The sequence below is a fragment of the Dreissena polymorpha genome, chromosome 11 (assembly GCF_020536995.1).
Source record: "Dreissena polymorpha isolate Duluth1 chromosome 11, UMN_Dpol_1.0, whole genome shotgun sequence".
Classification (NCBI taxonomy): Eukaryota; Metazoa; Mollusca; class Bivalvia; order Myida; family Dreissenidae; genus Dreissena; species Dreissena polymorpha.
The window spans coordinates 29,754,195-29,898,373 of record NC_068365.1 but is presented as its reverse complement, the minus strand read 5'-3'; the positions used below and the strand labels follow the sequence as shown (position 1 = coordinate 29,898,373).

The window sequence follows — 144,179 nt, the reverse complement described above, 5'->3', positions numbered from 1 at the left end:
CTTTTTTTTCACCGTTTATATACATTGTTAAAGAGTTCAACTAAAGAATTTCGCTGGGATAATGAGTCATTTCGTCAAAAAAATGACGTCATTTCACAGTAATCAATAATTTTCACTGATAATTTTCATTGTTTGAAACAGTGAAATTATCAGTTTTAATTCACTGATATTTCTCTATAAACCACCAGAAAGCATAAAATAAAAATGGATTTGTATACGTTATGAGCTCATTTATGACTATGATGTGTTGTAATTCGCCAATACATGAATTAAACCCTACTGTATCAAGTACTGTATACAAACCACTTTTCTAGTGTGTATATCTATCCCACAATCCCATTATACATACTGTTAGGAGAGAAAATGAATCTTTGTAACATATTAATTAATTCTTCAGGTCGTTTTCGGGAAGACAGACAAGAACGCATTCGGGAACCATCTCCAAGAAGGGAGCCCGGGGGAAGGGGTCAATACCGCTCACCGCCCCGTTACCGAGAGGACCGCTACCATGACGAGAGGGGCCGCGATCGTAACTTTGATGAAAGGGGCCGCGATCGTAACTTTGATGAACGAGATCGTTACCGTGACAACCGTTATGATGAGAGGGATCGCTATAGGGAGGAGGTGAGACGGGACGATATGAGAGAGAGGAACCGTTACCAGGACGACAGGGATCGTTATGCGGATGCTAGGAGACAAAGGTACAGAACCCATGACTGCAATACATACAAAGTTTAATCTTTGACAAAGGACACTATAGCTGTTGCAGCAGATGTGTATTGATAATAAGATTACAATGGTTTTGCACTGTCTGTAGATATGCTAGACATTTTTCATCCCAGTGATCACATTCCTGAGTTATTTTCCATTTAACATTATGAAGCAATGTTTGGTATTGGTCTTGTTTGTGACAAATCTTTAGTTTTCAATCATAAACAAATTGCGCTTAAATTTCCAAAGTAAAACTTTCAATAAGCATTTTCTCTGGTCAATATTTTATGTTGACATGTATATCAGTAGGGTCTTGGCACTTGTTTCTCAACTTTAATTAAAAGATGAATGCATAATTCAAATGAAATGTACTTGGAATCTGTTATTAAATAATTAAGAGTTTTTTTATACTCATTAGGTTATAGAAGATATTGTCTAATCCCCACAAGGTTATAGGCATTAAGCATTGCAAAAATTGTTTTTCTGTATGTGCATACATACAAAAGATTGTGTTGTCCTCTCCTCCATAACTGTTAGGTTGATCTAACTCAAACTTTCTATGTGAAATTCCCTTAATTTGTAGTTAATTGTTAGAAAAGGGTTTAAGTTTTGGCTGCGACAGGTATTCTAAGAATTATGCCTGTTTAATTTTTCCAATATGAAAAATATTGTCCAAACATTTTGTGTTTTTACACCTCCCCCCCCCCAAAATTGTGAGATTTTAACCCTTCAACTACTGTGGAGATCTCGCTCAAACTGTTACATTTAATGACTTTAATGTGAAGATTAACATAAAGAGTTAAAGCAGAATTGTGGCTGTTTTTTAGTTTCTCCTATAAGGAATGTATGCTCCCGAAATTCTTGGATTTCCCTTAAACTGTCACAGCTGATTTGTCTTACTTATGCCCATTTTTCCACTATGTATAGTTGATACATTCTAGTCCAGACATTATTTTGTCACGTAGGCTTCAGTATATGACACATTTCTAATTATATTTTATGTCCAACGGTCAGTTATGCCAAAGTTAGATATTAAAATTATTGCTATGGTTGTGTCAATTCTTATATAGACAAAAAAGCTTAATTGGGAAGTCTATGGGCCCACCACAAATTCGAGGGAAAAAGGTGGACACAATATGCTTAAAGATTTACTCCACAATCAGATTTGGAAAAACACATTAATCTGTGGGAACAAACAATTCTGACACTTTTAAATCCTTTCAAAATCATATGCCATATCAACAATTTTTTATGCTCCCCCAAAAATTTTGGGGAGAGCATATAGTCGCCGCTTCGTCTGTCCGTGTGTGTGTGTCCGTCCGTCCGTCCGTCCGTGCACAATTTTTGTTCGGGCTATATCTCAGCAATTAATGACCGGAATTCAATTAGACTTGATGGGAAGCTTCACTACCAAAAGGAGATGTGCATATTATTAGCCGGTTCTGGTCGGATGATTTTTCACAGAGTTATGGCCCTTTGAAATTTTCCATTAACTGTACATATAGTGCAATTCTTGTCCCCCAACTACTGACTGGAATTCAATGAAGCTTTATGGGAAGCTTAACTACCTTGAGGAGATGCGCATGTTATTTGTGGGTTCTGGTTAAATGATTTATTTAGACGAGAGTTATGGTTCTTTGAAATTTTTAAGTTGCTAAACCATCCATCGTATTATTTTGTCCAAAGTTATGGCCCTCAAGACGTTTCCTTTTTTCTGAATATATAGTGCAATATTTTGACCAAAAAAAAACTTTGGGGAGCATCACCCGTCTCCGACGGTTTCTTGTTAGCGAGGCTGTTTTCGGAGAAAAACCCAAGCTATTGTCATAGCCAGCTCGTCGTCCGACGTCCGCCGTAGGTGTCGTGCTAAAACCTTTACATTGGCCATAAACTTTTTATGCCCCTGTACAGTGAAGTTTTGCAATAACTTTTGAAATATTGAACATAGCAACTTGATATTTGGCATGCATGTGTATCTCATGGAGCTGCACATTTTGAGTGGTAAAATTTCAAGGTGAACATCATCCTTCAAGGTCAAGGGTCGAAAAAACAAAGTCAAGGGAAGTAATAAACTTTAAATGGACATAGTTATCTGACCTGCCCACGTATATATTTTTGTTAAATAAATCAAAGCGGCGCAGTAAGCGGCACTGTGTTTCTGACAAACACATTGTGGTAAAAGGTCAAGGTCATCCTTTATGGTCTATGGTAAAAAATACAGATTTAAGGGAAGTAATAAGCTTTAAAAAGGGAGAAAATTATTCAATATTGAACATAGCCACTTTATATATTTGGCATGCATGTGTATCTCATTGAGCTGCACATTTTGCGTGGTGAATCTACAGTCACAGTATAGTGGCTTTTAATTATTTGCTGCTAAAAATAGAGATTTGTTACAGACATTTATTTTCAAGGGAAGTAATTTATATAATTATAAATCTCATATTATATATTTCCTTACTAAGAATTGAAGTTCTTTTCACAGTTACTGTACAGATTTATAATTTTGATTATTTATAACCCTAATGATTGATTTTTCAAAGGTTTTTTTTTAATGATATAATTATAATTTCTTTGATGTATTACATACTTGTGGTCTTATATCCATAGAAACATGATCAACTCTGGTTATGATCTCTTTTAAACCACAGGCCTTGGTTGTCAGTGATGTCTGACATGGTCATAATTGACTGTGAGACCCTTAAACCCCCCCCCCCCCCCCCCCCCCCGGTTGGATTGGACTATAATCAAGGGAAGTAATAACCTTGAAAGGAAGATGATTTCTAAACCTGCCAAATAATAAATAGAAATTTTATTTCAATGCAGTGCAGTTGGGGGCATTGTGTTTCTGACAAACACATCTCTTGTTGGGTCACTAGGTCAAGGTCACTGTGACCTCTTAAAAAAATATTAAAAAATTCTGACAAGCTTTCGCAGCCGAGCGTGGCACCCGTTATGCGGTGCTCTTGTTTTAAAATAAAACTATAATTATGAGTAATAAAATTGGTCAGCTTTTTATCAACATACACATAAGATCGTTTTTTAGCTCATCTATTTTTTGAAAAAAAATTATGAGCTATTGTCATCACCTTGGCGTCGGAGTTGGCGTCCGGTTAAGTTGTGCGTTTAGGTCCACTTTTCTCAGAAAGTATCAATGCTATTGCATTCAAACTTGGTACACTTACTTACCATCATGAGAGGACTGGGCAGGCAAAGTTAGATAACTCTGGCGTGCAATTTGACAGAATTATGTGCCCTTTTTATACTTAGAAAATTGAAAATTTTGGTTAAGTTTTGCGTTTAGGTCCACTTTTCTCAGAAAGTATCAATGCTATTGCATTCAAAGTTAGAACACTTACTTACTATCATAAGGGGACTGGGCAGGCAAAGTTAGATAACTCTGGCGTGCATTTTGACAGATTTATGTACCCTTTTTATACTTAGAAAATTGAAAATTTTGGTTAAGTATTGAGTTTAGGTCCATTTTATTCCGTAAGTATCAAAGCTATTGCTTTCATACTTGCAACACTTACTAACTATCATAAGGGGACTGTGCAGGCAAAGTAATGTAACTCTGACTAGCATTTTGACAGAATTATGGACCTTTTTTATACTTTGAAATTTGAAAATTTGGTTAAGTTTTGTGTTTAGGTCCACTTTATTCCTACAGTATCAAAGCTATTGCTTTCATACTTGCAACACTTATTAACTATCATAAGGGGACTGTGCAGGCAAAGTTATGTAACTCTGACTGGCATTTGGGCAGAATTATGGGCCCTTTATACTTAGAAAATTGAAAATTTGGTTAAGTTTTGTGTTTTGGTCCACTTTACCCCTAAAGTATCATAGATATTGCTTTCATACTTGGAACACTCGCAAACTATCATAAGGGTACAGTAAAAGGACAAGTTGCATAACTCTGGTTGTCATTTTTACGGAATTATGGCTCTTTTTTGACTTAGTAACTTTGAATATATGGTTAAATTTTGTGTTTCGATCCACTTAACTTCTTAACTATCAAGGCTATTGCTTTCAAACTTCAAATACTTTCATGCTATCATGAGGTTACTGTACCTGGCAAGTTGAATTTTACCCCCCCTATTTTTTTTTTTTTTAAGATCATCTCACAAATGACCACCACACCCTCACACTATACCCCCACACCACCCACCCCCCCCCCCCCCCAACTTACGCAAATATTTATTTTATGTTTGAAATTTCCGCTCCATTTTGGGAAAATGCCACACTGGAATTTTGGGAATTTCGCGTCGTGAAAACCCCCATTTTGGGAAAAAAATTAATCGCAAAATTGGCTCAATTGGGAAAAATTATCGCATGTAAATTATTTAAAACAGTGTTTCTTATATTTCAAAGAAGCCGTTAACTGGTAAATAACGACTATTTTGATAACTTATTATTAAAATTTTACAAAATATTATGAACATGTGTGATTAGTGCAGGTTTTTTAATCTGAATTTGGGGAAAAGGCTTGGCCTTTTTGAGGTGAAAAAAATCGCGGGAAGCGACGGATTTTGAGGATAAAAAGTTAAGTCTTAAATAATCATTAACATATTTTACAGTTCTTAAAACAAATTCAAGGCAACAGATAATTTAATTATGCAATACTTTCTATTTTCTACACCAGATCAGGTCAACTTATATATTTAAAGGGTAAAAAAAAAAAAAAAATTTTTTTTTTTTTTTTGAATTGGGAATTTTTTTTTCAATTGGGAAAAAAAAACAACCAGATTTGCATTGGGAATGGGGCCGAATTTCGGACCCGTGCTATACACCCCTCTTCACTCCACCCCTCCCTCCTTTGTGATTGAAAATGAGAGTCCCTTCACCTTTAAAAAGAAAAAAGATCAGCGGTCTGCACCCGCAAGGCGGTGCTCTTGTTTCCCATAGATGTGGATATCCGGATTCCATTTCAATTTTTAACATCTAAATACATTTTTTGTTGTGTATGTGTCCTCAGCTGTGAACAAGAAAATATATAAATGCTGTCTCTATAATTATGCCCCCCTTCGAAGAAGAGGGGGTATATTGCTTTGCTCATGTCGGTCGGTCCGTCCACCAGGTGGTTGTCAGACGATAACTCAAGAACATTTGGGCCTAGGATCATGATACTTCATAGGTACATTGATCATGACTCGCAGATGACCCCTATTGATATTGAGGTCACTAGGTCAAAGGTCAAGGTCACGGTGACCCGAAATAGCAAAATGGTTTTTGAATGATAACTCAAGAACGCATACACCTAGGATCATGAAACTTCATGGGTAGATTGATCATGACTTGCAGATGACCCCTATTGATTTTGAGGTCACTAGGTAAAAGGTCAAGGTCATGGTGACCCGAAATAGTAAAATGGTTTCCAGATGATAACTCAAGAATGCATAGGCCTAGAATCATGAAACTTCATGGGTAGATTGATCATAACTCGCAGATGACCCCTATTGATTTTGAGGTCACAAGGTCAAAGGTCAAGGTCACGGTGACTTGAAATAGTAAAATGGTTTTTGAATGATAACTCGAGAACGCATATGCCTAGGATCATGAAACTTCATAGGTAGATTGATCATGACTTGCAGATGACCCCTATTGATTTTGAGGTCACAAGGTCAAAGGTCAAGGTCACGGTGACCCGAAATAGTAAAATGATTTTCAGATGATAACTCAAGAACGCTTTTGCCTAGGATCATGACACTTCATAGGTACATTGATCGTGACTCGCAGATGACCCCTATTGATTTTCAGGTCACTAGGTCAAAGGTCAAGGTCACAGTGACAAAAAATCGTATTCACACAATGGCTGCCACTACAACGGACAGCCCATATTGGGGGCATGCATGTTTTACAAACAGCCCTTGTTTATATTTCAATTATTGTTTACCATTCAGAAGTCCACCTAGACGCTCCTTTGAAGAAGAGCCAAGGTATCCCAGGGATGACGGAAGGGACCGTGCCAGCAACTACCGTAGAGAACCTACCCCACCTGGAGTCGACAGACACTCGTTTGATCCCTTGCCTGACCCCACTCCTCCTCCAGCCATACGGGAGAGGCTTGGGGTACGAGGATCAAGGGATTCACAGACTGATCGTGGGAGTGAGCAGGTGGAGGGAAGACGAGGGGATAATAAGCAGGGAAAAGGTAGGGAACCAGTCAAAAAGGACTCAAGTGATGAGGAGTCATCATCTGAGGACTCGAGTCCAGAACGGGAACTAGTGGTGCAGAAATCCAGCCGCGGCAGGCAAAGGAGCCCTTCTCCAAGTGCTAAAAGACCTCGTGAGGTTGAGAAATCAGCCCAGCGCAAGCAAAAAAGTAGCTCTGATGAAGACTCTGATGTTGGTGACTCTAGACAAAATGTTAAAAGTTACTCAACCAAGGTTTCAAAACAGCCAGATTATTCACCATCTCGTCCCAAGGAATCTGCCAGCAGGCAAAGATCTCCAGAGCTCAAACAACATTCCAAGAGGAGGGAGTTAAGTGAGGAACGGTCCCCGCTGCATGAACGTACGGTGAGAAGCAGTCGATCAAAAGAGGAGTCAGAAAGAGAAGTGACAATCAGGCAGTCTAGAGACAGGGACGCGGCTCAAAAGCGTAGGATGCAATATAGTTCTAGTCCAGAAAATGTGATCATCAAGGCCTCCCGGTCATTCTCTGGCAGTTCCGAAGAGGGAACAAGGAGGGTTGTGGTGGTGCGGAAAGGTTCTGAGAGTCAAAAAATGATGAAACCTGCGTCATCAGAGGCTGAGGAGGAGGAGGAACAGAGGTCAAGAAAGCGGAAAGTTCAGTCTGAATCTGACAGTGAGGTAAATACACTGCTATTTTTGTACACTAATATTTGTGTACACTTTGATTTTAAAATGCAAATGCTTTCCTGTTCCATACTTTTTTAGCTCACCTGAGCACAACTTGCTCATGGTGAGCTTTTGTGATCGCCTTTTGTGCGTCGTCCGTCGTCAACATTTTGCCTTGTGAACACTCTAGAAGCCACATTTATTGTCTGATTTTCATGAAACTTGGTCAGAACATTTGTCCCATTGATACCTCAACTGAGTTCTAAACTGGGTCATGCTGGGTCAAAAACTAGGTCACTAGGTCAAAAAAAAGAAAAACCTTGTGAACACTGTAGAAGTCACATTTGATGCCCAATCATCATGTTACTTTGTCAAAATGTTTGTCTTAATGATATGTTTGTTGAGTTCAAAAATGGTTCTGGTCCATTGAAAAACATGGCCACCAGGGGGCGGGGCAGTATTCCTTATATGGCTATGGAGAAACCTTGTGAACACTCTAGAAGTCACAATTTTTGCCCAATCATCATGAAACTTGGTCAAAACACTGGTTTCATTGATAGCTCGGACGAGTTCGAAAATGGTCCAGATCGGTGAAAAAACATGGCCGCCAGGGAGGGGGGCAGTTTTCTCTCTCTCTATATATATAATATAGTGAAAAAATGTGAACCCTCTAGAAGTCACATTTTTGGTCCAATGTTCATGAAATTTGGTCAGAACATGTGTTTTCTGGATATGACGGTTGAGTTCGAATTTGGTTTGGATCGGTAAAAAAGCATTGTTGCTGGGGGGGGGTCATTTTCCTTATATTTATATATAGTAAAGCAGCTTGTGAACACTCTAGTTTAGCATGTCAAGGGATGTAACTGCAAAATGGCTTTTGAAAAATTATGTTGAATTGACAGAGTTGTCTCCCTTTTTATTTTTTTTATTTTTTTAAGCACAAGAAGATTAAGTGGAATTAACTATAAATGATAGTTTTGCATTCTGGAAGATAGCAAACTTTTGAATGTGTTTTTTATTGTTTGATGATTCTGTACAATATGGCATTCTTTTGTCAAACGATTAAAGCAAGACCATACGATTTGTATATGTGTTAAATTATAATATATTGATAAATGCATGTTACAATAACACAAAGTAGGCAAGACATTGAAGACGAATTTCATAAAATACAACAAAGACAAATAAGCGCCCTGAGCCGATGGTGACGAAGATATTTCGTACATATTTTCCTACAATAACCGAAGAATTCGTCTTTTTATTACGATCGGAGTTATTGTTTGTGTGTTCATCTGCAGCGATGGATAGACATTGTTGCAGAAATTTAAAAACAACCATTAAACTAAATGAAAATTGACATTGTACATGCATGATATACATTCTCGCAAATTCGACTTTACAGACATTTTCAATTTCAGAATTAAATATCTGGCTTATTTCGCATTTTTCGACACATGTTCTTCTCAACTTTAATTTTAAATTATATTGAAATGTATGACCTTGTTAACACTCTAGAGATCACATTTATTTTCCGATCATCATGAAACTTGGTCTGAAGATTTGTCCCAATGATATCTTGGATGAGTCCGAAAATGGTTTTTGTTGCTTTAAAAACATGGCCACCAGGGGCAGGGCATTTTTCCTTATATGGCTATATATGGCTTTAGTAAAACCTTGTTAACACTCTAGAGGCCACATTTATTGTCTGATCTTCATGAAACTTGATCAGAAGATTCATCCCAATATCTTGGACGAGTTGAAAAATGATGCCGGTTGGTTGAAAAGCATGGCCGCCAGGGGGCGGGGCATTTTTCCTTTTATGGCTTTAGTAAAATCTTGTTAACACTCTCTAGAGGCCACATTTAATGTCCGATCTTCATGAAACTTGGTAAGAAGATTCATCCTGATAATATCTTGGATGAGTTCAAAAATGATGCCAGTTGGTTGAAAAACATGGCTGCCAGGGGCGGGGCATTTTTCCTTATATGGCTATAGTAAAACCTTGTTAACACTCTAAACGCCACATTTATTTTCCGATCTTCGTGAAACTTGGTCAGGAGATTTGTCCCAATAATATCTTGTTATCTCAGGTGAGCAACTTTGGGCCTTTCAGGCCCTCTTGTTTCAAGGTATTATTGGATTGAATAATGCTTAATGTTTAAGAGTGTTGTGCTTTTTTAGGCTTCAGAGTCTGACCAAGAGAAGACAAAGAAGAAGAAGAAAGAAAAAAAGCAAAAGAAACAAAAGAAGCACAAGAAAAATAAGAAAAAAGACCAAAAGGTGAGAGTTGTCTGTTATATGCCTTATTTCATGCCTTTTTATGCCCCCCTTCGAAGAAGAGGGGGTATATTGCTTTGCTCATGTCGGTCAATTGGTCTGTCGGTCCGTCCACCAGGTGGTTGTCAGACGATAACTCAAGAACGCTTGGGCCTAGGATCATGAAACTTCATAGGTACATTGATCATGACTCGCCGATGACCCCTATTGATTTTGAGGTCACTAGGTCAAAGGTCAAGGTCACGGTGACCCGAAACAGTAAAATGGTTTTTGAATGATAACTCAAGAACGCATACGCCTAGGATCATGAAACTTCATGGGTAGATTGATCATGACTCGCAGATGACCACTATTGATTTTGAGGTCACTAGGTCAAAGGTCAAGGTCACGGTGACCCGAAATAGTAAAAAGATTTTCGGATGATAACTCAAGAACGCTTTTGCCTAGGATCATGACACTTCATAGGTACATTGATCGTGACTCGCAGATGACCCCTATTGATTTTCAGGTCACTAGGTCAAAGGTCAAGGTCACAGTGACAAAAAACGTACTCACACAATGGCTGCCACTACAACGGACAGCCCATATGGGGGGCATGCATGTTTTACAAACAGCCCTTGTTCTGTCTATTTTGGGGAAAAGTACCTAGCAAAATTGGGATTTTTCTACTCGCAAAATCTTCCAAATTGGGAAGAAGAAAAAATCTTCCAAATTGGGAAGAATTTTCATCGACCAAAGCATTATTTGGGAAATTATTTTTCTGATTTTTTCTTATTAAAGCTAATGTTTTCATACATAGGTATTGCCCAAAAATGCTAACAAAGGATTAAACTGTTTTTTTAACATTTAACAGTCGTTGTCTACTGCTAACGTAAGTATGTGTATGATAATAAAAAAAACACAGACTTTGTTATGCTTGCAGTTCAAATAAAATACATAGCTTGATATGTCATTAAGAATTTTTTTATGAATATTCACAGTCGAAGAACCTGCATCCAACATATTTTTATTCAAATTCAAGTTGCCAAATGTCTGAAGGCAACCATAATTTGAAACACAAAAGTAAAGCTGAACATCATAAATGTACATTATTGAAATGTTAAGAAGCTACAAAGGGTAGTGACTCTGAATCTGGCAGAGGCAAATGTTCATCACTTGCTTGATAATAGGCGAGTAAGATTCTGGGTTAACCGTGGACTGACTGGCGGTAGTATTTCCCCACAAAACATTCAGTTTGTGTTTGCCTTTCGAGTCAATATTTCGTATTTTACTTCAATAGTACTTAGAATTATGCGACATTTTTAATACTGCGTCCGATTTCCGTTTTTTGTTACCCAAATCGATTATTTCGGTCGGAAATTGGGAATTTTTATTTGATAAATGGGAAAAAACATCCATATTTGGCATTGGGAATGGGTCCGACTATCAGACCAGTGAGATAGGCAGAAAAAGGCCTGAATTATTTACAGTCAAAAGTCACAAAATTAGCAGTTTGGTAAAATAGAACTGAGTCAGACTGCAAGTACAAGCACAGAAGACATGCTTCTGTGAAGTTGAGAATAGGAGCAAGCCTTTACCCCCAAACCAGTTTATGACTTATGTGCAAATTTTTACCAGTCTCATCTATGTAATACAACTTTCGTAGTTGTCTTACGATCACATAACATTCTCTGCTGTATAGAGTTTTTAACCAGGTTTTCCGAAGGAAAAAACTGGTTATTAGATTGGCGAATGCGGGCGGGCTGGCGGGCTGGCTGGCGGGCGGGCGGAACAAGCTTGTCCGGGCCATAACTATGTCGTTCATTGTCAGATTTTAAAATCATTTGGCACATTTGTTCACCATCATTAGACGGTGTGTCGCGGGAAATAATTACGTCGATATCTCCAAGGTCAAGGTCACACTTTGAGTTCAAAGGTCAAAAATGGCCATAAATGAGATTGTCCTGGCCATAACTATGTCATTCATTGTGAGATTTTAAAATCATTTGGCACATTTGTTCACCATCATGGGACGGTGTGTCGCACGAAAGAATCACGTCAATATCTCCAATGTCAAGGTCGCCACGACTAAAAATAGATTTTTTTTTAAAACAAACTTACAAAGGGGGTTAATTTTGTTTGTTCATTTCAAAAGTTAAGTTTGAGTTTTCTCCCTTTATCAGATTTTTTTTTCACAATGAAAACCTGGTTTTGTGACAATTTTGTCCCTTGTTCTAAATTGTATTTGTATTTATTTTAATGACATGATCTTCAACATTTGTATTTTAAGTGTATTAACAGTCCTTTTATAGTCAGATGCTTTCTAATATCAAAATATTCACAATACCAGTAATTCTTAATCAGGGGGATAAATTGGGGACTGCATTTTACAGAGCATAAATTATATGAGCTGCGATTCTCGACATCAGTGTCATCCCAGATTAGTCTGTGCAGTCCACTAAAACTATCAGGGAAGACACTTTCTGCTTATTATAATATTTTCTTTTTAGCTCACCTGAGCACAACGTGCTCATGGTGAGCTTTTGTGATCGCCTTTTGTCTGTCGTCAGTCGTCAACATTTTGACTTGTGAACACTAGAGGCCACATTTATTGCCTGATCTTCATGAAATTTGGTCAGAACATTTGTCCCATTGATACCTTGACTGAGTTCGAAACTGGGTCATGCTGGATCAAAAACTAGGTCACTAGGTCAAAAAAAGAAAAACCTTGTGAACACTGTAGAAGTCACATTTGATGCCCAATCTTTATGTAACTTTGTCAAAATGTTTGTCTAAATGATATATTGTTTGAGTTCAAAAATGGTTCTGGTCCATTGAAAAACATGGCCGCCAGGGGGCAGGGCAGTATTCCTTATATGGCTATAGAGAAACCTTGTGAACACTCTAGAAGTCACAATTTTTGCCCAATCATCATGAAACGTGGTCAAAACATTGGTTTCATTGATATCTCGGATGAGTTCGAAAATGGTCCAGATCGGTGAAAAAACATAGCCGCCAGGGGGGCAGGTGGTTTTCTTTATATGGCCATAGTAAAACCTTGTGAACACTCTAGAGGCCAAATTTATTGTCCAATCTTCATGAAATTTGGTCAGAAGATTGGTCTTAATGATATCTTGGATGAGTGTGAAAAGGGTTAGGTTTGCTTGAAAAACATGGCTGCCAAGGGGTGGGGCATTTTTCCTTATATGGCTATATATGGTTATAGTAAAATTTTGTTAACACTCTAGAGGCCACATTTATTGTCTGATCTTCATGAAACTTGGTCAGAAGATTTATCCCAATAATATCTTGGACGAGTTGAAAAAATGATGCCGGTTGGTTGAAAAACATGGCCGCCAGGGGGCGGGGCTTTTTGCCTTATATAATTAGATATCATGCTTTAGTAAAACCATGTTAACACTCTAGAGGCCACATTTATTGTCCGATCATCATGAAACTTGGTCAGATGATTTGTCCCAATGATATCTTGGATGAGTTCGAAAATGGTTCCGGTTGGTGGAAAAACATGGTCGCCAAGGGGGCGTGGCATTTTTCCTTATACAGCTATAGTTAAACCTTGTTAACACTCTAGAAGCCATATTTATTGTACGATCCTCATGAAACTTTGTCAGATCCCAATGATATTTTGGACAAGTTTGAAAATGGTTCCAGTTGCTTGAAAGACATGGTCACCAGTGGGCGTGGCATTTTTCCTTATATGGACTTATGAATCTTCATGAAACTTTGTCAGTATATTTGTTTAAATAATATCTTGGATGTGTATGAAAATGGTTCTGGTCTGTTGAAAAACATGGCTGCCAGGGTGTTCACTAGTCATGAAAGTTGGTAAGAACATTCTAATGACATCTTTGGCTGCACAGAACAGGTCAGTTCCTTTTAATCTCAGGTGAGCGACTTTGGGCCGTTTAGGCCCTCTTGTTAAGGAAGTCTCTTCTGAACAAAAATCCAGTTTAGGGAGACAGTACTGTCCCTGCTGAGCCTTTGCAGCCTGCACAGGCCAATTGGGATGACACTTAAATCTCATTAGCCATGGTCTTTCATAACGTGGCTCATTATCTTGACATTCCACAGGAGGATTCTGACAGTGATGAGGCTGAGGGTGAGGAACTGGAAAGAGCTCTGAGGGAGAAAGCCCTGAGGTCCATGCAGCAGAGACAGGAGAGCGGGAGAAGTGAGGAGGACTCGTCTGATTGACCTACTGACCTCTCCATACTGACACTTTGTCCACGAAATCCTCCATCAGTTCAGAAAGAATTGTTGAAGTCGAGTTTGTCATGTTTTTGGTGTATTGGAGAAACATGTTGGCCACATTGGTGGTTTTGTGTACGCTCACTAGTTTTATGTGAAAGTGGTTAAAAGTTCGGGAAATATTGATATTTGAAGGTCAACTGGTTTGTGAATGCTGAGCTATTTCAGCTTTGATGTACCTGTTGGAACATTGACCCCATGTTCATAGCTTGGGTATTCTTAACTTTTTTCAGCACAGAGTTTGAAATACTAAATCCTGTTAACGAATTTATGTGTAAATTGCTACTCACATAAATTGTTTGCAGGTTGATCTTGAAAGTGTTTGTGGTTACCTTCCAGACATTGGTTTAAATATGAAATTCAACATATGTAGTGCACACAAATTGTATTACTTGTTTATTATTGAAAGCAATTGTATAGTTATATGTGAAGTAGTGTTGACAGTGAATAATTGTGAAAAAGATGAGCTTAACATTTTATAAATTAAAATGTTTGTGTAAAGTTTAATATACATGGATTATGTCTAGAACTTGTGCATTTTGTTCTTATCTTGTTACTGAGATAGTTATTATTTTATTATCAAGTTATGTGGTTTCGAATTTATCCAATAAATATTACTTTTTGCTTATTACATGATGTTTTTTAATTGGGACACAGAATTTGTTTCATGTATGAATTTATTTTTTTTATCTGAAAACATGTGCTTTTGTAATCATTATCAATTTGCGTTGTTGGTTAATTTATAAAACTCATACAAGTATATTTATAAACTCTACAAATATAGATACAAGCAGTAAACTTTAGTATTGTATAGAATAGTTCTTGATGACTTTATTATTAGAAAATGAGAAAAAATGGATAGAAAGATTGTAGTTCTTGATTGTATTTGATGTTAAACAAATTGGTTAATAATATCCACCATTTTGAAATACACAAGTTTTTTGAATTGCCAATATGATTTTCCTTTTCATGGTTTTATAGATTCTACAGCTTAAATGTGTTTGAAATATGTGTAAATTTAATAAGAGATTTGTTTCTGGTATCAAATACCATAAAAATTGTGTCATTGTGTGTGTTAGGAAGTGTACACAGTCCAACCTTTCTCTGCGGTCATCTGAGCTAAGTGGCTGAAGAGGCCATTCACACTGAAAGCCATTTTTCACCTGTGTTAAATGGTAATGGGGTTTGCCATTTCCCTATTGTGAAATATTAACTCTCACAGCTGTACTAAGGTGTTTAGAAGGTTTGTTTAACTGGAAGTATTACTGAGAAATCTTTGAAACAGATTCTATTGCTAACTCGTTCTTTACAATAATAAGACCGTAAATACATAGATAAATTATGAAGCAAAAATCACATTGATCTTTCTTAAAGTGAGATTTCTATAGTTGAATTTTGCATGCAATGAAATCAGTTAATTGCGGATGAGCTTGCAATCCAATGACCGTATGTGAGAGGAACTGTATACCGCTAGCTTGTATTTGTAGAATTTCATTTAGACTTGTGATGATATGTAAATGTTTTGATAGTCTGGTATGGAGAATTGCATGAAACAAACTTATACTGGTGTTTGTATTTCTTTTCATTCATTAAAAAATAATGTATTTGGCAGCTAACGTTTATTAAAGAATTCTAAAAATAGTTTCATTTAAAAAAAAAACTTTTCTTTTCACTTTGATGCTTATAAAAAGTGCTTGTATTCAACATTATGAGATTGAAGATATCAAAAGATTTCAAAGTTAAAATAATTGTCCCGGTGGTTGTCTCGCATCATTTATAGACTTAATATTGAATAAAATAGTTTCAAATGATGATAATTTTTGTTTATGTTATTGAATTTGTTCTGGTTTATAATGTACATCATGTTTTTAAGCAATCACAATGATTTTTCATACCGGAAAACTTTCACTACTTCTTACTTAGTGTAACAATCCAATATATTAAGTTAATGGTAGCGAAATAGTATATTTTCTGAATTATGTTTTAACTAGAGTGTTCCTAATATGAATTTAATAAAAATAATGAATTGTCAAACGAATAATGGTTATTGGCTTCAATTTCTATTGTAAACATGTATTTTGAGAAACGTGTATCGTTATTTTAAATGTTAAAACTATTGCCGAGTTGAGCAAATGCCAAAATAATTTTATATCTTCTATAATGGGATAGTTCTTGTTCAGTTCAATACTACTGTTACTTTTAACTTGGGGAATCGTAACATAATGCAATTATTACAGTTTTCTATTGCAGTTCAATGTTAAAACTATAAAATACTAAGTAAATGTACTGTTTAAATGAATAAAACCTTACGCAGAAACAATGCATTACTTGTGTTTTGAAAGTTGCCTTAACAGTAAGATGCGTTATATTATCTTGACGTAGGAGACGTGGTTAAATTGATCAAGACATTAATGAAAATGTTAATATCATAAACTCAGATATGCCTTACAATTCATGAAAAATATTTGTTATTGCTTATTAATATAATTACCCTTTCTTAGTAGAAGCAGTATTAAAATAACAGGTGAACTGTACGCGTCTTGTCCAGCCGTTGACAAGAACGCACTTCGTGTAAAAATATGTATTTAACACCGTTACCTTGGAGATTGAGTCACCAACATGAAGCGCAACATGGCCTCTGAACAGGATGAGGCGAGATTTATTTGAAATTATCTTTTCAATTTTAACCCTTTACCACTTAGCTACGTATTTTCACACATTTGTAGTCCCTTAGAAAGTTATATTCAATATAAGACCTTTCTTGATAGATTCAAGATTTCAAGGCTTCATTTCCAACCCTTAGATACTGATGAGCAGCAAACAGCATAAAATCTGAAAAGACTGCGAGTTACTCGAAGGCTGTTCTGGTTTTATGTTGTTTGCAAAAGCCATTTTAACTTTGCTTCTTATGGGGGAAAGGGTTAAGTAAAAGACGACAAAAGCTGTCCTATCCGTGTTTGGGGCATTAGCCTCTAATTGTGACTTAGACTTTTTATGTAAGGATATGGTTGTACAAGCAACCTGCTTCTGAACACCTATGGTTTGTGTTTTTAAACTGCAATATGGCGTTACTGTCCAGGCAAGCTCTTGACAGGCTCATGCACGCACGCAATACGCCGAGGGGCCATCCGAAATGCTTTTCTTTATGTGCGCACTTGCAGGTTGTCACATATGCACATTATAGCCTCTATTTTCGCACGTGCCGGTCTTCTAATGTAATAAACCAAAATTCAATATGAAAATAAAATACTTGATTAGCACGAACGAAAAAGGGACAACATAGTTAAATTGTCATACAATAATTTAAATCCTGCATTTCTCATAGCTGGAGACAAAACAGTAGTACTTGTTTATGTACTATGTATGAATCATTTATATATAATTAAATCATTGGAAACAAACGGCAACTGCAAAACGTTAGCATTTGCGTTTTTAAAGGGGCCTTTTCACAGATTTTGGCATGTTTTGAAATGTGTCATGAAATGCTTTGTATTGATAAATGTTAACATTGGATCTAAAAAGCTCCAGTAAAAAACATGAATACAATTAAAGAAGTAACTCTCAACTGGTCTCGAACCACTGACCTCTGGAGTAAAAGTCTATCGCTTAGACCAATCGGCCATCCTCATGCAATGATAAATGTATTTTATAATTTATATAAGGAATCCTCGTAGTATCACACAATATAACGACAACAAAACTCTCCAAATTATTCAGTCGTTTCGCGTTGCAGCGCTTAAATAATTTGCAGGTTTTTAAATCGTCAAATGATGCATAAAAAATGGATATTTTAGAGTATTGTTAATGTTCAGTATAACTGTTTCCTCATAAATATCATAAATACAACCATAATTTGCGCATCTGAAACTATTTTTTTAATTTGGTCAATTTAGCAAAACGTGAAAATGCCCCTTTAAAGGGTCGCATATTGATTTCACGGGCACCGGATATAACAAACCATAAAAAAACTGGCACCGGCTAATGTCAGGAAAAGGGCACTGGATATTTCACGAAATCAAATGATACACACGAAGATTCACAAGTGTATTCAACATGTGTTATAAAACAATGCATATTGCGTGTGCAAACGTTTAGCACCGTACTCGACGTTCAGGTGCATATGTGTAGTCATCTCGCATTGAATCCATGTACATTCGCATTTTTTTTATTTCAACTGATTCGTGATAATTGTACTATTAAGATTTGTATCGAGCCGCTTGTTAAAAAGCTCGCTATAGCAGCAGTAACACTCGTCGATTGTATGTGCGTGCGTTCGTTCTATCTAGCTTGTCCGGACTATAACAATCTCATTCATCGTGTAATTTATTTTTTAAAAACATTACTTTGTAAAAAAAAATTGCAGGTATTGCACTATAGGAATTCAAGTTCCCATGAAATGTCTCTTCACAAGTACTTGCCTGGTATTTAAATTCCAATTTACCTCTAGCAGTCTTAGTTGCTCCATTGTTTATTGGTCTGGTGAAAAATGAAAACTTCAAGCACAGAATTGTGAAAAAAGAACGCATCTAAAAAAGTCAATTACTTTTAATATGATCTCATTCTTGTGCCATTTTACATTAAAGCCGGTAACAAAGAAATGTTTTAGGTACTATCCGTTTACACGCCGTGCATTATGAACGTAGAGTTATCTCCTATAATAGTAACCGGCCATGTTGACAGTGCTCAGATTTAGCTCGGAATTGCTCTCATTAGTGGCAAGAAAGCCACAAGAAGGTAAGTTTTCACTGTATTTTATGCACCCCGAACAATAGTGCATGCTAAAACTGCGAAAAAAACATAGAGAATTGCATAATTTTCCGTGGTTTAAATCAACCTTGAAACTGCATGTCATTAGTTATTCACAATCACAGTGTATAAACGTGTAGGACATCACCCGGATAATGTGATTGCGATATTAGTAAATGCCTGACTAACAGCTGTCGCATTTTGAGGGGGATACATATAAAACTGCTTTTCGTTTATTTAATGTATATATAATGTTGTAGTTTTTGATCTGCACTTGAGTTTTAAATCTAGTGACAAAATAAATCGTATATATAACAAGACTGCATACTATCAACTTGCATTGACTGAACATCAGTTCGGAAAAAGTATTAACTAAGTGAAAATATCAACACCATTTAGTAGCAATCACAATGAGTTGTACAATGATTCTATGTATGTCGTAAATTATTTTGATTTACATTTTCTCTAAAAATCAAACATTAAATGCATTTGCACCATACATTTGTTCAAGTTTTTAATACATGTTAAGTAAACATTTCTATGTATCCTACATTTGAGCAAATTGACTGAATGAAAGCTGTGTTGATACGTGCAAAGTGGCTTGCATTTTTTGTATGACTTTCTTACCCAGATGTGTCATTATATTTTACAATCAACAGTTAATAGAAAAGCCACGTACTTTAATACAATATATAGAATATATTCAATATACAAACCATCGTTAAGCATGTAGGCCTATCATTAAAACTTGCAATTTCATGTAAGTCAGCATGTTTGTTTCATGTATATTTACCACGTCGGCTATCACAACATTCGGTTAATTTGCAAATCGTTTCTACGCCGTAAACTGTATTATTTGCATAATCGAAAATGATTTTGTCACATTTTTAGTTTGCGTGCAAACTTTTTGTAAAAGAAATTAGTAAGAAATATACTGAGATTTTAAAGATGATTAAGTCAATGCTTAAATTAAATGCGAAGTGTGAACATTCATTGTAAATTCTGTTTGTCAAATGTAACCGTGTTCGGACTGCTTTCGATTTCGGACAAGGGGTCATCATACAAGACATGTTAAGTTCGTATAAGCTTCGGCCTCGGTCTGACAGTTTCAGAGCTTACACATCGATAATAAGAACATACGAAGCAATCCATATTTCATTTCAGTGTCGGCATGACTGTGGCTTCATAATAATATAGGGAAATAAAGGAAACACACAGTTTCCATTTAATAGTTATATTAACACGGCCGTTAATCACGCGCACCACCTCTTTTATTACTTTTATTCTTGCATTAATAAATGAGCCAATGCAACTTCATTTTTTTTTGTGATTTTAACATCAATTTGCAATTTTCTTGTGAATGCAAACACACACAACACTGCATGCCTAGCTTCATAAACTTCAGAACCACTAAAATAGGTCTGTTCGAAGAACGCGCGTATACATATTTTAAAGACGTACGCATGATTCGTGTGTGGTCGATTGACTTATTATTATGTTTTCATTTCCATTCTTTTGTCTATTTCTGTTCTGTTCTATAGAGATATGATCAATAATATATATTAATGCGAAGTAAGCCACGAAAACTGGCGCAACACCTCGTAATTTATTTGCGTGTGATGCAGCTTAGAACTGCGAAGAAAAGGCATTCGCTATCTTTGATCTCATTGATATAACTTCATCTTTCATCAACACTAACCACACTCAATGCCGTATATCTTTTTAAAGATATTTCGTGTTCCAAATTAGATCAAGATAAATATAAAAATGTGGTAGGAAGATATAAGTAGAGAGGCAAAATGTTATAATTATGTTTTCATAAAAAAAATGAATTAAAGTGCGAATCAAATGATGTAACAAATATGACGTCACGACGTTTTGATTTCAGAGAAATTATCCAGTTAAACGCAATTAAATCTAAATTTACGCTGGAAATTATTAAATAGAAATAAACTGTGTTGGTTGCCGGTAAATTATTATTATTAATAATAATAATAAGATGTAGGACATATATCTTATATTCCCTAACCACTTGTGAATTAAAATCCTTATTGCATCAACTGAGACCAGTAGATGTCATCAGCCTCTTGCTCAAATTAAGAATAGAAAACACATACCGTAAGCCGTAAAGATGGGTTCCCACTGCCGATCAGATCAACTCGATCAAGCCCGACCAAGCGGTCGGGTACTGGTCTGGTTCGGTCGGCATGAGTGGTCGGGGGCGGTCGGGTAGGTCGGCATTGGTCGGGCTTCCTACCCGATATTTTTTGACATGTCAAAAATATCGAGTAGCGGTCGAGAAGGAAATGGATCGAGAAGCGCTCGGGTAGTGATCGTGTATAGGTCGAGTAAAAGATCGAGTTGATCGTGAAGCAATCGTGTGGCGATCTGATTGACATCCTCTACACGATATATACCCGATCCGCTCGACCTCTACCCGAGTTATTTTAGATCGCAAAACGATCCACTCGATCTCTATTCGATTTGATGTACAGATTTACTTTACTGCTACCCGACGGCTACTCGACCGTACACGATCACTTTCCGATTGATATTCGACCATACACGAGCACTGTACCCGATCCGCTCGACCTCTACCCGAGTTATTTAAGATCGCTTTGTACGAATGTAGTACGACCGTCACAATCTGGCCGTGTGAAGACCTGGTGGCAATCGAGCTGAGGTCCACTTGGTCGAGCTGAGATCGTAAAGGGCTCTCGTATAGGTCGAGATGATCGAGCGGAAATCGGAAAGATGGTTGAGTGGACGTCGTGAATGAGTCGTGTGGGGTCGTGTGTTATCGACAAGAGGTCGAGAAGAAGTCGTTTATACCCTTTTAGTCGAGCTTGGTCGGGTTTGGTCGGGAAATTTCGGTGATCGGGATGATCGAGTTGATCGGATCGGCAGTGGGAACCCACCTTAAGGAACGTATAATACGAGATACAATGTAGAGAATTTGAAAAATATAGTATCTGAAATGAGTTGTTATTTTATGCCATATTTATTAACCCTTTCCCCGCTAAGAAGCAAAGTGAATATGGCTTTTGCAACAAGCATAAAACCAGAACAGCCTGCGATTAATGCGCAGTATGTTCAGGTTTTATGCCGTTTGCTTCTCATCAGTATCTAAGGGTTGGAAATAAAGCCTTTAAAACTTTAATTTAGTAAGAAAGGTTTTTAATTCAATTTAATTTTCTAAGGGACTATGAATTCGTCAAAATACGTATCTAAGTAGTATGGAAATTCAGGAAGTTCAGGAAATTATGAAATACCAGTATGTTAGCCTTGGAAGTTTTTGTTTCAGAGACAGCGAAGAATACGGATGTCTTGTACAGCGCTGCTACTCAAGTAAGTCTTTACGTTTCAATAGTAAATTTTAGGCCGAAATTTGGCTCCATTCTTGTGCAAAGAAGTATATGAAGTTAAAAGTATATAGTTGATAAAGTACTTTCTCAGTTATATGGTTTTAAAATCGTATTAGTGTTTAAAAGTATAATTAAATTAAGTGTAATTTAACAGTGTTTGTCTTTTGTGTAATACCACAAATATTGTCACTATAAAGGGGACGATTTGCACATTTTTCATTCTCACAAAACGAAAGTTTAATCTATACCTTTCCAACGATGGTATTGTTTTATCAAACCGAAAAAAACTCTCTTTCAGTACAGTCACTGAAACGTCAGCGATGTCCATTTAACTCATACCACAGTCGGTACGTTGTGCATTCCGTCAGCGACGTTAATTAACCATACATCTCACGTTCACATCAGTCCATACGCTGTCGGTGACCTTTTACGTCACATTTTACTTTCAGTACTTTCCATACGCGATCAGTGACGTCAAAGAGGGCGACGTCAAATATTGGTGTCGCTGTGGTCTGAGCAAGGACCAGCCATGGTGTGACGGTACGTGCAATGGCGTGGTTTGATGGCGCTTTTGATGGTACGTGAAGCGTTAAGGTGACGTTGGGCAGTCTTATTTTATAGGTTTACGACAGTTTATCAAATGTCCTTGATTGACGGTTCCGAAATTTCTACAATATTCTAACTGTTTAAATATAAACCGGATGTATTTCTAATGAGACTAATTTCTAATTTCGTATTTTCCCTTCGCCATAAAACTTCATTGTCTCGGTTTAAGAATGAAATTATTTTTGTTATAATTATACTCCGATCGTTTCTATATCTATATTCAAGTCTATGTTTAAACACACTACGTCAGATATGTTGCAACGTCTTCTAATGCCTTGGATATCTGTTGTCGTCTGCTTGCTGAAATCTTTCAACGTCCATTTACTCATTGCTTTTCTGTCTCCTAATGTAGTGTGTCTACTAATATCATCTGCTTAAGGCCACGACTTTTTTTTTTATTGGTTTACAAAAATTATTTTGAAAATGGTCCATCGGGCGGTCGAAAAAAAAAAAAAAAAAAAAAACATCATTGGAAAAAAAAGTTAATGCTAATAACATCAGAACAAAGACAACATATCTTTTATAACCTTAACACAGAGACAAAAAATCAAATTATGCAATGAAACACATCTATATCTTCAAATGAAATGAGTCCTAACAGCACCTTATGTAACATCAGGCAATTTTAAACACTCCATTACATGACATGCGTTCTTCTCCCATTAAAACGAAAAACTGCGCTTCATTTCCATAATTGGATGCGCACCATTACGCAATGCGATGCCCGTTGCATAAATCTTATATAAGATAAACTACTCATACACAAATTACCCGGTATGTGTTTGCTCTTACTCGTCTTATGAGATCGTACATGAAAAAAAATCGAGGTAGATCGATCCATGCGTCGTCGCGGTAGTGTTTGTCAAAGTTGTTGTTGTCATGAAAACTCGTTGATTTACAACGCAAAACGTCTTATTTGAACTGACGCGAATTAATTTAATCATATTTGTCAACTTCGCTTTTGCTTTATTTTGATAATTTAATCCAAAGTTTAATGTTAGCAAGTGTTTTTTTTACTGGAATTGTAAACAAGGAATCAGTTAAAGTCTTCCCAAAATGTGCAGTCTGTGTGAATTGACAGTTTGACGTCATCAAAGGAAAGCCGCTTTCTGTCGGAAGCAATAAAGCGACAAATTTCGCGCCGAAAAAATTGGCTTCCTTTGTCTAGCAATCAACATGCCGAACCAATCGTGTGTTTGTTTCTCAATTGCAATCCTCCAATTTAATAAAAGCACGTGCATAGCTCCGCCTTCGAATCTTTTGCAGAGAACGGAGGCGGAGTTTAACGGTTAATTGAGCTAGTGTTTTACACAAGTTGAGTTCCGATTTGCCGAAATTACTCGGCCCTAAGCATTGAAACGACAAATACATTTATCAATGATTTTCCGAGATATACCGATTTGTTCCGATTTCCAAACTTTCTGTACAGTTCCTATAAACTATGGCGGACGTGTTTACAAAATTCCTAAACACATATATCGTAAATAACGGCAGTGTTTTATTGGATTATTTATACTTATTATCAAATACTATCGGGTTTGTTTAATATAATTAACATGTTAAACAATATAGTTGCGTCACAGACACGGAAATAAATTTTGATGGGGTCGACATTTGACTGACGCTGATTTTCTTATTGTCTGTAATTTTTACCCGAAATGAATTTTGAGAAGTGCCCATAAAAGGACTGGTACATAATGTGTCACATTGAAAAATATCCCGATCTCTGCAATATATGTGAACCAATCGTTGATTGTACTTACTTGATTTTATTCGCAACCGTACTCAAACCGGATCGTTTTTTTCTCATTTCGCTCATTTTGAAGTGCGGTCGGGAATAAAATATTTAAAAAAAAGACGATTTTCCGATTTTATTTTTTTTCCCATTTTCCAAAAATTAGGGTCGGCGGTTTTGTAAACCAAGAAATATAAAAGTCGTGGCCTAATAAATGTCGTCGCTCTACTAATGCCGTATGCCTACTCATGACTTCAGTTTACTTACGTAGTCTTGTCTTCCAATGTCGCCTGCCTACTAATGTCGTCTTTTTCATGTTTTCTGCCTAAAAATGTCGTCTGTCTACAAATGTCTCTTCTCTACTATTAAAATGTTGTCTGCCGACCAATGTCGTCTGCCTATAAATATCGTCTGCCTACTTATGTCGTCTGTATGACATATAATGCCCCCGCTTATTTAATTTATTGATTCCATCCACATAGTTGATGAACCTATCTCATATGTTATGCAACATAGTATTATTTCATCCCCTAATTGCAGGCTCCCATAAAGGAACCGGAATAACGCCCATGGCCTGGAAAGTCACTGCCGGCAGGGCACCGGCCGAAGTGGCCTACATCTGCGGCTGTAAGCACACAAAAAACCCGCCGTTTTGTGATGGCACGCACAATGGGCTGAAGGAAGTGGTGGAGACGCGGCAGAGCGCATGCGCAAAAAGGGATGGTCACGCGCAAGACTGCAAGCTGTGCACAAGATGTGGTTGGGTACCGGACTTTTAAGAAGCTTCAAATCTACCGATAAATAATGAGGCATTCAGTGTTGTAGAAGATTTGGAATGTGTGTGTGTTGTAGTACACAATACTCATTTGTTTCGTATATATGGTCGTGCTTTTATACTTATATTAATTACAAAGAAACTCAGTATTCTCCACTATTCAATCGGTTCATTGCAAAAGCATTTAATTTCCACGATGCCTATATTTGCACAATACCTTAAAGGACAATTTATGTTAATAAACTTCTCTGCTTGGACAAACGCAAATGCTTTTACAACAGATGTAGCTAAGACTATTAATTTGCCAGTATTATAATAATTATAGGTCTTACAGTTGGAGGTATATGATCAGTAGTCAAATTATTGATTTGTTTTCGTGTTAATAAAAAACCGAGCGTGTATCAAATGTGTATGTAAATTATGAGTATTTGTGTTTCTTTAAAGGTGCGTGTTCATTTATTATGTGTTAAAAATTACCTTAAACAGGAAACGGTTGTTATTAAAATTAAAATACGTTTTATTGTTTCTCTGAAATTTATTTGTCAAGAAATTTCAAACCTACATTATATTGATGTTGATTTAAAATGTAAAGATAATTTCGTTTCGTCCGTTCGTACAACAGTAAACATCATACCATCGACCGTATTATTTCATGCAGGTGAACTAAGTTTCGAGAAAAGATGAAAAATTACTTTTTTTCAACAATCTGTAATGAGCAAAGGAATGTCATATGAAATAATAACATAGATACCATGTTGTACTTATTTGTTGTTGTTGTTTTTGTTTTTGAGGAAAAAAAAACTATTTCAACATTTAATAGTTGTCACTGGTGAAAAAAAGCCAGGCTCTTTAAATAGTTAAATTTATTGGACGTTAAAGCAATAATGAGAAAAATACCTTCAATATAATATAACATGACTATTTGACGGCTCTTGTTTTTTAGCTCATCTATTTTTTTGAAAAAAAAAAATGAGCTATTGTCATCACCTTGGCGTCGGCGTGGGCGTTGGCGTCCGGTTAAGTTTTGCGTTTAGGTCCACTTTTCTCAGAAAGTATCAATGCTATTGCATTCAAACTTGGTACACTTACTTACTATCATGAGGGGACTGGGCAGGCAAAGTTAGATAACTCTGGCGTGCATTTTGACAGAATTATGTGTCCTTTTTATACTTAGAAAATTGGAAATTTTGGTTAAGTTTTGTGTTTAGGTCCATTTTATTCCTTAAGTATCAAAGTAATTGCTTTCATACTTGCAACACTTACTAACTATCAAAAGGGGACTGTGCAGGCAAAGTAATGTAACTCTGACTGGCATTTTGACTGAATTATGTGCCCTTTTTATACTTAGAAAATTGAAAATATTGTTAAGTTTTGTGTTTTGGTCCACTTTACCCCTAAACTATCATAGATATTGCTTTCATACTTGGAACACTCGCAAACTATCATAAGGGTACAGTAAAAGGACAAGTTGCATAACTCTGGTTGTCATTTTTACGGAATTATGGCCCTTTTTTGACTTAGTAACTTTGAATATATGGTTAAATTTTGTGTTTCGATCCACTTTACTTCTAAAGTATCAAGGCTTTTGCTTTCAAACTTCAAATACTTTCATGCTATCATGAGGTTACTGTACCTGGCAAGTTGAATTTTACCTTGACCTTTGAATGACCTTGACTCTCAAGGTCAAATTATTAAATTTTGCTAAAAATGCCATAACTTCTTTATTTATGATTAGATTTGATTGATACTTTGACAAAACTACTTTTACCTGACATACCACAATAGACTCCATCCAAACCATCCCCCGTGCCCTCCCCCCTCCCCCCCCCCGAATCCCCCCCCCCGAATCCCCCCCCCCCCCCCCTAAATTTTTTTTTTTTAAAGATCATCTCGCAAATGAGCACCACGTCCTCACACTATACTATACCCCCCCCCCCACCCCACCCACCCAAATTGTTTTTTTTGAAACGGTTAAAAAACACAAATATTTATTTTTATTATTTTATGTTTGAAATACCCTCACCCCCCTCACCCCCCCCCCCCGAATTCCTCCCCCCCCCCCCCAATTTTTTTTATTTATTTATTTATTTATTTTTTTAAGATCATCTCACAAATGACGCCCCGCACCCCCATTTTTTTTTTGAAACGGTTAAAAAACACCAATATTTATTTTTATTATTTTATGTTTGAAATACCGTCCTTCCTACCATCGCACCCAAGAATCCCCCTCCCACCCCCACCCCCCCCCCCCCGAAATTTATTTTTCGCATTTTTGCATTTTTTTTCGCATTTTTGGATGATAATGTAATAAATGTCCACGCCCCCACACTATACACCCCTCTTCACTCCACCCCTCCCACCTTTGTGATTGAAAATGAGAGTCCCTTCACCTTTAAAAAGAAAATAGATGAGCGGTTTGCACCCGCAAGGCGGTGCTCTTGTTTTAATTATGCATTAGCCTTAAATTTGGTGCAGGTGTAACTCGTTCGAATATTGCGTATTGGTAATACAAGTGATGTGTGTTGAAGAATGGATTCAAATGCGCATCGTTCGAAATTGTGTGCATTTTTGTTGCGGTCTTTAAACCATACGGTCGTTTAACACAGTGCAAGTTGGAGTATATGAAGTGCATTAGATTTTATGTGAAATATATTATTTAAGATGATACATTTCTTAGTTTAGTGGCATGTAGGACAGTTTCATTAACATTTTATGAAAGCTGAATTTTCTTTAATGAATACAGTCGACTGAAGTGACGTGGTCTCAAACAATTGATCTGTTAATTGTTTGTAGTGTTTTGAAAACTTTGGAAAACGTGTTGGAAAAATATTTTCAATCGAGGAAAAATATTTTCAATCGAATGCATTTGATTATATTATATTGTGAAATGCTGATAGGCCATCACACTTTTCGGTAAACAGCCCATAACCCTTGTGTTGCTGCAACAACATGGCAAAATCGAAGCCTTAAACTCCGGCGGCTACATCTCTAAGTCAATAATAGAAACCTTGAAATTTAGAACTTTATTCAGAACGGTACTGAATATTAATCAAACTGACTAGTTTTTAAACCGCGAACATGATATTTAGAACATTATGTAGAACGGTATGTATTTTAGTAATCGGAAAGGGAAAGTTAATCGTACTTCGCGTGGAAAGTTTTTACAAACTCCTCGCTGTGGTTACTTCCCACAGGGATCTATACAAACAAAAGATCCCAGGTTCCCCATACTTGTAAATAACATGGAGTTATTCTGTGCTTGGTGGTTGGTGTTTCTACTTGTTAACAAGTTATATATTCCACTAAACAACGCACGCGTGTCTGTCCAAAAGCCTCATAGTTGTTACTTCCCCTGGCGGTTTAACGGTAGTCACTGCATTCACACATTATCTTTCCATTCTGCAATCTATTCGTTTCAATGTAAATTCGTGGTATTGGTTTATATAATTTACTTTTTATCTATGGTTTAAAGTTAAAAATCTGAAACAAAGTAAAAATAACGACTAAAAATTACTTACACATAATTATTATATTTAAAGCGGTGTTTAATGGCAGCAGGGCCGGGCAAGTGATAGAGCTATGCTCGGAACCAGTCATATCTAGGCGAAAAGTTGATTTTCTCCTGATGATATCTGTGTTTAATCGGTGAATTGATCGATTATTGTGTGGTTTTACCTTGTAATCATTTGTGTCGCGTGCTTTGGAATATATGGTGTTCACTGTGACGGGTTGCTGTAGATTTTATTTATAAATATATTCATGATTATGGATTAAGTTGACTTTCACATATACATGGGGGCGTATTCTGAATATACGTGCTTAGTTTGATACCGATATTCATTTATATGCTAGCGTATATATTTATAGTGAAACGAAAATCTTCGTACTTGAAAATTCGATCATTTGATTTTTTCCGACTGTGTTGTTACTATCACGAACAGTCATTATAGTTTTACTGAAAAATTAAATCAGTCTGAAAAGATTAAGCAAGTTTTCACATTCGAATACGGAATAACGTTAGTCCATCGTGGTTACACATTAAAATCCAGAGGGCGAGAATGCGAGAACGCGACAATACGATGACGACAGTGCGACAATACGATGGCGAGAATGGGTGAACGCGATTGCGAGAACGCGACAATACGATGATGACAGTGCGACAATGCCATGGCGAGAATGCGGGAGTGCGATGACGAGAATGCGACAATACGATGACGACACTGCGACAATTCGATGGCGAGAATGCGATTATACGATGGCGACAGTACGATATGACTATCGTATTGTTGCCATCGTACTATCGCACTGTCGCCTTCGTACCCACACAGGGGGCCATATTTATGGATCAATTTTGAATAAACAATAAGACCGAATGTTTATCTTGAACATTTTGAAAAACTAGCTTACGATGACAAATCTTATACTAAAAAACACATATTACCATTCTTAAAAAATATCATTTGATCTTGATGAACTTTTACACTAATTTTTACCTAAACATTTTCTATGCTGAATTTCAATCTGTGTCACCTGCGTTCAAAAACAAGGCCACATGGTAAAATGCTAAATAGCTTATTTTCTCTCTAAATACCACATGGTTGTATCTTGAAGAAACTTGACTGTTCATTTTTAGCAATACCTAGGCTGTATTGGACTCTTGGTCACGTGGGTAAAAGACTTGGTCACGAGGTCAAATCTTAGAAAAACCTTGTAACTTCTTTAGAGGAAACATTAATGAATCAAGTTTGATGAAACTTGGTCAGATTTGTTCTCTGGTCAATATCTAGGCTAAGTTTGAATCTGGGTCAGCGGCTACAAAAAAAAATCTTGACAATATGTAGGCCATGTTCCAAATCTGGGTCAAATGCGGTAAAACCTACATCAACTGGTCACGTCTTCAGCAATGTGTGTCTCTACATTAACGTGAGAATTTAATGACCACCATTGTCCTCTTGTTTTCAGAGTATGGCAGAATCTAAGACGTTGTATCCAGCAGTTGGCTCTGTAAGTTTTTATTTAGATTTTATTTGCCGTTTTAAATTGTGTTTCAGTCATAACAAGGTTATTAGTTAACCTAAGAATACATTTTCTGAGCTATAGTTCCTATTTAAAGATTTGCTGTTTTTCACAAATTTGAGAAGTTCGCGACGCAAATTTAGTTAATTTACACAATGTTAAGAAGTTCGCGACTCTTTTTCACAATTTGAACAGCGACACATTTTGGCATAATTCTGAAAACTAATCGACTCTTTTTCTTCAAAATGAGGATGCGAATGCCGCTTCTCAAAGATGGGAAGAAAGCTCCGACATTGTACTAGTGCACATGCTATAAATGATAGTCATTTTTTAATTAGAGGTATGTAAAAAGCTGTATAAATAATTGTATTACCCATCCCCACACATGTGATTTAACCGGTTCGAGAAGTGAGTTGAAGTGATAAAACAGTATTATCATTCATAAATGCAAATGTGAACATTATAACTGTATGTACTTTTTGATAAGATTATCAGTCGTGTTCATGAATGTAGTTAAGATGGTCTCAACAGTGCGATGTTAGATGCACATTAACCCAGTATTCTCCGTTCGACGATTGCATTGTCATAGCTTCATCCAATACATTTTTCTTCATAACGGCCGTTATGGGGACTGTTATTGGGTCACCATGTTCCAGCTTCTGTTCCACCACCTCCTTTCCAGCACGACCAATTTGTTCGGGAAGAGGACAACGACAATGAGCGAGACATGGTATAGGGGAGATAACCATGGATTAGGGTTAAGGGTCGGGTTAGGGTTAAGCTAACCCGAACCCCCCCCCCCCCCCCCATTGCGCATAACAATACCATGTCACGCTCGTTGTCGTTGTCTTCTTCCCCATTTTGTTCAGAGCGGTGTTTAACCAGTTATCGCATGCTTGCTATCTCCTCAGTACGGTTTAAATTTCTCCATGTATAGCTTCTCTTACTACATATCTCAGTAGGGTCCGTCTTTTATTTCGTTATTTCCCTTTCAACCTCTTGCGTCCGTAACCTGTAACACATTCTCTTACATGTACTTTTTTCTCTATCTGCACGATCGGTGTACACAACCAGTTATAACTCTTTAATCTCATTTATCTTTCATTCGGTTTTATATTTTCTAAATTCATTTCTCGTCTGCACAATTCATGTGTCACCACGTACTGGTCTTCTTACATCATTTCTACTTTAATGTGACCAATATGACCCAAGCGCCATCAGTGAAAAATGTTTCTAATGCAATCTCCACGCAGAGTTGCAATCTGTAGCACGACGGTTACATTACGTTCACGTATGTGAGAGCATGGTACGACAACTCTGCGCGGAGATTGGCAGAGTTGTGATTCCATGCTTTCATATACAATCACTGCAATCAGTTAATTCAGCAGCTATTGCTCAACTAGTTGTTATTCTATAACTTCATTTTTCTTCAAGTCTGGTCAATGTGTCATCATTATGGTTGAAATCTCTTTTCTTTCCCTGTATGGTCATAGTGTGTTTAGTGTAGTAATTCCTCACTTCCTTTATATTCAGTACAGCACGGTCCGTGCGCAACTTGTTCTTGCTTCGCTGACTTTGTTCCTCGTCACGCCCATATGTCACAAGTTACCTGATCTTTCTTTGAGCACGTACAGCAAGCGCTCCATCCGTTATAGGTTGTCTCGGTTTTCTTTCAGTATGTTTATTTTCACTCAGTTAAAGCATCTTTAACGTCGGAAAAAATATTAGTACATGTACTGTCAACGAGCCACCATTCGTTTATTTCATTTCTCTGTATAGCTTTCTAAAGCTGCATTCTTCGCTTCATATATTTTGATCATTCAACTTTTAGTACGGTCCGTGTGCCGTCAAAGGTCTGAAAGTCGGGGAGACCAAGAAATGGTGTACCTGCGGTCTCAGCAGCAAGAAACAGCCCTGGTGTGACGGTAAGTACGTTGGTGTTGCACCTTTATAACACATACGTGGCTACAGAAGCGCCAATCGGAAGTCATGAAGCACCAATAGTTGAGTGCACAATGCATTTCATTGTTTTACTTATATTAAGCCTCACATTGTTGTTTTTCTGATCAAAACAGCATCTTCTATGCCACCAAATGCTGATGCGTGATTTCTAAGTGAAATATTTAAAGTTGCAACACATATACTCTTTTTAATACGTGGTATTTTAAGTGTAAGGCTTCTCGTTCCAGTCATGACTGCTCATGTATTGGAAAGTAGCTTAGTCATGGGGAATATTGACATAAAACATGGCAAACTTTATACAGATCAAATAAAGAATTTATTTACGCATTTCTATCATATGATCATACTTTGTATAGCCCTCCTTTTGAAACAATTTACATGGTTTGATTGCACATGTTATATACGCAGAACAATTCGCAATTATAACGACGAAAAGACACAATGGTTGACTTGCGATTGGCGATTTATTAATGGCATCTTCAGCAAATATCATCATATGTGGATATATCCATATAAAGCAACGATATGACTACTAATGTCTTAGGCCCACTACCATCAAGTCGCATGAAAATTATTTCGCCTCCAGGCTTCTGCACTTGAGTAAATACTATGTTTGACAATTGAGGCAACAGATGTCGCTTCTATTCTGACATGTATGATCATGCGCTTTGCATGACGGGAAGAACTTTTATATTTTCCGCCATACTATGAAAAAGGAGTTTCCACTAAAACTTTGCGAAAGTAACCATAATGTCGTTTAAGGCGTAACTTTGTTCATACATTCACTGTGTTCAAAATTTAAATCGGTTTTATATCGCTATACCTCCCGACTTGAAAAATAAACAAACGTGTTACGGAAGTGAAAGTAGAGGTAAACAGAATAACACGCATTTAATTACACATTCGTGTTTAATAACACTGTTTCGAGTGTTTGAAGTTAATACAAAATTAACGTTATCATGTCAGACTTTTTATACAAAACGAAAGAAAATGCTTGTTAAGAAATTGTTGTATTCGTCAACGGACTCCAGGGTTTTTTTCCACTTTTTAGGAAGATAGCCCATGGCTTTGGAATTGGGAATTTTATCGGCATTTTCATGAAATTGGGAAAATTAATTCATTAGCCTTTTTTTTCACATGAAAAGTCCACTAATTAGGGAAATACTAAATTTGATATAACACTTTCTAATCATTAGAATTAAAAGAGCAAAATCATAAAATACTTTGTTAGATGTAATTGAATTAAAATTGAGATAAAATACGCATAAGACACTTCTTTCTAAAAAAAAAAAAAAAAAAAAAAAAATTTTTTTTTTTTTTGGAAATTGGGATTTTGTTCCTACATTTTGGGAAAAAAGTATACTTTTTGGGATTGGGAACATAGCCGAATTTCGGCTATAAAATCGGGCCAAAAAAAAAACCTGGACTCTATCTTAGTGTATGCATGTTCTTTCTATATTTTAGGCTCACATAAAGGCACCGGTTTCAAATCCATGAAATTTACGGTGGAAAAAGAACAGGAAGTGTATTACATCTGCAACTGCAAGCAGACGAAAACTCCTCCATACTGTGACGGCTCACATACCAGCGCTCCGGAAGTAGTCGAGAAACGCAAGAACGCATGCGCAAAGAAAGATGGTCATGTGAAGGATTGCAAACTGTGCACGAACTGCGGTTGGGTGCCCGACTTTTAAAGGGACCGTGTCTCTGCACATGTGTGAGCCCGCCGTGTGACAACATGGACGTTTTATAGAAAAGGGATAATGACAGTACAGCATCGGTTCCTAATTGTATGTTTAAGTGATATATGATGATATAACACCCTCTTATCCAGATTGCTATTTTACGGACGTGTGTTTAAACCAGTATAAGCAATAATTATACAGTGTTAATATATACATTCAACCATAAACCACGTCCTTGCTTAATCAGTTATCACATCTCATCATTAATAACATTTGTTATTAATCAAGGAATTACCCCTCTGTGCACATTGATGGTGGCCACAAATACGTAATACTTTTCTTGTAAATATGGGAAGCTGGAACCTTTTATAAATAAAGAAAAATCCAATGTCGCGTTATATTACTGTAAGTAAGAACGTAGAGTAATTTTTACAGCAATTGAACCTTCTTTTTTGCAATTTACGTAGATATACGAATACAATTCATCAGCAGTTCATATTGTGAACATTCAATACATGTGAATGCATATCAGTGACGCCTTATACGTGAAAGAAACAATGTTGCAGTGTAAGATGCAATACAATTTTAATTACCGGTACTGGGTACCGTTTTACTAAGCTACTTACGCAATTCGTAGACTTACTAAAACGGTACCCAGTGATCTTTATTTCTGATAGATGTTGCTGTTAGTTTAAACCTTTTTTTTTAGGGGAGATCTTAAGAATGCTCCCACGGTGGGGATCGAACCCGTGACCTCCCGGTCGCTTGGCGGACACCATATCAATTATACCACGGCGACAACGTGTTGTTGTTGAGTACATACCGTAGGCTTATTTGAAAAAGGAATCTTAACGTACGTTTTCCTACATACGAGATTTATTACAAGGATCCCTTTATGTTCTTTTTTTTATTAAGACCTATAAGTATTTCTCTTTACCACTTATCTCACTAATGTAATAGCTCGTCAGTTAGGTATGACGTTGTAGTAGCTTATTTTCATGTACGACTTTTTTGGCAGCCTGTTGCTATACATGATGTTCTAGCCACTTATCAATTAGTCGAGTACTTATCCAATTACTCTATATGAATGCCATCAAACATATGCGCAAGTAATTCGATATTTTAACCATGTTTGAGGTGACTGCAAATAATAAATTAGTTTAGTGCTTATTTCCCAACAGATTGCACGTGATGCTAACTAATAAGTACATAATGAACATCGTTCTGGGAAAATAGGTTTTAATGCATGTGCGTAAAGTGTCGACTCAGAAACGCCTGTACAGCCCGCATTTGGTTATCATAAACGACACTGTCAGTCTAAATGGATTTTTGTTTAAAAGAGGCTAATCTGGGAAGAAACTTTATGCACATGCATTAAACCCAGTTTTCCTAGAACTCGACTTTCTAGTATATATTACCACAATGCGTATGTTTTTTACGACTAATCTAACCTATATCTCATCGTAGTTGTTCTTGAATGCTTTGAGCTTTTATGAGTGCATACGTACAGCTCAAAGCGACCGGAGGGTAACTATCTGGAGTTGGATTAAAAAAACAATATGTCATCGCTTCTCGCTGACTACGAAACATGTTGTACAGCGTATGTCATACAATGGTAGAATTTATTGCTATACAGGTGTATTACCAGAAAGCATTTGATGCGAAGTATCGAAATAGGCGCAATTTAACAGTTAATATTGGGGAATACGTAAGATAAAAATAGGCGTGACCGAATATAATGAACACGCTTTGATTTGCGAAAGTGAATAATTACTTGAACAATTAACATATTATGGACGGACACTGTAGATTCTGACAAGGTTTTTGCCCTTATACGATAACCATATCAATTACAAGAGCTAATAAAAGTACACAAAACCGGTATCTACAGCAACTAGTTCTATTCGTCAAATTGGCTGTACAACACATTGATTTTATCCAAGGCACATACACCAATGCATGGTCGCTTTAAATGAACTAGTACTACCTGCCGTACCTGGCTGTCTGCTTTATAGATTAAAGCAGTCATGGTCACGGCGCCTAAACAAAACGGATTCTACCGTAAACATTTGTGCGCTACCGGCTAATTATCGAAATGGCTGCGACCCATATAAGAAAATAGATATTTAAAGAACCAATTTACTGTTAAACATTTTTAATAATTTAATCAAGTTTGAATGACCGTTTAAGGGTAGTAGGGACAAGAACATTTCATGTAGGTTTAGACATATGCTCAAGACTGAGAGACGATGAATATTAAAAATGCAACCGGTTTTAGGTAGTTATAGTGGTTGAATGGGCACCTTATATGTTGTTAAGTATTATGCTTGATCTAAAAACATGAAATTTTTGTAATTGTCACCATATAAGCAGCATCGAATATAAATTTTTACCGTAATATACTTATGTCCAGTACTTTCGGCTATTACCCGGTTCCTAATTCATGTATTATCCGGTAGCAGCAATCGACACTTAAACTACTTTTTTTCTACACACTTAACCGGCACACATCATGACAATGACTTCACCAGACTTATGGCGGCTTTTGTTTCAACATCAACCTAGCGCAGTAAAAATATGAATAACATTGTTTTTATGGATCGATATCTGTTGTTGTTTTCTATCGTTTCCACAGGTTTTGTGCATTAACTCTTGCACGATGTAGGCTCCCACTTCGATTGACTTTTTTAATTGAGCACGAACATCAAATATAAAATAATGTCGTTGCTGTTTCGTGGACTATTGCTTTGGTAAAAATGAATTATCTGATGTAGAAGGCCTGTTCCTGTATGACCACATATCTATCAATAATATGTATAACTATACGCCAAGACGACTGGTTTGCAGAAACTTCGATTCGTCTCATTTGTTGTAGAAGCGTATTGACAAGCAGCCCTTTGCGATGGAAATTTACAGAAGTTACACCGGTTTGACTTTGGTTGCAGATTTCCATTCTCGGAAGGTGAATCAAATTTATGTGTCCGTATTCACAAACCGATTCTTAGACCGAAGTCTAAAAATACAGAATGTAACAAAAACTAATTAAAGTAAACAACTTGAAAGTCAAGTATTGCATGGCAGTCAACAAGTATATAATTATTGGTTAAGAAAAATATTTAATGTATAAGCACGACTAAAAGCCTGTAAATATGCAGACTCTGAGGTATTGTTATTGAGTCTAAGACTATTGTTTATTCTAACGTCTAAAAAAGGGTTCATGAATTCACCAAATTTCTGATAAATAATGAAATACAGTCAAACCTGAATTCAGCGGTCAGTCAAGGGAAATGATCAAAGTGACCGTTGTCCACAAGTGACCGTTGAATTCGGATCACAATTTTAAGAAGGTTGGTCAGTTGGCAGTATTACTACGTCGTTACCCCACCCAGTCGTTTGCATACAGTGTAAAACAAATGCTCATTGCATTAACAAAGCATACACACGACTATAATGTAACACTGGAGACATCGCATAAGTATCAAAGAAATATGTAAATAGATCTAGCGGTGAATCTGAATTTTCATACTAAGCAAGCACTTGTGTAATGACATTATTTTATGGGTGCATAACTACCGGTACGCATAACTGCACCATACATGCAGGTGTATACAATAAGCATACATGCAGGTGTATACAATAAGCATTTCTTACACGGTAATATATTGAATGATGAATGATTCCAGTCTAGACAATCACGTTCGGACGCATTCATACAATACACCATTGTTACTGCTATATTAAAGGGATCTTTTCACGGTTTGGTAAATTGACAAAATTGAAAAATGTTGTTTCAGATTCGCAAATGTTCATTTTAGTTATGATATTTGTGAGGAAACAGTATAACTGAACATTTACCATAGACCAATATAGCCATTATATGTATCTTTTGACGATTTGAAAACCTAAAAAATATAAAGCGTTGCAACGCGAAACGATTGAATAATTTGGAGAGTTCTGTTGTTGTCGTTAAAATTTACGAAACTACGAAGATTGCTAATATAAGGTATAAAATACTTAAACTGTGTATATCCGGCGGAATAGCCGAAAGGGCTAATGCGTTTTTACTTCAGACTAACTCCAGGACTCCGGGGTCACTGGTTCGAGCCCTGGTACCGGCTACTTTTTTCCGTTTTTTAATTTTATTCTTGATTTTTTACTGGAGCTTTTAAGATCCAATGTTTACATTTAACAATATAAAGCATTTAATTACAAACTTCAAAATATGCCAAAATCTGTGAAAAGGCCCCTTTAAGCTTTCAGCAAGCGGCTCGCAAAACAATCTTAAAAGTGTCAGTATTTTTCTCTTGGTTTTAGTTCTTTTAGATGGAAAATTCAACAAAACAGAACATGGACGCAATACGAGATGACAACTCATATTCACGTGAGCACCAACTCCAAGTACAGTGTAAAACGTTTGCCCACAGGCTATGCCATTTTGTTGTTAAAACGTTCTGAAAAACACGTTTTTGATGTTCATATGCATCATTCGATTTCGTTTTTTGTATCACATTCCGTTTTTACAGACTTTGCACGGTGTAAGTTTTTTTTATGTTTTCGTCTGTGATCCGTTGCCCTTGAAATCAATATGCGACGTTTTTAAAAACGCAAATGCAGTTACCTTTTATTTTCTTACAATTTTATAATAAATGTGAATGATTCTTACAACATTGTTAAGTAGCGGTAGCTACTTAAGTAGCGTTTTTTTTCTCTAATGTAACAACACAATGTCAAATATCTCTAAAAGCAACAGATGTAATGCGTCTTCTGATTGGCTAACACTCAAGAGTCGGTAAAAACTGTACCTCGAAGTACAATTTTGTACGTCGAAGTACATTTGTCTTTTACCTAGTAGGTCTTGTTGACTTTCGACCCAAATGGTACGCCATCTTTATGTGCTGATATGGCCCGGTGCCGTTTCGCGTATATGTTCAGTATCTAGAAAATTGTAAAAAAAAAATGTTTCAAATGACCGCAAACGAAGACATGTAAGTTTTGTTGGCACATTAACGGCTACCAAATCAGAAAATCTGTCAGGAAACGTCATATAGAAACATACAAAAACAGTGAATTATTTTTCCATCACTTATGTTTGTTACCAAACGTAACACTGAACTGTGAAATTGTCGCCTTAGTCGTCTGCACAGCAAATAGCTAAGGCACGGAACGATGGCAATGTCACATCACACGTCGTCGACACTAACAATTGAGACAAGGGGCGATGCCATCTGCACTTTGCCGTAGTCATCGCATCAACACGCGAGACCTGCTACTGCTCGTAGGCAATCAGTGATACTCCGAAACATGTCGAACACTGACGCACTCTACTTACATAAAAATGGGACACGAATTACAGCGCCTAATTCGTTATGTTCAGCGGAGGTGTATTGGCTCCAGCGCTTTGTTTACGGTCGGCGCCATTCGGGTTCTGGAAAAGTCCAGCATTAACGCTTGGCTGAAGGTCGACGAAGACATATTAAATGCTTTCTTACAGCTGTATGAAGGCACGCTGCGAACAATTATGTTCAATCAGACGACACACTGTAATTTACTTAGATGGCATTAATTAACGATGCGTGTAAACGTAGTATAGCATAGGACCGTGGGGTCTGCAAACATCTTGAGACTACTTCATGAATAATGATTTCATTGAGCTACAAATAACAGAAATCGGTAAGTTTTTAGAATTTACATCTTCGTTACAATATGCTTTTTACATACCAATACAGCACACCATACCTTAAAAGAGGACTCGACCATAATTAAAAATAGTCAGTCGTTGAAAATTCATTGGATAGCGACCGAATTTTTCAATTCGCTTACCAAACAAATCACATTTTCTATCAAAATAAACATGTTAACAAATTGAACTTAAGTAGGTTCTTAGAGAACTTATTAATACGCTTATAGTGGTGTATAATGTTGTATATATAAGCAATTGTTATTCATTGAAGGCTTTTTTCAGACAATGAAAGTTTGTTAAAAACATGTCGTTAGCGAGTACATGCGATTACGCATGTATGTGTCCATTTCAGCGCAAGGTATGGTGAACGCGATGTCGATTTGTGTCCATTTCAGCGCAAGGTATAGTGAACGCGATGTCGATTTGTGTCCATTTCAGCGCAAGGTATGGTGAACGCGATGTCGATTTGTGTTCATTTTAGCGCAAAGTATGAAGAACGCGATGTCGATTTGAGACGTGTTGTAAAAACAATACGGTGCATGTGGCACGGCACTAAACTGGATAGACTCGTATCTTCGTCCAAGAAGCTGTCGCATAAGTGTTAATTCAGCTTTATCGGTGGCACGTTCTTTGGAGTGTAGTAGGGTAGTTGTCTTGGTCCATGGCTCTACCTGACGTACGCTGGAACACTGTTTGATGTCGTACAGCCATGTACAACTACCCTAACTCTTTGCGAATAGATCCTTTAGTTCTTTTACCTGCTCAGTGTATAGCACAGATACAGGCGAAAATTACCTGTGTTTAATTGTAAACACTTAAAGCATTTCTGAAATGTCCAGTGCCCCGGCCGGGAATTGAACCGGGGACCTCTGGAATGGTAGACCAGAGTGTTACCACTCGACCACCGCACCACCCTAAATATGGTAAATATAAAAAAAAAAGTTGTGTGGACATGTCATAAACCATGCGTCAGCAAACCGATATTGGTATCAAGTTCGACTACTGATGATAACATTAACCATGATAGGGTCGCAGTGAAGTCCCTTTATCTGACCATGTTCTTGTGTTTAAGTGTATTCTTTGATGTCTGTATCATAATACATTTAACTGAATGTTCTTACTTCATTTCAATGCGATGATCTACAAATCCGAGGATTGTCTGTTCGACTCCCGACCCGTCAGCATAAACGCATTGTCATAAAATTATGTATGCGTGCATTTGTCACCTACCCCTGATTCAAGTTGTAGATGTGCTCTTTATTTCAGCTTTTTGAGGAACATATTTGAAAAAGGTTATAGGACCACCATTATTTGAGTCAAATACTGATAAACAATGCATGCATGTACAATCCTTTTAAACAACCGTTGTTTACGCGATGTGCCGTTTGCTTACAAGTCTCTATGAACCATGCATGTTTACAAAAGGTTTGTGTACATGCATCACAACGTGAACATTAAACAGTAATAAGCGGGCTTATTGATATGTATAAGCGTTATTAAATATTTTTGACAATTAGTATACGGATATCAACACCAGTATTACAGACTTCTATGATACATGTATGTGGAGGATACATTAGTATACGGATATCAACACCAGTATTACAGACTTCTATGATACATGTACGTTGAGGATACATTAGTATACGGATATCAACACCAGTATTACAGACTTCTATGATACATGTATGTGGAGGATACATTAGTATACGGATATCAACACCAGTATTACAGACTTCTATGATACATGTATGTGGAGGATACATTAGTATACGGATATCAACACCAGTATTACAGACTTCTATGATACATGTAGGTGGAGGATACATTAGTATACGGATATCAACACCAGTATTACAGACTTCTATGATACATGTATGTGGAGGATACATTTAATGCGCTGATGTCAGAGCTGATATTTCGAATGAGTAAACGATGTATTATATTATTGATCGAGGACAGACATTCCGATTAAACGTCCCATCTTAATTTAATATTTTGGTAGAAACTGTGTGTATGTAGTTATCGATTTATCAGCTCAGGTTAAAAAGGATATTAGTTGTTGTTTTTTTTTGCGTGTTTTGTTTTCACTGTTCAGCATTCCTTTATAAAGCATCTAAACATGTATTTTTTTATTCAATTTGATTTGTATGTGTTTATTTTATGGTCTATGTAAATGTCCTTAATGATTGGTATTAATGCAATCAGTTTGGTACATCATTATTTGATCCTTCAAAACAAGTCATAGGAAGGTTTATGTTCGCGACGAACAATTTATTGTACCTTTACGCGCAGTTAGAAGAAAGAAAAAAATTCTTTTTTAACTTGAGAATTAGTGGACCAAAACAGAACCATATTTGTAACGTCAACGTCTTACTTGCATGTAGTAAATAATCATAAACCAAACTTAGTGTAATTATCATGCGTGTGTTATTCATACACATCAGAACATTATTGCTGAAACCAGTTTTTTGAGAACTATGAAAACGTATCTTACTATCGAAATGTCTAGCCAATATGTATTGTTTGATTTTTAATTTCAAATGTCTTCTTCATGTTAAAAACACACCGTGTTGTGATCGCGAGATGAATTTTAAAGTAATTACAAGTATTACTAAATAAAACCCACGGTTTGATTCATTTTTGTAATGAAGAACACCCGTGTTTATATTTTAGGCGGATTCATTAAACCACGACTGCAGTTTACTAAGTATTTTCAAAGTATATAGGTGTACGTTATGGTAGATTACGAACATCAACCCTTAAACCATTTTTGACCAGTGGGCTCTCCCATGCTTCTTAATTGGATCAATTTATTTCCAAAATAAGGGAAGTCTAGTATATTTATTTCTATATTTAGAAAATGTCTTACATAAATTTCTTTAAGCAAACAGCGCAGACCCAGATGAGACGCCGCATCATGTGGCGTCTCATCTGGGTCTACGCTGTTTGCCAATGCCTTTTTTCACGACGCTAGGCATAAATGGGTTAAAAGAATCGATATTATCCTTTTCATACAATTATTGTTCAACACTTCTATTCAGCATAAGTACAATATACAATTGCATATTTATCATTGATGTTGCTACGTGCATGTGACGATATAAGAAGCGATACATTCGTCTAATTATTAAGGCATCATTGATTCGGTTGTTAACAATGTCACATTGTTTCTCTATTATAGTGGTTTCTTTTCATGTAAGCATATGCTATTTTTCTCGGATTGCAGATACATTCTTTAAATACATAAATTATTTATTAAATAACAACATCATACAAATACATATAACGGTCATTGTCATACAAAACCACAGTTGCAAACAGCATATAAGACATGTAATTTTACGGTTGATTTACATTATACAATGAAAATCTACACACAATTATGTATAGAGCAATAATAAATTTTGTATACGTAACAACACACCCATATTTTAAGAAAAAAAGGAAAGAAATATAACAGGTTACTATCATAGTAAGTATATTAGTACACTATAACAGCAACCGGTCAATTAACGAGTATAACGAAATTAATCTAAACGATAACGTATTGTTTAAAAGAAGTCATATATTATGCACATCTTCTTTCCACATTAAGATATGAAAGTACATTTATGGCTAACACTTTCTTTCGTAACATAAGCGGCTATATCGAGTGCGTGTTGGTTTATTTTGTTTTTACTTTTCTGACGTAAAAGTATGTGCGTAATAAAACAGGCGAACATTGAGGAATGGAGAAGCAAATTCAGAAAGAGCATTTCAATGCGGAGCCATTGAACAAGGGCAAATTGTATCGCGAATGACCACTTTTGGTGAAACAAATTGGGCACATTGGTGGAAGTTTTGGGCAAATTCTTAACATTTAAACATATATGATTATGTGCCATTGTTGTGTTATTTGTGTATTTAGTTGTTTTCAATAAATACATTCAATAGTTTACTTTTCAATAATGCTCATCTCACTTGCATGTCATTTCAGTTGTTCAGAATGAAGAACATAATTACTACACGTCCATATGTTGACGATAGATAGATAGATTTAGTTCAGTGTATAAAATACATGTAGCATGGTACACAACATAATTAAAAATTTCTACAAATCATGCGATACAAATGCAAAATATCACAGATCAGCTAAAAGACTAGAGCTTAAAAGCATTTGGGTAAAAATACATAATTATTGCTTCTTTTTATATCATTTGTTAACATACATAATTGGTGAATCAAATATTAATTACAATCTAAGTGTACAAGGGCATGTACTCACATACCCAGAATAGCACAAAAAGGGAATGGGAATTCCCTTATTTCCATTGTGATCCTGGTGAATGATGACATGTCCTAGCAAGGCACAACAACTTTGTTCTTAACGATGGTAAACTTAGCAAATTAACATTCGAGTAATAATACACATCATTTTTATAATAATAAACATCACAAGGAGATTACAGGATTTATTAACAAAACTACAAGCTATTTAAAATATGCTTTTTTACTGCAACCTTAAATGTCTGTAAGTTCGGGGAATCTTTTATGTCAATTGGTAAGCTGTTCCATAAAGAACATCCCTTATATGAGAAGGACATGTTTCCAAACCCTTTTAATTTCGGGATACTGAAACATGACCCTTTGCTAAATCTAGTATTATGGTTATGAACAGTACTGGCTAGCATAAAATTCTTATTCAAGTAAGTAGGGGCAGAACCTGAGTGTATTTTAAAAACAAGGGTAAGAATAATCTGTTCTACTCTTTCTACCAGCCCAACTGAAGAAAATATTCTTTATTGATGTGACTTCTTTGATCTAGTCTAAAAATAAACCTAATGATCTTGTTCTGTGTGACCTGGAGTCTGTTCTTCAGATTCTTAGAAATGCCATAATACCATATAGAACAGACATAATCAAAATTACATTGAATCGATGACATAATTAACATTTTTTAGTATATAATGATAAAACCTTTGCTTTATGTATAGGAAGCTAAGTCTTGCATTTGCCATCTTAATGACCGAAGTAACCATACTTTCAAAATTTAAACATTGATCTAAAGTAGCACCAAATATTTGACTGAGTCAGTGTGCTGTATGACTATACCATTGCACGAAATATTAAGGGTAGACTCTTTAACTTAAGTTTCGAGCCAAATAAAATGGATTTTGTTTTACCCAGGTGTACAGACAATTTATTGTAAACTAACCAGTCACTAACTCTTTCCAGATCACGTGCTCATAAACACTCAATATCAAGTTTAGACTTGCCAGACACCAGTATAGCAGAATCATCGGCATATAATAAAAGCTTATTGTTTACAAAATAAAAGCTTATTGTTTACAACTCCTGCCATGTCATTCACATATATTAAAAATAGCAGAGGCCCAGAGCAGATAAAAACGAATCATGCACGTATTATGGTTGTTATGAGTATTCCCACTATGGAACTTATATTCAAAGCATTGCCTGATATATTACAAAAAGATCAGGCAGTAACCGGTTATTCTCTATTATGATCATTTGCAAATGTTGCATTTAGAAGTGGAATCTAAATTAACGCAAGCTCAGTCCAGACATGAATAATGAAACTACGGAAACACGGTAAAGAGATAAATTTTTAATAACCACGTGTTTAAATGAGATGACTAATGTCATTTACAACTCCATTGTATAGGCGGTATTCAGGTCATCGGAAATTTAAGTTAGAGGCTACACAATATGATTAAAATATAAGGTTAAATCAAAACGTTATCGGTGCACTTATCAATAAATAGAAATACTATGTATTGAGAACATCATTCAAAATGTTACATCTGGTACTAGTGATCGTGAAACCACTGCTTTATTCTTTAATATTGTTCAAAATCTAAGTTACGAAAAATCAGTGTATTGCTTTCATGAATATACATACTATACAAACATGAATAATAAACTGGTGTAGACATCGGTAGATTTCAACAAATATTTGGTAGTAATGTCGTTGCAAAAAAGAATCATTGACATATAAACGCATCGATATACAGACGCATGTCTGTTAACCCATTTATGCATAGTGGACTCACCCACCCTTCTAAATTGAATCAATTTATTTCCAAAATTACAGATGTCTATTATATTTATTTCTATATTTAGAATATTTATTACAGAAATTCCTTTGAACAAACAGCGCAGACTCTGATGAGACGCCGCATCATGCGGCGTCTCATCTGGGTCTACGCTGTCTGCAAAGGCCTTTTTTCTAGACGCTAGGCATAAATGGGTAAATAAATGAATGATTCCTATTTGATGAAAATTGCGAAGCCATCGGCCAAAGCCATTCCTGAAAAAAAAAGAAAGTGATGATGAAATGTATATAATGCATGGGTTGATTGAATAAATTGAAAACACCATTAATTGGTTGATGCATGCTTTACGAATTCAAGTTTGATCGCATATTCTTAGACATATATTGTGTTAATTAATATAAAAGTAACACGTAAACACATTACAATGCTATACCAAAGCGTAATTGAGCATCGTACGTTTTTGTAATCATACAAAGTAAATAGCAGCGTTATGTTTACACAATTAGCCCTTTTCTCTGTATGGTTTGCCTGGATTATATCTGTATAGTCGGTTATCTCTAATTAACCCATTTATGCCTAGCGTCTAGAAAAAAAGGCCTTGGAAAACAGCGTAGACCCAGATGAGACGCCGCACGATGCGGTGTCTAATCAGGGTATGCGCTGTTTGCTTTAATGAATTTCTGTAAGAAATATTCTAAACAGAAATAAATAAACTGGACATCCCTAATTTTGGAAATAAATTTGATCCAATTTAGAAGGATGGGAGAGTCCACTAGGCATAACTTGGTTAAAAGCCGATTTCGATATGCTATGAGAACAAGTTACACCAAGATGTCGTTCTTTCGAGAGGTTAAACATTCAAGCAACACTTTGAAAACGTGGTTAGTCGATGAATACAATACATCATATGCAACAAGAACGGCGATAGTTTCGTTTCACAATATCGTTGTAAAGGTCAGTGTTTAACGGAAATAGGTTGACAATATTTAAATCGCCTTAAATTCGTCATTACGAAGGGATGCGTGTGATGGATTTGATGGATAACGCCAGTCACCTCATTAAAGTTTATCGCGATTTTAACAAAAGTTTACAAAATTTAAATGTGTTTACAATGTATTTTTTCACGCAAGCTGATAATCTCTTTAAATTCCCGACCCAAAGAACGTGAGATTCAATTAACCTTTAATTTTAAACATTTTACCTGTCAATGTTTGTGGTTTTCCTGCGTTATTGCCAGTAGCGAAATAAAATTTCGGATATGTGATATGGTTGTCATAACCACACGCACAGTTCGACGTTATAACAGCAGCAATCAGCAAGTCATCAGCGCAGCCCCCACTCCAATGGGTTGGTTGAACGTAAAAGGCTCTTGAACAATGCCTGTAACATGGTACCGGTAGAAAATATTATCTGGCAATTATGTTGACATGTTTGAATATGAATATAAATTGAATGTTGGCTTGGTGAATGATTTTTACAGGCATTTGTTGCGGAATGCCTTCATTTACTAGTTACCAAATGTTTCCTATAATAGTAAATATGTCGAATGATGACGATTTAGTAAAGTAATTTATTGCATAAACAATTTTGCATGTTTCTCAAAACATGTGAGTATATAGCAAATGTCATAATACTAAAAATGTTGGAGCTATAATTCATTCATTTCAAACACCTACCACGCTGTTTACCTTTAAGAAAAATGTGTAAACAAGTTAATGAGGTAATGCTACCAGAATTCCGTAGTAGAACACTGAAAGACGCTTATTATATTGCGAAAATTTGTCGCAGCCAAAATGTCTTCCTTTTCAATCACATGTAGATGGCGATTCGTCAGCTGCGTATATTTAAGCCAAATCCGTCAAGCGGTTAAAGCGATGAAGCGCCCGCAAATTTGAGGAAGTATGTCTTCTATCTTTAAACAAGTAACACGAATAAAATTCTGCTGCAGGCAGTGAAAGATTTTGCAAGTAAACGCCTTTTTGAATACTGGCTGAATAATTTGTAACTGATAATAACACATTCTGTAGATAGTATCGGAAAGAACATTTGTATAAATAAAAACATTATGTGTATATGTATTTAATGCAAATACATAAGTCATAACCCTTCAATAGAAAAGGCAAAAAAGCTGGCATTTGCCCGGACACTGCCCCATGTGGAGCTCAGGATCCTGTCCGGAGTGAACCAGTTGCTGAGGGTGCGGTTTCTGCCGTCGAAAGTGATGCTCTGTTCCAAGCTGTCTTTGTAGAACGCGATCTTTACCTAGAAATAAACGTAAATAACAGTATGTCCCTTACTTTTTACTGTTCCATGTAAGGTGTATCAGACAAAAAACAAACAATCCTAAATATCCTATATATTGCAATCATGTAACATTTTTCTTTACGCAGTAAAACCTGTTCTATATGCAGGCTGCTCCAAACCGAAGCGATACGATGCCTGAAGTGTTTGGTACAGGAGGTATTTCCCAGCTGCTGACAAGCAGGATCACTGGTGGAACCGCTATCTCCAGTCAGCCAGGCGGTTCTAGGATTCGATCCTATTCCAGGGAAGCCACGGAACACCAACGTCCACTCTGACGACAAAGATAAGAGATCACTTCTAAAGGAAAATACTTAAATATCTGCCGTGCTCTATGAAAAGGGGGTTTAAATCATATGCGTAGAGGGTCGTCCCAGATTAGCCTGTGCAGTCCACAAAGGCTAATCAGGGAAAACACTTTGCGCTTAAATGATATTTTTTGTTTCAAGAAAGTCTCTTCTTAACTAAGTTCCAGTTTAGGCGGAAAGTGTCGCGCAATAGTTCGAGCAGGACTATTGCTGTACATTGATTGCTATCAATACGCCGGTCGTAACATGACTGTTATCATAGAACGATATAATCGACTTATTTTCGGTTTGAGCCAGCAGTCGCAACCTCGCGATTTCGCTTTTTCAATCAATTCTGTAGTGAATTTGTATGGCATGTTCATAATTCATGTACGTCAATTAAAGAAGTGTTTGTTTTAAGCCCATTAAGAACTTGTTAAATGACGAAATATTTAAAAAGAAAATTCCAGAAAGCGCAGGACAATACTTCAGGAGACATCGGTTTTATGAACATTTAATTAACAATCAACAACATCAAACACACACAACGATAAATTATTTCGTTAAGATTTGTGATAGTGAATACCTTTTGGCAGTTCTTTTTTGTTTGTTAAACATGTACACCACAAAAGCCTGCGACCATTCAATATGCGATTGCGGAAATATCAATAGCCAAATTATAACAAGTTAATTCGTTGATTTAATATCCCCCGCAAGAATAAATTTGGTTTATTGATGGATTCAGATCCATTAATATAAGATATTATAAAAAAATCAAGTTTATGGTAATTGTTTTTATGGAATGGAATTCCACTCATTGAAATATATACACCCATGAAGTTTCATGTTGAAATCTCGTAGTTTCATGTAGAAATCTCGTCTGTGATATAAGCTTGAAATGCTACTTCATACAATAACAACAATAGGCAATAACTCTTATTTATGAAAATGATGAGTTTTATATCTTAAGCATGGCATAACCCTCTTTAACATCAATACATCCATGAAGTTTCATGTTGAAGTATTGCATGGTATCTGAGGTAAAGCTCTGAAACATTCCATCAAATTTCATCAAATTAAAAAAAACAAAGTGCAATAATTCGTATTAAAGAAAATGAAGGGTCATGGTTCTTGTTCATTGCATTTCTCCTGATTAATGAATACATAAATAAATACATATATACACCTTTGACGTTTCATGTCGATATCGTATATATTTTCTGATATATAGCCAAAATCGTTTTGTGATAGACGGAAGGACGGACTGACAGACTGACGGACAAAAGTACGGATGAACAAACAACGCCAATTCTATATCATTCAGCCTTTGTTGCGTTGTGGTAATGGCGATAACCTTGCGATCGAGGAAAAGACGCACGTTTGCAGTTAGTTCGACACAGGACACAACACAAATTTCGACGAAATCTACATATAAGGTAATCGCTAACCGGTTGCAACCTAGCCAAATGACGCATGTCACGGAAACTGATTTATTATAATGAATTGTATTATTCGTGTATTTTAAGGACCACCATGTATTGTTAGTTAATGAAATTTTACAACCGAAGCATATGTTATTTTAATTATTTTTATTGAATCTGACGCTATCGGTATGGATTCTTAGGATATTGCTTTTTTAAATAAGTTTGTTTTCCGAACAATTCCTTTAATATTATGCCGCTAAACTCAAGTTTTATGACAATACAAACAATACAATATTACATAACTTTGATCGTGTAGTAAGACGAAATATGAATAAGAAAAATTTACCGGTTTTGCCAAACACTTCAACTAAACTGTCATCGTTCCCATAAAAGTCAATGTCAAATGCAGGGACATCCGACAGCAGACATTCCCGCGTCGTGCGGTTGTAACTTGCGCTCTTACATAAACGATCACTAGCACATTCAACGGAACATCCAATCTTTGACAGGGCGCTAAGAGTCCGGTTGTACGAAGTTAAAGCCTTCGAATTTGAACGGTAAAATTTGCCTTGAAAACCCGTACACTCATGACATCCTCTTAAAATTATGATTATCAACAGCATAAAACAAAAGCGGTTAGCCATGTTGGCCACTTTATCCGATAATGAACAAGCTGCTTTCTGTGAGCTCCTTCCCAGCCCGCGCATGTGCGCCGTAACGCCATGGAATCTATAACCACGCCTCCCCGGCAGAAAGTTAACGAATAGAATGCGTGGCATTTATGTCAACACTAAGATCCTAAGCCTGTATGTTTCAGAATTACCCAACCACTTGTTAAAAGTCAAACAACCGTGTGTGTAAGATAAAAAATACTCAAACTGGTCCAAACTACGCAACATAACGAATACACAGGTGGTTAGCGTGTGGCTATGATATTAATTAGTGAAAACATCATTTTGAATGATAAATAATCATATTATAACGAAAAATTAACTTTTCTGAAAAAAAAAAATATTTCACTATCAAATATATATATAACAAGGTATGCAACTCAAAATCACCCCAAAACGGGGTGCATCGCTTTGAACAGCCATATCTTCATAAATTTTGCAGCGATTTTCACGATCTCGGTCTTATTCAACGCAGAAATGAATTTCCTTTCTGGAAATGTATATGTCTTGCAATATTTTTACAAATGCTGGGTCAACTTTTAAGAAATAACACGATACACAACACGCATGACCCAGTTGACAGTGATCATGCTGTCTTTAAGACTGAAATCTTCACGGAGTAAAGGGCAACTTCCCTACAAAGTTCATGTAGTTCGATACCATAATTCAATAAAACGTATGAAAAAACATTATAACCGTTCTTGTCGTTACATTCTGCATCAAGACTAACTGTCCAGCGCCGTTTGAAACCTTTGTTTACATACATTTCAACTAACTGACATTTTAAACATACGAGTGATTTCATTGGTCCAATGCGGAGGTGTGTCTTTACAACTGGAGATTTCATTCATAAAGAATACATGATCACTGTCAACTGGGTCATGCGTTATATATATATTTGATAGTGAATTTTTTTTTTCAAAAAAGGTAATTTTTCGTTATAATATGATTATTTATCATTCAAAATGATGTTTTCACTAATTAATATCATAGCCACACGCTAACCACCTGTGAACGAATATTGTATAAAAATCAATGTAGCAATCGTATATTTGTTTTGACAATTTATTTTTGGCTATCGGTATCTCGCACTGTATGCATACGGTAGTTTCATAATCCATTGAAACAAATCGTTTTGTTTAAAGGCGCCTTTTAACGTTTTGGTAAATTGACAAAAATTAAAGAAAGTTGTTTCAGATTCGCAACTTTTCGTTTAAGTTATGATATTTGTGAGGAAACAGTAATACTGAACATTTACCATCCTCTAATATAGCCATTATATGCATCTTTTGACGACTTAAAAACCTGAAAATTATAAAGCGTTGAACGCGAAACGATTGAATAATTTGTAGAGTTCTGTTGTTTGCGTTATATTTTGTGAAACTACGAAGATTGCTAATATTAAGTAAAAATTACGTCTGTAATACGATCTTGGCAGGATGGCCGAGCGTTCAAAATGGTTTAGTTTTTACTCCAGGGGTCCGTATTCACCAAACAATTCTTTGACTTAAGTCTAAGAATAAAGAAAATTCATTAAATTAGAATATTCAATAATTTCTTTAATTTTGAGTCAAACTCTGCAGTAAACATCTCTATCTATATTATTTTTCATATAGAACATTTTGTTAATGACATAATCACCAGTGGCGGCCTGTATATATTCAAACACTGAACACATTTTTCTTGGTTCAAAGTCTATTCTTTATTCTTAAGTCTAAGAATCGGTTGGTGAATACGGGTCCCTGGAGTAAAAACTAAACCATTTGACCGCTCGGCCATCCTGCCAAGATCGTATTACAGACGTAGTTTTTACTTAATATTAGCAATCTTCGTAGTTTCACAAGGGGTCAGTGGTTCGAGCCCTGCTGAGGCTTACTTTTTAAAATTTTATTCTTGATTGTTATTGGAGCTTTTTAGATCCAATGTTTACATTTATCAATAGAAAGCATTTAATGACAAACTTTAAAGCATGCCAAAATCTGTGAAAAGGCCCCTTTAAATGTAGAAACATGATAATTCACAGTGGGCAGTATGCACATTTTAATTATGTTATGTTTTATCATTTCTCTTTATAATGAAATATAATTTTGTCACAGAGTGCTAATCATTATTAGAAACGTGTTGCTTTAAATGAATGCTTATTTTGTTAAAGTGATATTATGGGTATTTTTCACTGTTGAATTGAGCAGAAAAGAATTAACAGGTCAAAATTGTTAGCTCAAATTTGGTAACTGACCAATTATCTACAACTCATTTTGCTACCAGTTGTTTATAAAAACAATATATTATATTCGATATTTTACATGACCCACCCAGTCCTCTAAGCCGAAATGATACGAAAAACAAAATTGTGTCTTTGTGTCGTATTAACGAATCTGCATGAAAACTACATTTAGACTCGCATCGTACATCGAATCATTTCTGTCGTCACTTGTCAAAACGAATGTACGGTTAATATTAAAATGCATTATTTTTCTAGTTCCGGGATATTTTTTCAGTATTATGATGCTGCATTAACAAATATAAGTGTATATGAAGTGAAAACACCAAAAATAAACAAGGGTTGAGATAGACACTTATAAATATAGCATATACTGTTAGATGCCCATAATATGACTTTAATGTAAATCAATGTTAACAGTAAATACTTTACACTTCTTAGAGAAGAAGTTTGCCTTTTAATTTTGGCAGGTAATATATGCATTTCTCAGAGTTATGCGACTAGTTAGTAAACTAGCTAATTGTCATTGATAACCACTATTGCAGAAACAGAGAATTCTGAATTTGGAGCAACTGCATGAACTGAAACTTCTACCTAAAACGGATTACAGCGTCACAACATTTGCAGGAATTGAAACTTCTACACCAAACGGATGACAGCGTCACAACGTTTAGAGCTATTGCATAAATTGAACATTCTACCTCATGCTTATGACAGCGTTACAACAGTTGGAGCAATTACATAAACTGAAACTTCGACCTCATACAGATGACAGCGTAACAATATTTGGAGCGATTGCACGAACTGAAACTTCTACCTCATGAGGATGGCAGCGTCACAACGTTTGGAGCAATTGCATAAACTTAACCTTATACCTCATGCTGATGACAGCATAACAACGTTTAGGGCAATCGCATGAACTGAAACTTTTACCTCATGCGGATGACAGTGTCACATCATTTTGAGCAATTGCGTTAACTGAAATTTCTACCTTATGTGGATGTCAGCGTCACAACATTTTGAGCAATTGCATGAACTGAAACTTCGACCTCATGCTGATGACAGCGTCATAACACTTTGAGCAATTGCATGGCTTGAAAGTTCGACCCCATGCTGATGACAGCGTCACAATATTTGGAGCGAGTGCATGTACTGAAACTTCAACATCAGGTGGGTGACAACGTCACAATATTTTGAGCAATTGCATGAACTAAAGCTTCCACCTTATATGGATGACATCGTCATTACATTTGGAGGGATTACATGAAATGAAACTTCTACTTCATTCGGATGACATTGTCACAGCATTTTGAGCAATTGCATGAACCGAATCACAATATTTGGAGCGATTGCATGTACTGAAACTTCAACATCAGGTGGGTGACAACGTCAAAATATTTTGAGCAATTACATAAACTGCATCTTCTACCCTATATGGATGACAGCGTCACAACATGTGGAGCGATTACATGAACTGTAACTTCTTCCTCATTCGAATGACATTGTCAAAACATTTTGAGCAATTGCATGAATTGAAACTTCGACCGACCTCATGCGGATGACAGCGTCACAATATTTGAAGCCATAGCATGAACTGAAACTTCTACCTCATTCGGATGACAGCGTCACAACATTTGGGGCCTTTTGAATGAACTAAAACTTCTTTCTCATGCGGATGACAGTGTCACAATATTTAGAGCCATAGCATGAACTGAAACATCCGCCTCATACGGATAACAGCGTCACAACATTTTAAGGAATTGCATGAACTGAAACTTCTACCTCATGCGGATGACATCGTAAAACAAATTGAGCAATTGCATGAACTGAAACTTCTACGTCATGCGGATGACAGCATAACACGGTTTGGAACCATTGCATTAACTGAAACTTCTACCTCATACAAATGACAGCGTCAAACATTTGGAGCCATTGCATGAACTGAAACTTCGACCTCATACAAATGACAGCATCACAACGTTTAGAGCCATTGCAAGAACTGAAACTTCTACATCATGCGGATGACAGCGTCGCACCATTTCATGAATTGCAGTCATAAGTAGAACCGTAGAACCTAGATATCAAGTTATACGTTAAGAAGTGTCCCAGATTAGTATGTGCAGTCTGTACTGGCTAATTAAGGACACCACTTTCCGCTTGTATGGCATTTTTTGTATGAAGACAATTATTTTCTTAGTAAATATCATGTTTAATCTGAGAGTGTCGTCCTGATAAGCCTGTGCGGACTGCACAGATTAATCTGTAACGGCACTTTACGCACATGCATTAAATCCCGTTTTCAAAGAGCTCTGCTCAAATATTTTACACAAAAGATCGCGAAGTGATGACTTTGAAGTGTTTGTGGCCGACAGCAATTCATATTTTGCTTCAATCGCTGGAGGATTGACATGCTTGAAGAATTCACAATCATGGAAATGCCTTTCCAACCCGTCATGTTTTCAACATGTTAGCATTCTTACATGATGTTTAATATTCATATTTCAATTTATTCCTGCGTATAATGACCAACAACGGTAAACATGACAACACAATGGCACCTGTTCTTTTCGTTGGAATCATCAAATTATACTTGTGACATGTACGGAATTATATGGGTGGCATATCTTAATTATGTATTGTGTAAATTGTACAATTAACACAGTTGTATTTCCTTCCCTGTAGTTGGTGTTTTCTTATTCAACTTATCTTTAATAACGTTATTGGTGGTGTGGGTTAAACAATAACAACACTTATACATTTATAATGTATTATTTATTTTAGATTTCATGTATTAGTTTCTTAACTACGTAAAGATGGACAGCTCGGATAGTAAACTAATACAAACATGTAATAATTATACGTCAGCATATGTTAATGATTAAAATATTTCATTTGATTTGTGAAAGGAAATTTGAAATCAGTGAAAAATAAAATAATTTCAGCAAAAAATATGACACAAATCGCAATATCTTTTCATCAAATACTCCCGTTTATTAGTAACTGCCTTTTACTTAAACGACAAATGCATGTAGAATATGGGCAAATATGTGTTCGCCATAAATCCGGTAAATTTCGACAAATTGATAAGTTCTGTGTAGGATTTTTGCCCCAAATATTACGAACCAGCGAACGAAATCAAATCTTGTAAAAAGACTTCTCTCCATATTTCAGTCATATCTTTAACAGCTATTAAATTGGCTGACATGGAAGAATGTTAGAATTTAGAAGAACGCTCTGATAGTAATGACTGAATAACATCGTCGAAACTGGTTTTAAGCATACGCCAATAAGCAAGTATTGCACACATAATTTAAAAAAACATGACAATTACTTTTTATTTTGTTTTATTAACTGAAATTTATATGTGTATTACATTGTGTCAACATTGGCGTATTATTAGCGAAGCATGTTACTTAGCTCAGTTTTAAAAACAGAATAAGAGTTCACGAACCAACAAAATTAACCCATTTATGCCCAGTGAACTCCCTCGTCCTTCTAAATATTTCTAAAATAAGGGATGTCTAGTATATTTATTTCTATATTTAGAATATTTTTTTAGAAATTCCTTTTATCAAACAGCGCAGACCCTGATGAAACGCCCATTCTTTTTTTCTTGACGCAAGGCATAAATGGGTTAATGCCAATGTCAATTTAAAGAATTATCGTATGCTGCACTAAATTTCAAAATAAATATTGTAAACCAACAAAATAATATTTTCAGTATATTTCCACTTACGACTCATGTTTGACGAATAATATATACTAGGCACAATATGATTACGTATAACGCAAAGCTGAGACAGATGCACAAAACTGAATACACCATAATTTATTCAAAAGGCATGCGCACGCGAACAATCAGGTATGAACAAATTGATCAGCTGTACGACATATATTGGTCACAAACAATTTTAAGCGGTGTATCGCATAAAAAAACTAACAATATAATAATTCAAATATTATACAAGCGCAATTAATACATATTTTGCCCACTTTTACAAATACTGAACTGTTGTCACTTTCATCTGGTCTAGAGTTTGACTGAGAACTACCCATGAGTTCTGCAAATGTGTATTTGCTTTTGTCACTCATGGTGGCAAAATATGGAAACAATTTACAGGTTTTGAACAAGTTTAGTGTTACTTAAGGTGCGATGTTTTATTATTTCAAGGTGTATCTTTTTATTTATGGCAAAACCATTATACAAACAAATTCTTTACCGATACTTTACAAGATATATAATTGATAATCTATAAGCATTAAATCTGACTTTAAAGAGATCTGCTCTTAAGATTAATCGTATTCATAATCTATATTCATCGAAGCGCAACACATTTAAAGCATGCTATATTGTCAATACTGTCTTCTTAATAATATCGTTGACTTCCCCTGTGTAAAAAACGGACGTGGAGAAAAATGAACACTACGGGAGCAATAATAAAAATGCAAATATTTAAATAAAATTTTACCAGTTATAGGCAAATCTTATTAATTTGTTGTGGCCTCGTTATGATTTGTACGTGCCGTACACTATACACGTGGTATTAATGTTGCTTCAGTCATTTTATAGTGTGGTAAATTGTATGCCGATTGCTTGTCCGGGGCATATCTTTGAAACTATGAGAAATGTCAACTTAAAATGTATATGTATCGAGCTCGTATTGAAGGGAAGTGCAATATCTCGTAACTTCAACGTGGTATCGACATGAAACTTCTTAGGCATTAAGCTCACATTAAGGTGAATTTAAGCACATGATCCGTTACGTTCCTTCCATCAATTCTCTTCGAACAATTGCGAATACGTGATACATAATGCAGCCTTTTAAGAGATGTGTTCTAAAGATTAGATTTATTTTATATTTGCATGCATCACAGCCTCAAAGCTCCCTTGGCAGTTCAAATGGCAACTGATAACGACCGTTTGAAATATATCAATCGACTTGGATCGGCACGGAATTTTAAAGTATTATGACGGTATTATGTACGGTCATGTCATGGTCTCGATGCGTTATTTCTAATAAATATTTAAACTCACCACATTTATTTTTGTTTATCTGCTCTTAGTATATTGTTTAGAATTGTCAGAGGTTTTCCATCGCTGATACAACTTAAATTGTATATTATTAATGGAAATTGTACTTGGTCGGCGCTTGAATGACTGGTTCGATTAATGTCGTCGATTGTGAAGAGTTGGCCAATTTGTATTCCCTGTGTTCATTATTTCGTGTGCATCATGATCTTCAATATGGTGTCCCAAAGGACTTGTGGTCTATTTTTGTAAGTCTGCTGGTGCAATTACGATAAAATTAATAGTTTTAAACTAAGCAATTATTTCACAAGTATATTTAAATTGAACAGAAACGTAAAATACCCACGGGCGAAGCAGGAACTTGGCAGAGTCGCAATTATGTAATGGGTTTTGTACTTAGTGAGAATGATGTGTTGATATCTAACCAGGAAGAGATAAGCAATGTTTTCAATGACTTTTACATAAATGTTGCAAAAAATATAGGTGATAACAATGTATCATGTGATGATAATCATATCAGTGTAAACAAAATAAAGGAAAATACCAGTACATGTATTACAGATGATAAGTTAGTTTTTAAGCCTGTTTCTAAAAATTTTGTTATAAACAAAAAGAAAAATGAGTGCTAAAAAGGCAACAGGTTGTGATAATGTCTCAGTTAAAATGCTTAAAATAGCTTCACCTGTTGTTACCCAACCACTTACAGATATGATAAAAAGATGTATAGATGAATCAATTTTCCCAGATAACATGAAAAAAGCTCGAGTTGTACCTATTCATAAGAAAAATAGTATTTTAGAGTAACTACAGACCAGTGAGTCTTTTACCTGTAATGTCAAAGGTATTTGAGAGAGCCATCTATGAGCAATTGATGTCACATTTTGATAATATTTTTAACCCTTTCCTTAGTGCATTTAGGCCCGGTTATGGATGCAATACTGCTTCACTAAAAATTGTTGAAGACTGGAAATACTTCTTGGACAAAAATCAGTATTTCTCAAAAGCCTTTGACTGTTTGCCTCATGATTTATTGTTATTAAAAAATGAAATTCTATGGTATGTCTGATCAGTCTTTGAATCTTATTGAAAGTTATTTATCTAATAGAAAACAATGTGTTAAGATAGGAAATATATGTAGTAATTATCAATGTATCATAAGAGGTGTTACACAAGGTTCCAAACTTGGACCTATACTTTTCAGCATATTCATTAAAGACATATTTTATTTTATTAACAAAAGCCAATTATACAACTATGCAGATGACAATTTTCTTTCATACTCTAGTTCCTGTGTTACATATTTAGTTAGTACATTAGAAACAGAAAGCTTAACTCTTATAGACTGGTTCTCAAAAAATCATATGCAGGAAAACCCAGAGAAATTTCTGGTAATTGCCCTTGGGAATAAACCCCCAAAGCAGAAAATTATCTTTAAATTTAATAATATAGAAATGACATGTGAAGATGAAGTGAAATTACTTGGTGTAAATCTAGATTTTATGTTAAATTTCAATTCTCATATATCAAGTATTTGTAAGAAAGCTTTTAGACAGCTGAATGTAAAACGGATTGGTAGACATCTGAATAGATTAAACATACTCACTAGATACTACTCTTTTGTTATTTCAAACTTAAACTATTGTTCTCTGACTTGGCACTTTACCAATGAATTTTATACTAAAAAGATAGAGAAAATACATGAAAGAGCTCTGAGATTCATATATGATGATTTCTGTAGCAGCTATAATGAATTACTTGAAAAATCTGGTCTTATCTCACTAAAAGTTAGAAGGTTAAGATCTATTGCCTTAGAAACATACATAATGCTTAATAAAAATGTCTCCAGAGTATCTACATGATTAACTGCATCTAAAAGATGTTAATTATAATTTTAGGCACTCTAATACTGTTGAGATACCCCTACCAAGGGCAGAAAGATATGGTAAGAAATCTTTTAGGTATGCTGCTGCCAAGCTATGGAATGACCTTCCGGAAAACTTCAGGAAAGCATCCTCTTTCAATCATTTCCGATCAATAGTAAATACTTGGCATGGAGACAACTGCTCTTGTTCCTTGTGCGATGTCACATAATTGTCTTTTCAATAGCCTTGGCAGCGATTACCTGGCAGCGATTACCTCGATTTCTGTTATTTCGTTATTTTGCCATGTTATTTTGCCAGCTTTTCTATGTTGTTCTGCTACCGTTATTTTGTTCTCTGTTGCTGCTAGTTTATAGTTCATAGATAGATTAGTTCATAGATAGATTAGTCTAGAACGATTAGTTGCATGCCCATAATAGCTTTATTAGCCTGCAATGCTTTAAATGCTTTAAACTGGTAACGCACAAAATGTTTCCGGTATTATCCGTTTTGGTTATGTGCCGTGAGTCGCGTAGTTGTAGGTCATATGATGTACACACACTGTGCAGTTTTAATCAGTAAATCTAGGGTAGTATTCAGAATAGTATATTGCTATTACACATGATAAGTGGTAAACAAAGGTATTGGCAAAACCGTTGCTTATTCGTGGTTTTAGAGATGTTTATTTAAGATAAATGCTCTTTGGATACTTGTCAATTGCTTACTATTTGTGCATTTATCTGGACCATGTAGTTGTTAGCGTGAATATAATATATTTGTAACGTGTTGTTTTCGTGAATATAATATATTTGTAACGTTTGCAATATTTAACGCGTGGGATATTTCAATTGTGTGTTTATTTATAGCTCATATTTTTGCATCCATACTATTTGTTTCAGCGAAAATGGCGGATTCTGAGACTTTACACGCTGCCGTGGCGTCTGTAAGTAGAGGTTGATCACTGTTGTATGACACACATTTCAGTAAAGCCACTCAAAATTATTTGTTCCCTTCAACATTTCCAATATACGGTAGCTTTTAAGATCTTATTCACAAGTCTAAGTTATTCTGGTTCTCGTCGTACTGATACAAAGTGTCAGGGGCAGGTAGTCCAGACTAAAGTCTAAGTAATCGCAGTGTAACCTCCCCTTTGGGAAATGCTGGGCACCGCATTCACATGTAAAATCCTTCCATATGTATCTGGTAGGATTTCGTGTTTGCAAATTAATTACTTATTTTTTGGCTCATGCGTGTCAGTTTCTGCATAACTGAACTGTCAGTTGCTGTCAAAACTGTAAAAAATGAAGAGACTTTATATCATTTATAATATCATTAAGTGTATGTAATGGCGGCGAGGATATGATAAAGCCAAACTAGCAAGGCTCAAGCATGCATACCTTTGCCCGAAGGTTGCACACAAGTTATTTCCCACTTTAAGGACGATGTTGAATGGCATAATTTTTCTAAATTTTGTTGCAACATACATTTTCTTATGTCTTAAAGTCATTTTGAGAATATGTTGCACTGTAACAAAATGATCGAAAACTTAACCTGTAGTACAAAAATAATATTTCCGGCCCCAAAAATTAGGGTCGGTCGGGTTCGTGGAAACAAACAACTTGTAATATAAGGACTAACCGTTACAAACGCTCGTTCATGTACAGAACATGTCGATAGTGATAATTGCTACGTCTAATAAATTAAGTTTCTTTAAGAAATCTTAAAATAAAGTTTAAAACGTTTCAATTCGTCAATATTTTGTACAGCACCTTTTAAGGCTTCACTCAAGCTTTGGTTCCCAATTCAGTACGGGCCGTGTGCCATCAAAGACCTGAAAATCGGGGAGACCAAATACTGGTGTCGCTGTGGTCTGAGCAAGAAACAACCCTGGTGTGACGGTATGTGCGATGGGAAAGATTGGTGACGCTTGTGACGGTATGTGGTATGACATTTTGTGGTGGCGGTAGCAAGACTGGTTTATGTTAATAGCTGTACCAAAAATGCACTATCGCTATGAGAAAACGGAGCTCAATGCATGTGCGTTAAATGTCGTCCCAGATTAGTTTGTGCTCTTCACAGACGCATTAGGGACGATTCGCTCCGCTGTTATGGTAATTTTCATTGAAAGAGAGTCTCGTCTTAGTGTCTCAATTAAGGCGAAACGAGTCTTCCTTGATAAGCCTGTGTGGACTGCACAGGCTAATCTCGGACGACACTGTTCGCACATGCATAACGACCCGTTTTCCCTGAGAGAGGCTCAGGTCTTTATATGTTGAAACTCTTAAACTAGCTTTCTGTTTTGGATAGTTAAAAGTTGTATATGTACTTATCGTTAATTTTTTACATAGAAAATCGTTATTAAATATAGAAACAGGTTTGCAGATTTTAACAATAATATTATTATGGTACCGGGTAGTAACAATATTTCAATAGCGCAGATTTCTGAATACGGTCCCTAAGAGTTGCATAGATGTTACAGATGTTACCTATTACCACGACTTACTAACTTATATAGGCGTTTCCGCGAGTTTGTTCCCTCGTTACAAGGACATAAAAAGTCGTTACCACGAGTTATTAGGCTGCGATAATGTGATTAATAAAAACATTCCATGCCTTTGCCGTCTTTGCCTAAATTACATGTATTGTAATTCGTAGATGCCCTTGTTCAACGATCTTTGATGATACATGTATATATCGTTATTAGGAAATACGCATTGCTATTCCCGATAAAAAGGATAGTATTCTTGTTGTTCTGAACCTTGTTTTTTAGTAAATAATGATTTCTGTCTAATCAATTTTTCATGCAAATTCAGGCTCACACAAAGACACGGGTATCACACCAATGGCCTGGAAGGTGGACAAGGAGCAGACAGTGTTCTACATGTGCGCGTGTAAGCAGACGAAAAATCCGCCATTTTGTGACGGTACTCACACCAGCGCACCGGAAGAGGTCGAGAAGCGCAAGAACGCCTGCGCGAAGAAAGACGGTCACGTGCAGGATTGCAAACTGTGCACGAACTGCGGATGGGTGCCAGACTTTTAGGTCCAGTGAAGTCAAGAGGATCATCTTGATTATCGCTCTGTGCACGTGTTCTACAAGACACGTCAGAATTAACCATATATTTTAAATAATCATTCTGATAAAATGTTTGCTTTATTTGTGTGTAGCTGTTGTCAATAAATTATCAAAGTAATGGCTTTTCTAAATTTAATTTAATTTTCTTGAAAATGTTCACCTCATTCAATGTTTTTTAATATTATTATTTTTAATGTATAAATGTGTTAATTTTGAGAACTGTTGCGCGAAACATTATATAATAGTGATCTCCCCTGAAGTGTTATATCGCTAAAAACCATCCACAGTGGCCTCCCCTGATTCGTTACTGTTCACTCGCACGCCGAGATATGATGGAACATTATGTTAAAGCTAATACAAACACTTTGAATGAAACGGAAAATTAATAATTAAATTATTTTACCAGTGTTTTTCGAAATTTATCATTGGTAGGCACGACTATTCATACCGTGGCCAATTCTTGAATCTCGGTCAGAGTATACCGGACTCCTTTCAATAAACTCTTAAATTAAATACGCTGGCCCCAGATCACTTGGGTTTAAGTTGCATGACAGCATTCGAACGCAACACGCAATACAATCCATAGTTCAAACATTTACGCACTGATTTCATCTGTATTATTTTGGCATGAAATAGCAAAATAAGAGGGACTAGGGCGCTGTCTTATCCGAGATTTTACGATAAGCTTTAGTTACGACTGAATTTTATTGCTTCGAAAAAATATGGAAATACAATAGATGGACTAAAGAAATCATAGATTTTGGTGGACAGAATGCAACTTTCTTCCAAATATGTATTGTTACATTTTCTTTTATCAGATTTAGAAAGACGGCATGGAAATGCTTAATCTTTTCCCAGTTATGAAACATAAAAAACAACTATGATTTCAAGTTGAAAACATGTTATCAGAATCATTCAACTTTAATTAGCCGTTCATATATTTTAGCCGTTTTGAGAAAAAGAATTGTCACCAAGTACTCAAGGCAATATTAATTTTTTTTTTATCCCAGTCTTTCATAGCGACTTTTTGCACTTCTCCGAAGCTCTATTGACCTGCATCCATTCAATTCAGACTCAACCCATGCATTCGTTAACTTTCTCAAGGTCTTTTTGTAGTTACTATGATGCGATATCCAACATGTCTTTCTGGCAGGTCAACACGATATCAAGCCATCTAATTATGTTGTTGTGACAAACGTTTAAAAATGTATGAGACGGTAAATACACCTTAACGCTTTTTCTTTAATCTCGGTAATTTCAATTAAGCGCAATTTAATTACATATCCTTTTATATTCTTTCCGCACGAAATCGTTTGATAATGTTTGTCCGAATTAAAATATAAGATTTCAGTGTAAATAACTGCAAATAAGTGATGACGCTTGTTGATGCAGGACGTTAAACATACACAATTATAATAGTGAGTTATTGAAATCAATTTACCGGTAATATAGACGTCGAAGTCCCTAAAAATCAGTGCGTATGTCCGCATTTCAATCCACCAGTCCGCAAAATCTTCGATCAAACCAGTCACGCCACCCTTTCCCTCCGTCCTAACATCCATTTATTCACACCACCCTTGCTCCCTCGTTCATCTATCCACACGCAACTTTCATTCACCCAATATCATTTGCATCATCATTCATCCATCCACCAAACCTTCATCTACCCAGCCACATCTTTCATTTGTTATCCATCTATCTACATTTACTGGTCATCCCTTCCTAATCGCTCCCTCGGTTCATCTGTTCTTCCATTCTCCGCTCCTTCCCTCTCAATCTCACCCTGATCACTATAATAAGACGATTAAAAAACTAACACCACGTGACAGTGTACTCTTAGGTTACAGAAGAAATCAGATAAATTACGGTCGCAAACATACGCTCCTCTCAAAAGCATATTTTACTATTAATCGCATCCGTTTGTTAAAGTTAACCACTAAGTTATACTAACACAAGGAGGGATATATTAATCGATTAAAAGGTGACATTAAATTAAATGTAAATATTGTATATAGCCGTGATTTTATTTCTTGTCGTCACGAATTAAATTAGTTCAAAATTGGTATCGGGTCACATTTAGTAAAAGGCCAACCAAGTATGATACGTGGGGGTACGGAAAATATTAAAGATTTAAATGTGTGACCTATCTAGTAGATATCTGGTTTCGGCTTGTTGTTTTTTCACAGAAGGTATTTATCCCGAAAGCAAGCGACGTAGGACACAATGGACGTGATGTTGCTATTATTGTGATTCAGTGTAGAAGTATTTATTAGGATATAATTACATCCTATATAATTTCAAGAGAAGCATTTGATAGGGCTTAATGATGATCTTTATTGGAGCATTCCTCTCACGAAGATAGTTATTTGAGCCGCATTCTGAGAAAACTGGGCTTAATGCATGTGTGTAAAGTGTCGCCCCAGATTAGCCTGTGCAGTTCGCACAGGCTAATCAGGGACGACACTTTCCGCTTTTATGGTATTTTTAGTTTCAAGGAAGTCCTTGCTTACCGAAAATCAAGTTTAGGCGGAAAGTGTCGTCCCTGATTAGCCTGTGCGGACTGCACAGGCTAATCTGGGAAGACACTTTACGCGCATGCATTATGCCAAGTTTTCTCAGAACACGACTCATTTATCTGCTGAGACGTATAAGTTGCGACACATGTGTCACGAATTTAATCATCTCAAATAACGTTCACATAAGAAATGCACTAAAAATAGACATTGTACTTTACTTTTTAACAGCATTTGTACTAGGATATATAATGTAAATTCGCACATTTTTTTTAAACTGCAATCTAGAAATTAGTATGTTAATATCATGTTAAATAATGAAGATGATATCTATGAACGTGTTAGATACAATTTGTACTTTTAAATGTGTTTCATTTTTGTGAAATATTAAATGCACAAACTTTGCTTCGTTTCAAAGGTTTCAGAAACCCGATATATATTTGCTGATCGGCACGAATTATAAAACATCGTACGAAATCGATTTCAACACAATGTGAAAAGGTGAATCACTAACGTTTTTTGTCTTTGCTTAAACGATCGGAAATGAACAATTTCTTTCGCTGATCTTAAATTACCAAATCGCCCATACCGGCCAATTTACAGTAATTTATAGGCATTGATTTTTCTTATATCAATCGAACAAAACAGTGAAATGGTTTATGGATGTGGCACTTTAATACCAAGTGTGTGCATATCTATAAGGTATACAACTGGAATATCAAAGCGGAATGCCTTTATATTATCAAAATGTGAACGCGTCAATTGCACTTCAGCATTAATGTTCGCGGTACTACACGAAAGGTCATATTTTATGTATCTCGTACGATGTAAAATGTAAAACCTGTTATTTTAGATATTTAAGTGAGATAGACAGATTGTGATTTTGAGTGTTTTAAAACTTAAATGTTTAATATTCATTTAGAGGAAAAACTATTGGAGGATGACAGTTTAAATTCGTAAGTAAAACAATATAAATGTTGAATGCCACATTATGTGATGCTAAAATAATGAGATATAATATCGAAATATACGTATTAACTTACATGAAAGTTACACATTTATTGTCGAAAAAAAGACTATTAAATAGACTATGCATGTATTATAAAATGATAATATTGTATAATTTGGTAATCAGGTAGTGAATTATACTGATATTTAGACACACTGTCGTTAACCACACTGCTGCTGATAAGTAAGGTTATTGCAAATGAAGTGTAGTGTATGATAGCGTATGAAGTTTGAAGTTGTATGTAGTTGTTACGTCGTATAAACGCTATGTGAAGTTTGACGTTGCATGAGGGGGTATGTAAAGAGTGGCGTCGTATAAGCGGTATATACAATGTGACGTCGTTTATGCGATATTTAAAGTGTGACGTTGTATGAGCGGCATGAACTTTCTACGTAATGTAAGCGGTACATAGTGTGACGGCGACATGCAAGGTGTTTGCGGCGTGATGGGTGTGATATGCTCAGCGCTGAGTTGTTATGTGATGGTTTGAAATATAGAAGTGTGCGCATAAACATCGCACGGAAAATAAAACTTTATAACAAAGTGAAACGCATGCCAATGTTCTACATTTGTCATTAGATAGTCTAATTTCATCTTGTCGAAAGCACAACATTAATTGAACAAAATCATTGAAAACATACATGATTTATAACCAAATTTGACATCAAAACTTACAGATTTATGTATTTAATATTCAATGCTGCGACCATTCTCTTTAATCCCTGTGATTTCGATATTCGTATTATTGTGAACAGGTTATTTACGAGGATTAAACAATAATTAAAGACTGGCTTTCGCTCTGTGATGCGAGTCACGGTGTTTTTTTTTATATACGAATAAGACACATCAAAGGAAAATCCGGCGACTTAACCCTTTACCACTTAGAAACGTATTTTGACTCATGTGGATCCCTTAGAAAGTTAAATTTAAATTACCTTTCTTACTAGATTCAAGTTTAAAAGGCGTCATTTCCAAACCTTAGATACTGATGAGCAGCAAACAGCATAAAACCTGAACAGACTGCCAGTTACTCGCAGGCTGTTCTGATTTTATGCTGTTTGCACATAACAATTTTCACTTTGCCTCTGAGTGGGAATGGGTTAACTGAGCTGGTAAATATTTTTGCGGCTAAACGTTAAGTGAATGGACTAGTTAGTACATTAAGAAAATGTTTGTGTTTCAACAATCAGTCAAGTGGATTTTATGCAAACACTGGCAAATATTTGTTCTTCATGAAGGCATGATAATGGTCATTGTCGAACCGATTGTGTACACATCGCATCAACAATTATAACACCAAGTACATGGTCTGTATTACTAGTGCAATTAGTTTATTTAATTGTAATGAAGTACTCGGCGTAAATTGTAACTTCTATATAAATATGCATGTTTTTCAACAATAAATCTTCCGTGTAGGTGCGTTTTAAAATATCATTTTTAACTTGGTTAAATACTTCTATATATGATCAGACACGCTCAGGTTAAATATACAAATATTTTAACACATTATCATAATTCAAAAAATATTTTGAAGTTTTTAACGTTAAACAAACAAAAAACAAATGATAAATTTCATGCATAATGGTCATGATTGATAAGAAACTAGCATGAGTAACGTCTTAAAATATTATCATTTACAAATATTATAGTCGATTTTCATGCTTTACATAGTTTATTGAGATACTACATGTGCTTTATATGTTGTCGTTTTAAGAAAACTAAGTATACGGTATGTTCTGTTTATAAAAAATAAATATTTATATATTTTTATTTTTTATTCACAACTGTGAAGTGGTAGATAATCTATGGATTACCACAAGCATTTAAAATACAGACGTTTGGTTTGTATGCGAGTGTCATACCTGTTGCATACTTAGAAGGGTTAAGGAATTGTTAATGATTTACCTGACTACATAAGTCACTATTTAGTACGGACTTAACCAGTAGCCTAACAACGGTGAACTACACAGAGCTAGACCGATGATCATGCCCCGATAAAGAAAGTAGTAGATTAACAAAATGTGAAAATCAACAATGTTATAACAAGTTACAAACTTTTAGTATTGTTTATAATGTGAAGCCGAAACGGGAATACTGGTAAACACTTAATGAGAATGTGGGATTTCTCCTTTCAAATTAAAAATTAAATTAAATTCGTTCGAGGTCGGTAAATCACCGTTCGCGGATAATTATTTTAATGATGAAAAAATATGTAAAAGTTATCGACAAAAGCAGACAATGCGCTAGTGAAATTCATATCCCCGCCAGTACAAAATGGCATTGTATCGAAATTGCGTTTATCAGTGTGGATCGTTTAATGTCAACGCAAAAACGCTTGAAAGAGAAGTTGTACGATTGGATAACACTCATGTAAAAGTGTTTAATGGTTTGTTTTCAGGGTGAAACCCATTCAGATGTATTTGAAAAGTTTCAAATAACATTTAATTCAACAGCACGAGTCAATTGCACCGAATACCTGGCAGTTTGGTTCCGCTTGTATCGTTCAATCTAAAAATCGAAATCAATCACTACAATCTAGCCTTTTGTAGTGAATCATTATTTTTCAATGCGAAACGGGGTTGTGTTTATCATACGGAAGATTTTTTATTTACTTAACACTTCATGATAAAATAACGTGCTTTTTTTAAAACCGATACGATGGCTGCGATATCGCGCTTGTAGAAACTGCTTTTCGCATAGATTTGCATTTCATATGAAATATTTTCACACTTTTTTCTAAAAGATACCCTACTTTACATAATATTTTTACACACATTTTCACAAAAAATATCTTTAACAAATCAAAATGTTCATACATAATCACTTTCAATGCTCTTTGAGACATAGGAACTCATATTGTGCCTTTTTTATATATTATTTGTGACGATATGTCAATATTCATAATATGTATGTGAACGCAATTACGAAATATATGTATGAATAAAACATTGACAAGGTAATATGTTTGGGTATTTACACTTTCCGCTTTTATTGTATTTTTCGCTTACAGAAAGAATATTTTTTAGCAAAAAATCCAGTTTACTCTAAAGTGTCGTTCCTGGGCCCGTATTCACCAAACAATTCTTAGAATATTAGAAAATTAGAATATTCAAGAATTTCTTTAATTTTGAGTTGAACTCTGCAGTAAACATCTCTATCTATATTATTCTTTATACATAACATTTTGTTAATGACATAATCACCAGTGGAGGCCTGTATATGTTCAAACACTGAACACATTTGTCTTGGTTCTAAGTCTATTCTTTATTCTTAAGTCTAAGAATTGGTTGGTGAATACGGGCCCTGATTAGCCTATGTCGGCTGCACAGGCTAATATTGGACGACACTTTACGCACTTGCATTAAACCCCCTTTTCACAGAGCACGGCTCATTTGTTTTATTTTAATGTGATGTCAGCATTTTACACTGGACACTCACTACAAGTAATGTTCGCAGCGAAGTTCATTCTGTTGTTTGTATTCATAGCCACAAACACTCCTCAATCGCTTAAACTCAGATAATAATCAATTTTAACTAGTGGAATTAACAGCAGGATTGAGTAAATGTCGTATTTTAAGTGTTATGTTAGAATTAAGATGCTTTCTGAATTCAGTCCCTGATCATCGGTATAGGTCTTGCATGTTTATATAAAATCAATTTGATATGTACTTTACTATATAACAATAAACATTTATGTTATACATCAAACGATAATACAATACTTTGTTAAATATATTTTTTTAAATTTAATATTTATACCATTTGTTGTGTTTTCTTTTCAGGTGAAAAAACTTGAAACAACGCTTCGAAAAATTACATCAAAATATGCAACATGACGCAATGAAAATCAGTAAATAGCACAGTGCTTTTATAATTTTCGCCAAAATCGGATTAAATTAAGCATTCATAGAGCTTTCATATTGAGCGCTCGAAGCACGGAGCTTTAAACTTTATATAATTGAATACACGAGATTAAATGCTTAAGGCGACCCGTAATTCCCATGATTGGTCGTTAACCATGTAAATAGACTTTAAAATCATACTTTAATAGTCATGTCATTGAAAGTGCGAAGTGAAACTATCGGAAAAGTTGGCTCCAATAGAGACGCGTTTGGACTTCCTGTCACCCCGCGGAAAAATGGCGATACGGTCGACAACTCGCCGAGGGTGAAATCATATGGGGTAGGGGTTCGCGTCCCGAACCTGAGAGAGCTGAATGGGAAATACGTGGGGCGAGAAAAGCCGTCAGATTGCCGTTTTGACATTGTAGAAAGGGTGACAACGATAATCAAGCCCGGCTCCTACGGCGTCGATAGACACGAAATGATCGCAGTTGGTACACAACAGATAATGTCTGAGGAACCCAAGACGACCGGCGTCTCGCGTCAACCGACGTTTATGTCGACCGTTTCGACTACACCGCGAAACGAGGATTCGAGCATCCTGGACCGTATAGGACCTTACCACTGGGATAAATACGTAAAAAGCGCCAAGGAACGCGACGCCCGGGACGTGCTATACAGAAACACTTACTGCTTAGATCCGCACAATCTCAGATATAACTCGGTAACTCTACCTCGGTTGACGACCCCCGGTGCCGGCGATAGACCATGGACTGTTGGTAGCGACGAAATAACTCCAAAAAATAGTGTACCCGAGGCTGATCATAGTGGAGAGTATTCGAAAATTGTGTATATTGAACCGCATAAACCGCGCGGGACGGTCGTGAAATTCAGGGAGTGCATGAAACCGTCTGTGTATGGGTCGGATGGGAAGGCGTTTGAAGTTCGGAGGTATAACAGTCAGAGAAACGGCTCTAGGAACGTGTTTCCGCTTATAAAACATGACTTCCGGAGGTCACCACGAATTCAGGAACGACCATTAAAGTTTGAGAGCTCGAGATATTTTCGAGAAAGCAAGGGGACACTATTTACGAAGCATATACTACCGGCGTATAAGCGTGCTTTCGACAGGGACTATAGTTCGGCAGAAACGTTTAAAGAGTATCTGGAATCTCTGCAGCAGGCGCCGCAATCGAACATTCCCGGCATGCACCCGTCGACTGGTTTCCGTTTTAATGACAATAGAATGTCAGCGGATTATAACCGAGTACTACAGTCAGTGATGGACGTGAACCTGCCGGCAGAGAGTCAAGAAGACGCTTCTTCGAACCAGGGAAGGATAACAGTGGAGATTAAGCCTTCAAGTCGGAACACGGATCGGCCAATAATGCCACCGAAGGCACACACGATAGACAATTTGTCGTCTGTTCACGGGAGCGTGATAAACGCGCGTTCCTACTCGCAAGGTAACATTCAGCCCTTTAGCAGCAGTATCAAGGACGGCGACTTCATGCCAAAAACCCACGGTATTGTGCTCGAGCCTAGAATAGAGGAAAACTCTAGCGCAGTAAAAAGCTATACAACCGTACACACTAAGAACAATGCAGACGATAACGGCGTTCACGAAAGCGACGGGAGCGTGGTTTCCAATAAAAGTCTGAAAACTCCGGTGGTTTTGCCGACGGTAGAGATGCGCGCAGACGACGCCGACGACGATAATGATGAGTCTCCTGCAAGTCAGGTTCCCGCCAATTCCCCCGTCCACTCATGAACCTCCTAACACGTAATCGCCAGATGCTTAGTGGTTGGACTCAGCGGCGTGTGTTTCTTTAACATTAAACTATGGTATCTAGTAGTGATATACACTTAGATATAAAATCACAGCAAAAACTAATTCTCGTCTTTCTGACATGTTCCTTTCTTCAAGGGAAGACAACTATGTTATGCACAATCGGATGTATATTATGTAGTCAAATTATATGAAAAAACTTTTATAAACACTTAAGGACAAAATCTTAGAAAGAACGAGAGAGGGTTTGTTCGTGTTACAAAATTAAATAATGTATTGTTAATGCATTAAAATGACGGGTGTTTTATAATAAATTCGAGTTCCAAATAATTGAAAATGAATAGATAAAACGGAACTGATGGTATTACTGAATTGATGAAACTTTCTTATGGAATGGAAAATGCTGAAGCAAAAATATCGCTTTGTTTGCAGTAAATACACATGCAATTTAATCAAACACACACAAAACAACAACAATTTCTTAGGAAGAGTTGTCACGTCTGAAATAAATTGTGTCTTTCATGAACATGTTTTTCTATTGTCAGTAAAATTCAACCGACTTCCTCACACGCTGCATATGAACTTTCACCATTGTATGCATTTTATTATTAGTCTCAGGCCTCTGTGATATGTTCTAATGTTATAACTGTGATACATTGTTTTAAACTGTGTGATATGCACCGCTTGATTTGCAATATATCGTCACATTTTACAAGCTGTTACATTCATGATAAAATGATATAAAATGATAAAAATAAAATAATAATTTAAATAAACGATGCATAAAGAATGTTTGTTGTTTTTCCTACATGTATGATGTATGTTTCCAAATGGATGGGATACTAACAGTCTATACATATGGTTAACTACACTCTTGCGATATTTGTATATGAAAGGTTAATCCTATTAACAAATGGCATAAGTTGTGCGTGAAATGCTGACGTCGTCTTTACAAAAAAGTTTAATTTCAGCTGGTTTCGTGTCCATAACGGGTTGCTATATGTACATGTTCGTTTTACATACATATTTTATGTAATCGATTAAAATCATGTATATCAATATACGTTATATATGCTCCATCCTTTATACAATTTATTCAAAATCTCAACATCTTCCTCTATCGTATCTCGGTAATATACTCAAATAAACGTGTCGTACATATTAAACACAGCGTTGTTTAGACAGACAAACATACAGAAACATCATTATACAGACGGTCTAACCGACGGACGAACATAAAGACAGATATAGAGACAGACATAGATACAGACATAGAGACAGACAGACATAAAGACAGACATATATGGAGGCTGACAGACATAGATACAGACAGACATATAGGCCGTCAGACATAAAGACAGACAGACATAGAGATAGACATAGAGACAGCCAGAAAAAGAGACAGACAGACATATAGACAGACAGACATAGAGACACGCAGACATAGAGACATGGATACAGACATAGAGACAGATAGACATAGAGGCAGACATACATAGAGACAGACATAGAGACAGACATAGAGACAGACATAGAGACAGACATAGAGACAGACATAGAGAAAGACATACATACATACATACATACATACATACATACATACATACATACATACATACATACATACATACATACATACATACATACATACATACATACATACATACATACATACATACATACATACATACATACATACATACATACATACATACATACATACATACATACATACATACATACATACATACATACATACAGACAGACAGACAGACAGACAGACAGACAGACAGACAGACAGACAGACAGACAGACAGACAGACAGACAGACAGACAGACAGACAGACAGACAGACAGACAGACAGACAGACAGACAGACAGACAGACAGACAGACAGACAGACAGACAGACAGACAGACAGACAGACAGACAGACAGACAGACAGACAGACAGACAGACAGACAGACAGACAGACAGACAGACAGACAGACAGACAGACAGACAGACAGACAGACAGACAGCCAGCCAGCCAGCCAGCCAGCCAGCCAGCCAGCCAGCCAGCCAGCCAGCCAGCCAGCCAGCCAGCCAGCCAGCCAGCCAGCCAGCCAGCCAGCCAGCCAGCCAGCCAGCCAGCCAGCCAGCCAGCCAGCCAGCCAGCCAGCCAGCCAGCCAGCCAGCCAGCCAGCCAGCCAGCCAGCCAGCCAGCCAGCCAGCCAGCCAGCCAGCCAGCCAGCCAGCCAGCCAGCCAGCCAGCCAGCCAGCCAGCCAGCCAGCCAGCCAGCCAGCCAGCCAGCCAGCCAGCCAGACAGCCAGACAGACATACAGACAGACAGACAGACAGACAGACAGACAGATGACTTTTTGCCTTTCTTCAATTTAATTTTAGTTTTTTTACTGAAGCCAAGTTTTAAATTTATCAATTTTAAAGCATTTAATAAATGCCAAAATCTGTGAAAGATTCCCTTTTAGATGAAGAACGAGGTTACTTTGATTTATAAGTTCAGTTGCATAATTCGATTAGAACGTGTTGAATGCAATGATAATTTAAATTGTAAAAAATGTTGTATCGTGTTAAATAGGAATAGTTTACGCATGTTGTAGTTTTCCATTAAATGCCCCATTACCGTTATATAGTATTGTTGCATAGGTGTTTAGTGTTGGAGGAAGAAATACAGCAATATCCAACAATAAATCAACTCTTCTTTGTTTAATTTCTCTCTTTTGTACAACAAAGGTTTTAGCCAATGTTACTCGTGGTTTTATACGAACAAAGTGAAAGGAAATCTGAACAAACCAAAAATGTACTTTCGTAACATCAGATGGCCTACTGGATGCTTTCATCGAAAAGCGGCGGAATTGTACCCGAAATACTGAACTCTTTTAGAATATTTCTTGAAATCCCTCAGATCTGGAATAGACTCTGGGAATTGCCGATGGTACCTGAAAGTGAAAATAGTAATCGTTGCGGTTTTCAGTGTCATCGAAATGTTTAAAAACATTGTATTTATATTTTTAACTTTTTTATTAACAATGAGTCGAATGAGCGACGCGTGCCCAATGTGTAACATACTGGATGAGTTTTCTATAATACAAAAAGAAGCAACAACATAAAACAAACAACATCAACAAAAGAACAATTATATCGTTTCGAACAAATTCAAACCTTTGGATTATTTTTATCTTAGCATAGTTTTATCTCAATTAACCCGGCTGAAACGTACCTTTGATGCGCTGCAGTTTTATTCAGAGTTCCTATCACGTGGGCGATGCACGGCACCCTTAGGTTATTGTCGTCTCTAAACGCCCAGCGGTTGGGCCGTCCTAATGACGTCGACGGCATCGCAACGTTTGTTAAATCACCATCGTTATGTTCAGCGTCAGGGGGGTTAATACTACTATCCCGACATATGTGACACTCTTTATGCTCAAATTCATGATTATAATGGTGAGAGCAATTCTGCATATTGACCTCCAAATTTTGCATTTCCTCATCTATTGAAAAGTCCATTTTCGTTTCGCCCCAAGGTCCGAAATGCTTCATTGCTGCTGGCTGCGAGGACGTTATTTTCGATGCCTGCTTCTTACACTCGCACTTAGCTAAACGAGGTTTCAGTGGGTTCGACGATGTGTAAGAAACCGAGCTACCGCCTTTCCTCGACCCACCATGCGTTGATAATATCTGCTTGTAAACATTCGACAAACGTTTAGCGGAATTTTTATCGTATGCCGTAGAACTCCAGTGCTGAAAATCGCTGCCAAAAAGAAGCGCTTCCGACTTTATATTTGGTTGATCGGGGTGTTGTATAGGTTTCAACCACGAGCGTTCATAATCCGAATACGTAGTACCGGCGTCGTAGAGGTTTGTTCTGTGTTGGTCGTTGGTCGCGGGCCGGCACACGTAGCACGGGTCGGGGTGATTTAGAATCCTTGTGCACGAGCTTGCCTTCTCGTTGCACTGAGCCTCCGTGCGGTACTGGGCGTCACGTTGTCGCTTCCGGACGATGACATCAGTCTGGTCTAAGGAATCAACAGCAAACATCACAACCCGTAATTCAAAATAATGTTTACCAGGCTTTGATTTTGGAAAAATACATATAAAAGGAAACCCCTTCCCAAATCCCTCATATATCAAACATAAAACTCGTCACTTCAAAAAAGATCGGTATATGTTAAGACCCGTTGGTAAAACTATTTCGGTATATGAAGAAAGAAATGAGAGACAATCACCATCGGTAACAATTTTAACACATGTTTACAGGAAATTTATAATTTTATGACACGTGCTTTACCTTTGTATTGGTCTGCATAGCGGCTTGTCCTGTAGAGCTTGGATATAAATATGTCAATGGCCGCCCTCGTTGGCTCGCTCAGCACATGATTGCCATCTGTAACACGTGGATCACGTTGTGCAATTATAGCTCTCCGACATTTTCCCTACACTTACGAATTCTCTTGGCATAAATGACACGTTTGAACCGTGTCTGATTATCTACTTAAAGCACATAAACACACAAAATCACAATTATTTCGTAAAATATTTGGAAAAAATTAAGTTTACCCATAAAAGTCAGTGTTTCTTATAGCAATAGCCAACATTTTAACGGAAGATGTGGTTTATATATATTTAACAAGATACAAATGCTCGATTTTGTGTGTGTGACAATATATTCCACGTAAATTTCTCGCGACGATATCCGAACATTTACGAGCAAACGCGAGATTGACTTAGGGCATCGTCGGAATTTATATCGGCTTTAACCCGAATACATAACACAAATAATTGTATACATCATTTGAGTAATTAAAAATGTGGAAGCATTAAGGTAATTATCAGGTTAATGTTTTTTCCCTTTATGTTAACGTATCGCCATGACGATGTAAATCCGCCCTTGTTTGGCTAATATGAAGATTTTATATTGATCAATATATATTAAATCCCGATCCTACCTTAAATCGGGCGCAACGCATTGATGTAAAAGGCAACCCTGGACTGTTAAAAGCTGCCAAATAGGTAACCGAAAATAACAAAACAAGCCTCGTGTGACTCAAACCTTTTACATCCAACTCCAAAGACGGACGCCGTAACAGTGACCACAATTAAGGTCAATAATGGCACATAAATGAGAAAACGTATTTGAAGCGAATTTATTGATCGTTCAGACGCATGCGTGCATGACGTTGGCAACATTCTTAAAGTAAATTAGATTCTAATAACTTATCTTGTTGCGTTTTAAAACCAATCTATGAGAGATTAACGTGTCGTATAAATATCACCGAGGATTCCAACGGCCTCGATACGACATAGTTTAATTATCAACTGAGTTTTGAGTTCTCACCTGGTCCCACGCGAGTCTCGTCGTGTCTCGGGTAAACCTCTTGAGTGCGTGGTTCTGGAAGCCGACGCCCTCTAAATGTGTTGAAACAGGGGCTGTAAAAAACGCGATATAATAATTATAAAAAGTAAAATAGAAATAAATAAATAATAATAATGATGAGCATGATGATGATAATAATAATAATAAAAATAATTAATAATAATAGGAGAAGAAGAAGAAGAAGAAGAAGAAGAAGAAGAAGAAGAAGAAGAAGAAGAAGAAGAAGAAGAAGAAGAAGAAGAAGAAGGAAGAGGAGAAAAAAGAGAAGAAGAAGAAAAAGAAGAAGAAGAGGTAGAAGAAGAAGAAAAACAACAAATATAATAATAAATACCGGTATGGTGAGAATAAATGAAGCTCATTAAGATGTTATTTATTGATATAGAGGTCTCAGTGAAAACCAAACATTCATTACAGACACATGTCTAGCAAACTGACAGAACTATAATAATGTAGAGATTATTGAACGCTGTCTTATTTGCTTGTGGGAATACAAATACTTACACATGTTTCTGAACAGGAGTTACCACATCGGTTGCAATTGCATGGTCTCTGAAATAAGAGAGAAATAGAGCCCGCGTATTTCATACATGTATAAACATATGAGTCGTGTTCTGAGAAAACTGGGCAGTCCGCACAGGCTAATCAGGGACGACACTTTCCGCCTAAATTGGATTTTTGCTAACAAGAGACTTCATTTAAACGAAAAATGTCACAAAGGCGTGAAGTATCGTCCCTGATTAGCATGTGCGGACTGCACAGGCTAATCGGGGACGACACTTCACGCACAGGCATTATTCCCAGTTTTCTCAGAACGCGGCTCATTTTATAAATATCATGCAGAAGGCACGATGTCCACACAGCAATTATACAGAGTTTCGCCCGACAAATGCAACATAAAACGGTTAAAAAAAGATTAACCCATTTAAGCCTAGTGGACTCTCTCATCCTTCTAAATTAGATCAATTTATTTCCAAAATTAGGGATGTCAAGTATATTTATTTCTATATTTAGAATATTTCTTACAAAAATTCTTTTAAGCAAATAGCGCAGACCCTAATGAGACGCCGCATCATGCGGCGTCTCATCTGGGTCTACGCTGTTTGCCATGGCCTTTTTTCTAGACGCTATTCATAAATGGGTTAATTTACAATCGCTTGAAATAACCAGTGACACGTTAATAAAATATTTCGTACAAACAAGTCAGTTTTGTTGGTTTACTCTCATTAAATACTTAGTAATACATACTTCATACATACATAATACATAAGTCTTCATTAATATAAACATAAAAAAAGAAGTCGAGCATACCGAATTTATATAGAATAACAATAGTTTTCTACAAATTATATGATACATTTTACCAAGTATTTTTACGGAATAAGGGTTCAAGGGTCAAAGTGACCACAACAGTCGGCACATGGTTTATTTCAGACTTAATTATCAAAACAACGTTAATAAAAATCTTCTCTCGGAAAACACGGGTAAGCGATTTAGTGGTTTTAAGAAGTGTTAAGTTTGTGATTAGACGTAAAATAAAAAATAAGTTGTTTGTATCCTCAAAGTCGACCTGCCTTTTTGGTATTCCAAGTTAAGTTTTCGATCATTTTTGCAACATTCGGTTAATATTAAATATGAGCGCAAAAAAGTTATATTATGCGCATTTTTCACTGTTGCATTGAGCTGAAAAGAATGAACAGGTCAAAGGAGCTAGTTAAAATGTGGTAACTGACCAATTATCTGCAACTCATCTTCTTGCTACCAGTTGTTTGTAAAATATATACATGTGTATATTATATTCGGTATTTTACATGACTGTCCCAGTCCTCTAAGCCGAGCGGAAATGTTTTTTATTAGGATCGGAGTAAGTGTTTGTGTGTCGTATGAATATATATCGTTGCAGGAAATTAAAATGATCCGTAAAACAAAATTGTGTATTTGTGTCGTATGAACGAATCTGCACTAAAACTAAATTTACATTCACATCGTACATGCATGATCAGTTGTCAAGCGAAAGTACGGTTGATATTCAAATGCATTATTTTTCTTTTTCCGGGATATTGTTTTAGTAGGTTGATTCTGCATTAACATATATAAGTGTATATCAAGTGAAAACACCAAAAATAAACAACGGTTGCGATAGACACCTATAAACATAGCATATACTGTTAGATGCGCATAATATCACTTTAACTTTTACATGTAAACAAATGATATGTTGCAAAGAGAATAAGTTGATAGCTTGCATTGAATATCCTTATTTAAGTGGAGAAAAGTAACGTAAAAAAAGTTGGCGAAAAAATGTCTAAAATAGCTATGCTACTATTTTTAGAGCTGTTTGTTGAAATAAACAGCTTGTTTTCTGGCCTTAACGGACAGTAAAGAAGGCGTTCTATACGTACATTGTCTGTAAGTCCACGAGTTGCAGGGAGTCGTCGCCCCAGAGACGCACCGTCTGATCACGCTGAGGCACCGGGGGTAGGGGTGGCAGGCTGGTCCACTGGGGGCTGCGGAGAGGGAGAAACATGTACGCCATCCAACTCGTATAATATAGTTTGGTTACGGTTGATAGTGTAAAATTGTAAGATACGGGGTTGCCCTTTCAAGAGACTATTTTAATAGTGACTGCTACATTTTAAGAAAAATGCGTCCATCATATGATGCGTGACTAGATTTACAGATTTCGCCCACTCTGAATCGATTCAAGAGTCATTGTTTCAAGCCCAATACCTAATATTATTTAATTACATGTATTTTTACCCATTCTGTGCTATTGTCGTTAAATAGTTTAATTGTACTTAATGTCGTCTCTTTTCGTTGGCAGCATGTTTCAGTGACGTAACTTTAACTAGTAGATAGCAGTTTCGGTTTAATTATAAAATAACAATACCTATTTGAATTTTGACTTCTTTTTCATCACTTATAGACAATGCGAAAAATGCACATAGAACATGCATTTTAAAATTAATGTCTTTAACGCGTTTTAAACATTAACTGCGAAAAAAATTAACGGAGAGTGTTCACGTACCGAGACGAGGGGTTACGATTGGCCTCTGTTCTGTTCTTCTGGATTGGCGGAAAAACCCTCAAAGTTTCCATCGCCAACATTTTGAAAGTGCTCGCGAACTTGCGTTACAACATCCGCCCTCTAACGTCCAAACGACGTCCTTCTATGGACGTGTTACTTGTGGACGTCCTTCTATGGACTTGTTAATTGTGGACGCTTAAAACTATTACTAAATTTCTATTAAAAATAATCTTGTAAAAAATAAAAAAATGTATTGGCTTTCGGTAGGTCTACCGGAAGAAAGCTCTATGGTAACGACGTCATAATTTTCAAACGTTGTTACGCCTTTTCGTGACGTCAAAAAAGAAGTATATGAGATTCTCTTTTTGATAAATAAAAATACTTAATCGTATCATCGGACACTTTAACAAAATCATACAAATACCAATTTAATATATCGAGAAAAAAAAACATACTTCGTAGGGCTCGATAAATGATTGTCGGCTCAGGTACTACTAAAAAGTACGCCGGGTACTCAAGTATACTACAACGGGGTTCGGAAAATATACTAATGTATAGTATGGTCTAGTACTTTTTGGAATATTTTCCGCAGCCCATCGTATTTTGTAGTTTAGTGTACCCGTGGTTGTTTAAGCTAGTATCTGAGCCGACAACAAGCGACTGAGCCTCCGAATGTGGCTCGTAGGGCTAAGGGACAATAATGGATAAATATGCAGGAATTTTTTAATCATCACAAAAAAAAATGATATTATTTGACTTAGTTTTTTTAATCTGAAATATCTTAACAGTCTAATGCCCAACTACTGTATATACATCGTTAAGTGCGCTAACACTTATAATGTAATTGCGAGTTTTTCTTTTCATTTAATTATTATATTTACCAGACCTAATAGTTTAACTAACAGGGTGAGAAGACTTTAAGGAGTTGCAAGTTAAAATACTGTATTGACATTTGTCCAAACTGTAAACGGCATTATTATTGAAGGATTTAAATAAACGTTAGATTTAAATGATTACATTTTTAAAAGTCTTCTACGATTTTTTTTTTCGAAACAACAACAACAACAACAACAACAACCCCACTGGTTCTTATCAAGTACTGTGCAGTCCACACAGTCTAATCAGGGACAACACTTTCCGCTTTTATTGTAATTTTCGTATAAAATATAAATATTTTTGATGGGCCGCTAGTTTGATAACAAGCTTCGTTTGATTGACTTACTTTTGATTCAAAGTTTAACTTACACTAAAAACTCAACTGGACTAATGGTTAAACCGGTAACGCAATTTAATCTATTACAATTACGTACTAAGATTTGAATTGCGTAATGTTACGTACTGGGCAGATTTTTAATGCGTTCTTTTAATTCTTAAATGCGTAAATACGCATCTTATCTGGAGCTCTGGTCCCTGGTTAGCCTTTGCTGACTGCTCAGTACTTGAGAAGAACCAGTACTTGATGTGGAGGAAATCTTGAGAACGCTCTCATGTCAGTGATTGAAATCGGGACCTCCTGATCGCTAGGCAGACAACATATCCACTACAGCACCGCTGCCTCATACATTTTTGTAAATATATTCTCATTCAGGAAACTGATAAACGACACTATCTCAATAACTATGGGCTTAAGCAACTAGCTTATTGATAAATGTACAATAGGCTTGAGCCACTAGCTTATTGATAAATGTACAATAGGCTTGAGCCACTAGCTTATTGATAAATGTACAATAGGCTTAAGCCACTAGCTTATTGATAAATGTACAATAGGCTTAAGCCACTAGCTTATTGATAAATGTACAATAGGCTTAAGCCACTAGCTTATTGATAAATGTACAATAGGCTTAAGCCACTAGCTTATTGATAAATGTACAATAGGCTTAAGCCACTAGCTTATTGATAAATGTACAATAGGCTTAAGCCACTAGCTTATTGATAAATGTACAATAGGCTTAAGCCACTAGCTTATTGATAAATGTACAATAGGCTTAAGCCACTAGCTTATTGATAAATGTACAATAGGCTTAAGCCACTAGCTTATTGATAAATGTACAATAGGCTTAAGCCACTAGCTTATTGATAAATGTACAATACTAACAAGTTCAGTCTGTTAAGCCCGTCTAATAGGTGTCAATGTTTTACACAAAAAAACTATGATCCATATTATAATTATAGGATGAGGACAATATTTTAATATGCTATGATCGTGATGGGAATTCTTTCTGCATTGTAAATGAGTAGTTTTACAACACTTACTTTTTTATTTTACTATTTAACAAGAGCACCGCATAAGGGAAGAGGACAACGTTGTCTGCTTCCCACCGCATAACGGGTGTCACGGCTGCAGGTGCAGTTTTGAGTTAATGAAAGCGTGTCAGATTTTTTTTTAGAGGTCACAGTGACCTTGACCTTTAGCCTAGTGACCCAAAAATGGGTGTGGCATGTAGAACTTATCAAGGTGCATCTACATATGAAGTTTCAAAGTTGTAGGTGGAAGCACTTTGATTTTAGAGCAATATGTCAAGGTTTTAGCACGACGCAGACGTCGGACAACACGACGAGCTGGCTATGACAATACCTTGAGTTTTCTCCGAAAACAGCCGAGATAAAAATCAGTGTTCTGTCAAAATATATTAGGCAGCAGATGCGGCCAAGGAAAATGTATATCTGCTGTACTTTGAGCACTAATAACAACTCTTATAAACGTTATCATTTGATTTATTTTGCCATCGTCTGAACACGTTTTATCAACTTAATGCAATAAAACCTATAAACACAACCCTGGCAGAACTGGTGCGATTCAAAGCGCATGTTTATGTGGCTTAAATATTGACATACTCTACTGGGAAAATACCTGCCCAGAAGATACAACTATTCCTCTATTCCTCGTGAAAGCAATATATGTATAACAATAAATAACACTTTGTACAACCACAAAAGTGTGTCTCAACAGAGTTAAGTACTGTAAGTTTCTCAGATCTTTTTAAAGTTTTTGAAATACATACATATACCGGCATACAGCTTTCAAACGCACATACATACATACAACATACAATTTCACAAACATACATTATGCTGTGGTAACACTTGATTTTTCTTTTGATTTTTATATATGTTTTACTCTTTTTTTTTTTTACTTTTTCTGTTCCTTTTTCAGTTTTTATTACTTTTTCTATGACTTTGCGTAAAATGATAATTACAACAAATATGGTATGGGCAAATGGAACAAAAATTTCTTTTCTGGGACTTGCACCAGATTACTGGTTGGGTTTCTCTTAGAATAAATAAACAAAATATTTTATTTTCATAGTACGTCAAACTTCAAGACTTCAAATAAATGATTTCAAAGCCAATAATCACATTTTTCCAACAGAAATAAATGTATTGCACATTTTTTGTCGTAAAAGACTAGACTTTTGTTTTAGAACTAATAAAGAAATGCATATGCTGAATTCAATTCTGCTAAAATAGACCTATTTTATATATTGCTGAAGCCATTGTTTCATAATATTAAACCACACTTTGGTACTAATATCGAAGAGCACGATATATTTGTATATAAATAATTCAAATAAATACTTGTTTCAACCTATAAGTGTGATTCTGATGAACAATTGCACTTAATGTGTTAAACTCTGTTTTCGCAGAACAAATACAAAATGAAGCCACATAGCACTGACATACTTATATGACAAATACCAGCACCAGAACATTTCTTTCTTGAATAAACGCAAGCCCCATGACCACAAACATTCTAAAGACATATTGTAAGTCCCAATTGTCAACATATAACCAATGAAAATCAAAGGTCCAATGTAACGAGCATTTTAATTGGACAATATTTTTAATTCATCCAACGTTAGCAAAGAACTGTTGGTACCATGGGGATTGCTCAAGACAATGATATGTCTAATGTAAGAAGCTGTGTTAAAAACAATGCCTTCACCAAATAACAATTTTAGGTGTAAAACACACACTTAAGTTGATATTCTGCTCTTAATCTCTACTAAAAAGCTCACATTTTGGCAACATGTTGTGCATTATAAGGCCATGCACGGTCGGGTTAATGAACCGTCATGTATGAAAAGTTTGGAACACTCAATGACAACTCCACATGAATGGCCGCTATAAGTAAATGGCTTGTTCTAATAAACAAATGTATGATGATTACTCTATAACTGAAGCTTCTGACATGATATATTACCTTTTGACTAATATTGTCTGATGAATCATCACAAATTTTTGGGAAAAAAATCCCTTATAAAGCTGAAAACTGAAACTTATTTAATAGTTCAATGGCTTCCATTCATACCATAATCAGAATATAGAAGCCTGTCTCAGCTTACAGTCTCTTCAAAGTGAGGTATCCAGAACAATAATAATGTTCCTAATAAAACCAAACAAGCTGAAATTAATGATGCCAATAAAAGCTGGACAAAAAAGAACATTTTTTTTTTCAATTACTTCAACTGCCCAACCAACTGATTGACAAGTTAAGCTATTTTAAGATCAAACCAAGAAAGTTCAATCACTGTATTTTTAAAAAGATATTTACAATGTCTAAGTCAATTTTATCGCAATCACGTTTGAAAGTTTGATTAGGTCATGAGGTATTAGGCTCTGACACCTCATACATGATGTTCACTTGAAAAGCTTTGTGAGGATCAATGGATGCCTCCAGTCCTTTGATCAATGAATACAAAATCATGAAGATGTGTTAACAGCATATTATAAAGTAAATTTTTGTTCAGTCCTTTTTTGATAACAATTTGTAAGTTTCTGGAACCAAAAACTGTTACACATCTAACAAAACTAATAAGACTTTGAAGTAAATGCATGCAAACTTCAACACTTCTTCATATAAAAAATGTCATTTTTTTTTTAAAATGAAATCCTGAATTGCAAACAGAATGCAAAATGTTGTAAAGCAAATTGATAAATAGTATCCTAAAGGTTTCTGGATTCTTCTTTTCTTTGTAACAACAAATTTATTAAAAACAATTTTTTCCTATGATTTGTTCTCTTAACATCAGGACAATGGGTTACAAAATCAGGCTAGTTGGTTCCAAAACAAAACATTATGGTTCCCAAATCTGGCTTTAAGTTCTAGATTTCCAAGTAGGGATTGAAGGTTCCAAGCTCATGTTTAAGGGTTTCAAATCAAGCTTGAGGATTCCATGGGGTTCGGGGCTGTGTGAAGCCCTTTGTACCGTCAGGGCCCTTGGGTGGCCGCGTGACTACGACCCTGGGGCCGACCATTTCATCGTTCATACTCTTCAGTCGACTCAGGAGTCTCTCTGGTCGACGTTTCTCCCTGCAACAATTATAACAAGAAATGAGAGCGAAACTTGGAAATTTTATTATTGCTAGTTCAGAAGATCAAGTCATTGCTCTGTGTAAAATATAGCAAACACATAATGGTGATAACTTAACACTTGATAGATGTCTCATTCAACAAAATTGTGAGTTATAACAAGAAAATTCGTTGAATTGATATCCCCCGCCATTAATATCTATACACCCATGAAGTTTCATGTTGATATCTTATATAACTTCTGATGGACAGACGGACTTAGACACTCATGGACGGACAGAGAGACAACGCCAATTCTATATCCCTCTGCCTTTGGCGAGGGATAACAAAAGTTTATAAACTAGAGGAAGCATATACATCCATTTTCTACATAAATATTAAAATAATTGACAACATTTATTTCTGAACAAACTAGAGCTTTGTCACAGACGTAAACTATACCCCCACATGCAGCATTGACACAGACTATTTTGCATGCTATCCAATGATTGTGAACATTAAACGTACATTTAAAAATCTCACAATGAATGACATAGTTATGACCGGGACAAGATCATTTATGGCCATTTTTGACCTTTGAACTAAAAGTGTGACCTTGATGTTGCAGATATTGACGTAATTCTTTAGTATGACACTTCTTGCAATGATAGTGAACAAATGTGCCAAGTGATTTTAAAATCTTACAATGAACGATATAGTAATGGCGGACAAGCTCATTTATGGCCATTTTTGACCTTTGAACTCAAAGTGTGACCTTGACCTTGGAGATATTAACTTAATTCTTTCGCGCGACACACTGTGTCCAATGATGGTGAACAAATGTGCCAAACGATTTTAAAATCTCACAATGCACGACATAGTTATGGCCCGGACAAGCTCATTTATTGCCATTTTCAAACTTTGAACTCAAAGTGTGACCTTGACCTTGGAGATATTGGCATAATTCTTTCGAGGGATAAACTGTCCAATGATGGTGAGCAAATGTGCCAAATGATTTTAAAATCTCACAATGAACGACATAGTTATGGCCCAGACAAGCTCATTTATTGCCATTTTCGAACTTTGAACTCAAAGTGTGACCTTGGAGATATCAACGTACTTCTTTCGCACAACACAGCGTCCAATGATGGTGAACAAATGTACCAAGTCATTTTAAAATCTTACTATAAATGACTTAGTTATGGTCCGGACAAACTTTTGGTTAAAAATGCACTAAGTGACCCCGTGACCTAGTTTTTGACCTGGCATGACCCATATTAAAACTTGACCTAGACATCATCTAGATACTACCAAGTTTGGTGAAGATTGGATGAAATTTTCGGGACAGACAGACCGACAGACAGACAGACCGACAAAGTGACTCCTATATAGCCCCCATTAGGATATGTTCATATTTTGTAATCATTATATTTGTAATCAAAAGGTATCTTTGCATTATCCATCATGGCTACTTATTCCTCTACCGTACTCCCTAACCAATTCTAGGTCCATTCTGTGTAATGAATTTGTTATCCACCATAATTACTTGATGTTTTTGGACACTTACAAACATTATTTAATTTAATCCGAAAATTTGAAAATCACAACAAGATGCTGTGTTGAAGGCCAGTCTTGATTTATACACAATATGTTATTTTCTTGATATCTAATTATGTTTCTTACAACGTTACTGACCAAGCTCTTATAGGAAAACTAGATTTAAGTTGAACAAAGGTAGAACTTTCATCAAATTTTTAATTCAAAACTCCAATATTTTTTGCTTAAAGAAAAAATATTGTTAGCTTCCACAATTTTTTTTCAATTTAAACATGAAAACTATAGATTTTTTTTTGCCTCCTACATGATTAATGCCTCCACAGTTCTTGTGAGGTATGATCTACTGCAAATATGCACATAATGGGATGAATTTGTTAAATTTGATTTCATAACTTGCAAAATGTGGAAGAATTTTGCTCCACATGAATCATATTTTATGAGGACAGACTGACCAATAGACAATTAAACAAGAGTGACCGTAATATACACATGTAGCCCTTCACTAACATCAGCATTAAGCATAAAAAGGAAATTCCTTCAGTTGTTTTAAAGTTAAGTCGATTTTTTAACTAACATACAATGCTCATTATGTTTAAGTTTTATCATGACACTGTTGAATAAAATTGCCGCAATAAGCAACACCTCATTGACTATTTAATTAATTTAATTGGAAGATGCAGAGTGGTTGTGTGTGTGTGTGTGTGTGTGTATTTCAAAGTAATGAGGTCCTTTTGCACCAAAGGCTACATTATTTAAGGATCCAGAGTCTGTTCCAGCACACCTACCCTATTATTTTATCAGACCACAAAGTAGGGACGAATTTTGAATAATAGCTTCTATTTCCAGCTATTAATTTTTCACTAAAAGATATACAATTAGAAGTGGTTTTGTGCTTTGAAACAAGAGCTGTGTTCGTGAAACACAATGCCCCCTACTGCGCCGCTTTGAAGCCATATACTTATTTTTTTGCTACCTTTAATATAGAAAAAGTTATGGCCAATGTTAAAGTGGACAGACGCCATATATTTGACATTTGACCTTAAAGGATGACCTTGACCTTTCACCACTCAAAATGTGCAGCTCCATGAGATGCACATGCATTCTAAATATCAAGTTGCAATATTGAAAAAGTTATGGCCATTAAAGTTTTCGGATGGACAGACAGACTGACATACTGACGGACATTTAACTACTATATGCCGCCCTACCGGGGGCATAAAAAAAGCCTGATTACATTGAGGAAACCCCACCTGTCTGGTATGATGACAACCAATCTCCCATGCGCTAGGAGGGGATATGGGGAGTATATGGGAGAAGCGCGTGTATCAACAATAGTACTAACCAGATAGCTGCCAATGATTGGTCAATTTCTGTACAGAGCTTTAAAGGTGCAAGCACTGTTACTCGGTTTACTCTGCTTACGTGATTTTCCTTAGACTGCATGCCGAGTACTTGTTGTTCCGCTGGTTGTGAACGACAACAAACTCCACCTCGTCGCCAGGAGCAACCTCCAGGCCGCCTCCAACTTCGCTCTGGTGAAAGAACAACTTCCTGCCCGGCTCAGCCTCGTATGTGAGGAACCCAAACTGAAATCAGAAATATTTCCAGTGATGCTTGTTGATTGAAATGTGTGCATTCAAATAATTTAACCAGTCGCCAAAAAAACCCAAAAACAATGGCTAAGCTCCTGAAGTTATCACACATACTTCTCATTCTTTTACCACCATAGACTTTGTTTGTCAGGCCTCATTCTGGCGTATCAACAATTTTCAGTCCTGTCCAAAAGTTTAACCTTTCTTCAACTCATCAGATAAATTCAAGTACGAAAGGCAAATTCATTAAATTGATATCCCAAGCCAAAGAATTTGTGTTGATGGATGGATGCAAATCCCTTTATGTATGATAGAATCCTTATAAAAGCAGACATATTTAATGACAAGAGATGTGTTTGTCAGAAACACAATGCCCCATATTGCGTCGCTTTGAAATAAAATTTCAATATATCATTTGGCAGTTTTAGAAATTATCTCCCTTTTAAAGCTTATTACTTCCCTTGGATTGTATTTTTTTACTTTTGACCTTGAAGGATGACCTTGACTTTTCACCACTCCAAATGTGCAGCTCCATGAGATACACCAGACAATACCAAACTTCGTCGGACCGACGGACATATCTGACAGATTATGACAAGGTTCGATCGATTTTGCAATTCTGTCAGACCAAAATGTCTGACTCCAAAAAATATAATAATATCTTTAATAATCATCGTCTGATGCTCCGTGGGATTCCAATATTTGCCATCAAAACATGTAGAACTAAATACGTTAATTCCTTGTCGTTTTTATGTTTTCGATCTATTTGTGTCCTCCAATAAGAATAGCTCACACATGTTCGGTTATAGGCGTTATTTTCCGAAATAACTCGGATCACGCGATACTATATTCGTAAAATATTCTAAACATAGAGACGGAATTTGCCGAGTGTGTTCCGATGTATCTGAAATACAAACTGTTGCAACTCGGTATATTCCGTGACAGCGTCTGGAAATTTCCAAACGGATATTTATTAAGTACTAGTTCCGCGCTAATATGTGCATGTCAATTCGCAAAATGTGAGAGCCTGGACCATGCAGCAAGGTGCTCGCATATGTTAGAGGTTAATTGTCTTCAATGTAAACAGCATTGCGAAGCAAAAATAACGTTGACGTATAATTGTTTTCAGGTGATTTCGTTTTCAAAATATTGTTGTCTTCTTTCCGAAAGATTATTTCAAAACTAATTTTATTGTCTTTATATTTTGTATTGTGAGATTTGCCTTATATGCTGAGGTTTCTTACCAAAGTATTACCTGGTACTGATACTATTATATTGAGAATATTGGCAAAACAAATTTGTCGAGACTCAAGTGATTGATCATCTATTAATTGAAGGTACCTCAGATGAGCAGGAGACTGCTGAACCTGATAATGTCGTAGACTTTGACGCAGAAACTCTATCAAATCAATTATCAATAATGTAAAGATGACAAGAGTGATTACTGTTCAGATCATCATCATGATCACATTCATCTCCAGAAAGAACTCCAATGAACAAAGTTGCTTGGCATTGTTACTTTATATTGTAGAGGGAAATTAATGTTCAGATAACTGCAAGTGCATTCAGATGGTTTATTGGCATTTTCTTAAAAGTTATGCTTCTTTATATCAACAAAAAATTATTTATAAATGGAAAAATAAAGCTTTAGAAAAAATTCATGATGAAATTTGGCAATACAGCTACAAGTGACCATAAGGTTTATTAGGTTTTACTTTTGCCATAAAAGCAAATATATTTGCCAATTGCCAAAATGTTCGTCAGAGGACCAGATTTTTTTTTTATCTCAAGATATGAGAACAAAATTAATGATAAAGTTTAATGAAGATCGGACAAAAGCTATGGCTTTGCACAAAGTTACACTTTAGACATATCAGTAAAACTGCATGGGAGCTATGTTTTTCAATGGACCATAACTATTTTAATAAAATATTAAATTAAAACTAATTCTGATAAAGCTTAAGGTTGATTCGGCACAAAGAGTATTCAAAAGAATGTTCCAATACAAAAGGTAATGCACAGAAAAAGTGATTAAAGTGAGCTACAAGTCCATAGTATTGCAACATCTGGTTGCCAAGGCAACAAAATTAAGTTCTCACCTTATCCTTTACGGACTCCACCTTAGCCCGTATGAACTGTCGTACTGCCGTCACGTTCACCGCTCGAAGTTCGTTAGACAATGAGTTGACTGCGACACGGAACTTGACCACGTCCCCCTTCTGCATGAAGTCTCGTTTGTCTGCCAGACTGGTGATGCTGTATGGGTAAGTCTGGACGTCGCCGTCTTCTGTAAATTGTAGACAATGACAATTATAGACAACAAGAAATGGTTTGATGATGGTAGAATATAGCCTTTTGTACACTTTGCTTCTGATCCAGACAGGAATAAACATGCTTATGTTTGAATAAAAACAATTTTGAATGTTTTAAAGACTTAAGTGACAAACACAAAGAAACTACTGGGATCTCTCATTTTTTATGAGATACATATTTTTTTGTTGAACAATACTTCAGGGGCAGTCAGAAAATCACATCATAATTTTGTTTGTTAAGCTAGTTCAACAGTTCTAAGTAAAATAACATATGCCAGCAACCAACAACTTCCCTACTTAAAACAAAGGTAGAGGAAGCTGTTGAAGTAATTTAATGTCCAATCCAGCACTTAATTATGTGACCAGGTAGAAAATAAAACCAGGAATATTTTTCCTTCATATAAAATATCTTTCTTTCACAATTTTGAGAACTTCCCAACTCAAATTCTGTCAATTTTGTGAAGTTTGCAACTTTAATCACATTTAAAAAGAGTATGCAACTCTTTTTTTCCCAATTTTAAAACAAGAGGGCCAAGATGGCCCTAGTTTGCTCACCTGAGAGGAGTCAAATCATTCAATCTTTACCAAATGTCAAACATTACCTAGATATTGTCCAGACAAACATCCTGGTCAAGTTTCATCATTATTTCATCTGCGAGTCATGATCAATGTACCTATGAAGTTTCATGATCCTTGGCGTAAGCATTCTAGAGTTATCATCCGGAAACCATTTTTTTAAGTTGAGTCACCGTGACCTTAACAGCCATTGTGTAAATACGTTTTTTGACACTGTGACCTTGACCTTTGACCTAGTGACCTGAAAATCAATAGGGGTCATCTGCGAGTCATGATCATTGTACCTATGAAGTTTCATGATGTTAGGCATAAGCGTTCTTGAGTTATCATCCAGAAACCATTTTACTATTTCAGGTCACCGTGACCTTGACCTTTGACCTAGTGACCTGAAAATCAATAGGGGTCATCTTCGAGTCATGATCAATGTACCTATGAAGTTTCATGATCCTAGGCATAAGCGTTCTTGAGTTATCATCTGGAAACCATTTTACTATTTCGGGTCACCGAGACCTTTGACCTAGTGACCTGAAAATTGATAGGGGTCATCCACGAGTCATGATTAATGTACCTATAAAGTTTCATGATCCTAGGCCTAAGCGTTCTTGAGTTATCATCCGGAAACCATTTTACAGTTTCGGGTCATCATGACCTTGACCTTTGACCTAGTGACCTGAAAATCAATAGAGGCTATCTGCGAGTCATGATCAATGTATCTATGAAGTTTCATGATCCTAGGCATAAGCGTTCTTGAGTTATCATCAGCAAACCATTTTACTGCTTTGGGTCACTGTGACCTTGACCTTTGACCTAGTGACCTGAAAATCTATAGGGGTCATCTGCGAGTCATGATCAATGTATTTATGAAGTTTCATGATCCTAGGCATAAGTGTTCTTGAGTTATCATCCAGAAACCATTTTACTATTTCGGGTCAACGTGACCTTGACCTTTGACCTAGTGACCTGAAAATCAATACGGGTCATCTGCGAGTCATGATCAATGTACCTATCAAGTTTCATGATCCTTTGCATAAGCGCTCTTGAGTTATCATCCAGAAACCATCTGGTGGACGGACGGACCGACATGAGCAAAACAATATACCCCCTCTTCTTCGAAAGGGGGGGGGGGGGGGGCATAATGAGAAAACTTCCCCCCTCCCAGCAGCCATGTTATTCAACTGACTGGAACCATTTTTGAACTGAAACTCTCGTATCAAGGAAACAAATGTTCTGAGCTAATTTCATGAAAATTGGACCCCAAATGTGTGGTTCTACTGTGTTCACATGTTTTCCCTATATACATATAGAGAAAAATGCCCCACCTACTGGCGGCCATGTTTTTTCACCGATCCCGACCATTTTCAAACTCGTCCGAGATATCAATAAAACCAATGTTTTGACCAACTTTCATGATGATTGGGCAAAATTGTGACTTCTAGAGTGTTTACAAGGTTTCTCTATAGCCAAATAGGGAAAACTGCCACTATATACATATAGAGAAAAATCCCCCGCCCATTGGCGGCCATGTTTTTTCACCGATCTCGACCATTTTCGAACTCGTCCGAGACATCAATTGAACAAATGTTTTGACCAACTTTCATGATGATTGGGCAAAAATTGTGACTTCTAGAGTGTATACAAGGTTTCTCTATAGCCAAATAAGGAAAACTGCCCCGCCAACTGGCGGCCATGTTTTTCAACAGATCGGAACCACTTTTGAACTCAACCAAGATATCATTAAGACAAACATTTTGACAAAGTTACATGAAGATTGGGCATGGAATGTGACTTCTACATTGCTTTCAAGGTTTTTCTATTATTTGACCTAGTGACCTAGTTTTTGACCCGGCACAACCCAGTTTTGATCTCGGCCGAGATTTCATTGGGATAAAGCTTCTGACCAAGTTTCATGAAGATGGGACAAGAAATGTGGCCTCTAGAGTGTTTACGAGCAAATGTTAACAGCTGACGGACGGACATACGACGGACAAAGACCGGTCACAAAAACTCACCTGAGCAATCAGGTGAGCTTAAAACATGGGACTCATTTTTTGAAAAATTTGAAAAGTTTGCGATCCTTTTTTTCACAAATTGAGGTGCCAAAGACCGCTTTACAAGGACGAGAAAAAAGCCCTGAAAACCTGTTTAGTATTCCAGAAGCCTATTTACTGAGGTGGTCATCACATAAACCATTAAAATCCCACACTGCTGACAGCTAACCAAGCTAACCCACCTGTTGACCTAGCTAACCCACCTGTTGACCTTGCTAACCCACCTGTTGACCTAGCTGACCCACCTGTTGACCTTGCTGATCCACCTGTTGACCATGCTGACCCACCAGTTGACCATGCTGACCCACCTGTTGACCTAGCTGACCCACCTGTTGACCTAGCTGACCCACCTGTTGACCTAGCTGACCCACCTGTTGACCTAGCTGACCCACCTGTTGACCTAGCTGACCCACCTGTTGACCTGGCTGACCCACCTGTTGACCTAGCTAACCTACCTGTTGACCTAGCTTACCCACCTGTTGACCTAGCTTACCCACCTGTTGACCTAGCTTACCCACCTGTTGACCTAGCTGACCCACCTGTTGACCTGGCTGACCCACCTGTTGACCTAGCTAACCTACCTGTTGACCTAGCTTACCCACCTGTTGACCTAGCTTACCCACCTGTTGACCTAGCTTACCCACCTGTTGACCTAGCTTACCCACCTGTTGACCTTGCTAACCCACCTGTTGATCTTGCTAACCCACCTGTTGTCCTAGCTAACCCACCTGTCGACCTAGCTAACCCACCTGTTGACCTTGCTAATCCACCTGTTGACCTAGCTAACCCATCTGTTGACCTTGCTTACCCACCTGTTGAGCCGACCTGTATGAGGCCAGGGTAGTCATCTTGGTCGGGGTTCACTACCCTCATGGGTCGGATCACCTTGCCCTGCTGTATGCCCAGCTCCTCTACCACATCCTGGCAACGGAACCAGATATTTAATTCAGAATATAAAGTAACGCACAAATGAAAGATTGTGCATTTTTTCACAGTTGTGTTCATGGGCTTGCCTAGTTTCAAACATTGCCTAAAGTTTGTTAAGATAATATTTGTTAACCTTTTTTATAAAGATTGAGTAATAAATAACGCTTGTAGAGTCATTATGAGATTTGTGTAAGATGTTACCTCATGATTAAATTTTTGGATACACATGAAAAAGGTTCAAACTTGACCTAGATATCATAATGTCCAGATAAACATTTTGACTAAATTGTATTAAGACTGAGTCATGCATGTGGCTTCTAGAGTGAAAACTAAGTCATTCTTGATTTACACGATTTATCCAGCCCACCTAGTTTTGAACCTAGACCAAGATTTAAGCTTGACCTAGATGTTGTCAAAACTAAACTTTTGATCGAGTTTAATCAAGCCTGAGCCAAAAATGAGGCCTCTAGAGTGGAGACAAGCTAAACAATTACAATAACAAGTTTTCTAAGCTTTGACTTCAGTGGTGACCTTGTTTGAAGACACACTACTAATCATCAACCTTTGGCATAGATATTGTAAAGATAAACATTTCGGTCAAGTTTCAGGAAGATTCAGTTATGAATGCAGTTTCAATAATCAGTTTTTTTCTAAATGTAGATATTGTGACCCAGATTTTTTCTCCACTAAACCTAGATTCAAACTTAGCTATGATATTGTCAAGATAAACATTCTGACAAAGTTTTGACAACATTGACCAATAAATGTTATAACAACAGCTCACCTTTCGTACTTAAGAGCTAAGTTGAGCTTTAAATATTCCTACCTCATTCGCAGGTATGGTGCCAGACGGAAGCTTCTTGATGTTCTCTGCACTAAGTTTGGAGCTCTTGCGAGTCAGCATGTATTCCACCTCGTCACCAAGTTCCAGCTCAGTGGCTGTACCTTCATAAGAACTGTGGATAAAGTAAACACAGTAAATTATTGTTTTCGTCCTTGTCACCAAGTTCCAGCTCAGTGGATGTACCTTCATAAAAACCGTGGACATAGTAAACACAATAAAATATTGTTTTCCACCTTTTCACCAAGTTCAAGCTCAGTAGCTTTACCAATGCACAAAACAAACGAAAACATAGAAGCAAAATACCCTTTTTTAAGTTGAAAGATTCACAAAAATCTTGAAATATCAATGGACTTCAACATAACTTCATAAATTCCACTTAAATCAGTAATTGCACAATGACTTTACTTGAATAGACATGGTTTAATTTTCATATCACTTTGCATGGACTTGATAATAATTAAAACAAGACTATTGCCAAGCAATCTATGTCCCCTACCTGCTCCACCATTGTCAGAAATGTCCACCATTGTCAGATTTTTTTCTTGTTGTTGTTGCCATAGCAACCAGAATTTTTGACGTAGGAACAAAATGAAATGACGTGCATAATGTCCACATTGCCATCTATCCATGTTTCAATTTTCATGAAAAAATATGAAGAACTTTTCAAGTTATCGCAGGATCCAGAAAAGTGTGACAGACAGACAGACTGACTGACTGACAGACTGACAGACTGACTTACTGACAGACTGACTGACAGACGGAGTGCAAACCATAAGTCCCCTCCGGTGAAACCGGTTGGGGACAACAAGCAAATTCGTTGAATTGATATCCCCCGCCAATATGCTTCTGGACACAAAAGTGTTATATTTGAAAATATAAATAAAAATACTAAAAAAAGCATTTTTTCAAGATACAAAGGGCCATAACTCCGTTATTAACAGATGGTGTACAATGCCATTTGGCGTGCATCATCTTCTTATATATATATATATATATATATACTCATACCAAGTTTCAATGAAATCTGCCATAGCTCTTCCAAGATATGGCTCCTGTTATTAACGGATGGTGTACAATGCCATTTGGCGTGCATCATCCTGTTATCCATATATCTCATACCAAGTTTCAATGAAATCCGCCAAAACACTTCCAAGATATGGCTCCGGACTGAAAGATGAACGGACGGACAACGCAAAAACAATATCCCTCCGCCTATGGCGGGGGATAATAATAATAAGAACGAATTGAGACCAGAAACAAGATGTGTTTGTGAAACACAATGTCCCCCTATATGACGTTTGACCTTGTAGGATGACCTTGACCTTGACCCTTCACCACTCAAAATGTGCAGCTCCATGAGATACACATGCATTTCAAATATAAAATTGCTAGCTTCAATATTGCAGAAGTGACATTACATGAGCAATTTTGACCCATATATTTGACCTTGAAGGATGACCTTGACCTTTCACCACTAAAAATGTGCAGCTCCATGAGATACACATGTATGCCAAATATCAAGTTGCTATCTTCAATATTGCAAAAGTATTCATAAAATTAGCGATTTGGGCCACATATATTAGACCTCTGACCTTGAAGGATGACCTTGACCTTGACCTTTCACCACTCAAAATGTGCAGCTCCATGAGATACACATGCATGCCAAATATCAAGTTGCTATCTTCAATATTGCAAAAGTATTCATAAAATGAGCGATTTTGGCCACATATATTTGACATCTGACCTTGAAGGATGACCTTGACCTTAACCTTTCACCACTCAAAATGTGCAGCTCCATGAGATACACATACATGCCAAATATCAAGTTGCTATCTTGAATATTGAAATACTGCAAAAGTGTACATTAAATGAGCGATTTTGACCCATATTTTGACCTTTGACCTTGAAGGATGACCTTGACCTTGACCTTTCACCACTCAAAATGTGCAGCTCCATGAGATACATATGCATGTCAAATATCAAGTTGCTATCTTCAATATTGCAAAAGTTATTGCAAATGTTAAAGTTGGCGAAAACCAACCAACCAACCAACCAACCAACAGACCAACCAACCAACAGACCAACAGACAGGGAAAAAACAATATCTCCCCCACTACTATAGTGGGGGAGATAAAAAAGAACTAAAATATACATATTTGAGTATACTTTTCGAAAACAAATTCAAAACCCAAACGTTTACCCTACCTGAAATGGAAGAAGACCTCTTTATCATGGTCAATGTTCTCAATAAAGCCGTAGTTGTCCTTGAGCGTTGCGATGTAACCCTGACAGCGGCCGGAAAGGTTACGCAGCACTAGTCGCACGTTCACTGCCATCCTCACGGCAACACCCGGACGTCGCTGCTCTCCAATGTTGAAGTCAACCTTGTCACCAAACCTAATGGAACAGAAACAAGCATGCACACTTTAATTATTATTAATATTATGTAAAATAAGATAAATATAAAGCTTCTAGAGAAAAACAACAACATGATAATATGAAACAATATTATCAACTGTGGCCAAATTCACTCAATATACTGCCCGATCATATAACAGTCATATTACCCAGCTGCATGGTGAAACTGGATTCCTATTTAGATTTATCAGTACAAGGCACAAGTTAACAAACATCAAAACTGGCTCCGATGTTAACAAGGTATGTTGCATTGGTACGTTTTTAAACTTGTTCAGATGTTACCTGGGTATGTTTCTCAGATCATTGATGTCCTTGATGTAGTAGACAATCTTGTGTATAGCACCGTCCATATCGAAGATGATTGTCCCTGTATCCTCCTTGCTGCTGCTTTTACCTGAACAAAACATGAAAGAAATATCAACTTTAAGATATCTCCTTAACTTCGCTTTCTTGCCACCTTTTGATATCTCGTTAACATTGCTTTCTTGAACATTTGAAAACTGGAAGTTTGAAATTCCTAGCATCTGAACTTTGGCTCAGGCAGAGTGTTTGAAATTATGAGTTTCACAGGGCAAGCATATTTCCTTTTTGTTACAATATCAATCATAAATAGGTGTATAGCTATTCCAGTATTTGTTCTTAACTCAATGTAGTGTCTTTACTGTAATCTGTATTCTTTATTCTAAGTACAAGGCATATACTTTAAGGTGAACAGTCTTCACTTCCAAGTGTGGTCCTTACTTCGAAACCCCCTGTAAAACAGCCACAGAACATATTTATTGGCAACTGCCACTGTAGAATAGTTTTAGACCTTCCTCACATCAGCAGGGCTGTGAATAGTGGCATCTTAAGTCAGCTGAACATTCTTTGACTGCTCCTTTGTACCAACTTTTATATTAGACCACTGATAATTACACTGCTTTTTCACTTGTGCATTACAAGAGATGAATTTACTTTTCAGCTGCCCCTTATTTTCGCTCTTATCACATTTTATTCGCAGTCAACTTAGAATAAAATACCATATTATTGTGTCATCAATTAAAGTTGGTCTTCCATTTAGACATGTGCCCTCAAAAAGGTAAGGCACTTTGTGCATAACTATAGAAGTTAGAACAGATGTTACACACTACACATGTACAAGCAGAGGCAGCATTGATGAAACTACCACCAATACAAACATCACATTGCTTTCCATTTGATACATTCATCAAGTAGTTTTACTTTGAGAATCTTTTTCTATCATAACATTCATTTTTTAACATACAGAGGCTTAGAGACCAAGAGACCAGGAGACCGCTTAATGATTTAATGTGATCAGTGTCTTAAAAATGGGCAAAAAAAATCAACAAATTGGCTGTCTATAGGGTATTGTGTTCCAGAAACTTATCATAATCATACCTCCAACTTAAATTTTTCTCCTCAAATGTGTATAAATCTTTTAGTGACAGTTCATAGCTATATATATGTGCAGAATCCTACGAAAACTTTTTTTTTACAGAGGATATCGGACAAAATCCGGTTGAAATCAGTTGAAAAACAAGGGCTGTTTGTAAAACATGCATGCCCCCCATATGGGCTGACAGTTGTAGTGGCAGCCATTGTGTGAATACGTTATTTTGTCACTGTGACCTTGACCTTTGACATAGTGACCTTAAAAGGGGTCATCCGCCAGCCATGATCAATGTACCTATGAAGTTTCATGATCCAAGGCCTAATAATTCTTGAGTTATCATCAGGAAACCATTTTACTGTTTTGAGTCACTGTGACCTTGACCTTTGACCTAGTGACCTGAAAATCAATAGGGGTCATCTGCCAGTCATGATCAACGTACCTATGAAGTTTCATGATCCTAGGCATAAGCATTCTTGAGTTATCCGGAAACCATTTTACTATTTCGAGTCACTGTGAACTTGACCTTTGACCTAGCGACATGGAAATCAATAGGGGTCATCTGCCAGTCATGATCAATGTTCCTATGAAGTTTCATGATCCTAGACATAAGCATTCTTGAGTTATCATCTGGAAACCATTTAACTGTTTCGAGTCACTGTGACCTTGACCTTTGACCTAGTGACCTGAAAATCGATAGGAGTCATCTACCAGCCATGATTAATGTTCCTATGAAGTTTTATGATCCTAGGCGTAAGCATTCTTGAATTATCATCCAGAAACCATTTTACTATTTCGAGTCAGTGACCTTGACCTTTGACCTAGTGACCTGAAAACTAATAGGGGTCATCTGCCAGTCATGATCAATGTACCTATGAAGTTTCATGATCCTAGGCCTAAGCATTCTTGAGTTATCATCCGGAAACCATTTTACTACTTTGAGTCACTGTGACCTTGACCTTTGACCCAGTGACCTGAAAATCAATAGGGGTCATCTGCCAGTCATGATCAATGTACCTATGAAGTTTCATGACCCTAGGCCTAAGCGTTCTTGAGTTATCATCCGGAAACCATCTGGTGGACGGATGGACCGACCGACCGACATGTGCAAAACAATATACCCCCTCTTCTTCAAAGGGGGGCATAAATACAATATAGTGATTTTTAATTTGGGTCAAGTACGGTAAAGTACGAAAACGACCTAATTAATATTCATGATTCAACACGTTAATTTAAACCCAAACAAACAAACTTGCAGATACATGTACATGCAAATGTAGCGGAGAGAAGGTAAGAACAAATGCAAATACATTTGTTACAGACGGAAACTGAATTGCAACGCTACGTTTTTGCTTAATCTATGTATTTATCTGCCATATGCTAATAATGTTTAGCGAAAGCTAAATAAATATATAATTTGCATAACTCCCGACGTGCAATGATTTTCGCCTATTGCATGTATTTATGATCATTTATATATTATTTTATCAAAAACCAATTTTGACCAGGTTTTCGATTTCAACCTCGATAAAAAATATATATTTTAATGAATTTATATAAAGTTTATTTCTCACTATACGATTTATATGCAAAACAACGAAGGACTTTCACTTAAAAACAAGGGCTGTTTGTAAAACATGCATGCCCCCCATATGGGCTCTCTGTTGTAGTGACAGCCATTGTGTGAATATGTTTTTTGTCACTGTATGTCAATGACCTGTGAAATGTATCCAATTAATAGTGCAAAAACTAATCAGGACCTATACTAATCAATTATATCCATTATATGATTGAGTCTTTGATTTGATTTTTTGACTTATTTGACTATATGTGAAACGTGCAAACAATTTGTAATGTTTTATTTATTAATGGTAATGAAACATGTTATTTATAGCAGTTAACTCCCCTAGTCAATGACCACCATAGATAGCAATGCAATCTGATTAAAAATAGCCAAGGCTAGTGTTGTGTATTGGGCAAATGTATACAAGTGCAACTTGACCACATGACCAGTATCATGTGTTTACCACACACAGAAGTCAGTTGTGTAATAGACCATTAATTCCGCTCCCAACTTTGGCCACTTGCCAAGATACTGACCAGTATCAGATGGGGTTGTGAAACTGTGTAAACAGTGAACACCAGTCCATGTAATATTGGCCTACCACTTGTACTAGTTGATTTGGAGTTAATACAGTAATGCATGTACAAATGAGACACTAAGCTCAAAAGTTAATTATATGTGCCTCTGAAAACTAACCAGAGGAGTGGGTTGAAATTTACAATCTTTACTTGGCATTTGAGGAAATCTGAACTCTCAGGGTTTGGATAGAACATCCCCAAATTAACTTTTCTTTACACTGTTGTTATTTTTGTTCAATACACAAATATTAACCTAACTTTACAAATCCTGTACAGTAAAGGAAACTAAATCTAAGTTGATATTTTAATATGCTTGATCCTATTTATGTATTAACATTGTTTTATACATACAAACTGTGTTGCTGTTTTTCAATTAACAAGCAGATTAAAAATTAATTATATTTTTATGTAAAATTTGAATTGACAAAATTAAATGCAAGTTGCGTAGCAAGAATTACATGTTTGATTTATTGTCAGTGAATCGTGACATTTTCTCAATGTTTCAGACCACCAGTTTGTCAAAGCTATCAACCGCTTGGATGGTCAAGCTAAATAGAATTGACCCAGCAAATCACAACTGTCCTGTTGCCATATAATATTACATATCATATTACATTGGTTTTTTAAATGTTGAATTCTCACGTCATTTCCATAAACATAGTATTTACTGGCACAGAAACAAAGGCTTATACATCATTATGAATGAACATGTGTCAAAAATTCAATTTGTAAGTCTCTTTACTAGACAGTGTGAAAACAGAATAAACTAGTGACCTGAAAATCAATAGGGGTCATCTGCGAGTCACGATCAATGTACCTATGAAGTGTCATGATCCTAGGCAAAAGCGTTCTTGAGTTATCATCCGAAAATCATTTTACTATTTCGGGTCACCGTGACCTTGACCTTTGACCTTAAAATCAATAGGGGTCATCTGCGAGTCATGATCAATCTACCTATGAAGTTTCAAGATCCTAGGCATATCCGTTCTTGAGTTATCATCCGAAAACCATTTTACTATTTTGGGTCACCATGACCTTTGACCTAGTGACCTCAAAATCAATAGGGGTCATCTTCGAGTCTTGATCAATCTACCCATGAAGTTTCATGATCCTAGGCGTATGCATTCTTGAGTTATCATCCGGAAACCATTTTACTATTTCGGGTCACCGTGACCTTGACCTTTGACCAAGTGACCTCAAAATCAATAGGGGTCATCTGCGAGTCATGATCAATCTACCCATGATGTTTCATGATCCTAGGCGTATGCATTCTTGAGTTATCATCCGGAAACCATTTTACTATTTCGGGTAACCGTGACCTTGACCTTTGACCTAGTGACCTCAAAATCAATAGGGGTCATCTGCAAGTCATGATCAATCTACCCATGAAGTTTCATGATCCTAGGATATGCATTCTTGAGTTATCATCCGGAAACCATTTTACTATTTCGGATCACCGTGACCTTGACCTTAGATCTAGTGACCTCAAAATCAATAGGGGTCATCTGCAAGTCATGATCAATCTACCCATGAAGTTTCATGATCCTAGGCGTATGCGTTCTTGAGTCATCATCTGGAAACCAATTTACTATTTCGGGTCACCGTGACCTTGACCTTTGACCTAGTGACCTCAAAATCAATAGGGGTCATCTGCGAGTCATGATCAATCTACCTATGAAGTTTCATGATCCTAGGCGTATGCGTTCTTGAGTTATCATCCGGAAACCACCTGGTGGACGGACCGACCGACCGACCGACATGAGCAAAGCAATATACCCCCTCTTCTTCGAAGGGGGGCATAATAACCCAGGGATGTAAAGTAACTGAAAATCTACAACCCTGCATATCGGTATTGATAAGTGGGGAATTATTTTTTTTGGCCACCTTTCAATAACAAGGGCATGTTTGCTTCGTTGATACGTTAGATTTCCTAGGTAAATATAAGATGGAAATATCAAATAACCAAAACTAACTTGGGCTTTTTTGATTGGCTGGTTCCTTTTCAATGGTTCCGATGTACTTTTCTGGTTTAACGATGACAGATCCAATGGAGCCCTTGGGTATGCTGCGAATTCTACAGGCCACCTGTCGACTGGGCTGGGTGGGGTCCTGGGAATGATAAGAGAATGAATGGGATAGAGGGACATTAGGAATAAAACTTTTTTAAAAAGATACAATTGGCCCTTATTTGTGTCTTCTGCAGAGTTTATAACAAAACAATGCTGTTTAATAAATGTCAATATATAAAGAGTAACCAGACACATTTTTGACTTCCCATACATTTTTTTAACTCATTAAAGGAACCTATTTATTTCTTTTATTTGCTGAAAACATTGTTTTTTATTTATTTGAAATTTATGCATGAGAGGAAAATAAACACAGTTTAAAACAAGAGGGCCTGAAAGGCCCAAAGTCGCTCACCTGAGATAAAAAAAATAATTACCTGTTCTTTGCAGCCCAAGATATCAATGGAACAAATGTTCTTACCAAGTTTCATGAAGAATGAACAACAAATGGCCCCCCAGGCGGCCATGTTTTTTTAACAGACCTGAACCATTTTTTAAACTCTTCCAAGATATGTCCAAATTTCATGAATATTGGACAAAAAATGTGTCTTCTAGACTGTTCACATGTTTTCATTATATACATATAAAGAAAACTGCCCCACCCGCTGGCGCCCATGTTTTCCCACTGATAACGACCATTTTCTAACTCGTCCGAGACATCCACATAACTAATGTTTTGACACAATTTCATGATGATTAGGCAAACAAGAGCACCGCCTTGCGGGTGCAGACCGCTCATCTATTTTCTTTTTAAAGGTGAAGGGACTCTCATTTTCAATCACAAAGGAGGGAGGAGTGGAGTGAAGAGGGGTGTATAGTGTGGGGTTGTGGACATTTATTACATTATCTTCCAAAAAAGCGAAAAAAAAAATAAAAAAATAAAAAAATCGGGGGGGGGGGGGGGGGGGGTATAGTGTGAGGGTGTGGTGATAATTTGTGAGATGATCTTAAAAAAAAAAAAAAAAAAAAAAAAAAAATCAAAAAAAAAATTTGGGGGGGGGGGTGGGGGGGGGGTGGGGTGGGGGTATAGTGTGAGGGTGTGGTGGTCATTTGTGAGATGATCTTATAAAAAAAAAAAAAAAAAAAAAAAAAAATTAGGGGGGGGGGGGGAGGGGGGGGAGGGGGGGGAGGGCACGGGGGATGGTTTGGGTGAAGTCTATTGTGGTATGTCAGGTAAGAGTAGTTTCATCAAAGTATCAATCAAATCTAATCATAAATAAAGAAGTTATGGCAATTTTAGCAAAATTTAATAATTTGACCTTGAGAGTCAAGGTCATTCAAAGGTCAAAGTAAAATTCAAGTTGCCAGGTACAGTAACCTCATGATAGCATGTAAGTATTTGAAGTTTGAAAGCAATAGCCTTGATACTTCGAGTGGATCGAAACACAAAATTTAACCATATATTAAAAGTTACTAAGTCAAAAAAGGGCCATAATTCCGTAACAATGACAACCAGAGTTATGCAACTTGTCCTTTTACTGTACCCTTATGATAGTTTGTGAGTGTTCCAAGTATGAAAGCAATATCTATGATACTTTAGGGGTAAAGTGACCAAAACATAAATCTTAACCAAATTTTCAATTTTCTAAGTATAAAGGGCCCATAATTCCGTCCAAATGCCAGTCAGAGTTACATAACTTTGCCTGCACCGTCCCCTTATGATAGTTCATAAATCTTGCAAGTATGAAAGCAATAGCTTTGATACTGTAGGAATAAAGTGGACCTAAACACAAAACTTAATCAAATTTTCAATTTTCTAAGTATAAAAAGGGCACATAATTCTGTCAAAATGCCAGTCAGAGTTACATTACTTTGCCTGCACAGTCCCCTTATGATAGTTAGTAAGTGTTGCAAGTATGAAAGCAATAGCTTTGATGCTTAAGGAATAAAATGGACCTAAACACAAAACTTAACCAAAATTGTCAATTTTCTAAGTATAAAAAGGGCACATAATTCTGTCAAAATGCATGCCAGAGTTATCTAACTTTGCCTGCCCAGTCCCTTCATGATAGTAAGTAAGTGTACCAAGTTTGAATGCAATAGCATTGATACTTACTGAGAAAAGTGGAACTAAACGCAAAACTTAACCAAAATTTGCAATTTTTTAAGTATAAAAAGGGCACATAATTCTGTCAAAATGCACGCCAGAGTTATCTAACTTTGCCTGCCTAGTCCCCTCATGATAGTAAGTAAGTGTACCAAGTTTGAATGCAATAGCATTGATACTTTCTGAGAAAAGTGGACCTAAACGCAAAACTTAACCGGACGCCGACGCCAACGCCAACGCCAACGCCAACGCCGACGCCAAGGTGATGACAATAGCTCATAATTTTTTTTCAAAAAATAGATGAGCTAAAAATGTGACTTCTAGAGTGTTCACAAGCTTTTTTACTAAATAAAAATAAGGAAAAAGACCCCTCCCCTTGGCGGCCATGTTTTTTTTAACGATCCAAACCATTTTCAAACTCAACCGTCATATCAAGAAAACACATGTTCTTACCAAATTTCATGAAGATTTGACCAAAAATGTGACTTCTTGAGTGTTCACATGTTTTCACTATATACATTTAGAGAAAACTGCCCCCCCCCGGCGGCCATGTTTTTTCACCGATCTGGAGCATTTTCGAACTCATCTGAGATATCAATGAAACCAATGTTTTGACCAAGTTTCATGATGATTGGGCAATCATTGTGACTTCTAGAGTGTTCACAAGGTTTCTATATAGCCATATAAGGAATACTGCCCCGCCCCCTGGCAACCATGTTTTTCAATGGACGGCATTTTTGAACCAACATATCATTTAGACAAACATTTTGACAAAGGAACATGAAGATTGGGCATCAAATGTGACCTCAACAGTGTTCACAAGGTTTTTCTTTTTTTTGACCTAGTGACCTAGTTTTTGACCCAGTTTCGAACTCAGTTGAGGTATCAATTGGACAAATGTTCTCACCTAGTTTCATGAAGATCGGACAATAAATGTGGCCTCTAGAGTGTTCACAAGGCAAAATGTTGATGCCACACGACAGACAAAAGGCGATCACAAAAGCTCACCATGAGCACGTTGTGCTCAGGTGAGCTAAAAATGAAGCCAAGTGAGATGTCAGATAAATACAAATGGCTCACCTTTATAATTTCATTCTATTCAAGGCAGGAAAATAAATCTGTTAAATAATGATTTTCTTACTGGATTTAAGTAACACAAAGACTAACAGTTATGTATTTCTAAGAGAGGCCTATTACTTAAATACAGGGTGGAATTACATGCACCAAAAGTACTATTTTAATGTCAACATTTCATTTTTACACGAAGATGAACAACTGATGTTGAATAATTTAATTTCCATGTAATACCTTTTAATTTTACCATGCATCAAATGTTATCAACTTCAATGAATGATATTAATAACCAACTTGTTACCTCTATACCAAGATGTGCACTCTTATTGATGTCTGTGTGTGGTATGAACAAATCTTACGAATAAGTAGGGTTTCTCAGCATATACATTAGTTTGTACATGAATGATTTTATTGCCTGTACCATTTTTATTTATTTGCCATCGTATTGGAATCTTATTTTTTTGATGTCCTGGTATTACTTCTTCTAATTTTCAAATCCAGTTTTAATTCATAAACATTTTATCTGTTTTGTTTTCTAGCAAATGTCTAGCACTTCGGAACACTACTTTTGTAACGTATATAAATATTTTTAAGTGTTAAACCTTTACTATCTAAATTGACAATGGTGTAGCAAAATAGGCAGCCTTTTGCATTAAAAATGCATACACAGGCTATGGCTAGTATTCCATCTGTCCGTATCCGCATACGCAAAAAAATAGAACAAGTCGAAATGCACTGCGCTTATTCCATTCATCCCCATCCGCATCCGAATATCCGCTTGCCCAAAAGGCATCCGCAAAAGAACGTTCAGGTGAGCATTCTAATGCGGATGCGGGCAAGATACGGACGGCATTTAGCACGATGGGGAAGCTGTCATCTCAAAAATCAGCTAAAAAACTAAACACATTTGTAAACAAGAGCTGTCAGAGGACAGTCGCTCGACTATTCGAGTGCTTGACAGTATAACGTAAGCCATCATGGGGAAACTGTTCATATTCAATAATTTATTAGACAATCTTTCGAAAATAAAAAAAGGAAAAAAAATAAAAAAAATTTGGGGGGGGGGGGGGGGAGGGGGTACAATGTGGGGTGTGGTCATTTACTAGACGATCTTTCAAAAATAAAAAAAGGCAAAAAAATTGGGGGGGGGGGGTATAATGTGGGGTGTGGTAATTTATTAGATGATGTTTAAAAAAAATAAATTGGGGGGGGGGTAGGGGTGGGGTGAGAGGGGGGTATAATGTGGGGTGTGGTAATTTATTAGATGTTTAAAAAAAAAAATTGGGGGGGGGGGGGGAGGTTGTGGGGTGGGGTATTGTTTGGGTGGAATCCATTGTGGTATTCAGGTAAGTGTTGTTTTGTCAAAGTAATAATAAAACTGAATGAATGAACAAGATGCATTAGTAAACAAGTATACCAGTGTTGATAAAGTCATTGCTTAAGTTTAACAATATAAAATTAAATCAATCTTTAAGATATCATTCTGTATTATTCAATGTACACATGTTAGTTATTTCTGTTATTATGCTTAGAACGGCAATGAGCCTTTGTTTTACATTGTATGCAAACGATTGGGTGGGGTAACGACGTAGCAATACTACCAACTGACAAATATTCTTAAAATTGTGATCCGAATTCAACGGTCACCTGTGGACAGCGGTGACTTTGGTCATTTTCCTTAACTGACCGCTGTTCTCAGGTTTGACTGTATTTGTTTTCCCAAAAAAGAAAGATACGTTTGATGTATGCAGATAAATGGAATATAGCGTCTGTATGATGATTTTGCGGATACGGATGCGGATACGGATAGATGGAATACTAGCCTAACCTTGGATAACACATGCATTATGCCCAGTTTTCACAGAATGAGGCTCACATTTTCTGCTGTCTGATGATGACAATAGACATACCTGTGTCACTGTGAACTCTGTCTGATGATGACAATAGACATACCTGTGTCACTGTGAACTCCACTTCATCCTGCACTTTAGTTTCCGACTTGGCGTCCAGAACTTCACTGAAGTGGTAGAACATGCGTGCATCTCGCTCAGCACACTGAATGAAGCCATACCCCTCCTTTAGGCTTACCACCGTCCCCTGGGGAAGAACCAAGAGGGCCATAATGGCTCTGAATAGCTCAACAGAATTCATGTTGTGATCATACGAGAGTAATCTTTGCTGATGCTGCAAATGGGTGAATAGTGTTTCCCTGACTATTTGGTGAATTGTTGAGCTTTAAATACTTGTTTTGCAAAACGTTAAACAAGTACGACTATTCTTGAGAGTACCGGTAGTAGTGGTCTATCAATCATCACGACACATGATTATATAAAGCAACCATAGTGGTGAAAAAGCAGATTTGCCTGCCAAGCAATCAAAAGGTCAAGGGTTTACTTTCCACTCTGAAAGCATTCTAAATATCTTATTATAAGGCAACAAGTTCTAGTTCTACCCAGGCACCAGAACCATCAGTGCCTTAATAAGCCCAAGGCTTTCCATGCAATCAAACTAAAATAGATAGATAAAACCAAGACTTATCACCAACCGTCTCTCTGCGTTCCGTAGTCTTTTCAAAGGTCTCAGCCAAGAGCACAATCTTAGTGGCACGCTGCAATTTGTCGCGCCGGTCTGTGGCTATACTGAACTCTACAATGTCTCCCGGCAGCAGTGTGTACTCCCCATCCTGGTCCTTGTCACCGAAAACAATGTCCTGGCTCCTGAAGTACAGTGGAGTCGTGTTCTGAGAAAACTGGGCATACTGCATGTGCTTAAAGTGTCGTCCCAGATTAGCCTGTGCAGACTCAGTGAATAGTGCAATTAGGACCCTTGCTCTGGGAATATTGGACTTAATGCACAGGCTAATCTGGCATGCCACTTTACACTTTCATAGCGTTCTTCACTTAGCCTCTTTATATTGAACATTCTGTTAAGGAAATTGCTGTCTCTTATTAGTCTGTACCAACTGCACAGGCTTATCAGGGCGATACTTATCGCACATGCATTAAGTAAGCCCCGTTTTCACATGGCGTGGCTCAAATAGACTTAACTGTCATCACTTTATAAATATTGTATTATGCATTACCAAGTCATATTTTCAAAAGAGCAGAGGAAGTTGCAGATTTTTTTACCTTTTGTCATTTTTGTCAATACACATAATTTGTGTAGAGTTATCACAGTTTTTGTGGATTGACAAACAGTAAACATAGACCAATCATTTTATTGTGAGATAACCAAGTTTTATGATACTGTACATATTATTAGTACATGCAGATTTATGAAAGTATAACATTATGTTCTGTATACAGTAACAATGGCCGAAATCTGGTAAGTTATGATAGGTCATGCAATAAAGCTAAAATTGCAATTTGTAAACATAAAAAGTTTCTTCAGAGTGACTTACGTAATTTTTTAGTTAACCTAGGATCCACTTGTGTGTACAGATAGACAGACAGACAATCACTCCTTTCATATATTATACACATTCAAACATAAGTGAAAATTATAAGAAAAAACAGCTATCACCTTTATATTAATCAGCCATTAAAAAAAGCAACTTATTTCAGGCCTTACCCTTTTGGAGATTCAAACTGTATCTTCCCACCTAAGGGATCACTTGCCCGTTTGTTTGATTTGAGGGTTCGTAACACCTTCCCTTTGAGGCGTTCAATAGAAAAATCTTCAAAGATCACCGTGCCAGATGGCAGAGGTGTGATATTCACAGCTACCTCCTTGCCCTGCAAACAGCAATGCAGATTGCTTATCGCCCCATTGGAGCAAAAAGGTACCATGTGCCTTCTAATTTCAATGTCACATGGTACATGTACCTTTTTGAATCAAGAGGGCGTTATGCCAAAATGGGTTTATACCATATATGGCCAGGGTAACTCAAGACCAGCCTGCGCAATCTTTCAGTCCAGTCATGAGCTACCTGACAATACTGCCTTCTTGTGCATTCTGATCTTGAGTTACGCTGGTTGCATATGGCATACCAACTCATTTTCGCTCGAAGCAGATCTTGTTTTTAGAAACAGAACCCAGGACACTTTTGAAACAAATTGAGCAATAAATATTGTTCTCAAATGTTTTATGAATTATTAATTTTGGTATGTGTGTTTCATACATTTAACAAAGCCAGTTGTTTCCCCCTAATCAAGTCCTGAAATCTGCAATTAAAAGTTTATCTTTCAGAGGTGATGGAGGTACTCAATGTAGAAATAAAGACTTAAAGCTGTAATTACGAATATACATTTTAATCTGATTTGTTTTGGTTCAGGATTTTGTAATTTATATAGTCACTAATTACATTATTATTAATCAAACAAGTTTAATTTTTCCAATATAAAGTAAATTGATGCTAAAATTTCATAAATTCAAGGAATTCATATTCATATTCATATTCCAAAACTATTTTAAACTAGAAATGGCGCGGCAGAGGCCGACGCGTATCCCCACGCGCATGTTTGACCCAGGGTTGGTAATGGGGCCATGCATAGTTGAGATTGACCGTATTGTCATAGAGAAGTTCAGTATCAATTAGAAGTGAATCGGTGTAGACATGAAGAAGTTAAGTAAAAGGCAATTTTGGGTTGGTGTGGCCTATGTGGGCAGGGCGCCCCAGGGTTGGTAATGGGGCTATGCATAGTTGAGATTGACCGTATTGTCATAAGATTAGTTCAGTATCAATTGAAGTGAATCGGTGTAGAAATGAAGAAATTATAGTAAAAGGCAATTTTGAGTGGGTGTGGTCTATGTGGGCGGAGCGCCCCAGGGTTGGTAATGGGGCCATGCATAGTTGAGATTGACCGTATTGTCATAAGAGAGGTTCAGTATCAATTTGAAGTAAATTGGTGCAGAAATGAAGAAAGTAAAATGTATAATAACATAAAACAAGAGCACCGCCTTGCGGGTGCAGACCGCTCATCTATTTTCTTTTTAATGGTGAAGGGACTCTCATTTTCAATCACAAAGGAAGGAGGGGTGGAGTGAAGAGGGGTGTATAGTGTGGGGGTGTGGACATTTTTAACATTATTTTCCAAAAATGCGAAAAAAAAAATGCAAAAAAACAAACAAAAAATTGGGGGGGGGGGGGGGGGGGTGGGTGGGTTCTTGGGTACGATGGTTGGACGGTAATTCAAACATAAAATAATAAAAATAAATATTTGTGTTTTTTAACCGTTTAATAAAAAAAATTGCGGGGGGTGGGGTGGGGTGGGTATAGTGTGAGGGTGTGGTGGTCATTTGTGAGATGATCTTAAAAAAAAAAAAAAAAAAATAGGGGGGGGGGGGGGTGGGGGGGATTCTTGGGTGCAATGGTTGGATGGTATTCAAAAATAATAAAAATAAATATAATTTTTTTTAACCGTTTAAAAAAAAAAATTGGGGGGGGGGGTGGTGGGGGGGGGGGGGGGTAAAGTGTTAGGGTGTGGTGGTCATTTGTGAGATGAAAATAAGGGGGGGGGGGATTCGGGGGGGGGGGGGGCACGGGGGATGGTTTGGGTGGAGTCTATTGTGGTATGTCAGGTAAGAGTTGTTTTGTCAAAGTATCAATCAAATCTAATCGTATATAAAGAAGTTATGGCAATTTTAGCAAAATTTAATAATTTGACCTTGAGAGTCAAGGTCATTCAAAGGTCAAGGTAACATTCAACTTGCCAGGTACAGTAACCTCATGATAGCATGAAAGTATTTGAAGTTTGAAAGCAATATCTATGATACTTTAGGGGTAAAGTGGACCAAAACACAAAACTAAACCAAATTTTCAATTTTCTTAGGAAAAAAATGGCACATAATTCCGTCCAAATGCCAGTCCGAGTTACATAACTTTGCCTGCACAGTCCCCTTATGATAATTAATAAGTGTTGCAAGTATAAAAGCAATAGCTTTGATACTGTAGGAATAAAGTGGACCTAAACACAAAACTTAAACAAATTTTCAATTTTCTAAGTATAAAAAGGGCACATAATTCTGTCAAAATGCCAGTCAGAGTTACATTACTTTGCCTGCACAGTCCCCTTATGATAGTTAGTAAGTGTTGCAAGTATGAAAGCAATAGCTTTGATACTTAAGGAATAAAATGGACCTAAACACAAAACTTAACAAAATTTTCAATTTTCTAAGTATAAAAAGGGCACATAATTCTGTCAAAATGCACGCCAGAGTTATCTAACTTTGCCTTCCCAGTCCCCTCATGATAGTAAGTAAGTGTACCAAGTTTGAATGCAATAGCATTGATACTTTCTGAGAAAGTGGACCTAAACGCAAAACTTAACCAAAATTTTCAATTTTCTAAGTATAAAAAGGGCACATAATTCTGTCAAAATGCACGCCAGAGTTATCTAACTTTGCCTGCACAGTCCTCTCATGATAGTAAGTAAGTGTACCAAGTTTGAATGCAATAGCATTGATACTTTCTGAGAAAAATGGACCTAAACGCAAAACTGAACCGGACGCAGACGCCAAGGTGATGACAATAGCTCATAATTTTTTTTTCAAAAAATAGATGAGCTAAAAATGAGTGAAAATCTCTGACCCGGCCCCGCCCCAACCCCCATAACTTTTGGTCAGATCAAAATTCCAAATAGTGCAGGGTCGCACATATGCTCATAGCTATCATGTGAGTAAGTTTCAAGCTTCTAGTGCTTATAGTGTAGGAGGAGATAGTGGCCAGGATGGACAGACAGACAGACAGACGAACGGCGGAGATAACCACAATATCCCCACGCTTTTCAGAAAGCGTGGGGATAATTATTTGAAATAGTAGGGTTTAATGAGCATGATTGGCAAATAACATGATGATAAACACATCGCCATAAAAACAACATATTTTTTAATTACATTAACTGTAGCAGGATTCAATTATAAAATAAACCAGAACACTTACATTTCTAGTCTGAATCTCAAACTCAATGTCATCTCCCAGTAACAATTCATTAATGTTCCCCATGTACTCGCTGTAGTGGAAGAAGATCTCCTTGACGACATCCGCACGCTCAATAAAGCCGAATGAGTCTTTCATTGAGCACACTACGCCCTGATATTTGGTCAATTTTGGCTCGACTTGCTCGAGTTTTCGAGCATGTAGGTTTCCATTCCTGATAGAGGGATGTAAGGGACTCAAGTTTATATTATTTTTTGGTAAAAGGTTGAACTCTTTCAGTGCTGGAACCAAATTTTAAAGGCCTTTGCAAACAGTTTGAATCCAGATGAGACGACACAGAATGTGGCGCCTCATCATGATCCAAACTGTTTGCTATTCTGATAGTATTCTTTAAAAAAAAATCGAAGAAAATGCTGACTTTTAGAAATTCAGCAGACAACATTTTAAGCAGACGACAAATTTCCCAGCATGCAAAGGGTTTAACAAAATGCCAAAAGCTATGATTGAAACAATAAACATGTATCAGTACCCTCCGCTCATGATATTGTTCTTACTTTATCACCGTTAATTTTATTAATGAAAATAAAAACTGCCAGAAAAATTCCTCATGCACTTCGTGTCTACTGCACTGTATCAGACGAACTGAATACAGAAAATATTTCTGCAAAAAATAGTTTTTATTCTAAATGAATTTATACCTTACAAAATCATGTTCAAGGTGCAATGTTTACGGTATTAGGAAATATTTCACTTAATAATTGTGGATTAACAAATTTTCAACTAACAATAAAAAGTGTCACAGAATTTGTAAATTTAAATAAACATCCTGGGTGGAGACAAATTCCATGGATATTGACTTGAAAATACCATTGAAATGTTTCTAAATTTTATAAACATTTTATGCAAAACACAAAATGGTGTGCTTTAGTTTATTAAACATGAGACCCTCAGAGAGATATTGGTAACTGATGTTTTTTTTTTCAAATTTGTAAATGCCATAACATAGCGTTACATCTAGGCAGGGCTATAGATAACAAGCGTACTTGCAATATTACATGTAATATTAAAATTACCAAAAACGTAATTAAATTCAAAATAAAGCGTACCAAAACGCAAATACAAATTAAATAACATAATTCCAGTAAAAAACCTTGCATCACGAAACGCAATTCTTATGAACACCGGGCGTATTTTTTTAGACTGGTTATTTTCGGTACAAAAATGTATCGGATAGTTTATATGCTGTCCTATGAAGAAAAGAAGGCAGTCTTTCCAGCGGTTATCAATCTTTGGGGGTATTATTGTTATTATTCGAAGACCTGTCCGATTTCTACTTTCATTTTCAAGGTATTCAACTCAAAATGACCCAAAAACGGGATGCATCGATTTGAGCAGCAATAACTTCATCAATTGTACAGTGATTTTCCCAAAGTCGGTCTTATTCAACGCAAAAATGAACAAGAAATGGCGCGGCAGAGGCCGACGCGTATCCCCACGCCGAATGTTTGACCTAGGTGTGCCCCAGGGTTGGTAATGGGGCCATGCATAGCTGAGATTGACCGTATTGTCATAAGAGAAGTTCATCATCAATTAGAAGTGAATTGGTGTAGAAATGAAGAAGTTATAGTAAAAGGCAATTTTGGGTGGGTGTGACATATGTGGGCAGGGCGCCCCAGGGTTGGTAATTGTGCCATGCATAGTTGAGATTGACCGTATTGTCATAAGAGAAGTTCAGTATCAATTTGAAGTGAATCGGTGTAGAAATGAAGAAATTATAGTAAAAGGCAATTTTGGGCAGGTGTGGTCTATGTGGGCGGGGCCCCAGGGTTGGTAATGGGGCCATGCATAGTTGAGATTGACCGTATTGTCATAAGAGAGGTTCAGTATCAATTTGAAGTGAATCGGTGTAGAAATGAAGAAGTTATAGTAAAAGGCAATTTTGGGTGGGTGTGACATATGTGGGCAGGGCGCCCCAGGGTTGGTAATTGTGCCATGCATAGTTGAGATTGACCGTATTGTCATAAGAGAAGTTCAGTATCAATTTGAAGTGAATCTGTGTAGAAATGAAGAAATTATAGTAAAAGGCAATTTTGGGCGGGTGTGGTCTATGAAGGCGGGGCCCCAGGGTTGGTAATGGGGCCATGCATAGTTCAGATTGACCGTATTGTCATAAGAGAGGTTCAGTATCAATTTGAAGTGCATCGGTGTAGAAATGAAGAAATTATAGTAAAAGGCAATTTTGGGTGGGTGTGGTCTATGTGGGCGGGGCGCCCCAGGGTTGGTAATGGGGCCATGCATAGTTGAGATTGACTGTATTGTCATAAGAGAAGTTCAATATCAATTTGAAGTGAATCGGTGTAGAAATGAAGAAATTATAGTAAAGGCAATTTTGGGTGGGTGTGGTCTATGTGGGCGGGGCCCCAGGGTTGGTTATGGGGCCATGCATAGTTGAGATTGACCCTAATGTCATAAGAGAAGTTCAGTATCAATTTGAAGTGAATCCGTGTAGAAATGAAAAAATTATAGTAAATGGAATTTTTTGGTGGGTGTGGCCTATGTGGGCGGGCGCCCCAGGGTTGGGATTGGGGCCATGCATAGTTGAGATTGACCCTAATGTCATAACAAAAGTTCAGTATCAATTTGAAGTGAATCCGTGTAGAAATGAAAAAATTATAGTAAATGGAAATTTTTGGTGGGTGTGGCCTATGTGGGCGGGGCGCCCCAGGGTTGGGAATGGGGCCATGCATGGTTGAGATTGACCGTATTGTCATAAGAGAGGTCCAGTATCAATTTGAAGTGAATCGGTGTAGAAATAAAGAAGTAAATGTAAAATAACCTAAAACAAGAGCGCCGCATGACGGAGCAATATACGCCCGATTCGTGTGCCATTGGAGATGATACACTGATGATTGATGTATTTGTTTTGGAAATAAGCAAAAAAAAACAACAACAACTTATATAACTGATATATTCATATATATGCATTGATATCAATAAGTGTACACTTAGTCTCATTTGTTCTCTAAAACACAATATTTAAATCATAATTGTTTAGACCCCCATACCACTTTGACGCAGGATAAAAAGTTGTTTAAAAGTTTCGGATGAATACAATTTGAATTAGAGTCCGGACAAAGTGGCGCCGTTGAAAATGCACTAATTGACCCTATGACCTAGTTCTTGACCCGACATGACCCATATTCGAACTTGACCTAGATATCAACTAGATGCAACTACTGACCAAGTTTGGTAAAGATCGGATGAATACAATTTGAATAAGAGTCCGGACAAAGTGGCGCTGTTGAAAATGGACTAATTGACCCTATGACCTAGTTTTTGACCCGGCATGACCCATATTCGAACTTGGCCTAGATATCAACTAGATGCAACTGCTGACCAAGTTTGGTGAAGATCGGATGAATACAATTTGAATTAGAGTCCGGACAAAGTGATGCCTTCCGCCCGCCGCCCGCCCGCCTGCCCGCCAAGGGGTTTCACATAATACGTCCCGTATTTTATACGGGCGTATAAAAATGAGTGATAATTTCTGACGCGGCCCCACCCCAACCGCTATAACTTTTTACCCAGGGGTCAGATCAAAATTCCAAATAGTGCAGGGTCGCACATATGCTCATAGCTACCATGTGTGTAAGTTTCACGGACAGACAGACGGACGGACGGCGGAGATAACCACAATATCCCCACCTTTTTTTCAAAAAGCGTGGGGATAATGAACTTTGATCAGAATTCAGTTATTGTTTGTGGTTATGAACAGGTACCTTTTTGAATTCCATTTGTATAAATAATATAGTAACCTTAGTAGATTATTATTATATTATATATGTCATTCCCTAAATGACCCAATTGAGTTAAAAAAACGGGGGTGAAAAACCCAATTAAGCTCAATAGTAGGGGGTGACAATTTTTGCTAAAACTCTATTGAATTAACAAAAACCCAATTGTTGTCAAAAACAGGGGGTGAATTACCCAATATACCCCAAAATTTATCTATAGCCCTGATGAAGGTTATAGTTTTTGAAAAGGCATATTGGTAATTCAATTGACAACAAGGGCTGTTTGTAAAACATGCATGCCCCCCATTGTGTGAATCCGTATTCTATCACTGTGACCTTGACCTAGTGACCTGAAAATCAATAGGGGTCACCTGCGAGTCATGATCAATGTACCCATGAAGTTTCATGATCCTAGGCGTAAGCGTTCTTGAGTTATCATCCGGAAACCATTGTACTGGTTCGAGTCACCGTGACCTTGACCTTTGACCTAGTGACCTGAAAATCAATAGGTCTCATCTGCGAGTCATATTCAATGTACCTATGAAGTTTCATGATCCTAAGCGTAAGCGTTCTTGAGTTACAAATGTATCATCAAGAAACCATCTGGTGGAAGGACCGACAGATGGACCGACCCACCGACATGAGCAAAATAATATACCTCGTCTTCTTCGAAGGGGCGCATAATTACTGCAATCCTCTTTAGTATTACTACATCTCATACATTGTAACAGAGGACTTTTTCAAATCACACAAAAGTTTAATCTCATACAAAAACATTTCATTTGGTAAAAGAAATTCTGTAGTAATATTTACCAAACAAACTAGAGCTTTGTCACAGACGTGACGAATACCCCAAAATGCCACATTGACAAAGAATATTTGGCATGTTGTCTTCACAAAAAACAGCAGACAACAATTCTCAATGTTTAAAACGCACTAAGTGACCCCGTGACCGAGCTTTTGACCTGGCATGGCCCATGTTCGAATGTGACCTATAAATTATCTAGATACAAATTCTGACCAAGTTTGGTAAAGATCGGATGAAAACTACTTGAATCAGAGAGCAGACACCATGCTCAATGTTTATAACGCACTAAGTGACCCTGTGACCTAGATTTTTTATATGCCATGATCCATGTTCGAACTTTGCCTAGACATCATCTAGATACAGCTTCTGACCAAGTTTGGTGAAGATCGGATGAAAACTACTTGAATTAGAGAGTGGACACCATGCTCAATGTTTTAAACGCACTAAGTGACCCCTTGACCTAGTTTTTGACCGAGCATGACTTATATTCGAACTTGACCTAGACATCATCTATATACAACATCTGACCAAGTTTGGTGAAGATCGGATGAAAACAACTTGAATTAGAGAGCGGACACTTAATACTGACCGACAGACAGACAGACAGACAAGCTCACTCCTATATACCCCCCTAAACTTCGTTTGTGGGGGTATAATAATTCTATCACATCAAAGTACATACATGTTTACCAGTCATGAAAACTAACTTAAGGATCAACTTAAATGTGACATGACATCATCAAGATTTAAGTCTAGTTTAAACCTATTACTTTTAGCTCGATTGCATAAAAATCCTAAGGCTTATTTGAAACGTTCTCGAGTCCATTTCCTGAGACTAGAACCAGTACTTGGTGTCTCTGGGGGGAGATCTAAAGAACGCTTTCACAGTGGGGATTAAACCCGTGACCTCCTGGTCATTAGGCGGACATCTTATCAATAACGCCACGGCAACCTTTATAAATAGCCCTTACATAGAAAGAATATACATATTTCAAAGCCCACAAAAACCAATAAAACTCAATTGTATTCGCTTCATTACCTTTTATCTGTTGCAATGAAGAAAGTCACTTGGTCTCCTGGTTTAATCTGGGTGTTGCCAGTGTTATCCACTATGTCATCGAGACCGTATGGCAGGAAAAACCACTCGCCATTGTGTTCATAGGTCACCCTCCCTTGACCGTCACAGGAGCCCATTGTTGTTCCCTGGCAGGCAAGCAAGTTTTATGACAGACTAAGGCTTAGTGTCACAAACATAATATTTAAGTCTATATTCTGACTAAACTTAAAGTTTTTTTTCTATTTTTTTTAGATTAGTTTGACAATTAGCTCAAGTTGCTGTAAATAGAAGTTATTTGAGTCTGACTCAATCCCAAGTTTGAAGAAGAATTTGTGCAATTGTTATAGCTGAGATTTGAGTTCGTGAGCTGACAGACATTATTAACCCTTACCCCCATAGAAGCAAAGCTAAAATGTCTTTTGCAACCATCATAAAACCAGAATGATACGCCTGCGAGTAACTCGCATTCTGTTCAGGTTTTATGCTGCTGCTCATCAGTAAATAAGGATTAGAAATGAAGCCTTTGAAACTTGAATCTAGTAAGAAAGGTATTTAATTAAATGTAACTTTCTAAGGGACTACCAATGCGTCAAAATACGTATCTAAGTGATAAAGGGTTAATACTCAGCTGAGTGGAATCTCAAATCTCATCTTTTGAGTTTAGCAGACAATTGAGAATGTTGGAAAAACTGAATCCATTTATATAAGGCTCTGTGGAAGTGATCCTAAGTTTAAAATATGTGGTCAAAAAGGTGCAAGAACGACACAATATAAGTACCAGTATAGCTTTCACTAAATGGGGAATTACTTTTCTAGGGATAAGATTCATCTTGAGGAATAGAATAAAAGTCATGTGAAAATACATATTTGATTATTTGGATCTAGTATCTAAATGCTTTTTGTACTGTTACAGTTAATACACATCATGCCTTCATTACTCTTGCTGGACTTTGAATAATAAATACAGTTGGTAAAAATACATTTCAATCATATAATATACATGTTCCTGGTTTTTATTCCACAACAAACTACATAAGGTAATCATAATTTATACAATTTTAGGATAAAATTGACACTGGCCATTAATACCAATCTAAATTATGAGTTTTGCCAACAAGCATGAATTCTTCCCTATGTGTTATAAAAGCAATAATATAATATTTTTTTAATAATATTTATATATAAATATTAACAACATTAATATTTTTCTGCAAACAGCACAGGCACGATGGTGACATTTACACATGAAGAGCTTATGCTTCTTTCTACACTGATATTATTATGTAACACATTGTGACCTACATTTTTTGGCTTGGCAGGTTTGGCTTCCTGTACAACACTGCCAATAAACCTCTCCTCGCTGTAAATCTCACAAGACACGAGATTGGGATCAGTCATAACCATGTTACAGGCCACAGGGCGTCCGTTGCGCCGATCGTACGACATCTGGAACTCTACCGCATCCCCGATCTTCAAACTCTCCGCATCACCTTGAAACTCGCTGTAGTGAAAGAACAGGCGAGCCTCCCGGTCGCAGCACTGCACGAACCCGTACGAGTGCAGGAGCTTCTCGATGAGACCGGTCTCTCTCAGGGACTGGTTGCTGTTCATGATGCCCGGGGATAGAGGTACACCATTGAGGACTGTGGGACTGCTTGGTGTTCGTCCGTATGAGACAATGGCTGGGTCTTGTACTGCTGGCGGCTGGAAGTTCTGCAAATGTAAGGGCACATTTGTGCTTGACATGTTAAGTTTGGATGTGTAGAGATTTTTGCGTTATAAATGTGAAATTGAAAGCATTTGTGAATTTTGGATTTCAATTTTTATGCAAAAAGGATATGTGTTGGCTTCGTACAAAGGACTCAATATCTGCTTTGCATATGCTTGAAAAAAAAGATTCCTTGTGAAATACATCAGATGGAATTCTGACTACATGGCTAGAAACAACAAACATTGTTAACTCATAAAATACCAGATGTATCATTTGTAATTTTATACATGTAGTATTATAGTAATAATCATATAATACCACAATTATTGTTCTCAAAAGTATTTCAGCTGCTGTAGAATGGTTTTGGGAGAAATCTGTTCACTATTTAGATATCTGTTAAAACAAGAGCACTGCATAACGGGTGCCACGCTTGGCTACGGGTGCAGTTTTGAATTAATGAAAGCTTGTCAGATTTTTTAAAAAGAGGTCACAGTGACCTTGACCTTTGACCTAGTGACCCAAAAATGGGTGTGGTGTGTAGAACTCATCAAGTTGCAGCTACATATGAAGTTTCAATGCTGAAGGTGGAAGCACTTTTATTTTAGAAGCAATGTTCAAAACCTTAACAAAATGTTAAGGTTTTAGCAATTTTTTTGGGAGGTCACAGTGACCTTGACCTTTGACCTAGTGACCCAAAAATGGGTGTGGTGTGTAGAACTCATCAAGGTGCAGCTACATATGAAGTTTCAATGTTGTAGGTTGAAGCACTTTGATTTTAGAGCCAATGTTCGAAACCTTAACAAAATGTTAAGGTTTTGCGGACAACACGACGGCGGACACGCTGGCTATGACAAAACCTTGGGTTTTCTCCGAAAACAGCCGAGCTAAAAATCATAGTTTTAAAGATCCTAAAATAAATGATTGAAATAACATCCAACTAAAATCAAGTGGATTATTTTGAAGTTATTAATCAAGTTCCAAGTAGTATTTGATACATCATTACCAATATGTTCATTTCAAGGGATTTGTAGTTTCAGTGACATGGATACAATACCATGTCTAGAAAAATAAAAGAACTTCTTTTTCTTAAAAAATATTTCATGCAAAAATTATGATTCATTATTTATAATTTTTGCCATATTTGTAAAACAGAAGTTTGATGTTAATGTAGACATTAGAACTGATTGTTTATTGTGTTATTGACTGTCAATCTGTTATTCTATGATGAATACATATTTTGAAGTAGATTATAAAATGTTTGAACTGCTAACCAGTCTGTTGCACTAATTATACCTGTAATCGAATATTATTTTGAACATTTAGTTGCTTTGTTTTTAAGTTTTATGCAATAAGCAGTTGTTAAAGCCTGGTTATTTTAGCAAATTTGAATTCCTGTGGAAAAATACCATATGTGTACCAAGTTTCATGACATCAGCCCATAAAAGTTGGAAAATATTCAAAAAGTTTGATAAAAAAAAATTTCGGGTCCGCGAGTTAGGTCAATTGAAGCCTTATTATACATAGCAAAAAATTCCCCCAAAATGCCAAATTTACCTATCTTTAAAATGGCATAACTTTTTTCTATTTAAGATATTTAAACAATTCAAACTGTTCTGACTTAGTTAACATTAGAACAATATTTCTATTTACAAACTTTTTAAAAATAAAGTGTTTGAAAAATTGACTGGGGTTGCTTCTAGAAATCAACGCAAAACTTCCTATAAAAATTTGAATTCTGACGAATTAATTTACATATGAAAACCTTTGCAAAATTGTCTTATTTACTCTGTACTTACTTTCCACTGAGGGTTGCTAACTTTCCGACTCACTGCTGACATTTTGTTACTTGCCACAACTTGTACGGTGTGTAAGTAGCCAGCAGCTTTGTCCTCAGATGCTGAGATTGTGCTCTGTGTTGATGTGGGCGTACTACTTTGTTGTTGGGAAGCTTGAGTTTGATTTCGAAACAGTTGTTATTCAATTTCTATAAGGCTTGAATCTTATTTCAAACCTTTTGCTGAAAAAATAATTAAAACACACAATTACATATATATAATAACTAAACAAAGTGCACTTTTCTTAGTTTAAAATAATGACGAAGTGAATTTAAATTAAGATTGAGTGCATTATGTAAAACTTTGTTTCTGAACATGGGGTACAAGTTGATTCCCATAATTTATAAAAACGCATTTGTCTGCAAAGTTTATTCCACATGCTTCTTTGTCGGGACAAATTGTCTTAGGTCATGGTAGTAGGAAAAACATCCTAAAAGCAACATCATAGGGACATGTATGACCTATGAAGTTTGGGGGCTGATAAAACAAACATTCCAAAAACACCAAAATAGGGACATGTTTGACCTATGAAGTTTGGGGGCTGATGTACAAACATCCCAAAAGCACCAAAATAGGGACATGTACCTGTATGACCTATGAAGTTTGGGGGCTGATACACAAACATCCCAAAAGCACCAAAATAGGGACATGAATGACCTGTGAAGTTTGGGGGCTGATGCACAAACATCCCAAAGGCACCAAAATACGGACATGTATGACCTATGAAGTTAAGGGGCTGATACACAAACATCCCAAAAGCACCAAAATACGGACATGTATGACCTATGAAGTTTGGGGGCTGATATACAAACATCCCAAAAGCACCAAAATACGGACATGAACATGACTATTGTATGAACTATGAAGTTTGGAGGCTGATACACAAACATCTCAAAAGCACCAACAGGGCTCTCGGAAACGCTTAATTATGCGTATTTGTACGCATAAATTTGACAAACGGGTTTTTCTGCTTATTTTGGGAAAAGGAGTCTGACCAAATTGGACATTTTTTATCGACAAAATTGGCCATTTTGGGAATTTTTGCTTCGATGAAACGGCTCATTTGGGGAAAACATTGTGAAATTATCATGCTTAAATAATTCAGTGGTTTAACAAATATATTTGTTTTTATTTCTTATTTTGTCTTCTTTATATAAACAGATGCAATATTGGGCATGTTTAATGTTTATTCAAGTACTGCAGTTTTGTTTTTCAGTTACAGTTACACTCTGAGATAAGAACTGTACAGTCAAAACCTTATAGCAGAATTTTTTGACCAAAACAAACACTGGTTAGTCATACAAGTCATAAGACACTTCGTTCTTAAGAAAAACAAAACTTTTTTTTTGTTTTGTTCTTTTGGAAATTGGGAATTTTTTTATAATTTCAGTTTGGGATCGGGTCCGTTTGCTTTGGGAGTGCCTCCGTTTTCCGAGGCGCACACAGTACTGAAAACCCCCTGAAAAAGGATGCATGTTCCAAACCAATCGAGAGTCCCTGGTACGCACGTTTTCTTTGCAATAAAAATGTTTAAAAATATAGAAAATTGTGTCATATCAAGCAGCTGAAATATACCGAAATTGTCCGCCATTCAAATCCAGACTGGTTTTCAATTTGGTTTCATCGTCAGCGTAAGCATTTAAACAAAAAGCGAAACCCGGTCTGCACCATAGTAATCGACCACGCGTGACCTTTTTTGTTATGGAAGCGCGCATGCTAGCTGGGCCAATCAATATCAAGCTCGCTTACACCTGAGATAACTTTGTTGAATGAATTGTTAGAATGGGCGGAGCTAATGGTTCACAATCCGAGTTAGACGCAATATACACTGAAAGCATGCGCTGTAACTAAACAAAACATGCAGATACATTTTCCACCAGAGTAATAATAAGGTAATATAATTATGAATGAAATCTGATCGACAGAATAGCCGAAAGTTATTTTTATGGGCGGAACTTCACATAAAATAGTACACAAGAAAAATAATATACATTTTATAAATCTAAAGTAAAAACCGTGTTAGAATCGATATAATTTGTGTACTTTATAGTTTGTTGTTGAATAACCCACAACCGGAAAATAAGATGTGTGGTTTCAAATCACCCGTGCTTCGCACTCGGGATTTAATCCATACCGTTACGCATCTAAACTATCGGCCGTGGGTTATTTGACAACAGGATATAACGTACACAAATTATTTCTTAATTATTTGGTTTTGTTGTTGTCAGTAGCCAACCTACGCACAGACATTTGTTTGGTTCAGTGCATGTTTGTAAGCAATTATCGAGTCAACAACGATTTAAAACATCCGTATAGACTTACACAGATTAGTAATAAATGTATAGACAACGATAAAAAAAAGTCTGATAAAACAGCACATGAAACAACAATGAAATAGCAAATGATAAAACCAGTTGAGAAAACTCATAATTGTTCCGTTAAAAAAATGCTTAAGGGAATTTTACTTGTACATTTATTATACCAACTTCATGAATGGCAAAATCAATGGTATATATTTTAACGTAATTTGTCATGGTTTGGGATATAAATTTTCTGATACTTTTTCCCCATTTATATTCAGACCAATTGATGTTGCGGGAAAATATAATCCCTCATGGGGTTAATAGCATTTGATAAAAACGTGTAATGTTAATTGTATCATGACCACTGATCAAAACTACCCAGCAAACACCTGACATTGAATAGACGTCGAATATTGGTTGAATTTCGGTCGCGACGTCAGCAACCAAAATACAACGTTGATTCGACGTTAGAATGGCTACGTTTAAACAACGTCGGGAAAAGACGTCTATAGGACATTGTTTTTTGGTCATAAAATAACTATGTTGAAGAAATGTCTACCCAACAAGCACGTATATAACGTTCCGCTTTAGTTCTATTTAGGATATGATCACACTGAACGTTCCCAGAACGTTTTCAGAACGATGTAACAAAAATCAAAATATCAGTATTCGTAACTTGTGTTGTGAACGTTATCGGGAAACAAAATTTTCACATTACATTCCTAATGTTCGCAAAACGTTATACAAAAACGTTTAACAAGAGCACCACATAATGGGTCCCACACTCGGCTGCGAAAGCTTGTCAGAATTTTTTTTTTTAGAGGTCACAGTGACCTTGTCCTTTGACCCAACAAGAGATGTGTTTGTCAGAAACACAATTCCCCCTACTGCGCAGCATTGAAATAAAATTTCTATTTATCACTTGGCAGGTATAGAAATCATCTTCCTTTAAAGGTTATTACTTCCCTTGAATTTTGTCCAATCCAACCAGGGGGGGGGGGGGTCTCACAGTCAATAATGACCATGTCAGACATCACTGACACTCAAGGCCTGTGGTTTAAAAGAGATCATAACCAGAGTTGATCATGTATCTATGGACATTAGTCCACAGGTATGTAATGAACATCAAAGAAATTATAATTATATCATTTGAAAAAAAAACTTTGAAAAAATCAATCATTTTGGGTTATATATAATCAAAATAATAAATCTGTACAGTAACTGTGAAAAAAACTTCAATTCTTGGTAAGGAAATATATAATATGAGATTTATCAGGGATTTCAATACATTTTAAAAAACCAGGAGTCAATGACCCCTGGACTGAAATTTTGAGGAGTCAAATTGAAAAATGCTGGGGTCAATTTTGAAGCCTGTTAATTGTGTTTTTGTCTGTATTATTCAATTTTTTTGATTAAAATATGCTCTAAGAGTAACATAATATCTTAAAAAGTTATTTTGCTTTATTAAATAACAATACCATGACAAGAGGGCCATGGGCCCTAAGGCGCTCACCTGAGACCCAAAGGAACTAAACTATTCTGGGAAGGTGGAGTTCAAAATAACAAGGGCTGTTTGTAAAACATGCATGCCCCCCTATATGGGCTATAAGTTGTAGTAGCAGCCATTGTGTGAATACGTTTTTTGTCACTGTGCATGGTGGTGGTGGTGGTGTTGGTGGTGGCAGAAGAAATAGTAGTAGTAGTAGTAGTAGTAGTAGTAGTAGTAGTAGTAGTAGTAGTAGTAGTAGTAGTAGTAGTAGTAATAGAGTAGTAGTAGAAGTAGGTGGTGGTGGTGGTAGCAGAAGAAATAGTAGTAGTAGTAGTAGTAGTAGTAGTAGTAGTAGTAGTAGTAGTAGAAGTAGTAGTAGTAGTAGTAGTAGTAGTAGTAGTAGTAGTAGTAGTAGTAGTAGTAGAGCAGTAGTAGTAGTAGTAGTAGCAGTAGAAGTAGTAGTAGTAGTAGTAGTAGTAGTAGTAGTAGTAGCAGCAGCTGCAGCAGCAGCAGCAGTAGTAGCAGTAGTAGTAGTAGTAGTAGTAGTAGTAGTAGTAGTAGTAGTAGTAGTAGTATGCATTACAAAAATGCAGTTAGCCTTACATTTGGTAAAATTTAAATATATTACAAGGGAGGCAAATCTGTAACAATAAATTTAAACTTATTGCATTTGTTTCCCCTGTAGTGTATTACCTCCCCTGTCCTGCTTATATTTATATTAATTAACAAAATTAAACATTAACACAATATTTAACATACAAAATATACAAAAAATCTCATATTCTGATAATATTTTTACTGATTCACTGTATTTTACTAAAAGGATGATGTTTCATTGGACTGATAATTATAGATTTAGGATTACAGACCAGTTGCTTCAGTAATATTGTTCAGAGTGTGCCCTGTTGGCCACGTATGCATTCTTAAATTATCATTCAAATGAAAGTTTTCACAAAATAGGCAAAAACGAATAAACATGCAAAGTTCAACGAGCTCATGCGGCCATGTTTTTTGACGAATCAAATTTCTTTGAACAACTTTTTCAGGGGAGCCTTCAAAGGTCATCCCTGTGAAATTTTTTGAAAATCTGATGAGCGGTTTCTGACAAGAAGATTTTTTAAGGTTTTTACCATATATGGTCATGGCGGCCATCTTGGTCATGTGATCAAATTTTTTTTAACAATTCTTTTGTCCCATGACCTAGGGATGCTCCACATGAAATTTAGTTGAAATTGGCTCAATGGTTTAGTAGAAGAAGATGTTTACAAATTGTTTACGGACGGACGGACGACGGACGCTGAGTGATCACAATAGCTCACCCCGAGCTATCGCTCAGGTGAGCTAATAAAAAACACAACATATTTTAATGAATTGGTACATTAAAATCTACTTCCTTTTAAAACATTTAAGTCTTATAACACATTTATGTAATTTAAGATATGTACCTGTAGCACCTTTTTATCACATATTTATCGTCATTATATTATCATCATCCCTATGATAGCTTTTCTAACAAAACACAATCAAAATGCATGGAACATCTAGTATATCTATTACTGTTTATCCGAATACTACACATGTCCAAAATATGTTAGTATAAAAAATGAACTGTGATTCCAGTTTATATAAGATGGGTGTTACTCGTAATTATCGGTGGATTAACAGGGCCCTCAATCTATCAAATCTGCCTCCGAATTTCGGTGGCAGTCCCCCACCTGAAAAGTATACTTTTTTCCCCTTTTTGGGGGAAAAATTTCCCCTAAAAAAAAAAAAAAAAAAATTTTTTTTTTTTTTTTTTTTAATAGAAAGATGTGTCTCATGCTTATTATATCTCAATTCTATTTCAATGTAATCTTTCAAACATACTTTATTATGAAAAAATGCAATGAATATAGTGCAACCATGTACAAATGTAATAATGAGAGATTAATGAAAAAAATCCCCAAAAAAGGGAAACGCCGCGAAATATCCCCCTCCTAAGGGCTGCGGACCCCTTCCCCCAAAGTAGTGTGAGGGCCCTGATTAACAAACTGACAAAACTCGCTGGACTTACTAGTGGATCTATGTAATTAATAGACCTTTGATCAATTTTGTTTTTTCTTTAATTACTTTTGCCGACTTACTTTAACCGTGCCGTCTGCAAGTCTGCAAAAAACCCTGCAGTTATCAGATGGCCAATCAATTATCACGTAATCGCTGCTGCTAATTACCCAGTTAGTGCGCACACACTATTTAGAAGGTGACATGTGTATTGGAGGAGATGAGATAAGATAAACAAAGCCCGCTGTATTCCCTCGATTATAGACCGAGTTTCAAATACTTAAACATTTATTTCAATTAGGAGCACAGCGGGATTTATTACCATGGAACTCAAGATGTTAACTGACTGACGCACAGGTCAAATTTTCAATGCGTCAAAATGACGCATGGCAGTAAAAAGGGTTGCATCAAAAATGAGTCATTTTCAATTTGCTCGCGTCAAAACGCAGGATTCTGCGTCTATTGAAATCCCTGATCATATGTTTGCTGGGTAGAAATTCAAGTAAGGACTAGTGTAATGTGGGTTTTTAATAATAAAACCAATAAGAAAATTATGTATATTTTGCTGAAAATTTAAAGATGTGTGCAAAATACAACTGGACTCCTACTTTTTCGTTTTGGACTCCTACTTTTTCCTATTGGACTCCTACTTTTTCCAAGGAAGGAGTCCATTGACTCCTGTTTTAAAAATCCTAGCGAGTACCCTGACCAAAATACGGACATGTACATGTATGACCTACGAAGTTTGGGAGCAGATGCAAATTTTCCCAATTTCTGTTGTTGTTTTCTTGTGCAAATTTTTCTCAACTAGGCTGGTATGGGTACTTTTCCCGATTGGGCAAACAAATTGCTGTTATGAGATCCTTCGGTGACTGCATATGGATCTGTTAAGAAAATGAGTATCATGGACGAACCATCTTATGAACCTCTTAATTTTTGACATGTCAATTTGACTCAAATATAATATTGAAAATAGTGAAACATATTTGTAAGTACTCTATTTGATAAATTACTTGTTTCTTCATGGCTGGCAACTGCAATTGCTACATGTATGTAAATCCTCTTTTGATAACAGATTTTTGCAAGTTTCCAGCACATCCATATCGTGTAAAACTAGCAATGCCGCCCAAACAATGAGTACCTGCTTTCGAACCCTTCCGTGTACAGCATTAAAAATAAATTAGTCACATGTTTTGACCATGGTCACGTGACTTATTGCAGCGGCCGAAATGTGTAAATTGTCAAGCAAAGTAAAGAACAAAAAAAAGGCCATGTTTTTATAGTTTCTGAAGGAAAATCCTTTAATACATTGTATGTAAAAAAGCATTAAGAAATACACTGATTTTTACGTGTTTTATGAATAATCTACTTATCCTACCTGTTTTTGACACATTTTCGTCTATTTGCCGCTATGTTCGAGTGGGCGTAAACAAATTACTTATACACAAAAAACGGTGACGCAGTGGGCGCACGCGCATAAAATGTAAACAAATGAAGGGTTCGAAAAGAGGTGAGGTTCGAGAAGAGGTACTTAAACGATAACAAAACATCTGAATAAATGAAGAGTCACGAACTACCCTTACCAATTGTTTCAAGTTATATTGTGAATGTTACAGTAAAAAATATCGTTACATGAAAGTGTTTATTATTTATTCGTTGCGTAACAACGTTTATCCAATAAATTTCTTCGATTTTTTTTTGCAACTGTCATAATCAACATCAACGCAAGCCAGTGTCAAGTGTTGACTGTGTGAATGAGTCAGTGACAATTTGTTCTGTAACAAACGTTATTTTCGGGCAAAAACGTTTGTGGATACAAGAAGGAACATTGGTTAATTAAATAAAACAAGATATTAAGTGATTAAATTGTTTAAATATGTCCTCTAACTTTTTACGCACCCCGTCTCGCACAATTCTTCAGCATAGCCGCCATGAAAGCCTTCAGTTACAAAGAAAACAACACCGCACTGTAAATGATGTGCAAAAAGACTACATTACACTAATAATAAGAGACTTGCCTTAACAGTGAAAAAAGCGATATTTTTACTGTTTTTATTATACTATGGCGTCTTCGGACGGTAAGCTCATGCCCCAAAAAATTTCCAACGAAATGATTGATCAGTTGAAAAGCTCCCAGAGAAAGGGTAGTGTTAGCAAGGTAACATGGAGATGTATGGATTGTGATCAGTCATTTATAAAGGATAGTGATCAGTCATTTATAAAGGATAGTGACATGCTCCTTCTTTGTCAGTATTGTGAAAAACCTAAATGTATCACATGTTTCGGTCTACCAAAGGCATTCTACACTACACACCCTTCTACAAGCAAGTCAGTGGAAGAGTAAACTTTCCATGGTTCTGCGATAATTGTCTAGACAAGGCTATTGAAAGCGTAAAGACTAGTAAATTTATTGAAGATCAGTGTCACGACTTCTTGTCTAAGTTTCAGGAAAAAGTGGAGAATAGGTTTGTGAAAATTGAAAAGGACGTTAACGAGGTCAAGCAGGTGCTTGCCGGGTTGAAGCAAGTAAAGGGCTGAACTGATGGGATGATGGGAGAGGCAGTCGCATCCAAGAACATTGTGAAACAGGCCACGTCTGAAATCCAGTCAAGTTTTGATAGACGTTACAAAATAGCATTTTATGGTATCAAGGAAAATAAGAGTAATTTGAAAGAAGAATGTGAGAAGTTAGACAAAGACTTTATCAATGATATTATCGCAGAAATAGGGATCAATGCACATGGTGAGAATATTAAAAACTTGAAAAGATTTGGCAAGAAAGGTTTGACTAGAATGATTGAGAAAAAGGATGGAAATAAGGAGGAAGTCGAGGTACCACGTGTTATTATTGGAACTTTTAAGGAGGAAGCTAAAATTAGAATCATGAAAAATACTCATAAACTTTCATCCTCTAAATCAGACTATTTCAGGACTATTGGTATCAAGCACGATATGGCAAAGGAGGAACGTCAGCGTGATAAGGACCAGAAGAAAGAAGCAAAAGATCTCACAGAAAAGGAGACTAAAAATTTCGTGCATGTAGTGCGAGGAATGCCATGGGAGAGAAGAATCGTCAAAGTAAGGAATGGTGGAGGCGTGCGGGTCCAGACCCTTCCAGTTTAGATAGAAAAGGGACAAAAAAGGACAATGTAAATATGTTTGAAAAGTTGTTTGTTGTTTTTACGAACGCAGATACGTTCTCTGTAGTTAAACTTCACGAAATCAGAGCCAGATTGGACCTCATGCAGGAGAAACCTGCCATTATTTCAGTTTCAGAGGTTAAACCCAAGAACTTGAAGTTTGAAAGGCAGTTATCCGAGTATATCATAGAGGGGTATGAAATTTTACCATTAAACTTGGGCAAAAATGATAAAGGGAGAGTAATACTTATATATGTACACGAAAGTTTGAAATTTAACCAGGTTGAATTGAAGGTGGCATTTGTTTAACATGTTTGTGTTGAAATAGAACTTAATAAGTATGAAAAACTATTGTATACTACCATTTACAGAAGTCCCAGTAGTGAAAATGATAATAATATTAATTTAAATGTTCTCTTGAAGGAAAAAAAATATAGGAATTACAGTCATGTGCTGATTAACGGAGACCTGAATTATCTAGGAATAGACTGGGAGAATACAAGTACATCACAGGGACCTGGTGAAATGGAGAATGAATTTCTGGAGTCAGTGAGGGACTGTTTTCTATACCAACATGTTCAAGATAGTACCTGTGGTAGAGGTAAAGACAAGCCTTCATTAATTTAGTAATCAGCAATTCAGGGAAAAAGTGATCATGCATTTATCAGTTACTGTTTTAATGCCCACAGGTATGGGCCTGATTGTTAAAAAATAGTGTATACATATGATAAGGCAGACTGGGATAAAATGAAAGAAATACTTGATATATATACCGGGACAATAAATGTTATAACTTAAGCACAAATGAGCAATGGGAAGTATTTAAGGAAATTTTAGGCAGTGCTGTTGACCAATGCATACCGAAATAGAAATAGAAAAAACAGGGTTAACCTTGAAAGCAAAAAGTTTAAATCTAAAATTAGACAAAAGCAAATACTATGGAACAGATATGTTAAAAAGGTGATCTTATGGCTTACGAGGATTATAAACGCATAAGAAATCAAATTAGGATTTTGACAAGGAAAATGATTAAATAAAGAGAGAAGAAAATAACTGACAATTCTAAAAATAATCCGAAGGCTTTTTGGAATAATGTAAACAGGAAAACTAAAATTAAAGTATCAGTTACAGACTTATATAAAGTTGAAAATAAAATAGACATGACAATAAACGATAGTGAATTGGCAGGGGTTTTGGCAGACTTTTTTTTACATCAGTTTTTACTTTAGATGAGGATATTACACAACCAGATATTAGTGCTCCTCAAGATGTTCTTTTTTTGGATTTTTTAACAATTACCCCTCAAATTGTTGAGAAAAGGTTGACAAATTTAAATATTAGTAAATCCCCGGGGCCGGATAAATTGCACCCAAGATTACTTCATGATTTATGTACAGTTTTGGCTAAGCCATTGTCAATTATCTTCACTAATTCATGGACTAAAGGTGATTTTTTGCCAGATAAATGGAAATGTGCGAATATAACTGCTTTGTTTAAGAAGGGTGATCGCAAAGATGCGAGAAATTATAGACCTGTTAGTCTAACTTGTATTTTATGTAAAGGTATGGAGACCATTGTCAGGGAGGAAATGGTGAAACATATGAAAGTGAACGGTTTATATAGGGACCAGCAATATGGCTTTATCTCGGGTCGTTCGATTGTTTTGCAACTTTTGACAGTATAAAGATAGGTGGACTGAAATTTTAGATAAAGGGGGAGCTGTAGATGTAGCCTTTTGTGATTTCATGAAGGCATTCGATAAAGTAAGTAATGTAAAGTTAATTCACAAATTGAAAATGTATAATTTTGGTCAAAAATATTAAGACTGGATACAGGCTTTTTTGAGCAACCGAAAACAACGTGTTTTAGTAAACGGATCGAGTTCAGAATGGAAGAGTGTTGTGATTTGAATACCGCAAGAATCTGTGCTCGGGCCGATATTTTTTTGTACTATATATAAATGACTCACCTTTGAGTTTATCAAATGAAAGTTAAATATTTCTTTTTGCAGATGATACTAAAAGTTTTAGGCAAATAATGAGTTTAAATGATTGTGAATTGCTTCAAGAAGATAAATTTAAAATGAAAGAATGGTCAGATAAATGGAAATTAAAATTTCACCCGGACAAATGTTAAGTGATGAGAATTGGTAAAAATAAAACTAGTGACTTTGAATACAAGTTAGACAGAAATTTGAAACCTATGGCAAAAAGTACTGAAGAGAAAGATATAGGTGTTGTTATTGATAACAAATTGAAATTTGATAAACATATAAATGAAAAAGTTAATAAAGCAAATTCAATAGTTGGAGTAATAAGACGAACGTTTGAATATATAAATAAAGACATTTTTAAAACTCTGTTCATATCGTTGGTAAGACCTTATTTAGAATATGCTAATCCAGTCTGGAATCCACATCTGAAAAAAAGACATAGAAATGTTTGAAAATATCCAAAGGCGTGCCACGAAACAAGTACCTGGTTTATCCGAAATGTCATATGAGGAGAGATTGAATGAACTAAAATTACCTACTATTGCTTATAGAAGATAACGAGGAGACCTCATTGAAGCATATAAAATAATTACTATGAAATATGACCCAGCAGTCTCAAACTTATTTGAGAAAAATACTAGTCAATCAACAAGGGGGCTTTAGCATAAACTTTTTAAATTGCGATCAAGACTGGATGTTAGGAAATATTCGTTTTGTTGTCGGATTGTGGACATATAAAACAAATTACCCGGACATGTAATATCTGCAAAGACGGTACACTCTTTTGAAAGACGATTTGATAAATTCTTAGCGATCAACCCATTAAATATCAATTCACGGAGTGTCTCAAATTTACTGGAGGTATTCAGGATAATTCTAGTGATGAAAACGAGGAGCTAGCATTAAAGGATGGGTACACCAACCTACTGCTAGAACGACATCTGTAAGTATCTGTAAGTATCTGTAAGTATGAAATGACGTCGTTTTTTTCGACGAAATGACGTCATAAATCCAGCGAAAGTATCCAGTTAAACTCTTTAGCAATGTAAATGAACGGTGAAAAAAGCTTAAAATAAAAATAAAATTAGTAGGATTTAAAGGAATATCGATTTTATAGTATATTATTATACAAAATATAATACGTATTGGATAATTATAAACAACAGAAATTTAGAAAATTCTTACTATACGCAATATCTTACATTCAAAGAGCCCAGGTAATTTATGAATTAAGGAATACATGCTTCAGAACGATATCAGATAACCAATACAGATGGTAATTATAATAGCGTCAAAACAGACCAGAATAACTCACCAAGTTGATTAATCATTGCTTATCTCGTTAATAAAACATGTCTTGTGGTATGCAACCTTCAGAATGAATGTTGTATGATTTCATGTAAATAGCGTACTTCCTTATTTGTCTATTTCATTTATCATCTTTGCTACATTTGGGCATTTGTTTTTGCACGAGATCCCGTCGGAAATTGACCATTTGGTGTTCCAATCCATATTTATACACTGTTCGTCAGTAGAGGGTAGTTAGAGAGCAAGAGACGGCCAAACGTTACGGTCACACAATGTGTTATTGTCATGGGGCCAATAGGCCATTACATTTAACTTACATTTTAGATTATTTAACGAACATTGGAAACGTTGTGTTTAAATTAAATCAAGAGAAATAAATGTTTATGAACATTGAAAAGGACTTGATTATATTTATTATTATGTGTGTCAAAGGCTATGTCACATTAGACAAGAACCGCGCCTGGCTCAAAAAGAACAACACCTACGTGCACACAGCATCAACATATTTCATCTTGCATTTCTCCCTGCTTACTGTCTGAAATTTATTATAAAGGCAGAAACCTGGACTCGCACATGTCTATTAGATACAAAACATTTGCCTGCAATATATTTAGTCTGACCATCTATTTTCGGAGAGGTTTAAAAGAATAATCACTTTAAAAACTTGTTTTTCGTGTGAAATAGATTTTTATGTGGCTCCAAGACCAACTTTATGTCTCCACAGTCAAGCAAAAATACTCGTGCATACATGTTTTAAAACATAGTGTTTTGATATACTCGTTCACTTACCATATAATTATAATTCACACCGTTTAATGGCCTCCAGCACGGACTCTAGAAATATACGTTCCGTGTCTCCAGCGACGACTGTAGATCTTGTGACGACTGCGATACTGTGTACATCTTGGTTGAAAGCGGAGTGTATGTATTTTCCTCGTCTTTATTTTTTACATATTGAATTGAGCAGATTTGATTGTATTCTTTGAGAGCCTAAGTAAAAAGGACTTTGTGAACGTAATCCCTACCTTCCGAGTTGCTTTGTTTGTAAGAAATCCGTTAGAATGTTGTAAAAAATCAGACAAAATTAACAACTCTCTCAGTCAAACGCTTATTTCACAGGATTTAGACCATAGATAAATATGAAAAACATTTTATTGAAATCTTAAAGCATTTTTCTTCGGTTATTCCAAATTATTGCACCCCACATTAACAAACAACATTTTTATCAACGATTAAATTCGAGTTTAAAAAAAACCCGCCTCATGATGAAAGCTGCGACTAATTATTAGATGGTCGCGATTGTTATTTTATAACAGGTATTCTGTTCTGGTCAGCAATGGTCAAATCTAAATGCATCAATTCAAATCTTAATTACGGTAAATTAAAAAGAGTGACGAAATCATTATGTAAATAATCAAGAATGACTATACCTGGTTTAAAACATATAACGAGTTAAGATTGTATTTATTTATAATGAAATAAAATTACAAATGCATTAGCCTTAAACAAAAAATACTCTTAATGATTAAATTCCGCTTCAATACTACATAATAACTGAGTTTAATCTTCAATACTGCAAAGTAACTGAGTTTAATCTGACTAGAAAACCTGAAACACTTACAACACAAATACGATCGTCTCCTACATGTGTCGACCGGTAGCGAAGTTTGTTCTATGTTATTAATGAAAACGCAGTTGCAATCTACCACCATCTCGCCTATAAACTTACGGGGTATCACGGTTCGTGTTTTCATCTGACCGATGACGCCGACGACGCAAACGCAGAGCTAAAGAACAGACACTGTACTCGGCGTGTAAACCATCTCTAGAAGGCTAGGTTATCATCCGGCTTACTTGTCATAAACTGGTTGTTTAAGTCTTACTAAGTCTTTCATGACATTCTACAGGGAAACTGTAGCAAAACATCTAAAGGGTGAAAAGCGACGATTCCCGTACACGTTCAATATGAAGTTAAATTTACTGGAATCAACACATTGCATGTTTTTATCGATTTCGATATTTGAACACGGGTTTTCTTCAAGGATAAACCCGGTTTAATTATAACATGTTCTTGTCATATAATAAAGTAAATGTATATTTAAAAATAGCAATACACATCGGATATTTGACAATTAAAAATGCTTACATACAATTTATTAAATTTTCAAAACGTTTCTTAAGTGTGTGTGTGTGTGTGGGGGGGCATTCTTGGATTCTAGTCTGAAACAGAGAAAAAGATTGAAAAGATAAGTACTGTAATGCTTTAATTTGTCTATTTGTTATTTGTAACTAACCTAGAATGTTTAATATAATTAATATAAAAGGTGCACACTTGTGCGCGTACTTCCAAATTGTAGTGACAGGAAATGAATAGATATCTGCTATATCTCTTGTTTACATACCGACATTTATCAAATGCTATACCCTGTTTCCCATGTAAAACAACCATTACATATTTTTTTATATATTAAGCATGTGTAATACAACATTTTTAAGCGTTTTCATTGGCTTAGTTTTTGTTTATTGACCAATCGCATTTTGTTATTTTGCTGAAATGACGTTGCAACGTCAAATGTCGTCACGAAATGTAAACAACATTCGGGATTTATCATTATGTTTGCGTAAATATTTATTTAATTTGCTCATTTAAAAGCATGGGATAAAAAAATCTGACACTCGTTGTCATATCATACCTTATTTTATTAAACTCGTCCAGGGAATTCGCCAAAGGCTCGCTTACTAACAAAATTCCTGAACTCGTTTAATAAAATATGGTATGATATGACAACTCGTGCCAGATCCTATATATATCAATCTTTGATGTAGCTCAAACACTTAAATATGATTGCTTTATCCACACTAAACATATTCTGATTTGACAATAACAGTTCCGACATATTTAACGGCATACTTTTAAGCTCCTCTCAGTATTTACACTTATTGGTACTACCCAATGTCAAGCTTTGAAACACTTCAACAGGATCCATACTTGTTAACCAGCGTAAATATCAGTATGATGCTCAGGGAAAGACATATTTACAAATATTTGTCAAACCTAATGAATCCATAATTCGATATACGAACTCTATTTAAATATGCTTTAGGGCTATACTTTTTCAGTATTACGAATATTAAAATGTAACCAGTCCAAATCAAAACACAAAAGCAATACATGTACATGAATGAACTCGTGCACCTGAGGTCAAGGTACTCTCTTTTATGTTTTTAGGTTGCAATGTTATGACGTTTGATCGAACGGATCAGGGTTGGGTACGGAATCCGGATAGTGCCATCTATGATCTCGCCCTTCTTTCATCAAGGTCGACACTAGACACACGAAGCGATACTTGATCTTTTTCTTGACAGTCATGGCGATACTTGATCTTTTTCTTGACAGTCGCAGCGACGCACGATATATTTTACACGATATATCGCCCTTGTGTAGGTAGCCCAAAAGTCGATATATCTGCGACTATCAAGAAAAATATCCGGATTCCGTAGTTGGGTCCAAATGTTCATCGCTGCAAACGAGGTGTTGCAAGATTCTGACGATGGCCCGTCAAATAGACGAACCTAGGATAGTGTGTAGCCACGGTCAATTCAATATTAAATTCTATTTTTCCAGAAAGCAAATAAGGCATTCTAGTAAATTGACCGTAAGCAAAAGTAAATACATGAACATACATACAATCACTGTCAGTAAGTACTCAATATTACAATGTAATGGACATTCGAAGCTGGTATTTGTAATGCAACAAAGTATACGGTGGGGTTAAAGCAAAAGTCATTATTTGACCAAATAATAATATAAAAAAATAAATTAAATACATACCTGTATAAATCGTTTCTTGCAGACATCTTCCGCATGGATATCTAGACAATGATTAAGCAGGTAGCTTTACAACATCATGATAGCTAAGAAATACATTGCAATGAATCAATATAGTAAATCGGTAGACATCAGTAAAATAAAAATAATATAAAATGTATGCGGCAAAATCCTTTTAGAACCAAGTAATAAGCAATAAAAATTCATACGACGGATACATTAATAGATAAATTAATAAAAAGGCAAATGATAAAAATGAATAAATGAAAAAATGAATAAATGAATAAATGAAATAAATAAATAAATGAATAATTAATACATTAATACATTAATACATAAATAAATAAATACCTTAATTCATTAAAACATGAATACAGTACTAAATGAATAAGTAAATAGATTAATAAATGAATAAATGAATAGATGAATAGATGAATAGATGAATAAATAAATAAATAAATAAATGAATAAATCAATAAATTAATAAATGAATAAAAGAATAAATATACAAATAAATAAATCAATAAATGAATAAATCAATCAATAAATGAATCAATCAATACATGATTCAATGAGTCGTCTTCTGAGAAAAATTGGACATAATGCTTGTGCGTAAAGTGTCATCCCAGACAAGCCTGTGCAGTCCGCAGAGGCTAATCAGGGACGACACTTTCCGCTTTGATGATATTTTCTGTTTAAAGAAAGTCTCTTCTTAGCAAAAATCTCGTTTAGGACTGTGCGGACTGCACAGGTTAATCTGGGGTGACGTTTTACGCACATGCATTATGTCCAGTTTTCTCACAACACGACTCATATTGAAGACATATGTGACCGTTTGCATCATTAGCGATAGTCACTAAACGATTTGAATAATGAATGGTCGCTTTCTCAACATAAAATAGTACCAACGAAAATATCACTAGTATTGATGATATTGTATTTTGGCATGTATGTTTTATTTAACATACAACTCGACCATTGCACGTGGTAGTTTGCATTATTAATTATGAACGAAGAACGCCGGCACACTTCAATTGAGTTTCTTTTTATATTTCAATTGTTAACTAAAGTCCAAACTTCCCACATAATGGACAGTTTTGTTCAATCTTTAACAACTGAAGGTAGACAAGTTTTGTAAATATTGTATTACTTCTCAATATGACCACATACCGGGTATCATTTACTGATCAAAAATACGGTTTCAGTAAGCATTTGTATTTTTTTGTAACATACATATGAAACAAGGTTTAACTGTGAAAATCGATCTTGGATTCGATATACGAACTCTATTTAAATATGCTTCAGGGCTATACTTTTTCATTATTACGAATATTAAAATGTAACCAGTACAAATCAAAACACAAAAGCAATACATGAATGAACTCATGCACCTGAGGTCAAGGTACTCTCTTTTATGTTTTTAGGTTGCAATGTCATGACGTTTGATCGAACGGATCAGGGTTGGGTACGGAATCCGGATAGTGCCATCTATAATCTCGCCCTTCTTTCATCAAGGGCGACACTAGACACACGAAGCGATACTTGATCTTTTTCTTGACAGTCGCGGCGATACTTGATCTTTTTCTTGACAGTCGCAGCGACGCACGATATATTTTACACGATATATCGCCCTTGTGTAGGTAGCCCAAAAGTCGATATATCTGCGACTATCAAGAAAAATATCCGGATTCCGTAGTTGGGTCCAAATGTTCATCGCTGCAAACGAGGTGTTGCAAGATTCTGACGATGACCCGTCAAATAGACGAATCTAGGATAGTGTGTAGCCACGGTCAATTCAATATTAAATTCTATTTTTCCAGAAAGCAAATAAGGCATTCTAGTAAATTGACCGTAAGCAAAAGTAAATACATGAACATACATACAATCACTGTCAGTAAGTACTCAATATTACAATGTAATGGACATTCGAAGCTGGTATTTGTAATGCAACAAAGTATACGGTGGGGTTAAAGCAAAAGTCATTATTTGACCAAATAATAATATAAAAAAATAAATTAAATACATACCTGTATAAATCGTTTCTTGCAGACATCTTCCGCATGGATATCTAGACAATGATTAAGCAGGTAGCTTTACAACATCATGATAGCTAAGAAATACATTGCAATGAATCAATATAGTAAATCGGTAGACATCAGTAAAATAAAAATAATATAAAATGTATGCGGCAAAATCCTTTTAGAACCAAGTAATAAGCAATAAAAATTCATACGACGGATACATTAATAGATAAATTAATAAAAAGGCAAATGATAAAAATGAATAAATGAAAAAATGAATAAATGAATAAATGAAATAAATAAATAAATGAATAATTAATACATTAATACATTAATACATAAATAAATAAATACCTTAATTCATTAAAACATGAATACAGTACTAAATGAATAAGTAAATAGATTAATAAATGAATAAATGAATAGATGAATAGATGAATAGATGAATAAATAAATAAATAAATAAATGAATAAATCAATAAATTAATAAATGAATAAAAGAATAAATATACAAATAAATAAATCAATAAATGAATAAATCAATCAATAAATGAATCAATCAATACATGATTCAATGATCTTAAGAATACATGAATATACGAATACACGAATAAATTAACAAATTAATATTTGTTTTATCAATAAATCAATAAATAAATGAATAAGTAAATGTATTCATAAACGAATAATTATATATTTTAAATGCCGTTTACATATTATGGGTTTTAAAAGAAGAAAAAAACAACAACAACAATGTTGTAAGTAGACATGACTAAATCCGAATTGAAAGAAACCCTTATTATATGCAAGCGTTACAATAATATTAACTTTAATATTAAGCAATATAGTCGACGATTAAACGTTTTAAAACGTTTTTCATTTAGACGACTGCAAATATTAGCAGAACGCTGATCACAGTATTATATTTGTATTTACTTAGCGAAATAGCAACTATTTCGCCCTTGAACGAATTCACAGTTGCAAAGTTCCTTTTTGTGATCTTTATTTTCTATCGGTATCATGTTTGAAGAAGAAATTTACTTCAATAATGATACCATATTGATTATAATAATTTTAAAGTTCGTTATCAAAACGCGGGGTCGATATGCGTCAACAAAACTTCAAATACTCCGCTATTGATCATTCCTTTTGACTTTTTGACGGAACGATATAACCCTTCGGCGGAATTTTAAATGCGACACCAATATATATTACTGGGAATCAGCGGAGAATTTCTGGAGGTGTTAACTCTTCGGAAATAAAAACGCACGTTTAAGGTTTGATTTATTTGTTATATATGCTTTAATATTCTTATCCACAAAACATTCGAAATTATTTAAAAAAGAAGAACATATTTTACTACTTCTCACATTTAAACTATTAAGAACTATATCTTCTTATTTATTGTTACATGAACAACGGTAAACTATTAAGAACTATATCTTCTTATTTATTGTTACATGAACAACGGTAAACTATTAAGAACTATATCTTCTTATTTATTGTTACATGAACAACGGCAAACTATTAAGAACTATATCTTCTTATTTATTGTTACATGAACAACGGTAAACTATTAAGAACTATATCTTCTTATTTATTGTTACATGAACAACGGTAAACTATTAAGAACTATATCTTCTTATTTATTGTTACATGAACAACGGTAAAAAGTTTGAAGAATTTATCAAGCAGGCTTGTTAATTTAAACTACATATACACACAAACATGATAAACGGTTGCTTATTAAACAATAAAGAACGATGACTCGCTGTGAAAACATTATTTCTAATACATTTTTTATTTGAAATATAAATAAAAATTAGAAATATAAAGTCGAACTTCAATACTTTGTAGATGAGACCAACATACATACTTCTTAATAACGATTATTCGAACAAGTTTGCATTTAAATTACAAAAAGTGTGTATCGGCGTTTTGGTCATTTTTGTGTGTGGTTTATTTGCGATTAATAACAGAGGAATCTCTGCGTATGCAGTTTGTAAGTAATTAAACAGATTTCTTTGAGCACCATGTTGGCCATCGTTGGTATTTTCATATCCGAATTAATATAGTGTGAGCATTTAATTACAAAAGAAATTCGTTCCATACGTCATGCTAAAGGCACGTGGCGGATAAGTTCAATTAGATATTAACTCTATTATATCGATAACCATAATCCCGAACGCTGTTTTATAGAGTTTCATATGACATGTTTATCTTTTGCCACAGTTTAGTGAAAACCAGACATCAATAATTTGCAACTGTTATTCATATTGGAAAGAAATGACATAGCAAGTCGACCGTGCTGTATTACAATAAATGTATTGTATAAAAATGACGGCTATACTTTTGCACCCGTAGAAATGTCCCATGGCGTGCAAAATCAGATGTTGCCGACAACACTGCAATTAAAGTGCAACAAACATCAACTCAATTATATTTAATCAGTTAAAAATACTGCGTTTTGTTTTGTTCGGACAGTAAACTCCTTTCAATATTATTGTTGTAAACCAGCCCATTTGTTTGTCTAAGTAGACTTAGTATACGTAGACTATGGATATCATACTACGTTTGATTATACATTAACCCATTCATGCCTAGCGTCCTGAAAAAAGGACATTGCAAACAGCGTAGACCCGTCTCATCTGGGTCTGCGCTGTTTGCTTAAAGAAATTTCTGTAAGAAATATTCTAAATATAGAAATAAATATACCAGACACCCCTACTTTTGGAAATAAATTGATCCAATTTAAAAGGATGGGAGAGTCCACTGGGCATAAATGGGTTAAGAAGATATGCGATCACCTGCATTTTATTGGACTCTTATGCACGAGGAAAGGTAACACTTGAGATAAATAATTTCCTATTTGAACCCACTGTTCCATATTCGGATTCTAAATCTGACTTAAGTCTTCTTCCAATTCAAATAGCTGTCACATTTTCATCAAATCATTTTCGTTAATGGAATGCATTGTGTAAAAGTACTTAAAAACATAACAAATCCCATTCCGTATATCCCCTTAATATTTCATGATCAGCCCTGATAAAACCATAAGTCCCAAATAAAAGTTGTCAAACAAAGTAATATATTTTGAAAAAACACAGCAGTTCGTGTCATGAAAATTATCGACAGTATTCCGCTGATTGTGCCAGAAAAAGTAGAACTCCCATCAGGCCCTCACACTATAACTCGCATGACAGCTTAACCCTTGGTATCTATGTTAGAAAGCTCACGCTTTTATAGTTAAGTCTGCCCGTATTAATCATAAGCCCGATTCCCCACGGGACGTCGTTCTATATGTTCAAAGCCAACTCATAACATTCCGTTGCGCGGTGATTTATCATTTATCAATATATGAACAATTTATTAAATCAAGTCTACCCGAAGAGAATCGCGTTACTCCTCTTTCGATGTAAGTGTGATTTTTCACGTAAGGTCTTTTGTCGAGATTGGTAAACACATTTAAGACTCCCGATAAGGTGAAATGCTTCAAAAAGATGAATTAAATTGGTTAACATTGTTTTGGAAATCCGTGAGATCAACAAGACTGTATATAAATTTTGCATTATATAGTTAGTTTTGATCATTTGGATTTCGCTGT

General features: G+C 36.1%; 8 protein-coding genes and 1 long non-coding RNA gene across 24 annotated transcripts in view; 6 read left to right on the top strand and 3 right to left on the bottom strand.

Moving 5' to 3' along the window:
• LOC127851372 (serine/arginine repetitive matrix protein 1-like) overlaps positions 1 to 16,360 on the top strand; it is a 45,583-nt gene extending 29,223 nt beyond the window's left edge. For all 4 annotated transcript variants that reach the window (XM_052385105.1, XM_052385104.1, XM_052385108.1 and 1 more), the window contains 4 exons: positions 398 to 701; positions 6,615 to 7,527; positions 9,697 to 9,795; positions 13,864 to 16,360. In XM_052385105.1, coding sequence (XP_052241065.1) covers positions 398 to 701; positions 6,615 to 7,527; positions 9,697 to 9,795; positions 13,864 to 13,986 — 1,439 coding nt within the window. In that variant the 3' untranslated portion in view covers positions 13,987 to 16,360. The remainder of the gene's footprint in view (positions 1 to 397; positions 702 to 6,614; positions 7,528 to 9,696; positions 9,796 to 13,863) is intronic.
• A 2,308-nt stretch (positions 16,361 to 18,668) lies between these two features.
• Positions 18,669 to 26,031, top strand: LOC127851379 (uncharacterized). Its single transcript, XM_052385123.1, has 4 exons — positions 18,669 to 18,774; positions 22,091 to 22,134; positions 22,601 to 22,691; positions 25,033 to 26,031. Exons 1-4 carry the CDS (start codon positions 18,711 to 18,713, stop codon positions 25,269 to 25,271), a joined length of 438 nt encoding a protein of 145 aa, XP_052241083.1. The 5' UTR covers positions 18,669 to 18,710; the 3' UTR covers positions 25,272 to 26,031.
• A 2,299-nt stretch (positions 26,032 to 28,330) lies between these two features.
• Positions 28,331 to 34,318, top strand: LOC127851376 (CDGSH iron-sulfur domain-containing protein 3, mitochondrial-like). Of its 6 annotated transcripts, none has more exons than XM_052385115.1 (4): positions 28,331 to 28,372; positions 30,230 to 30,271; positions 32,115 to 32,208; positions 33,710 to 34,318. In XM_052385115.1, exons 1-4 carry the CDS (start codon positions 28,346 to 28,348, stop codon positions 33,937 to 33,939), a joined length of 393 nt encoding a protein of 130 aa, XP_052241075.1. In that variant the 5' UTR covers positions 28,331 to 28,345; the 3' UTR covers positions 33,940 to 34,318. The 6 variants fall into 6 exon arrangements, with proteins under 6 accessions (XP_052241075.1, XP_052241074.1, XP_052241077.1 ...); XM_052385114.1 differs by lacking the exon at positions 28,331 to 28,372 and adding an exon at positions 28,636 to 28,698; XM_052385117.1 differs by lacking the exon at positions 28,331 to 28,372 and adding an exon at positions 28,794 to 28,912.
• Positions 34,319 to 45,203: 10,885 nt separating this feature from the next.
• LOC127851381 (uncharacterized) lies at positions 45,204 to 48,237 on the bottom strand. 2 transcript variants are annotated; one of them, XR_008035747.1, is made up of 4 exons: positions 48,063 to 48,237; positions 47,771 to 47,928; positions 46,868 to 47,046; positions 45,204 to 45,920 (listed from the first exon to the last, which is right to left on the bottom strand). It is a non-coding gene; the product is annotated as an uncharacterized LOC127851381 (long non-coding RNA). The 2 variants fall into 2 exon arrangements; XR_008035746.1 differs by having other exon boundaries at positions 46,868 to 47,928.
• An 11,729-nt stretch (positions 48,238 to 59,966) lies between these two features.
• LOC127851380 (CDGSH iron-sulfur domain-containing protein 3, mitochondrial-like) lies at positions 59,967 to 62,652 on the top strand. 4 transcript variants are annotated; one of them, XM_052385124.1, is made up of 4 exons: positions 59,967 to 60,099; positions 60,358 to 60,401; positions 61,266 to 61,356; positions 62,272 to 62,652. In XM_052385124.1, exons 2-4 carry the CDS (start codon positions 60,363 to 60,365, stop codon positions 62,499 to 62,501), a joined length of 360 nt encoding a protein of 119 aa, XP_052241084.1. In that variant the 5' UTR covers positions 59,967 to 60,099; positions 60,358 to 60,362; the 3' UTR covers positions 62,502 to 62,652. The 4 variants fall into 4 exon arrangements, with proteins under 4 accessions (XP_052241084.1, XP_052241085.1, XP_052241087.1 ...); XM_052385125.1 differs by lacking the exon at positions 59,967 to 60,099 and adding an exon at positions 60,104 to 60,213; XM_052385127.1 differs by lacking the exon at positions 59,967 to 60,099 and adding an exon at positions 60,115 to 60,207.
• A 3,079-nt stretch (positions 62,653 to 65,731) lies between these two features.
• LOC127851374 (uncharacterized) lies at positions 65,732 to 72,573 on the top strand. Of its 2 annotated transcripts, none has more exons than XM_052385111.1 (2): positions 65,732 to 66,003; positions 69,839 to 72,573. In XM_052385111.1, the coding sequence occupies exon 2, from the start codon at positions 70,110 to 70,112 to the stop codon at positions 71,667 to 71,669; it is 1,560 nt and encodes a 519-aa protein (XP_052241071.1). In that variant the 5' UTR covers positions 65,732 to 66,003; positions 69,839 to 70,109; the 3' UTR covers positions 71,670 to 72,573. The 2 variants fall into 2 exon arrangements, with proteins under 2 accessions (XP_052241071.1, XP_052241072.1); XM_052385112.1 differs by lacking the exon at positions 65,732 to 66,003 and adding an exon at positions 66,934 to 67,363.
• A 1,806-nt stretch (positions 72,574 to 74,379) lies between these two features.
• Positions 74,380 to 80,384, bottom strand: LOC127851375 (uncharacterized). Its single transcript, XM_052385113.1, has 7 exons — positions 80,088 to 80,384; positions 79,462 to 79,566; positions 77,564 to 77,611; positions 77,024 to 77,115; positions 75,977 to 76,072; positions 74,909 to 75,704; positions 74,380 to 74,627 (listed from the first exon to the last, which is right to left on the bottom strand). The coding sequence occupies exons 1-7, from the start codon at positions 80,165 to 80,167 to the stop codon at positions 74,525 to 74,527; spliced, it is 1,320 nt and encodes a 439-aa protein (XP_052241073.1). The 5' UTR covers positions 80,168 to 80,384; the 3' UTR covers positions 74,380 to 74,524.
• Positions 80,385 to 82,781: 2,397 nt separating this feature from the next.
• LOC127851373 (cold shock domain-containing protein E1-like) lies at positions 82,782 to 130,252 on the bottom strand. 2 transcript variants are annotated; one of them, XM_052385110.1, is made up of 16 exons: positions 130,173 to 130,252; positions 122,414 to 122,634; positions 120,209 to 120,619; positions 118,889 to 119,052; positions 113,251 to 113,461; positions 109,941 to 110,104; positions 108,916 to 109,087; positions 108,324 to 108,467; positions 103,157 to 103,292; positions 97,934 to 98,045; positions 97,439 to 97,630; positions 95,216 to 95,345; positions 94,275 to 94,383; positions 90,626 to 90,813; positions 88,357 to 88,520; positions 82,782 to 85,398 (listed from the first exon to the last, which is right to left on the bottom strand). In XM_052385110.1, the coding sequence occupies exons 2-16, from the start codon at positions 122,453 to 122,455 to the stop codon at positions 85,245 to 85,247; spliced, it is 2,493 nt and encodes an 830-aa protein (XP_052241070.1). In that variant the 5' UTR covers positions 122,456 to 122,634; positions 130,173 to 130,252; the 3' UTR covers positions 82,782 to 85,244. The 2 variants fall into 2 exon arrangements, with proteins under 2 accessions (XP_052241070.1, XP_052241069.1); XM_052385109.1 differs by having other exon boundaries at positions 130,184 to 130,247.
• An 11,457-nt stretch (positions 130,253 to 141,709) lies between these two features.
• Positions 141,710 to 144,179, top strand: part of LOC127850731 (uncharacterized) — a 5,443-nt gene continuing 2,973 nt past the window's right edge. Inside the window, exon 1 of one of the 2 annotated variants that reach the window (XM_052384011.1) lies at positions 141,710 to 141,852. The gene's annotated coding sequence lies outside the window, so the exon portion shown is untranslated. Of the gene's footprint in view, positions 141,853 to 144,110 lie in introns of those variants that run through there. The other variant, XM_052384012.1, reaches the window with a different exon arrangement.

Bases quoted from the DNA above. Each gene is read 5' to 3' on its own strand.
- LOC127851380 (XM_052385124.1), top strand. From the start codon at position 60,363: ATGGCGGATTCTGAGACTTTACACGCTGCCGTGGCGTCT. The intron at 60,402-61,265 runs GTAAGTAGAGGT...TTCCCAATTCAG, and splicing joins TACACGCTGCCGTGGCGTCT to TACGGGCCGTGTGCCATCAA. The intron at 61,357-62,271 runs GTATGTGCGATG...ATGCAAATTCAG, and splicing joins GAAACAACCCTGGTGTGACG to GCTCACACAAAGACACGGGT.
- LOC127851373 (XM_052385110.1), bottom strand. From the start codon at position 122,455: ATGTCAGCAGTGAGTCGGAAAGTTAGCAACCCTCAGTGGAAA. The intron at 120,620-122,413 runs GTAAGTACAGAG...TTACATTTGCAG, and splicing joins TTAGCAACCCTCAGTGGAAA to AACTTCCAGCCGCCAGCAGT. The intron at 90,814-94,274 runs GTGGGTAAGCAA...TACAATTTACAG, and splicing joins CATACAGGTCGGCTCAACAG to AAGACGGCGACGTCCAGACT.
- LOC127851376 (XM_052385115.1), top strand. From the start codon at position 28,346: ATGATATTTAGAACATTATGTAGAACG. The intron at 28,373-30,229 runs GTATGTATTTTA...TCTTGTTTTCAG, and splicing joins TTAGAACATTATGTAGAACG to AGTATGGCAGAATCTAAGAC. The intron at 30,272-32,114 runs GTAAGTTTTTAT...TTCAACTTTTAG, and splicing joins TGTATCCAGCAGTTGGCTCT to TACGGTCCGTGTGCCGTCAA.
- LOC127851379 (XM_052385123.1), top strand. From the start codon at position 18,711: ATGTTGACAGTGCTCAGATTTAGCTCGGAATTGCTCTCATTAGTGGCA. The intron at 22,135-22,600 runs GTAAGTCTTTAC...TTTTACTTTCAG, and splicing joins TGTACAGCGCTGCTACTCAA to TACTTTCCATACGCGATCAG. The intron at 22,692-25,032 runs GTACGTGCAATG...CCCTAATTGCAG, and splicing joins GGACCAGCCATGGTGTGACG to GCTCCCATAAAGGAACCGGA.
- LOC127851375 (XM_052385113.1), bottom strand. From the start codon at position 80,167: ATGTTGGCGATGGAAACTTTGAGGGTTTTTCCGCCAATCCAGAAGAAC. The intron at 77,612-79,461 runs GTACGTATAGAA...CTCTTATTTCAG, and splicing joins CTCGTGGACTTACAGACAAT to AGACCATGCAATTGCAACCG. The intron at 75,705-75,976 runs GTAAAGCACGTG...TTGATTCCTTAG, and splicing joins CTATGCAGACCAATACAAAG to ACCAGACTGATGTCATCGTC.
- LOC127851374 (XM_052385111.1), top strand. From the start codon at position 70,110: ATGTCATTGAAAGTGCGAAGTGAAACTATCGGAAAAGTTGGCTCCAAT.